This window comes from Anoplopoma fimbria, chromosome 3, assembly GCF_027596085.1.
Source record: "Anoplopoma fimbria isolate UVic2021 breed Golden Eagle Sablefish chromosome 3, Afim_UVic_2022, whole genome shotgun sequence".
In the NCBI taxonomy this organism is placed as follows: domain Eukaryota; kingdom Metazoa; phylum Chordata; class Actinopteri; order Perciformes; family Anoplopomatidae; genus Anoplopoma; species Anoplopoma fimbria.
Genome location: NC_072451.1, coordinates 5,703,161 through 5,811,813, shown reverse-complemented (window position 1 = coordinate 5,811,813; position 108,653 = coordinate 5,703,161). Strand labels below are relative to the sequence as shown.

The following is a 108,653-nucleotide window of genomic DNA, read 5'->3' as shown; positions in this document are numbered from 1 at the left end:
CACATTTGATGCACTAGTTAGGACAAAATTAAATCTAAATTAAATCACAGTGTCCAAGGAACACAACCAGTGGATTTACATTCAATTATCAAGTGAATTTTAAGAAAACTTTTTAAATGTTGCAACAACAACAACAACAACAAATAAAAGCATTTTACGCGCGTTTCCATCAACATGTTTGAGGTTTGAAGTGAATAAAGGATATTATATATATATATTGAGTAGTTTGACCAGTTGGCTCTAGATGCTCGTCATGGCTTTAATCCGCCAGTAAACAGAGAAGAAGAAATAACACAAGAAACACGAACCGAAAACAAAACAAGTCTGCGTGGCCTTCAGGGTCCTCATGTAACCACTTCTTATAAACAGTCTATGTGTAAAAACCACGAGATTGATTGTAGGAGGTCTTCAAGAATTTGTATCAAATGAGGACGTTTTCATGTTCAGCTTGTAGTGGCCGTGTTTCATTTTTTTACAATTGAGAAAAGTTTTGTAGATTTTTTATAAATGTACATTGATGGAAACATGGCTACTGTTGTAGTTCTCCAAACACTCATAACAATCATCACACCATTTTAAACTGAGCAGCACAACACTGGATTTATTCTGTCAAAAAGCAGTCACTCTCTCAAAACATTTAACTTGTGTGTCAATACAAAAAATAATAGCTTCATCACTGCTGCCAAAATAAAACATCCCTTTATGATTGTTTTAAATGTGTTTTCAAATGTTAAAGGATCTGTCAATATGACAGAAGAAGCTAAAATAGTGTTTCTTGCTGTCATTCCTTTTGGAGATTTTTAACCTTATAAGAAAGTCAAATATTCTCTTCAGCTGACGAATGAACTCATATCAAAAAATGTCAGACTTTTCACTGTCACTGTTTGTCTTTCTGTGCATAATATGAAACCTGAAACAGAAAAACAAATGTAAAAATATAAAACATTTAAAAAAAATAGGAGCTCAGTTCCACCCTGTGGTGTGGATGTGTTTTGAGATATAAAAGCTGAGGAGTTACACATGAAAACCACATTTGACAGCATGTGATGAATCACAGTAGAAATGTCACTAAATAAATTTAAAGATTCATCTGTTATCAATTATGACAATACAAATTTAATTAAACTTTTTTTGTTTTGAAAAGTGACAGTTGGCTCAAATATTTAGCATGTGTGGATTTTTCGACAATAACTTTAAAAAAAAAAAAAAAAGCCTCATCCTTTAGCTGCCACGGTAAGAATACACTTTGACAGTAATTATGCAAGTTTAACAAGATGTGCCTTAATCGTTTTTTGATCGCTGTCTAAATCGTTCCATGTGCTGAACTGTAAGCACATCATCCGAAGAGCAGACAGAGTGGATGAGACTCACATCATGGATTTAGCAGATTTAGTGCTCGATATGTCTTTCATCCGTGACTTTCCAGGAGTGTCCGATGCTCCATCTGACCACACACACAGTCGGCAGACATACAGTACATGCAGCCGCTGTAGGATCTTGGTGGTGCACTTTATGAGTTGGAGTAAGGGGGCCAGTTCGCTGTCAGGAGACTTGACGAGGAGGCCAAAGGCAAAGCTGTGAATCCACTATGGCTCCCTGCCTTGTTGTTTGAACATCAGCCTCTCAGTTTACACTGAGCCATCCAAAAAGAAAAGGCCGGAGAGACGGCACACTGGTCTGTAAATTATATGGAAACTTGGCTTCTGTTCAGATATCAAATCAAATTTAATGCAAAGTCGATGACCCGCTCACGCTTCACCGCGAACGGGCCAGGCATTGTCTGTGAAAGCTTCTTTATTATAAACAATAGAGAAATCGACATGGTGGCTCACAGACGCCTACATAGGAGACTATCCCTTCTTTGAGGTGGGGGGGCATGTGTGATGTCACTGCGAGGAGGGGAAGTTTCCCCACATCTGCGTTATCATAACAGACAAAACTGTGATGAGTGAATGTGCTGAGCTCCCTTTGTGAAGCATAAGGATCGGTTTTGCATGATGCATATATATTGGTTCATTACCACTAAGTCACCTGTGCTCCATACTACCTCTCTCACCCTATTATCTTAAAGAACATTGGATTCTGAAATTGAACAATATATAGATGATCATGTCCTTTCCCCAATAACGGGGTAATCTTTAAGGTTTTTATTTTGTCAGGAAAGGGGAGAGAGGGAATGACATGCTGCAAAAAGGCCGCGGGACAGATTTAAACTCAGGCTGCTGCAGTACGGACTTAGTCTTAGTACATGGTCACCGCTTCCAGGACGCCCGAGTCCAGAGTGGATGTATATAAGAAGTGTACGTAGCCATGGAGCTAAGTACAACCAGACGATGGACAAAACAATGAACTTTTATGAACTGAAAACTCTCCGTGAAATGGTTAAACTTCTAAGACAAAAACACTAGACAACTCTCAGACCAGACAACGGTAGCCACGCCATAAAGCACTCACTGCTTTGTTGTTTATTTTACTCTAAACGGGACCATAATTTACTTAAAGGTACGACAGGGAACTTTCATTTTGTGTGGATTTTGGCGGCCCATGTGAATGAAAGTGTAAGTGTTTCCAAGCACCAGACTCCCTTTAGAAAACCTCTCATTGTACTGCAGCAGCGTCTAACAGTCTGCTTCGCTTGGTCCTGGTTCTGGTTCTCCTGTGCCTTCCTTTCCCTCCAGCAGGCTCGGCTACACAGCCCGGGCCTCCAGCAGCGTGGTGTCGTGGTGGCTCACAGCGGGGCAGCCGGGCAATGAGCTCTCCTCCTCCCGCTGGAGCTCCGACTGCAGGTCTAATGCAGCTGGACGCTGCCAGATCTGAGTCCGTCCACAGTGGGCTGGTCGCTGCTGGAGGCCCCCGCTGGAGTCTGAGCTGAAGGAGTTTCTGGCTAACTTTCATGATTTCATCTGATTTTGCTTAGGCCCCCGACCTGGGAGCATAGATGAAAAAAATGAAGAATAACTATATAGAAATGGACATGTTATGTTGGTGTTATAGAGCCATCATTTTTAAACAGGCCCTATTTTGTTATTTTCCGGGTGCATATTTTTATCTCAAGTTACAGTTACAACATGTTTACATGCGTTAATGCTCATAATCCGCCTTGTTTTTCTCATCCTGGCTGTCCTGCAGCACCTCTTCTCACCCTCTCTCCGTTGAAGCGCTTGCTCCTCCCTCCAGAAAGCAGGCCGTTTCAGGCAGCTCAGGAGCTTCTGAGGGGGAGGGTAACTCCTTGTAGACGTGGACTTCAGGTTTCACACTCTACGGACCTTTTACATATACAAAAATATATATAACACACTAAAGAAGAGGGAAAAAGTGGAAAAGCCTAATAGGGCCACTTTAAATTCAGACTGCTTCATAACCAGTTTAAAGTTCCTCACAGTAACTTAAATGAACATCATGATACATAGAAAAAGACTTGAAACTACTGATTGAGACCATAAACTCATGTTCTTAATGTTTACTGAGGTAATAAATCAAGAGAGTAGTTGTTTCTTCTTCAGACTTCTTATTGCAACCAGAGGAATCTCCCCCTGATGGCCATTAGAGAGAATGCACATTTATGCCTCTTCAGCATTGGCTTCCCTTCAAAGACCCGGAGGTTGCCGCCTGTTTGTTACAAAAATCAGTACATCCCGGGCTCTCCTCATCCTGCTGTGATGATTTTCAGCCATTCATCCTCTTCAAAAGCTACTCCCTCCACCTTTGACTATTCGCTGAGTCGCTGACATTACCATCTGCAATTATCTGATTGCATTATAATGCAGCCTATTAGCCATGCAGTGTTTGCGCAGCAAATGAAAAAGTTGTCAAAGTTTGTTGGAGATGAAAGTGCCTCATTTATCAACTCATCTTTTATCTGTGCCCAGCCAAAGCCGGGCTTCCATGAGGCAGTGGCAAATGAAGGCGCAATAAGGTTCAGTCCGAGAAGACATTACCGTGTTTTCATTTGAATCTGTTTGATGTTCCAGCCTCTGGTGATTTGGACATTATTTCATGTCCATCATCAAAAAGACATCAAACAAGATATTGCCTTCAAAATCAGATCACAGAGCCTGGGCCAAAATGTGCTGCGTGTGAGTGTATGTGAGAGTGTGCTGACTAAATGTAGCCTATATACTTGTGCGTGTGTGTGCACTTGAGGTATAGATATTTTTTCTTCATGAATTATCCTTAATTTTGCTCAAAGCTGGAAAATAAAGTATGTTTACAGAATCAGATTTTTGGACCCCCTACACCTAGGTTTTGCTTAAACAAAGACATGATGGCCTAATAATATCTAATTATAAAGAAAGAGTCTCTGACTGTCTGTCCTTCAGGTCAAGTTCTCATCCCATTCACACTTGGTGGGTGTATTGTTGTGGACCGGAGGGAGTGCTTTGTCCAATTTGGTGCAATTTTGAGACGCAAAACATCCAATATTAATGCATTCTTAATAAACAAATGAACAGTGCAGCGGGGGCGGAGCTTCAGGGCCTTTGCAGACTGAGTCCAGCATGTCAGCTGCAGTGGGCAGACCTCGCTTCATTGACTGCAGTTCACTTTAGAAACTCTTCTTCACTTTGCTGGAGTAAACACAACGCTGATGGCCAACTGGAAGCAGAATCAAACCAGTGTGTTTCAGTCGATACTGACTTATAGCACAAATAACTTTACCGCCAGCAGAATTCCTCCCCTAATTAACTCCATGCTCTACTTTCTTACAAAAGTTATGTCAAAGAAAGCAACTTCCACATTTGGAAATCACCCCCGCTAAAAGTATTCCACCAATGTTTTTGATCACAAGTAACTGCATCTTGTGTGAGTTTTTTCAGAGATAGATTTAGTGATTTGATGGCCCCAGGCAAACGCCATCTTGTTTTACCTTTACCCTTTCTCTTACTGCGAGTGAAGTAATTGTCATTGGTAGAAGAAGAAGGTTACTTACGTTTTATTTTATTTTTTTTGTGTATGAAAACTATTAACCATAAATAGTAAAACTTATAATACCGCACAGTATAATCCTACTATTCATATTTACACTGAAAGTGAAGTGAGGGAAAGAAAGGCATTACCAGCACAATGTACTTACATTCACTTAACTCTGTTCAAAGGGAGCTTTAAATTCTAATATAATGTTGCATAGTTTGATGAATAATAATGCATCATAATTTAATTGTTGCATTTTGTGAGTCAAACCTTAACTGCAATTTAAACAGTAACAATTATCTGTATAGTTAATGTAGTACTACGATGTTATCCTATAAAATAGAAATACACAGAAAGTATACAGCTAAGTTGCGTATTTTTAAGTGTTTTGGGGGCGTTATTTTGGGGTACTATGAGTTAGAATAGTGACAAAATTCATAATAAACTTTACTGTTTGAGGCCACAGGTCCAGATCTCCTTCGTAACTTATGTAAAACAGTAAAGTCTTACCCTTGTGTTTTTACCGAGTGTATTTCACCGGTGTTTCTGACAGTGAATAGCTGAGACTCGGGTGTTTGACGTAACAATGTCATGGCAGGTGTATTGTTCACATTTCTGTTGGCTGTCCTCTATAAAGCTGCAAGCAGCAACACCACAGGTCAACCTTCTGTCCCGTTCTGAACAGACATTTTTTGAACAGGAACAGCGCTAGTTATTCCAAAAAAAAAAGAAAAAAGAAAAAGGCGTTCTTGCAGAAAATGTTTATATTCCTGGATGGCAATCTTTTCTTTCGCTATTGCGGGAACTATGCATAATTACATTAGCACAACCACAATGCGGAAGGAGTATTATATTTCCTCAGGGCCTCTGTAAACGTACAGCTTACATTCCTCTACATTTCACTCTGCAGCAGGAAGATAAAGAACATCTGAATCGCTCCTGCTCCGCTGCCACCGTCCCACCGAACAACACCGCACCGCCTTGGCTGACTCGGCTTCTCTGTGTGCACTCAAAGCTCCTGTAAAGACAGAGAATTCCCGCCTGCAGAAACAGCAAAACAAGACCAAAACAGGCTTTCTCACATTTTTACAGCTGTGGCAGATAATATAGCACTTATAGACTGAGTTATAGGGTGGGTGGAAAATGTGGGAGCGTTTGTGTTGAGGGAAAGATGCACATGCCAGTATAGTAACCACATAATGTTGCCCTGAAATTCCTACTGCGCTGTTAGAATTAGTTTTTGTGTATCTGTTGCATAATCTCCTGCTGCCATTACTGCAATTTTAAAGTGTGCTGCAAAGCTGCAAAAAAAGAAAAGAAAGGAATATTTGCCTCATGGCATTTGTAGTTTGTTGTTTTAATGCTTGTTATGATATCACCACAACTAGCCCCCTCCAACACCAACAGAGGGCTGTTTAGAAAGAAATATGGGCTTCCTCCTCAGTTTTCCACAAAGAAGCCTATTATGGGAGATTAAGACTTTGGGCTTGAAATATGCTCAAGAGTCCTCTTTGAGTTGGGCTGAGTAGGGCTTGATATGATTTTTTGCCTGTGTGTTTTGAGGAAATGAAAGGAAGAAAAAGGCGAGTGTTTCAGATAGAGAGTCGGAGAGTCTGAAGAGGAGAAAGTGAGAGAGAGAAGGGGAGAGATTGTGAGACAGACGTAGAGCAGCAGCAGTCTGAGATGTCAGAAACGATCCAGGTCTGAGCCCCTGCAGTTGTAAAACTGTCATACCTCGTAGGAAACACCGGCAGTGACCTCAGAATTGGGCTAAGGTAGCCTGTCACACCCATTATACAGTAAACACTCAGCAGAGGCCCGTGTTTCTGTTGGGTTGTCTCTGTTAAAATAATAGCGATGCCTTCCCATGAGACGCAAACATAACATACGAATGCTATTAGTCAAAAGCTCACAAGAGGAATTTTCCCTTATTTAAGCAATTGCTCCCACAGTTTTTGTCTGTTTGAGACTAAACTTAATGATTGTAATTTTAAAGATACTTGGGGGGGGAGTGAATGCATGAATAAATCTCAGTCAAGCATATCCAACATGACTTAAAACAACACTATTGAACCTAAAATAATGTAATTTCTACTGTATGTCCCACTTCAAAGTGTCTTTTGATATTCCAATTCAGAGCGATAGTATTGTCAAGATCAGCTCGGACAAAAAAAGAGATTTATCTTTTCCAGGCTGACTGTTGTATAGTACAGAGAATAAATGTTTAATTTAGTGGTGTTTCAGAGTGATAATTATAGCTTTCTCGCAGATGTTTTTCATATATCTCTGAAACTGTATAGCCATTATTTACACGAAAAACCCACCATTATACAAACACATCTGTACCTATTTTGCATTTCCAATTTATCACAAAAAAAGAGGGCGGAAAAGAGACAAAACATCGAAATGAAGCACTGCTGATGTGATTCTTTTTGTAAAATACTGCTTCAAATTTAAAATGCAAAACAGAATGTTGTAATGGTTTAGTTGCAGAGGCAGTGCACAAGTGATTTTCTGTTTGACAGTGTGGCTCTTTGTACTTATTGTGTTGGCACCAACTTCCCTGTTGGATTGAGAAAATTTATAGCAGCAAACTGCTGCTGCATCTTTGACTAATATTTAATTTAAAGGCTTTTATTCACAGCTAATTTACTTACAGTTCATATAATCACTCACCCAGGATGTACTGAGCCTCGTCTGGAAGTCAAATACAGTGATACAGTTACAGTAGCATGTGGAGATAATTATGAAGCTAAGATAATCAATGTCATGCTCGAAATTTCATTCAAAAGGTGCCTAAAGCAATGTTTTCTTGGGCCATTGGTTATAAAAATCTAAGTGACGGGTGTAAGAGAAAAAAAAGAGAGTTGAAGAAAGGTTTAGCTTGAGATATGAGACTGTGACGAACAGAGCAACTACACAAAGTGACATGTTTTATGATCGCTTCCTTGTAGTCTCTAAATGACCTTTACTACGGATTACATATACAGTTTCATATTTCATCAAAATATTTGGTTTAGGAGGTAAGAAGGACACACATGCTCCAAACCACCCACAAACATACAAAAGCAAAAAAAAAAAATAGAGCAACTAAAATGTTTCATTGTGACATTTGTTTTGGGAAGTTTTTAGCTATTTAAACAATGAGAAAAAATGTATAAACAGTCTTTTCCTCACTCACAACTACACTGAATTTGCTTTACTGTGTTGCTCCATAAAAAAAAATCCACACACTTTTATAGAAGTGGGGATCAAATTACAGAAAGAAGCTCCTCAGCTGTTTCAAACTCCTACTATCAGCGGGCCCTGAAGGCATCTTTCCTGGTGAGACCAACTGGGGATCAGACCCCACATCTGGGAATCACAAGTCTGTGAGCCAATGGAAGCAGAGTACAAGGATCTAAGTAATTGGATGTGTGGCTTCTTTTTCTGCCACAAAAGCATTAAAGCAAATAGGCTACTTTTACTGTTAATTTAAATCCTCTCAGTACAAGAACGTTACATCGTCTGTGTTAAAAACCAGCTATAAGTGAAATAAAACTAATAGAAAGCCACATAAAGAGACAGATGGTATTTTATCTTCAGGCTTTTAAAAATAAGTTTGCCACTTATAATAGCATTTTAACATTAGCAAGATGGGAAAAAATGATCAAACATAATGCTGATATTAATCAGTTAATATCCGGTTCAAGATTAGTTTGTTGAATGTAATGACTTTGTGTTAATTAAGTAACCGTTGCATTTTTATTCCAAGCAGGAAGGAGTTAAGAAAAAAAAAGATTTATTTTGTAAGTTATTTTAGGGTACAATGAGGTAGAATTGTAATATAGTTCGATATTTTTCATATCTAAACATCATAATAAATCTAAAGCGGTTGAAAACCCAAAGGGCCCGGGTTTCCATCACACCTTGCCTAACGGTAAAATCTGCCCCTGATGATTTCAGTCTATTTCACCGGCCTTTCTGACCTGTGAGTGGGTGTGTGAAACAACCATGTCATGGCAGGTGTATTGGCTAAAGGTGCAAAAGAAGATCAGTGTTGAGTGTGAAGTTGTTTGTTGCTTGGTGCAAAAAGCAACACCACGTGTCAAGCATTCAGTCCGTTCTGAACAGACTTGTTTTGAACTGGCACTGCACTTGTAGCCTAAATGTTAGCTTCTACAACAGGCTAATGTCACCTGCATGTTAAGTTACCACCAGGTTGTATTTTTTTTTTAGATAATTTAGCATGGTGTAACCTTTCTAGCTTGTTTTTTACCTGACAAAATGAAAACTGCTAATGGAAGTAAGGCACCTCATTATGTGGGGACCCTACTCTCTCCTCAGTGGCCCGTAGACCCGGGGTCCACGGACGTGAGGGTTCACAGTTGGACCCTCTTGATCTTTCCTCCAACCACTCCATAGTGTTTTCCTGGTTGTGAATGACTGCATGAATATAAATCAGAGTGCTGGTGAAAAAGCCAGCATGCTCACACAGTCTGGCTAGATTTCTTGGATAGAAGAGACTTTAAAGTGTAAGAATTGTAATAATACAGAATAAATAATAAATGCAAGTGCAAATATCTGCTTCTGTGTTGTTCAGACAGAGGTCTTCTTTTTCCATTTGTGAAATGTAAGAAAGAAAAACCATTCAGAAGCCGACAGCGGGGAAAAAAACATGAGATTTTGTGGAAAGTCACTCTGAGCTGCGGCTCTGTGTTCTCTCTTCTGTGAGAGATCAGACTATAAAAGCTCAAGGCAGCACAAGAAATCTCAGAGTTTTCACCCCACACCTCCATACGTCTTTCACATTATAGTTTATGGAGAGAACAGTGAAAGAGTTGTTCATGCTTCGGCCCCATCCAAGGCCGAAACTCTTTGTAGTGTAACCGTGTAGTGTTTGCTGCTAGAATGGTTCTGTGGGGATGGAAATGATTGTATTTTGAGGAAATTAACGTTTTTAAGTCATAACCACAGGAACAAATAGGCATTAATGTATAATTGTACAAAACACATATTTAAACAACTTTTTCATCTATGAATCTTTCCAAATCATTTTTGTTTTTTTAAAAGGAAGCTGACGTAGCTATGATATGTGGAAGGTGGTATGTGTCCATAAGTCCATCAGTCTGTCAACTTTGGTAAAAGCTGACTTTAAAGAATTTAAAAAATGCAATTACAAGACCGCACAACTGGAAGCTTTTTCATATTATATATACAAGTCTGCTACTCATTTTTTAAAAAGGTAAAAGACAGTAAGTTATCAAAATGTTAAGATTTTATTAATTTAAAAAAAGAAAAATGATGTTTTGTTATATCAAAAGATGCCTGGGCAAAACTTTATTTTAAGTCCAACTATTAAGCATTCAATATCAGTATATGAAGATTTAATGAATGATTTATAACACACTATAACTTTGTAAGCAGACATAAGTGTTTATTAATGTAATTTGGTATGCCAGAGTTATAATAATGTAAAATATGCTTTCATTTAGATCTTTTAACTGCTCATAAATACTGTAAGGCACATTCATATTCATATAAATGTTCTTATGGCTGAAAGTTTTGCTGATGCATGTTTTTTTCAAAAGGTACTTTCTTGGGGGGGGATCATCTTATATATTCATTCTATAACTGAGATGGCCTTAAAAATACCCTATATCTTACTTTTCTCTTTGCTCATCCAAACAACTCCAAAAAAAGAAAGAATTGAATGGTCCAGTAGGATTCTTCTTGACCCTCCCTTGATTTTCAAACGCCATTTCTTGTTTTCCCTGGTGACTTTTGCGGGGGTAACTGTAGTTTAATGCACCGTTAAAAAAGCTGCAGCTGGAAAAGTGAACAGGAACATTCTTTAACAACCTCACAAAGCCCCTAAACCCTGAACCTGGAGCTGTCTGTGACCACCTCACGCAAAAGAGGAAGCAGCCCCTCAAACCGCAGACTCCAAATGCTGAATGTCAATCTTCCACGTCGGGCAGCTGCGATGTCATTTCTCTGACCGAGCCTATCAAGTATTGATTTTGAAAGCATCATTGTAATAAAAAATAATTCAAATTTGGGGCCCGGGCTTTGTGAGATATAGTGGAGACCTTGAAGGCATTCAGGAAAAATGGGGAGGACAGGGCTTAAGTTGTTTCCAGGAGGGGCGGGGGGGGGGGATCTGTCCTGGATGTACTGGACATATATTTCCTGGAGGAGCAGCAAATCTTGAAGGAGAAGTCATAGTCAAAAAAGATTAATTTCTCCATAAAGAGGATATACGGCACGGCTGTGTCCTGGACTTGTACAATTCGATAAAGTAGGCCCTCTGTGTCTGAAAGAATGAGTTCTATTACTCGTCCTTGGGTATGAGAGCACGTTTAATCCGTCTCGGCCCGTAGAATTAAGGACAGAGCGGGTGAATGAAACATGCACACACATGCACGCATCTTAATAACAAGAACTGTGCAAGTATGCGAGTCATGAAAGAACACAACAGGGTAAACTGCACAACAAGGGATGCCAGCGTTGATATTAGATCCAGGCCCTTGGGCATCATTGTGTGTTATGAGTTCAGCATTAATTGCTGCCTTTGGGAACGTTTGTTCTTGACGTAATTACTTGTCAGAGGGAACCCTGACTCTCGATGAAGCACGAGCCGTAGAGAAACGCTTTTTGTGACAAATATTTCAGGTTTTTAACAAGACAGAGCTGATTCCGAACGCTATAAAGAGCAAATGTGTCCCTCTGTTACTGGTGCTTATACAGTAATTGCAGCCCCAGTGGCCCTACAGGCTTCACCACAAAAAAAAGCAGATTTAATATGAATATTGCTTCATACATTTCTGTATTTTAGAGCTGAAAGTTAGATAAAATTGATTCCCATGTGTGAGGATTCTTGCTTTTGTGTAAATTCTTTTAGTTTTAGACTGATGAAACAAAACAAAATATCTGATGATGACACTTTGGGATTTCAGTCGTTTTAAATTTGCATCTTTCCTTATTTTTTGACATTTTATAGGCCTAAAAGATTAATTGATAAATTAAAATAATTATCAGTTCATAGATCATGTAAATAATATTTTACATCAATGCTCAATACATGACTTTCTCTAAAACCGACCTAAAATTTGAACATAAACAAGTTTTTGATTTCAGATTTCAGTGTCACTTTTCACATTTATTGCTCTGCTTGACCGTTTGACGTTCACCAACACTCTGGAACAGGCACTCGTACACACGCACCCACCACACAAACACACGCACCCACCACACACACAAACACACACACACACACACACACACACACAAACACACTCAGGCACACATGCATTGTTGGACTTCGAAGCCTTGCGACCGTCATGTCCATCTTTTCAAACACTGTCCAGACAGGAGAAAAACCTTGGCCATCAGCTCTCCTCTCTGAACCTGTCCATCACTGTCACTCTGGATCAGTGGTGCAGAACTCATCCTTCCTCTCCCGCTGGCTGGTCCCCGCCGGACTGGACTTGCTCAGTCTAGCCCGTCATATCGCTGTCAGGAGTCCCAACTGACAGCCTGCTGCTGCAGCTGATTCCAGTTTGTTGGCCCTGCTACGGGCCGATGCTAGCAATCTGTGCTTTGGCAGTGGGTGGCCGTCTGGTGGAGGAATAGCTTTGATAGGTACAATGATGGAGTCATTCATATGGGCATCTTAACAGCCCAAAAGCACAATCATATGCATGAAATAGCAGCATGTTGGAATGGCAATCCCTGACTTTGACGTGAGAATGCTCAAATCGTGCAGTTCACAGGCAGGGATGCGATGGAGAAGTGGGTGAAACACGCACACACATCTCAACTGCTCGAGCAGACCGGATGTCACACCAGTCCTGCGTCTGTGCATGAGCTCAGGCCTTTTTCTTCCTCTCTCCGCGCCACATGTGTGAATTCTATCGTAATGGCTGGGGTTTCCAGAGAAGTCTGGATCTTTCAAACAAACCACAACAGGCGGTAAACCCAGCTTCTCAACCTCCCACAGAGACGGGGACAGTCAGTGGAGAAGTGAGAGTGGGGATTGGAATTTAATTACAGCCTTAAAGCCCTCAGAGTCCAATATGAGAGAGAGGGATGAGACATAAATCTACAGGGGTGCCTTTGTTTGTACGGTGGCTACAACAAGAAAATCATTCAAAACCCACCGCGGAGACGCGAATGTCTGTAGAACAGCAGTTCAAAGTTTGACGGGTGAACAACTGGGCTTTCAAAGACCGACCTAGTCACTCATTCATCCCAGCTTTCTTTAATTAAAGTGTCCATTCTTGTTCCATTGTGGAAAACTGTGCTTAAATAACAGACTGGAAGCAACAAAGACAAATATAGATTTGATTACACACCCTATATTTCACTTTATATTGGAATTATGGTAAAATTTCAACAACTGACCCAAAGAAAATTAGATTTTAACTGTTTTCCAAGCCAAAGGACTGGGGGGGGGATTTCACTGATTGACCATTGAGACGACTTACCAAACTATCTGTGTCTTGCATACATCACTTTGGGAGCTTAGATTCATGGCTAAAATCAATCTGTCTTTTTCCACATTGCTGACCATAAACGCAATTCCCCTGTGTCTAAGTGAAAGAACATGGATGTACTATAACAAGGAAACCTATGGCCTTATGATTGGATTCAAAGCTGCTTTGGCCGACACATCAAGGGAATTTTTCTGGGCTGCAGATTGGCCAGACTGGCGGCAGAGCGTAGAATCTGCAGAGTGAGTTAAAAGTCACAGGCCTGCTCCCAATCCATTGTATTTCAGCCAGGGTGGGGCACCGAGGATGAAAACCAGATTGGGTTTCTCCACATTCTGTTCCACATACAGCATGAAGAATAAGGCCCGAAGGACGGAGTCTGTCTCTTTTTCTCTTTTCGCTTCACATTTGTAACAAAGATCCTCTGAGGAAGTGTTGTTTTTAGGAATAAACTGGACTCTGCTCTGATAGGTGTGACAGGGAACATTGAAGGGTTACATTCACAGCGGTGCAGCTTGCAGTGTTACTCGGAGAAAGGCAGAAAAATCATTCTCGTGGCTCTGTGAGAGGCTGACAGGGGGTGGGGCACCCTCTAGTGCAGAAATCCAGATGTAGGTCACTGCCAAAAAATTCAAAAATCCTGATGTTCTGGCCAACAGGGAGGCTGAAAAACCTTCTCCGTGTAAATAACGTCAGCAAATCACCCCCTACAATCCTTTCCATAAAGAATCTGGAGACATTTAAGCTGAGACAGCCATGAGAATGCAAACCGCATGTCTTCTTCTGTTAGGGTTTCTTAAATCACCTCAGCTCTGCTAAAACAAAATATCAGGGTGCAATTTGACAGGAACACGTCGAGCTATGGATGTGGGGGTATGATGTTCATAGAGCTCACATAGTTGGGACATCCAACGCGTCAGCCGGGATTGTTTTTGGCATCTATATCATGTTAAAATACCTTTTCAAACTGACTAGGTTGGTTTAACAAATTGCTGTAATTTTGTTTGTCTGAACAAAAGTCTTTAGGCATCTATTTAATGGATTGATTAGAGTTATGTGCTGAACTTTCCACTGCTGTAACCGGCCTTTGGTCACATGTCTCAATTCTCAGCGTTTGAAATAGGAGGATAAGGCTCGTATGTGAAACTGACATGCACACAGTGGGAAAACTACATGGAGTCTCCGCGGCTAAAAAGCATATGTGAATTATTTGCGCAAAAAAAAAAGGAGAATTCTTCTCACAAAATGTTGCGAAACAGCCTGCAAAAAATTAGCACTAGCGAAATTGAGCGTCTCGTGGGTGCACGCAGATTCCACCTGCTTTCTATTTATTTGTGTAATCGCTGCCATGAAAGTGTCATCATTCCCTCATTTCAGTACGAACTTCATCCCACCAACTTTATATACATTTTTCTGACATATGCGACCTCTTTCAACAAATTTGATGACTTTTTTTCTTTTCCCCAGGAGCTGTGAGGTGTTATCCACCAGATGTTTCATTGTCAGTCCGCTCATGGAGACGTTTAGGTTTGGAGACGTAGCTTTTATCTTGTAGATGTGTGTGTGTGTGTGTGTGTGTGTGTGATGGTTGGGAGAAAACATGGAATTGTTCCAAACCGTAAGCGTGATCCACATAAATGTCTGTGTCGCACTGTAGACTTAATAGTTACTTTGGGCTGCCACCTCCTAGCTTGACATTTTCTCTCCATAAAATCACAGCAGAGTGACATCTGGACTTCATGCAGCAAACCACTGTAACACTTCAAACGTCAGGGTGGTTTTCACTACCTATCTGCAATAAAACCGCTCTCCGGAGTAATCCAATAATGTATTCACTGGCTTAGAAAATAAATAATCCTAGAAATAAAGTGATTTCAACAAGACTGAAATCGACAATCGTTTTCATAACAATTCATTTTCCAGTTTTATTACCAATTAATTGATAACTATTTGGTCTATAGAATGTGAGAAATTGTGAAAACTATTTTTCCGGAACCCAAGTAAATACATTTAAAGGAGCAATTTGTTTGATTTAGGGGGATTTGTTTGCAGAAATGCAATATAATAATCATAAATATGTTTTCATTAGTGTATAAAGACCTGAAACTCAAAATTGTTGCCTTTCGTTCCCTTAGAATGAGCCGTTTATATCTGCTAAGGGAGCAGGTTTCAAATCTTTCCTCTTTTCTTTACTCACTGTATATAGGTAATATTCATGATAGCGCTTTTTAGTTTTGTCTGAGTGCTGTTATTATTAATGTTTTATTATTTAGAAAGTAGTTTGTGTGAGAAGGGTGGGGGGTGTACTCTGTGAAGCACTTTTTGTGTTGTGCTGAAAATACAGTCTGATTGATTGATTGATTGATTGATTGATTGATTGATTGATTGATTGATTGATTGATTGATTGATTGATTGATTGATTGATTGATTGATTGATTGATTGATTGATTGATGTGCTGAGGGATTTCAATTGTTTGCAAGTTGCAACCTCACTGCTTTATGCCACTAAGTCTTACACACTACTCATTTAAATGTCATGTTTCCTCAGACAAATAGTCCAAAACCCAAATAAATTTAGTTTACTGTCATGAAAAGAATAGTCAATATTAAAATTAAATAGGTGGAAGAGTTATGTAAATTATAAAATCAATTATCAAAATTGTTGGTGATTTATTTTCTGATCAAATAATTTACTCATTGTTACAGTTCTATTTAAATAAAACAAGGTTATAAGATACTCTCTAAACTGATGTGACGTAATAAATGAACATTTTCTTATTTCTTTTTGGGAATTAAAACTTCCACAGCAAAGTCTGAGGATTATCGAGAAAATTTGGACCCTGTTTTCTTGAAAGTGATATGGTACTTTATTTTAATTTAAATGGTATTTGTTAATGATATTAGCCACAAACCACAAAACAATGTTGGTTCAACTCTATTACATTGATGTTGGCAGAAATCTAAAAACCTGGGAAAGTAAAACCAAAACTAAATCCATGGCTAGATATCACTAGGGAGGTAACACATATATAGTTTTTGTTGTAATTTGGGTGAACTGCCCCTTTTAAGTATAGATGATATACATTAGTCATGATTATTAAAGAAACATAGTTTGTATCATCAGTCTACATGAATACCTTTTCACAAACCACTTGAGTTAATTATGTGCCGGGAGACTTCTGGTATGTTTGCACAACATTACGACTACGCTGTTTTCCCCTCCTTGACGAAAATACGCCGTGAACTCCGCTCTAAACAAAGTGTTGAGGCTGGTAGTACACACATGACATGTATGTACTGTGACACGTCAACATGACTGGTTGCATTTATCCTTTGCACAGGTTTGCGACTGACCAGCCACGCATGATTGCTGCACCAGTCACTGAGGTTAATTAACTATCTGGAAACTATTTCGGCCCTGCCAAGTTTGTGTCACTTCAGGTATGTCTGAGTTTAACGTCTTCCGCTCTAAGTATAGCTGGCTGGCACGGCGCTCAAAGTGCTTTTCCGTTGTGTGGAATCATAATGACAGGACAGAAAATGCAATAGTATGGGCACAGGCTCAAGAAGGTCTCACTCACAGGTTCCCCAAAGAACTGTGTGTTTTGCCAAAGAATGTTGGGACAAGTATTAATGATAAAAAAGCATCTCTTTTTCATTAGCATCTTAATCCAACATACTGGCACATCAAGGGAGATTGCAGCAGTATCCAAATATTTGGTCAAAATTCAGTTAAGAACTGTGTCTGATATTTTGACATCTGCTTTACTATATTTAAAAAAACTATAATATACCATGGAAATGTTTCATTTCTGAGGTAAAAGGAGTTAAAGCAAAAGTAAAATTAGCAAAAGCTAGCTGGAGAGATAGCCACAGCTAGCTCTTATCTGTAGTCTTACTAGATAAATGTCCATTGTTATGAACTTGGTTATGTAGTAAGTTATTCCACATAACTAAATGATTACATTAAAGTGATTAAACGCATGGTTACACAAAAAAATTGCTTCCGGTGGAGAAGTACGTTGGCATCCTCTGATTCGCATGGAGTTCAACTTTTAGCGAACTTTGAGCGTACATATTTATGTATTAAATTGTATGTTAATTGGATTCATTTTTATTATTCATAGTAGATGGAAAAACAGTGATAAATTTATTTTCATTAACAGTAAACAATTAACACTTTTCATTTCTGGTTAAATTGGTCAAGGAATCTAAAGAAGCACATTTCGTTTGTAACCAAATGTAGTATCTGCATTATTGAATTATCATGGAAATCATTTTCTAAGTGAAATATGAGAAAACTTAAAATGAGCATATTCCAACCAGTCACTAATAAGCCAGGAAGCCTTAAACCGTTAAACCCCTTATTTCTAAACTTCACTGCTCATGCAGGCACTGATCTCTGCCTTTGAATAGTTCATAACACAGCTTGTTCTCTCCCATCAGGGATTTGAAAAGCAGTTGGGATATTATCCGGTAAAAAGTCAGGATATTAGTTTTCTTTTGCAAAGTAGAAATTACAATAGTTTTTGTAGCTTCTATGGTCTCAAAGCAAATGAACAGGCATATTAAACTGCTCTTTGGTGTCTATATTCATGCCTTTGCCTTATTTGTTTGGGGCATTAGCATAATCAAATATCGCATGAAACGCAGTTGTCATATTGTAACATTGCTTGTACCTGCGATGTGTTGATGTTATCTCTTCTGCTGAGACACAGTTATTGCGGCATAATGCATTGGGGGACATCAAAGCCTCTGTTCTCTATGTAAAAGACTCTCGGCAGCTACGTATCTGCAGCTCATTCAATTGCCACTTCAAGTCGGATCTGGGATTTCTGCCACACAACCAAACGTATGAACATGTCATTTTGTCAAATTATGTGCAGATACAGTGATTCTCTGTGCACATGAATTTACCATAACAACTTTAAATGAAGATGAATGCATTAAGAAATATCATTGTGAGAGCAGTTTGTGATATGTGACCTGTCAGAATCTGTATGTGTGTGTTTCCGTATATAGAGAAAAGGCAATTAGATTTTGCATGTATGATGTGAATGCGGGATGTAGATTTTTTTCACAAAAAATTAACTGCATATACTATTCAGACCTTTCACATCCGACATTCCATGAAGCATTCTCTGTGCATTCAACATTCAGGGTAATACGATATTTAAAGCGAAGGATTTATTCAACATACTGTATTTATGCAGTGTGCAGTAAAAGTCCCTTCACTCAGTGTTTTTGACATTCACACTAACATCCAGAAATAGCAGATGCCACAGTGAGATTAAAATCAAGGAAAAAAGCATCTGTTTTTGCTTTCTGTGAAATAATTTCATCTGGGAGTGTGTGTTCAATGTGTGTGTGTGTGTGTGTGTGTGTGTGTGTGTGTGTGTGTGTGTGTGTGTGTGTGTGTGTGTGTGTGTGTGTGTGTGTGTGTGTGTGTGTGTGTGTGTGTGTGTGTGTGTGTGTGTGTGTGTGTGTGTGTGTGTGAGCGGTGTGTGTGCGTGAGCAGAGTTAGAGAAGGGCAGATAATTTCTGGTACATGGGTCGAAATGGATCACTGCCAACAAGCTCAAATTGAAGACTATTTTTGCTTTGTTCACAGTGAGTGATTGCTGAGTGTGAGGCATTAGTTATGCTGACTGCAGAGCCATAAATAATATTTTACCATGGTGAGGATATGTGTGTCTGTTAGCATGACATCTGGGTTTTAATTCTTGGAGAAAAATCCTGTATCTGCATGATCCTACTAACGCAAGCCATCTGAAGAGAATACAGATGAGAGATGGTCCCTCTATTCTCCCACAGCCTCCCTCAACAACATTGCATGGCAACATTCATTGACCTTGGCTGATTAAACATTCCTCTCTGGTTTGTATTCTGGAAACCCAGCCTTCAGTGTGTGTCTGTAATGTGGATGTACAGAGCAACTACAAAGGTGCTGTGCTGTAAAGGGGATTGGAAGTGAAATATTTTATTAGTAGAGAGGTTCATACTGCTTCTGCAGGGGCATTTGTTAGTGGATTGATATGTGTGCATATATGGCGGTGGGGATATGCATGCGCATGTTCGCAGATCAATATGATTTCATTGCGCGAGGCCTGCAGGATTTATTATCATCACTCATTTTAATGAGGTAGCAAGTTGATAGGACAACAAGATCGCTACGAGTAATGTTCCACCGGGAGAGTGCAAAGACCGCCACCAGATGGTTCAGTTGGGAATGACCGGAATACCAAACAGGCTTTAAAAACAGAATCGTTTCACTTGCAAGGTTAGGTGGCATAATTTCTGCCATGTTTACAGAAATAGACTTGAAACAGCCTATTAGAGAGTTTGAGCTTCCGAAAAAAAAAAGAAAGCAAAACGGATGATGGAGCACCCTCCAGTCCACGCCACATTCTCAGGAAAACACATCGTGATTTATATATTCGGCATGAATTAACTATAATAATTATTTCACGTTGTCACAGTGGACTAATATCGTCAGGAAAATAATGTCATTTAGGGGTCCCTGTTGTCGGCATTTTTAAATGTCTGCGTCAAAACATTTCTATGCTTTATCATGTGGGCCGGACTGATCCCTGCTTTAATTTCATAGTAAATTGTTGGCCCTTTGAAGCCTTCGGTTACCACATGGTGACACTGGAATTGGTCTATTTAATACCTGTTATATTGTCACTAGTCCTTCAGCTGCCTCAAGGCCTCCGTGAGATTGGCGAGGAACAAAGGGAATATGAATTAAGTCTATAACTGAGCTGGCCCCTGGCATACGAATCCTGAATTCAGCTGTGCTTTATGAGCCTTTCATCTGATTCCGGTCGGCTAATTCTTGGTCTTAATTACAACGGTAGCAGACAGACTTGGGCTACAAAAAGATGTTGAACACAGGAGGCAGAGCTATCAGGAGAGTTAAGAAAAAAACTGAGATGAGCTGAAAATACCACTCCCACATTCTCGAAGTTGGAGTCAAACTGAATACTGGAAGATCAGAAAGCACTCTTGGAATCAGAAATGACTTGAGCAGTATGCGAGAAGCCCGGGCGGACTCCTCAGTTCAGATTTTAAGCTATTTAACAACCTCATTCCCTGCTGAACACTGGTACCTTGAGCCAAAACTGTCTCTCATGTCCAAGGCAAAATTCTGAGCTATTTGAAAACTTTAATAATGTGAGTGAAGTTTAAATCCAGACACCGTCACATCTTATTAAAGTAGACACAGTGCACGAACTGCAGGGCTGCAATGGCTAAATATTTAGAGCAGAGGCAGCGGTTGTTTTATTTGCTTAGAACACACAACCGCAGTGTGCTGTGCTGATGCCAGAACTGTCTCAGAAAACTATGGAGTGGGAAAACAGAACAATACAAAAGTTATAAACTAAACTGTCACGTACGCAGAAGCGCAATAAGACTGTTGGTTGAAATAATACAAGGCCATGCAGCAGCTGGGATTAAATGGAAAGGTAAGGTTAAGTAAAAAAGAGTTTCAAGATTAACCTGATAAGACTTTATCATCTGTACAATCATTTTCAATTTGGAACTCTGGAAACTAGTACAAAAACCACTTAACATGTGACTTAGGGCTAATTGAATTGTAGATATGCACATGCATTTAGATACCATCGGATTTCTGGTAACACCATGAAGAGAAAAAGATTGTCAAGGACACTTGGGACAGCAAAATATTGCTATGAATCACCAGAACCTGAGAGCTTTCGCAAACCAAGCTATAGTGCAGCCAAAAAACTTCAAACAGATTGATGAAACATTATAAAAAGGAGAGTCGCCCCTCAGCGAGCTCATCACTGCTCTCACAGACATAGCAGCTCCAAAAGCAGCTGTCTGTGGAATTGACAAGCAGTGCCAGGTCGGCCGTTTGATCTTAGTCGTAATCATTACGATGCTTTTAATTGATGCAGGTTTGTCCCCTAACGCTGCAGATCCAGGTGAAACATTTGATCCATGCTCCCTGAGGTACACCTGTCCCTGGGATGTTCTTCTGTTTACCTGTCACCTTTGTCCCCGAGGCAAAATCAAACAACAATTACAGCAAAATTAATAAATATTTCTATGGGAACCTACCTGTGTTTTTTTGTTTTTTTTGGCACATTTGCCTACTTAGTATAAATTGAGCTGCATGCTTTCTAGCGAGACACTGTTGTTTAATATAAGCCTAATTAAATATTCCTTTGCAAAGACTTGAACCTTATCTCAGATAGTTAATCTATTTTTTAGACATTATTTATGAATTATTGAGTTAATGGTAACATTATGATGGTGATATAACTGAAACCGTAGATTGCTTTGATGAGAACTCTACGTGGTGCGTTCAAGCGCTGGGAGGAATTTCTGATTCAAACCAGGAAGACAAACATTTCGAAAACATTCAATCACACTCAGTCCTCAGTAATTGAGTTGGTTCCTGGGAGCTGTGGCTGCCCACTGCTACTAAACAGATATAATAACTCAATTAGAGAAGACAAACTGCCCTAAGGGGATTGATTGTGCAACTTAATATTACCTTTTCTTTTTGGTTTCACACTATCAGAGCATTTTTTTTTGACATAACTGAGGCTTAGCATGTCCTATCAGTAAGCATCTTGAATTTCTGTAACATTGACTACTTGCCTCATTTAAATATTTCAGTATGTGTCAAAGCCTGTGGACATGCAAACTCATGCATCTGTAAGGAGACTAACTTATTCTGAAAATATCACTATGGCATGCCTTTAAAATATAGTGACTCTGTTAAATGCATGTAAACAAAGGAGGCAAAAATGAACAAAACCGCACAAGTTTAAATTGTTAAAGATGAGATATTTATTACCACAAGGGGGCAAAAGGATTCACTTTACAGCACTGAGATTAAACCGGCTCATATTGTTCTGCTAACATATTGGCAAACTATTGTCTACTAATAAATATAGTTAACAGAGAGCAACAACGGCATCCAACTGGAATTATATAACAAATGTGCACTATTCATTCGCCTTTTAGCTATGCTTTTGTCCATCAATAATAAAAACATTTGTAGCTAAGATGCTGGAATTTCTTTTCTAGTCTTCATCAGTTCTCTGCCATTTCATTCTGTAATCACTTTAAAGTCTATTTGTCAGAGGATTTTTTTATTTAAAGTTTTATACGGAGGGGTCGATGAGAGCAGTGAGACGCTACCATTCAGTACTTCTGTGGACTGACAAACCCAAACAATGAAGTAAAAATATTCACAAGCTTCGAGTTAGATCCTATTCAAATCCAATATTTAAAAGAAATTGCAGAAAGTTCCCTTCATTTAAATGTGAATTTGGTAGCTTAATGCATTAAAACTGTTGCTGTTAATCAGCTGACATCTGGGGCAAGTCTTGGCTTTCCTGTCAGCATGAGAAAACTTTTGTTCAAAAAAGCCTCTCAAGTGCATTACCAACTGCCATTAACATAACCCTGACTAAGTATAGAGATGACTAAACGTCCATTATGATTGATTACCTTTTTCAAGCAAGTCTCTGATGTCAATTTTCATACCAAACAGAAATGAACTGAAACCAGTAGCTGTCTGGGAGGTAGAAGAAGTGCATTCATCAATCTAAAAACATGTGGGCGCAAGTGAAGGGGGTCAAAGGTCAGAGGCTGAAAAGTCAAGGAGGCCTGACTTCTGAGATGTATTGGGAGGCGTCGTTGGATTTCTGCATTATAATCTATGTGAGAAAGTGGGTCAAAACTTCGACTCCACTTTGACGGTGCAGCGCGGGAGCCCTGTGGTTACGCCCTTTCATGTAAACCATACATGAGTCATGACAAGTCGTTTGTCATGGCGATCTTATATAGCCGAAACCCAGCGCCATAAATGATTATGACCGGTGTCATGTCTTATCAGCGCAGGCATTACGCAGGCTTTACAGCACGATGGCTCAGGTTTAATATTATCATAGGTCATTTACTGTGCTGTTTACATTGCTTTGAAGGATTTATGTCTGGCCTACTCACTGTCCAGTGTTCACGCAAAAAGGGGCTTATGTCGATCCCAGAAGTGGATAGATCGGGGATGGAAACAGTTGAGTTGAGGGTAACACTCTTGCTCGGTCGGGACTGGGGGGGGGAGGCGGACATTTAAAAGAGCTTACTGCTGTAGCTTTCACTCTGGCTTTGATTGTCTTTGCTTTGATCTGGTTTGGGGCGGCCATGTTGTGCAGTGTTATCCTCCATCCATAATCTCTGCCATCTCTGAAACACTGCAGCGGAAAAGACACTGACTGGGTCTCTCTGTCTCTGCGCTGCCTTGGCCAATGTTTTCATCCCTGCGGACAACATGAATAACCGCTTCCACGTATAAAAAAAACTGGAGAAAAATCTTCTGAGGGAACTCCGGATACATACTTCAAAATAGAACACACATGTGTGAGCAAGGTGACCTGGTCCGCTTTCTCGCCACGCGTTGCACTTAGACTCCTCGTGCACGCATTGTTTTGTTAATGAACCAGACTTCCACTTAATCAAATGCAACATTACCTTCCCCTCAGCCACAAAAACAGTGTACTACAGAGAAGCTGTTTTCAAGGGGGGGGGATTTCTGAGCACTAGCACTAAAGCACAACTTCAAAGGGATATTGTGCATCTATCCCAAATTAGCTGCCTGTGCAACTGTCTGAGCACTTTGAGACCATCCTCTGTTGGTAAGAATACATTATCTTGTGGTTGGGAAATTACAGGCAGTCATGTTGTAGTGCAGCACTGAGCCTGCCAGCGTAAAACACTTGACGAAAAGCGTGGATATTCCCCGCATGAAGCCACAAAAGGAGACCTGGTACAGTGAACAGAAACAAGCGCTTATGGTTTTCAGATCAACATTCCCAGACAGACTCACTGTATACATGTATATGATACCCCTTGATGCCCAGAGCTGACCCTGCTTAGAGCTGCCACAGGAAGGGGGCACCAAGCTGCAAATACAAGCATCAATACTTGATGGCTATAAAAGAGAAATAGGAAGGGAGGATAGGGTGTGTTCTGCATAGTTACAGCTCATGTTTCCTCCATTTTTTTCTTTTCTGTCTCAAGTTTTGAACATCTTAATAAAGCAGATAAAAAATTTACTGCACGTTAGTTACAAATTCAGACTTTGGGCCTTTGCAACGGGTCACTTGAGCCTCTTGTCCGGGATCCAATGTACATATTCAACAGAAATATATTCAATGGGAGAGCTGTCATGCATGTTGACATACACTTGGAAGACCTTCTGCAGTTTTCACATGATTTGTATCACCTGCATATCATTAAACCATGAACATTTGCTCGCCGTATGAGCTACAACAAAGACGGGGCTTACATCACATTGTAAATGTCTGATCGGTCTGCAGCTGAGGACAATACAACACAGTCCTTGGTGCTTAATTACATAAACAAATGCATGATTAAAAGTTGTACTGGAGCTCCACGCCAGCTGTTTGAGGCAGGCTAACACAGCTGTATACATGTGTCTTTGCACACTAAATCAAATGTCCCATTGTGCTCATCTGGAGTGAATTAGGCTGTGGGAGAGAGGGGGACTAGAGGCTTTGATATACAGAGGAGGAAATGGGTAATGTCCTGGAACCACATGCAACATCCTAATAAGAGCTGGTGACTGATAAGAAGGAGATAGCTAGCTCATCTCTGCCTGTCTGCAAACCTGCGACCTTTCTTTCTTTAGCTCACAAACTTAAAATAGTGCTGATGTTACCACATTTAGACAAAGTTTGCTCTCTTTTCACAATCGGCAAAGATTGAATAAATCATATTTAGCAGTAAAAGGCTTCATACAGGCTGTGCCAACCCTGCAGTGCACGCCACATCCACCTAAAAAAAAATGACAGATTTTTAAGCAGAATGAGTCAAATAATGGTTTCAGTAATCTTAAAATGATAGAAGTAAGGTTGCTTTTGCAATGTTTTCCCACCAAGAGGAAGGACATTTAGGGATCCAGTGACAACCAGAAACTGGAGAGCTACAAATATCACACACTCCACTCCCTATAAATTTAGTTGATGTGCAGTGGAGGAAGGCACTCAAGCCCCAACCGCTGGAGAAGAGTTGGTCGGTAGCCAACAGAGGAAATCTGTGGTTGTACTAGGCAGCTCCTGTGTGAATGTGAAGCAGGGTGTGTCTGAAATATACAGCCTCTCTACACAATATTTCAATTACCTGGACAAATAAAGGCTCAACATAGTGTTTCCGGTATAATATGTTTTACACTGACCATCTTTGTAAACAACAGGACCTAGATGTTTGGATTCTCATAATTACCATTTGTGTTGTTAAAAACTAAATCAACGTGTCAGGCTGAAATAACGCAGCACAGTCAGTAGTTACGGCTCTAAACAGACCAAATCTGAACACAGGAAAGATATGGCTTTTCATTAATTCTTTTACGGGCATAAATCATTCCCTTTGAAGCGCAGCTGAGAGTGTTTGCAAGGGAACATAAGAAAGCCAATATGGAGAGCAGCTGGTCAGTTGGGATGAACATGACATGCTGTTTGTTTGGGGAAGAAAATAGAAAGAAAAAGGAGAATCGAGGACATAAAAGAGCGAAAGCAGATGAGCGTCACATTCAATAAAGAAAATATCTCTTCACATAGCAGGCATTTTCTGTGAGAAACAACACAAGGCACTATTTGATGAGTGAAAAGCTATTGGACGTCAATGGAAGCACAAAAAACTTATTTTTCCAAAAAAAAACATCAGACATGCCACAGCTCTGACAGGACACGCTGCGTTATCACATGTTTGTCACAGATGCTCATAAGAGAAAGCCCTGTTTGTAAATCTAAATCTCACAGCAGACAACCAGCAGACTTGCATCAGACAAATGCAATATAATTAGGGAGACTGAACAGAGAATGAAAAGCTGACCACAATTAACTTAGATGAATAAATGAAATTAAGTCCCTGTGACTGTGGTCAAAGCAAAAAACATCACTGCACACAGAACTGGCACAGGTTTTTGTCACAGATTATGTAACAGAGATCTGCTGCCCTCTTGTGTACAAACGTAGGATTTCATAACTTGAAGAGAGCACAGGGTGGCATTATACACAAAACTAACTTCTATATTCACTGGTGGAGGAAGTACTGGGATCCTTCTCTAGTTAAGTATCCCATTGCAAGTTAAAGTACTGCATTGAAAATGTCACTTAATTAGAAGTAGTTTGTTGTTGTAGTAGATCTATTATCTGTAAAAGTCACATTTTGTAAGATCATGTTCTGTCAAATCTCAATTTGAAAAGCTACTAATAACTACAGCTGGCAAATAAATCAGTCAAAAGTACAATAATTCACTCTGAGTTGAAGTGGGTATACACACCAGATAAATTAGAATTCATGACAACGTGAGAAATAGTATTAGGTTTTGGAATAATTTATATGTTTCTTAGAGAAAGTGTGGTTAAGGAAAAATATATATCACAGTCAATTTGTTTTATGGGGCAGCATTTGCAAAGATTAAACATATCAAAAATAATTATCGCTGAAATGCTTAGCTGATTGACAAAAAAGTAATCAGCAACACTTTAATTAAGGTATTTTAAAAATAGGCTAAAAATAACAATTATTCTCAAGTTGGAGTTTCTCAAATATAATGGTTTTCTGCTGTTTCATATTATTGTAAATTGAATATATTTAGCTTTTTGCTTGTTGGTTGGACGATTGATCTGATGTCACCTTGCGCTCTGGGTACTTGTGATGAGCATTTTTTAACAAGTGTCTAACATTTTATAGCCTTTGAAAACTATAAAGTCTATTTAACACTTCTAAGGGTTCTTTGTAACATATTTCAAGGGGACAAATAATTATATATGAGAGCAGTACAATTCCTAACTCACAGAGGGGATCTATGCAGTAAGCCTGCCATCAAACAGGAAACACCGATCATCAGACACCTTATCAAAATATGACAGCTGGCCGAGTGTGTCTGTGAAGGAGGGAACCTCCCATCCCACATGCTGATGATAATTAGACACACGATATCTGCACAGGGCTGAGCAGCGAGTAGTGCCATCCCAACCGGCACAGCTAACTGACACTCTACATTACTCTGTGTCACTTAAGCTTATCCCCGTTGATCCAATCATTTCTAAACTTGCAGTTGGTTTTCACGACACAGGGCTGATGAGACATCTTAACATCCGGGCCTGAAACAGTCCGTCAGTAAGCAGAACTGCAGTGGTCAATAGTGGTATTCAGATTCTTTACTTAAGTAATGGTAAACATAAAGTACTGCAATGTAAAATTACTCAATAATAAATCCTGATTTCGAAAACAGTAACATGTATTGACATCAATTGTACTTAAAGTATCAAAAGTAGAAGTACTCACTAGGCTGAGGGACCCCTTTCAGAGTGTTACATTATCATTTATTACTGGATATTCATTTCTATTTGTGCAATAACATGTAAGCAGTATTTTAAAGCTGATGGAGATGGAGATACTACTACTACTACTACTACTACTACCTACTACTACAAAATTACCCACAGAGTCATTAAAGGCAGCCAGCTCATCTGTGGCAAACCCTTTGAAAAACGAAGACGCTGATGGCCTCATGTGGACGCCTCGTCCCTCCAGTAGTTTAACTGTGTATATGATGTGTAAGTTTTCCTTGATTTAAATGCATTTATAGCAGCTTTTTTATTTATTTATATGATGTACTGATTAAGTTGCAGTAGTGGTAAAGAAATTGCTTCAATCCTATTCGAAGTAGGCCAAATGTATTTGAAGTTAAATTCCCTTTTGTTTAATTATTTCGAAATGTATAGGAATTATGATGTCTAGATTAATATCCTTTGTTATTATTCTTCTTCAGTTGTCAGATAAACCAGTTGAACTATGTGAAATCAAAAAAATGGAGTAGAACTCCTGCCTTTGCTCAACTGTCCTGGAACCAGACTATCCTCAGGACAAATCAGTATTCCCTCATTGTAGATATTATTCACTAAATTATACTTTTGTGAATCCAGTTTTCTTGTTACTCATTTATTTGACCATACTTTGGTCTAAAAATAACATTTCTTTAAACGGGTAACGCTTGGAATGATGAAGGTACTTGCATATAACAATGAAATACAAAAAAAATGTGGTTTCATTTAACCTCTTTACTCAGGATTTCATTAAACTTATTTTATTATTTTTACTAAATGAACCAAAACACTGAAAATAAGGAAGATCTTGGGTAGAAATTTTGACTGCTGCAAGGGCCAAATTATCACATTGTTTTGCAAACATTACAAATTGTGTAATTTTGACTGCATGCAGTTCAAATGTGGTAAACTTTTGAGATGTGAATGGTCGTGAGAGGAAAAGATTAAGACTGTACCTATAAATAAAGTTCAACGAATATTTAATTCACAAATTCATAATTTCTTCAACTGGTCATGTTCGCTATGATTCTCGAATTTTGCCTTGAAAAGGAAAACTTAATCTATTGCATTTGAACCATTTACATATTTTTCTTTATTCTAAACGTAATTCGCATTTCAGTTCTAACTCTTTATTTATAATATGCATAACAACTACAGCGAGCAGTTGTTGGCGGTGAAAATATCCTTTGTACAATGCAAATTAAATATGTATAAAAAAGATCACACAAGTAAAACCAAAATGAGAATTCAAAAATATAATAGTGCAAGTTAAAAACTATAATACGTCTCTATTTATTTTATTTAAAAATGTGAAGATCTGTCTGAAATATGAAGAATTGTTCTCTCTTTTTAACACCTACAATATTAAAATGCTACATTTTTCTGATAATAGCTCTGTGCTTTACTTAAGTAACATGACTGCATGCCTTTTAATTGTTGATATGATTGTGGTACTACTAATATTACTCGAGTTGAGGATATGAGTACTACGTTTTTGTCTTTTGTGGAAAATGATGTGTGGCTATAATAAAATTCACTGAATTCATTCTCGACTAATTATGGCCTTTTTTTTGTGTTGGAATGTTTTAAATGTATTCAAACTAGATATCTTCCACATAAATACCTAAACCTGAAATGTTAAGGTATTTATTTATGAGTCAAAGCAATAACATATGCAGCTTAGAGAGAGTGACTGTTTTTCATTGTTATATTATTACTTTTACTTAAGACTTCTGATTTGTAACTTTGGGCTATTTAAATAAAGTTGTATTGGGATTTATTATTTATTTACTTTTTAATTACTGACTTTGTTAAGTCCTTCTTCCTTGTCAGACATAAACACATGAACTTGTCCCTCTGTATTGCACAGAATCAAAGCATATGTGCAGCTAATGAAGTGCAATTGCCAGGGGATAACATTTTAAAGGAACACTTAAAACGACATGCCTGCTAAATACTGTACATGTGTTAGATCATAATAACAGCTGCTCATTTACTTAAGCACTGTACCTTAGTTACATCTTTTAAGGGACTTTTAAATAATTCTTCTGTTTTTTTAAAATATATGTTAATAGTTATTTTTTTTAATTTGCATCAGTTGTCTTCTTTTGCTCTGCCGTTAAAAAACACAACAAAATAAAATGGAAATAAATATCATACAGTACCAGTCAAAAGTTTGGACACACCTTCTCATTCAACTACTTTGAAGAATCTAAAATATAAAACATATTCTGGTTTGTTGAGCATTTGTTTGTTTACCACATAATTCCATATGTGTTCCTTCATAGTTTGGATGTCTTCAATATTAATATACAATGTAGAATAAAATAAAAATAAAAATAAAGAAAAACCATTGAATGAGAAGGTGTGTCCAAACTTTTGACTGGTACTGTATGTAGGGCATTAATATGTTTATTAACTAATTAAAGCTCATTATAAATCAAAATAATTCTTCTGTTTTTTTTAAATATATGTTAATAGTTCTTTTGCTCTGCCGATTTAACAAAATAAAATGGAAATAAAATGGAAATAAAATGGAAATAAATATCATACAGTACCAGTCCAAACTTTTGACTGGTACTGTATATATAAAGATGATAATGCTTTTACAGGACTTTTACTTGCAACAGAGTATTCTTAAACTCTTTTATTACTTATTTTTCAAAAACATATAAAATATAATATATAAAATGTGTTGATACTTCTTTCACCACTTCTTGGAAAGAGTCTTTTATTTTAATGTTTGCATCTGATAAACGCAAAATATGTCATCCCATATCTGTGCTTCCAGATGAGAAGAAGCAAGATTTTTTTGGGTGTCTTGACAACGGACCTAAAAAAAAAAAAAACCCGACTCTCCACCGGACCGTGAATGCAGCACAGTGTTGATCGGGTAGGAGGGGGTAGAGAGAGAGAGAGAGGTAGAGAGACATAGAGATATATAGAGAGAGAGAGAGCAGCTGAGTCCGAAACAGAAGTGACCGCTAGCTTCATGTCAACCGCACAGCCGTTACTGAGCTAGAGTGGACATCTTTCCCGGGGTGGGGGGGGGAAAGAAAGGAGAGGGAGACACAGAGAAGGGAGAGTGACAAAAAGGGGGGTGGGGGGTCGCTGGAAGGGATACTGGACTGTATTGCCCCTTTACGTTTAGCTAAACACCGACTGAATATTCATATCGGGGGTTTTGAGGGAGTGGGGTGGGTGGGGGGTTTATATTTTTTTCCGCCACCGCCATCGCCGTCTCCTCCGCCGTGTCTTCCACACCATGGGGAACGCTGCCACCGCCAAGAAGGGCAACGAGCTCGAGAGCGGTGAGTCCTAACCGTCGTTTTGGTTAGAAGAAAAAAAAAACTAACTAATTTGCATATATTTATATATTAGCCGTTTGACACGTAACAAACCGCCCGTTAGAACGCTGCTTTTTTTTAACGGTCCAACGGTTGGTTACGTCAAAAAAAAAAAGGCCGTCCGTTTAACCCCCTTAGCTCGTAGCGAGAAGACCCCGTGGATGTTGCAAAAGGGGGGAAGGGGGGTTCGCATTGACAGTGCTTTAAAAGCGTTAATAAACGGCTGCTGGGGAGCCGTTTGATACACGTTTGAAAAAATAAACGGCTGCTTTGCATACCAACTGGAGCACAAGAAGGGCTAGCTGACTGGTGGGGGGGGTTAAGGCCCCTGTTCAGGCCTACACACACACACACACACACACACACACACACACACACACAGAGTTAATAAAGACTCATCATCTCCCCTGTGTTGTCTTCATTAACTTATATATATAACACTCAATGTATGTTTGTCTGCATCAAACAGAAACTTTGCACTGATCTGCACCACAAAACCCCCCCCAAAAAACATACAAAAAGCCATTATATTATTTATTTTTCTTACTTGAAGGCACTTGTGGGACTGTTTCTGCTTCGGGCTGCTCTGCCACATTTTTTTTTTTATTCTTGGCTACATAAACAAAATCTTTCCCTCTGTACAGCACCCTGACCAAATATGGTGAAGAAATGACAAATGCACCTCTTTCCATTCATAAAACTGGACGTACTACTGTATTCCCAGCACACACACACACACACACACACACACACGCGCACGCTCAGACAAACACACTTGAATTGTGGTACTTGAGCTCTTTTTCTAATCTTGCAGTGGTAGAGGTCCATCAGGGCTCGCTTCCCTCATTCAGCTCGTCATTGACTGGAGCAGCTTTCCATCAGACCTCCGTCAGAGGATAAGGGGTATTACAAGCTTTGAAAGGTTTGACGTAACCAGGCCTGGGCCAGTTTTACTCCACGCTCGTATACTTTGATGCGTGCAGTCGGTCATCATGGAGCATCCTGTGTGATAAATCACAAATGTTTCCCCTATACCTGGCTGTAAAGATAAAAAAAAAAAGCTGCAGTCTTATTTTGCAGAAGTCATTTGCATTAAACAGCCGCAAATTCATCACTTATGCACAGAAATTGTCAACTACTTTCAAGCATTTTTACAATCTTAAAAAAAAAAAAGCACGCGGAGAACCGTCTGTGTTCAGTTACACACTTTGTTTAAAGAACTGACACTTTATGATGCAGTGAATACCTTCCTCTTAGATTTATTGACCTGTTGAGAGAGACCAGGCGCAGTGAGCGGTGCCAACCAGAGCCTCTCAGGCAGACAGAGATGATCAGATCAGCAATAGTTCCCATACTGCCAAGCATTTCTTTTGAGCGTAACTATGATCCCTAGATACTGCGAGCTGTTAAACCTGTTTAAGCTGACACTGTGCCCTGAGCTGCAGATTTGTCAGGAGTGTAGCTGCTCTGCCGAGGCCACCTGGCTGCCTACAGTGCTGTGTATATACACGCTAGAGTACCTGTGTTTACTGTATACAGCTGACATTAGTCGGGGCCGTTGAAACAGCACCTCTGCACACTCGCTTGCACAGGGAGATTAAACAGCTGCTGTCGTGACACATATTTTATTTCGGCGTGCCCATGTATTGTGTTTCACTCTTGTGTAACACAACAGTCTGACATAACCGAACCAAGTTATGCTTGTCTGGATTTTGGGATTGCTGTCATGAGGGGTTGGAAAAAAAACTGATTGCTTTGGACCATTTTGTCCCTCAAGGCACAAAATATTGAATAGACATTTGTGCATACAAAAAGACCGACTATTTTTCAAATGTTTAATGTATCTCTGATTGAATGGGTGATATTAAGTCATTGTATCATTTTTTTTATTTTAATACTAATACTTTAATTTTATATAGCGCTTTTCTAGGTACTCAAAGACGCTTTACATAGGGCGAAGACAAACAAAACAAAAAAGAACACAAAGGAGCAAACAACAAACAAAACAAACAAACTTTTAGTCTTCAATTAACATTTTTGTCATTAACAATTTATCTGCAGATTATTATCTTGATTAATTAGAGCTACCATGTTTAGGAATTAATCAATTAGTTGGTCATATGTAGTTGATTAATTATGTCATTATCTATTATTCCAGCATCTTAAATGTGATCATTTGCTGATGTGTTTGACATTTTTGCTTGTAAAATTAAAATGAACAGATTATAAAATAGTTGAAGATTATATTTCTGTCGGTTACTAATTGTTTTAGCTCTATTTTTCTGCTGGAGGGATGAAGTATTTTTGTAGGCCAAGCCCGGAAGTTAGCATCTTACTGGTTATCTTCCACAAAAAGCTAATGATATTTTACCTTCGAATTTTGGATTGTTTGCAGAAAATAAGCTCTGTGGAAAACAAACGTTTATGATGATGAATGTTTTGTTCAGCACGATCATTTTCACTAACGAACACAACAGGTTTTTGAAGCTAAAGATAATAAGGCTATAAACAAACTACACCCCGGTCACATGAGCCCAAGTATATGCAAAACAAGGCCATGAAGGCAGACTAGTCGGCGTGATGACGTTTTTGTTGTCTCATTTGTTAGCAACTGCCTTTTTAGAGACACATGAAAGATAAAAAAGAGGGGTATTTACTGCAGTATTTTATGTCGTAGAACAAAACATTAACATCTTTTTAGCTTGTGTTTACCACAGACCTTATCTTAGGCATCTAACTAAAACCCAATCCAAAAAAACATCGACTTCGAGGCGAGGCTACCGGAAGTTTACAGACCCTGTATGACTCTATTTTTCAAAACTTTTATAGTGAGAGAGATAAGTTCACTGATTAGGGTGCAGCTACAGAAAAGTTTAAAGCTTTGTAGAATAATGTCGGTTTTGAATGTTTTGTTCTCCAGTATGCAGTGTTATCTTGTCCATCTGTCCTAATGTGCATGAATGAATGCCTGCTACACGGCCCTTTGGTACACCTGTTCTTCAATTACCTCAGTAGACAGTCAGTCTCCGTTTTAAATTCCTCTGGTGAACGTCAACTCTGTTTTCATTCCTGTTGCTTTTTTTCCCACTACATATCATGTTTGTTGATGTCTTATACTTGTTGTTATGTACATGAAACTCTATATTTCTCTCTGTCTTCTCTTCCGTATCATCCCATCCATGTGGGTGATTGTTCCTGCAAAACCTTGGTGATCAATAGAGACTTTTGGTATGCTCATTCCTCCAAAAGATGACTAGAATGCCATTGGTCTTATTGTGACAAACTAGATTGCTAGATCTGCTTGCTTTTATTGTGTGCTTTAATAATAAGTCAGTGTTTTTGTTATCCACATTCTCTCAATCTGGATTTCACATACATTGGTTTGTCTCTGCTTACCATTTATTTTTTTTATGCTGTGTTTAATAGCCTTCTCCCAAACTGTATTAAGTGATGCACAAGATGCTCAGATAAACCTACCCTGTAATTCTGACTGTTGTGTGTAATCCCCCCCTGTCCCTTTTTTTAAAATAAGGCTACTAAATAACAGAAATAAATAAACTGAGTGTCTTGGCATGCATCACTAGTCTGCCTGTCCTCGATGTTGTTGCCTTGTGTTTGGTCTTAACTTTAAATCAAAGTATGTGATCTGTTTTGTATCCCATTTAATGTATGTCCAGATGAGAGTTGACTTTGCCCGTGTTTTTCTCCATTGATTTACGGATTTTTAAATTTCCATTTCCTACATTTCTATCCTTGCCCTTCTAGTATGTTATAGCATTTGGTCTTTTTGCCAGTTTAATCTAAAACCCAATGTGTTTTTATGCCAATAATCCATTTTTTTTTAACCAGACAGGAGCTAACTATCTTCCTGTGCTCTATTTCTTTAGTCAAAGAGTTTCTAGCCAAAGCCAAAGAAGATTTCTTGCGGAAATGGGAATGCCCACCACAGGTAAGAATGATAAAAACTCAATACTTTTAGTAGCTGCGTCCACAGAGTAGGCTAACGCGTTGTTATTTTTCACAGAGCACAACGTGCCTCGACGACTTTGAGAGATTAAAGACCCTGGGTACCGGCTCATTTGGAAGAGTCATGCTGGTGAAACACAAAGGAACAGAGCAGTACTTTGCCATGAAAGTACTGGACAAGCAGAAGGTCAGTGGAAGCATGTGTCCCACCTCATGGAACATTTTCAAATAAAGTGTTGACATAGGCAGTTAACACTTAATACAAACACCTTCATATCTCACTGAAATCACATAACATTAAAACTTGTTCTTGTTGACTACTAGGGGGACCCAAGTAAAATAAATAGAGAACTAAAGTCAGCCTTCCCTTTCTGTGCCTGCTATCTCTGTTGCTAGAGCGGGTGAGATTTGCCAGACAAGGTCATCTTATCTCTTTTTATCTTTCAGGTGGTGAAACTCAAGCAAATAGAACACACACTAAACGAGAAGAGGATATTACAGGCTGTGAGCTTCCCCTTTCTCGTCAAACTTGAGTATGCGTTTAAGGTACAGTGTGCTTTAATTATTTAGCAACTGAAATTAATTTATACAGTTTTAGAACACGAAATAAGTGTTTGTTGTCTTTACTTTTCTTAGGACACCTCCAATTTGTACATGGTGATGGAATATGTTCCAGGAGGAGAGATGTTCTCACATCTAAGACGAATTGGAAGGTTCAGGTGAGTTTTATACTGTTCCAAGTGTGAATATTTAATTCACACTTGTTTTCATCTTTTATTTTCTGCTCTGTGTCAATATATCCACTGTGCAATATAAATAATAAGTGCAATTCACTGTTAAATATTAACAATCATTCTGTCTATTTATGTCATATTTTAGTTATTTTTTTAAATTTATTTCTTTTACTTATTTATTATACTTTTAATGTGTGAGCACTTATTTATTATACTTGTTTTGATCCTGTTTTTTCTACTCATGTCTCTTATCTGTTTGCACTGTCCACTCTGCTGCTCTAATTCTGCAAATTTCCCCGTTGTGGGACTAATAAAGGATTATCTTATCTTATCTTCTCTTATCTTAACATACGTTGAAAAATTCTTGAGATTGCTACCAAGATGGTGACCACGTCTTTTTTTCCTCCTCTACAGTGAACCACATGCACGGTTTTATGCCGCCCAGATAGTGCTGACCTTTGAGTACCTCCATTCACTAGATCTCATATACAGAGATCTGAAACCCGAGAACCTGCTCATTGACCACCACGGCTATATTCAGGTGAGCTAGAATAAAAGCAAATGAATGCTTAATGCTTCCCTGTCTTACAAGTTGTCACTTTGCCCATGTGTTGTCTGTATGCTCCTTAAAGGTGACAGACTTTGGATTTGCCAAGCGGGTAAAAGGCAGAACCTGGACGTTGTGTGGGACACCGGAGTACCTGGCGCCAGAAATCATTCTCAGCAAAGTATGGAGTTTTATTTTTTTACATGTCTGAGCAGAGAGAATATTACACGAATGTCACAATGTTCACTTTCCTGTCTTTGTACTCAAACAAAAAACACCTTAATGGCCAGTGTGTAGCATTTCCGGGGATTTATTGGCAGAAATGGAATATAATATTCATACCTATCCTGCAACCACCCTGCTAGATGCAACCAAATCCTACACACTGTCCCTTTAAACACATTGCATTTTAGGGAGCAGATTTTTGTTTGGTTGTGTCATTTTTTGTTTCTCTGGTTAAACATGGACCATGTTTAATAGTGTCTTGGTTTTCCAGCGCAGCTACAAAAGAGTTTAAAGCAGATAAGATGTCTCACTAGTTTAAGTGTCTTTATTGCTAGACTTATACGCCTGATGAACAAGCATACAGGATAAAAGCCACTCTGCTTTTTTGTCATTTGCTTCAGTAGACAGTGTAATGAAGCAAAATACACTTTGCAGTCTTTTTGTATCGGGTACAAATCTCACTTTTTATCAACTGAAAAAGCTCACTCTACACTATGATAACAGCTCTCAAACTAGATGAGTCATGTTGAGAAACATTGTAGTACAAGAAGTAAATAAGAACAAACCAATGCAAGTTACCTTTAATGTAATTTAACTCCTTGGGTAATATAAAGACTTTTAGGTAGAAATGTCTCTTGTCACTTGTGTTTTCGTAGTTAAATTGCTCCCTTACTCAATGTTAGCAAATGGGGGGGTTTGAAGTTCCTTCTCATGTGATTTAGCAATAAAGTTATACATCAGTAACAGAAGTATCCCTCTCTAATCTTTTTAGGGCTATAACAAAGCTGTGGACTGGTGGGCCCTTGGAGTCCTCATCTATGAAATGGCAGCTGGTTACCCTCCATTCTTTGCAGATCAGCCAATCCAGATCTATGAGAAGATCGTGTCTGGGAAAGTAAGCAGGCGTTTTCATTTGAAATGTGCTTCCTACCTGTGATTTGAGAATATGACGGGTTTAGGTGTGTGTGCAAAAGAAGAAGAAAAATAAAAAAAACAATGTCTTCTTCTTTCCAGGTACGATTCCCGTCCCACTTCAGCTCCGACTTGAAGGACCTGTTGAGAAACCTGCTGCAGGTGGATCTGACCAAACGTTACGGCAACCTGAAGAACGGAGTCAACGACATCAAAGGCCACAAATGGTTTGCCACAACAGACTGGATCGCGATCTACGAGAGAAAGGCAAGACACCATACTCATTTTGTAGTGACACCAAACACTGGTACAGTTAATTAGATATTGATTTGTTGATATTGATTTTTTTTTCTAGTTGTAAAATTCCCAGTTCTGATGTTCCAACAGTATTATTTTGTACCATTTGTTTCTGGAAAGTTATCTGAGGACTGCTCATCAATCGAATGTTATTTTTTTCCTCTGCTGGCTGAGAGCAATCGGAGCCAAATGCCATTTTGCAGGATGACAATGATAATGGGGTTCTTCGATTAATCAAAGTAGATATTTTGCTCAGGCTTGAATCTCATTGATCGGTTGATGCTGTTTAACTTCCTCATGATACAATCATAATACTGTTTTATAAGCTTCACACTGTTTATTTTCCTACTATTTATTTTATTGGCCTGATTTAGTGTTGCCCCCAATAGTTGGTTTGCAAAAAAGCTGCTCCCACCAGACAAAATGTAGTGGCATACTGTGATGTAGAAACAGTAGAAACAAGTAGTTTTTGTTATTTCGTTAGGTTAGACACAGAATCAGGAGTCCTTCTTTTGGTTATTCTTTTCTATTTACAGCCTCTATTCATTGAAAAAAGTAGATATGCGTCTTTGATATTTCTGTATGACAATGTCAGGCTGTGGTTTTATTGTAATAGGCTGTTTTAGACCCATTTTCACTCATTTTCTTTTTTGTCTTTACAATGATTATTTTCATAGTTGACAATTACTTAGTATGTAAAATGTTAAACTATAGTAAAGAATATTTTGTCCGACCAACAGTCGAAAACCTCAAAAGAGATTTAATTTACTTTTATAAAAGACTGTAACATTTTACACAAGATAATACATCCACATCTGTATTGATTAAGTGATCGGATTAATTTTTTGAATGACCATCTCCACATGAAATTCATTTTAAAGACATTTCATTGCCCTGATCTTCACAAAGGGCTTTAGGGGTGTTCAGGTGGATCGGCCTGCACACAAACACAACCATTTATGTGTTTGAATGCCAGCTAAAGACATGTCCCTCTGTATCTTTCCACCTTCATTGTCTTTTCTCTGACAGCCAAACAAACTACATGTTTACTAAATACAGAGTTCAGGGAGGTGGACTGGACAACCTTGCAGAGACAGAACATGCCAAAATTTAAAGATTGTGGCATGTCAAACTTCAGCCTCTAAGGATATGAAAATGACTTTGTACTGGGTACCGACTGCACACAGAAATTAGACTTTTATTGTTAATAGACTGAGTTTAACCTCAGAAAAATAAGTAAATGTGTATTGTATAGGGGGCTCAAATGTTGTTTCATTTAGTCTGCCAGGTTTTTAATGGATTAAATGTAAAGCAATCACAACATAATAATAATAATAATAGGTATCAGAGAATGTGGAAATATAATATGAGGACTTATCTGCAAAAAGTCAAACTTCATAGTGTGTCGAAACAGCTGGTAAAAACAGAGGTAAAAATATATTTCCAATGCAAAACTAAATCTCTTTTAAGGCTGAGGTATGCTTGACATGAAGTAGTTTGTACAAAGCGCCGTCCAAACCGGTCTAAAGGCAGAAGTGTTTATAGCTGTTTCAAATGGTGACACTTGAAGGCGGGATGAAAGGCCTGCCGTTAAATGGGGATTCAGGCAGTATGTCCTCAGAGAAGGTCACGGTGAAGCACTTGTTCTCTAAACAGGAAAAGTGATGAAGCTGGTTGTGTGAAAGAAAGGAAGCTTGGGAGAGAAATACAAATTTAACATACCATGTTATCGTGCAGATGCCTGCATGAATGCATCCCGACGTTTAAAAGGTGTGAAAGGAGAAGGTTTTCTTTTTATATAATACTGCCCCCTTTGAGCTTCAACTCAGTGTATTTTAGCATAATTTATTCATGCCAGTTGGACGCTGCTAAAAGGTATTTGAAGTTTTTCTGTTTGTCCTTCAACAGAGAAATAATGACTTTCCTTTCACTGTGTTCTTGTGATTGGCAGTGCCGATAAATGAATTTAAATCCTGCCTCTTAAAGTATGTTGTTCTCTTGTTCTTGCAGGTGGAAGCCCCGTTCATACCAAAGTGCAGAGGCCCAGGGGACACCAGCAACTTCGACGACTACGAGGAGGAGGAAATCCGTGTTTCTGTAACGGAAAAATGCGGAAAGGAGTTTGCAGAGTTTTAGGATGCGAGAACATGGATATATCAGGGAATTAAAGGGGATCTTTGCACTCGTCTAAAGACTTGGGATGGGGCAGAGACCATCGTTTTTCAGATCTACTACATAGTCCCTTCATTCCATAAGGCTGAATGAGGTCGCCATGATCCTTGGGTGCCGATAACCTCTCACTGTCACGTACACCTGCGTATTAAAGCAGACACACCACTTTTTTCTTTTTTTCCTTTTTTTTGTACCTACCCACCGTTTTTCTTTTTTTGGTTTTTTTTTTTACTTTGAAGCAGTTAGTCTTGGATGTTGTTATCCCCTTTTAAGATGTGATATTTTTTCAATTAATGAGGAAAAACTGAGACTATGGCCAATAAGAGTCCACACATTGTAACTGACTTGTCTATGGCGGTTTGACACACACACTTGCGTGGGTTGCTACTCCCTCTAGGCGTCAGCGGTGTTTATGTAATGCTCTGTTACAAGTCCGCATCACATTGGCTGTTGTAAAATCATGGCCAGCTTTCAGAGGTAGCATTCGTCCTGTGTGCATATCTGTCAGTTTTTTAAGACATTTGAACACATTGAGTTTTTGAAAGCATGACCAAATAGAAATCATTGGGTGACACAAGAAGAGAGGTCCTTTCCTTTCTTTGCTTTTTGCCTAGAGAGCCAAGTCCTCAGACCCCCCCCCCCCCCCACTAAAGCATCCATTCACTGTCTTCTTGGTATTCTGACCCAGGCACAGCAAGCCATCGCAGAAAATGACAAACCTTGTTACTTGTAAAATGCAAATCAAGTTGTCGATTCTTTTGGATCTGTTACATGTAAAGTTTGTCATTTGGTATCTAACTATTCTTTTGTCGCTGTGTCTAACATTATAGTCATATTGTCCCTAGATTTCAGGTCGGCTTATAAAGACCCTTTGTTATGAGTCTGTGGAACAGTGTGACTTCAGTAAATGCAAAAGAGTGAAGTGAAATCCTTTTGAGGATTTTTGTTGAGTGTAATGTTAAGTTGAGAAGGTTGGCTTGGGAGCCGCAACATTGTCAGTTAAACCTTTAATAAAGTTACATGATTTGTAATGTATTAAATCAAAGATGTTTTAAAATCCTAAGAAACAGGAACGCAAATCTGCATATTTACCATATGCTCCCTGTAATCACCCCCAAACAGATTTCCTTGTTTCATTCTTATCAAAGAATGTAGATTTGCAACTTATAGGTATGCATATTTGAAGGCTTGATTTTCAAGGTACAGTTTTCCTCACAATACACTGGCTAAAATAAAGACTGCTCCTTTGTATCACATGTAACCTTGTTATTGTTAAACTCATTACATCATACGTATATACATTGTTTCATATATGTTTTTATTTATACACATTAGAGATGCTAATAAATTTTATTTTTAAAAGTGTTGAAGTTGTGTACCTCTCCATGCATTGTGAGACTGACTATTGCGCATTTCTGTGAACTAGGTCTGGATTTAACCACATAGAAGTCCAGACTGGTTGACAAATGTGATAAAAACACAGGGTTTGATTTATTTGTTGCAGGGGAGTTGATCTTAAAGAGTTGTCCAGGGATTCAAATGGGTAATTTTAGTACCAACACATCAATTTTATCATATTTTTCATAAGAGGAGGTTCAGAAATATAAGATAAAATAAGATAATCCTTTATTAGTCCCGCAGCGGGGAAATTTCCAGGATTACAGCAGCATAGAGGATAGTGCAAACAAGAGACTTGATAAAAAACAAGATAAAAATAAGTAATTATAAATAAGCAAATGAGCAATAAAAAAACAGTAAAGAATCCACAGTAACTTAAATATTATATATACAGACAAACTATTATAACTATTGTATTGCATACATTAGTCAACTAGAATAAATTGTAATTGTACATAAAGAGTGAAGTCTAACAACTTAATACATTATTGTTTTTATACATATTTTATTGTAAAGGAACATAAATGTCTTATATAATTGCATGCATTATAATAAATGTTACACACAGTACCAGTCAAAAGTTTGGACACACCTTCTCATTCAACTACTTTGAAGAATCTAAAATATAAAACATATTCTGGTTTGTTGAGCATTTGTTTGTTTACCACATAATTCCATATGTGTTCCTTCATAGTTTGGATGTCTACAATATTAATCTACAATGTAGAAAAAAATAAAAATAAAGAAAAATCATTGAATGAGAAGGTGTGTCCAAACTTTTGACTGGTACTGTATTTGTAAACAAACAAAAACAAAACAAAACATTTTATTCACATTATGATATTCCTTTTAACCATATCATCCAGTCCTGGATATATTTTGCATGCAATTTTTCCATTGAATGAGAACATGTGTCCAAACTTTTAACTGGTACTGTCCATATCTAAACTTTAATTTCCTTTTTGCAAGATAAAAACGTTTCGCATTTGGGCCTTTTGTGTTGCCGTAGCTCTTCCGGTGAGGTGGTTTATGGGTAATGTAGTGCGGCGGCGGACACGTGGGTTGTTCCGGTGCTGCTCATTCGAACGAAGTTTGAGGAAACATGGCGGGTCTGGAGCTGCTGTCGGACCAGGGGTACCGTCTAGACGGGAGGAAAGCCACCGAGCTGCGGAAGGTTCAGGCCCGGATGGGGGTGTTCGCTCAGGCCGACGGCTCCGCGTACCTGGAGCAGGGAAACACCAAAGCTCTGGCGGTGGTCTACGGTCCTCATGAGGTGAGCATGGAGGTGCAGCTGTAAACAGCAAGCATTGATAACAGTGGTAAAGCAGAGCAGTATTTATTAAAAAAAAAAAAATTAAATATTATGTGCATGTGTTAGAAGAGGGTTTCTTATTTGCATGTTTTTAAAGAAAATGTCAATGTAATGTCAGGTAGTGGGTGTTGTTTACACTTCCCATAATGCCCAACATAAATGTCCATAACCCAAATAATATGCAAATTATTCTTGACTGCTTAATTTTTCACAGTAAACAGCAAGCATTAATAACAGTGGTAAAGTAGAGTAGTATTTATTAACCCAGAGGGGTTAAATACACTTTGCATGTGTTAGAAGAAAGCCACAAGTAACATGTGTAGTCATGCATGCAAAATATATCCAGGACTGGATGATATGGTTAAAAGCAATATCATAATATGAATAATTTGTTGTGTTTTTGTTTGTTTACAACTATATTAAACAATCCCTGCCAACTGTATTAGTACAATCTAATGTCATCCAGTACAACAGATCTGCCACATTATTCTACCTGTACAAAGATTAGTTCAAACTTTGAGAGGTGTTAATTTAAATATACTTCTTAGGTTGAAGTTAGAGTTGGTGTTGTAGTAGTCCAAGCAAATCAGTACCTCAGTAACTAACATACAGTTAAGTGTGTCTATCAAACTTGATCATTATTGTCTTTGTTATGGTAGAATATGGTTGAGATGTTGTTTTGGATTGCATTCAATTTTACAGGTATGCTTAATAAAGGCAAAATCCTATTTAAAATGCCCATATTCTATCCAGTTAATTAGGATTTGCCTTAATACATTAAGTAAGGACATATCATTTTTTAAAAGTTTGATATGATAAACTAGGATTCACGTAAAGTTAATTAATGATCATATTTAATCAACAATCCACCCCTTAGGTACGAGGTTCACGCAGCCGGATTCGTCATGATCGGGCTGTGATCAACTGTCAGTACAGCATGGCCACATTCAGCACGGCGGAGAGGAAGAGGAGGCCGCACGGGGACCGCAAGTCCACTGAGATGAGCCTCCACCTCAAGCAGACGTTTGAAGCTGCTGTGATGACCCAGCTGTACCCACGCTCTCAAATAGACATCTATGTGAAGGTAAACGTTGATAAGTGAGGGGGAGGATTTGATGTGTTGGGGGTTTATAGTGTTCCCCATTATGGGAACAAATATTAATAATGATACTAATAATTATTTCCAAACAGATTCTGCAGTCGGACGGCGGTAACTACAGCGTGTGTGTGAATGCTGCCACTCTGGCGGTGATTGACGCCGGCATCCCAATGCGGGACTACGTGTGTGCCTGCACCGTCGGGTTTGTGGATGAGACGCCCCTCGCCGACCTTTGCTACGCAGAAGAAAGTGGAGGAGTGAGCTCGCTGGCCTTAGCGCTGCTGCCCCGGGGCGGTCAGATCGCTCTGCTGCAGATGGACGCCAGACTACACCAGGATCACTTAGAGTCCCTGATCGAAGCCGCCATGACAGCCTGTAAAGGTGTGAGCAAGGTGCTGGACGAGGTGGTGCGACAACATCTGCAAGAAGCTTCTGTGCTCTCTTGAGAGTGATGCATGGAGGAGGGGGTGAACATCTGGACTGTGGTTTTGGTTGCAGACTGGAAAGTGTTATTTGGACCGAAAAGGAGAGGAAAGATGAGAGAATCTTTGAGTGAATGTTTTTTTTTTTTTGTATTCATGGCATACCTTTGTACAGTATATGTGTGAAGCTTACAATAAATTTGTCAACCCTGCATCATTTTTGTGTTGTTTGCTCATTTGCGAGTTGTTGCATTTATGGCTATTTAGAGCTTCAATCCTCAACCTTAATGTAAACGTAATAAAGAGATAAAGATAAGAGATAAAGAGGTTTTTATTGTCATTGTAGTGATATAACGAAATTCCATTTGGTAGCATTGTTTGTAAAATGGTTAATCATTATAAGTTAATTTCATTTTGGAAATACAAAATGTTGAGTTAATATCTGTAACTGAAAATCTGAAAGTGTATGTAAAATACGTACTTTACTATAAAAAGCACGAATTTAACCCTTTTATAAACACAGAAACTAAATGGTTAAAATGTTTGTGCTTGTTTTATTCTGTGGGTTTAACATTTTTATTTTATTGCATTTTATTTTAACCCATTCTAAGATTATCAATAAGGGTAATATTGCTTAGTGCAGTTGGTGTGGGTGGAGTTAATTTCACCTACTTAATATACTTAATCCATAATAATACCTCATTTATTAATCAATATACAGTACCAGTCAAAAGTTTGGACACACCTTCTCATTCAACTACTTTGAAGAATCTAAACTATAAAACATATTCTGGTTTGTTGAGCATTTGTTTGTTTACCACATAATTCCATATGTGTTCCTTCATAGTTTGGATGTCTTCAATATTAATCTACAATGTAGAAAAAAATAAAGATAAAGAAAAACCATTGAATGAGAAGGTGTGTCCAAACTTTTGACTGGTACTGTACATACACAATTATAAAAAGCACGAATTTAGCCCTTTATAAACACAGAAACTAAATGGTTAAAATGTTTGTGCTTGTTTTATTCTGTGGGTTTAACATTTTTATTTTATTTTATTCACTATTTTTCATGACCGGAAGTCGGTCCGCCGCATTAATGTTCCCGCAGGAACAAGGAAATAGAAAACCTTTTGCAGCGGTTGCTCTCTGAACAAGCCCCTCCTTAGCTGGTGGATGTGACCGGCTGTACACTGTAAATAGGTTTGTCTTTATACTTAATATATATATATATACACATATATATTTATACTGTTAACAATAACAACATGTGCAGAGAACAAACGGTGTAAACATGTTACAATCTCACCAGGTAGCTGTAACATGGGTAGCTAGCAGTAAGCTAACCTGTCAATAGATGCTAGCTATGACAATGGGTGGCAGTCAAAGATTTATCAGCTGTATCATTACATGCATGTGTGTATTGGGCTGTGAGGTGCATAAAACACAAATGCAATAACCTTATCAAGTGTTGCTGTTGTCTATCATCATGTATTGTGTGTGTGTAGTTGATACATAGTGCTATGATGTGTGTGTTGCCTTCAGGGTCCAGTGTGTCCAGGCTTTACCTTACAACAGACAACAACATGGGACTGCTGTCTGACCCAAACAGGAGACGGGCTTTGATCAGCCTGCTCACCCGTCTCAATGCCCCAATCTGGTAAGTTTTGTGTCCAAACAACATTCAAAATCCCAAATGCACCAGTAAAAATGAATTTAAATGCACTTTATTACAATACCCAATGTGCACATATGTTTATAGCTGATTTGATTTATGTCTTTGCCTCATAACACACACAGGTAACTTCTTACACTTACAACACTCTGATTCAGATTTTAACATGTATATATTTCTATTTGAGCTGTAGCCAGAGGCATTATGTTTGCAGGTTGTCCATCTGTCAACACAACGCTTATCTGTCTCATTCTCTTGAAAACGATCATTCTGGAGGGATTTTCTTAAAATGTTAAGAATCAATACGCTAAATATGACAATTTCACACAAATGTCTAATGGGATAAAATGAAATGATTTGGATATAAACTGCAACTTGACTGGTTGGCGGAGGCATACAACCGACAGTCAGTCATTCAAGTTCTCTTTTTATATACCTTTTTAATGCCACATTATTTTTTTAATTCTCTCCATCTTAGTGTGGTCTGCTACATGGCCGGTGTGGCCTGGTTCATGGGGTTAGCATTTGAGCCGTTCACTCTGCGGACATACATGTCAGAGAACGCCATGGGGTCTACCATGGTGGAGGAGCGCTTTCCAGCAGGGGAGAGGGCGCTGGCCACGGGCAGAGAGTTTTCAGCCCATAAGAAGAAAACAGGGTAAGTCTGAGCTGTCACACTATTACATACTATTAATCTTAACATGTGTCTTTTCACAGTTTGATAGGATTTTAAAAGTGTTCCTAGTTTTTGTTAAATATGACCTTTATGTAAGTCTAATATTGTTTGCCCTTGTTCCACCAGTCTAAAGTGACCAGTTGTTTCTCTGCAGGGGGATGCCGGTGGACTGGCTGGTGAAGACCATGCAGTCTCGAGGGCTAGAGGTGTTTACCCAGAGGTTCTCTCGCAGGCTGCCCTTTCCTGATGAAAACAAAGAGAGATACGTAAGTCTGTGATTGATTTTTGCTTCCAAAAACAGACCGATTTGTTTTTTTATATTAATTCTCTGTATATTCCTTTGATCCTCCTCGTCTCACTCCCTCCTCTCAGATGGTAAAAGGCACTAATGTATATGGGATCCTTCGGGCCCCGAGAGCTCCGCGAACTGAAGCCCTGGTGCTGAGTGCCCCCTGTACCCCAGGAGATAACAACAACCAGGCAGTGGGGCTGCTACTTGGCTTGGCACAGTATTTCAGGAGTGAGTACAAAAACCCATCGCCTCCCTCTCCACCGTTTGAATGATATTGCAGTGGCCTTTTTCTAATCACTGCTGTGTTCCTCAACAGATCAGGTTTACTGGGCCAAAGACATCATCTTCCTCGTGAATGAGCATGATCTGATTGGTATGCAGGCCTGGCTGGAGGGCTACCACCACACCAACACTACAGGTAATCACCGGCATTCACCCAGTTACAAAACATATTAAAAAATATGCCGGAAAGTATTCATTTTTCCCATACAAAACTGCATTCCTCTGCTGACATTTCTTCTGTGATTATGCATCTAGGTATGGACTGGTCTCCACTTCAAGGCCGCGGTGGTTCGATCCAGGCAGCTCTGTCCCTGGAGCTCAGCAGTGATGTCATCACCAGTTTGGACCTGGTCCTGGAAGGCCTCAACGGCCAGCTCCCCAACCTGGATTTAGCCAACCTCTTCTACGCCTTCTGTCAGAAGATTGGAGTCCTTTGCACCACCCAGGGAAAGGTGAAGGCTTGTGATGATGAGATGGAGTAGAAACCTGACACATTTTCTGTATCAGAATGGTTAGATAACTCCAGGTTGTCTTGGCTTTTACTGACATTTTCTCTGTGGATGTTTCTATAGCTGCAGAGGAATGACTGGGACAGTGTATCCGGCTACAGCCACGCGGTCCAGACTATGATGCTGATGGTGATGAAGCAGGCCAGTGGGCGGCCCTGGGGGGATCACGGCCTTTTCTTGCGATACCACATCGAGGCTGCCACCATCAAGGGCATCAACAGTTTCCGTCAGTACAAGACTGACGCCACCACCATTGGAAGGTCAGAGCGTAGTATTTTAAATCTTTTTGTAGATCTTACCTTCATAAGCTGACACTTAATTACTGTTTTCTTTTCTTTTTTTGTCTCACTTATTATCCTCCAGGCTTCTGGAAGGAATGTATCGTAAGCTGAATAACCTCCTGGAGCGCCTCCACCAGTCCTACTTCTTCTACCTCATGCCGTCCCTCTCTCACTTCGTCTCCATTGGTTACTACATGCCAGCCTTCGGCCTCCTCGCCCTCATCCTGCTGCTTCGTGTATCCTTTCACAATTATTTCGCTCAGTTTGATTTGACCTCGACAGGGAAAATGGAACAAATCACACACAGCATGGATGTGGACCCTGATTGCAGCCCATGTTATTGATGACATATTATTATTATTATTATTATTATTATGTGCTTGTCATATTTGCCCTTGACTATGCTACAGGCCTTAGACCTGTGGGTTCAACTTGCAACTCCACCGCCAAGAACAGAAGATGGAGTCACTGAAGCAGCCGAGCCGGTTAGATAACACGTTACGACAAATGGGAGTCAGAAATGAAACTACCGACTGATCTTGAGTCCATTAAATCAGCCCTTTAATTAAATCTGCTTCCTCTCAGGTCTCCAGTCCAGGAGTGCTGTCGGTGCTGACTCCCCTGGTGATCAGCCATCTGACTGGAGTAGCTCTCTACACCCTGCCCATCCATTTTCAGGAGATGGCTGTGGAACACTTCCCGGTGTCTGAGACCGAGGCTGTTGTCCTGACAGCTATTGCTGTTTACACGGCAGGCCTGGCTTTGCCTCATAACACACACAGGTAGCTACTTGAGCTTGCAACACTCTGGTTCAGATTTTCACATGTATATATTGTATATATGTCCGAGGCATTATATTTGCAGGTTGTCCATCTGTCAACACAACGCTTATCTGTCACATTCTTTTGAAAATGATAATTCTGGAGGGATTTTCTTAAAATTTGAAGAATTTATACGCTAAATATGACAATTTCACACAAATGTCTAATGGGATAAAATGATGAAATGAAAATTTGGACAGAAAAAGGTGTAAACTGCAACTTGACTGGTTGGCGGAAGCATACAACCGGCAGTCAGTAATTCAAGTTTTCTTTTGATATACCTTTTTAATTAAGACAGCAGAACATGTTAAGTGATAAGTGAATCTTATTATTTTATTGAAGATAGATGTACAAAAGCACTTATTTCTTCACTGTATAATTGCATTGCTATAAATGCTTTTTCTCAGTGATCATATCAAACAAACTTTTACATGAAATATTATTATTTCAGTTTTATTAACATTTAAGTTATGTACATTGAGGAATAAGTATAACTTTTGTCTCCATGACTTCATTGTTGATATAATTTGTCAACACGTTTTCTACTTCAACTACAAACCTTTTTACACATTTACACACTAGAATTCTTAGAGATACTAGAGTATTTCACAGATTTTTAAAACGTGATGGACAACCACAGGTTTTGAAGTTATTCCTTAACATCTTGTCTTAAGCTCAAAATCTTACTGTCCTTTATTTGAGCTCATAGTTCTGCTGTCAACTAGCTGAAATTTATCAGAACGTGCACGGCAGTTAGTCGAGAACAAGAAACACAGATCCATTTGAAACACTGGGAAACTTGTACAGCTTGAAGAGCACTGTGATTCAGAATCTGTTCGTTGTCGTGTTTGTTGAAGGCTCCTGTCGGGTCAAGGGACGGAGAACGGCTGGAAGGTGCTGAAGCTGGTAGCTGTGCTGTACCTGGCGGTGCTGCTGGGTTGCACCGCCCTCATCAACTTCTCCCTGGGCTTCATCCTGGCTCTCACCCTGGTGCCTGTGGCTGCCTTCGTCACACCCCACGTACCAAAGTAATACACCTGCACAGACTCTTTGATCATTGCAGCTCTGTACCGCCATGTGTTGGTCGAATAACCTTACTGTCGTCTCCTCCTCCTCCTCCTCTTAGGGCTCTATCAGCCTTCATCCTGGTCGTCCTCAGCCCAGCCTGCACCCTCCTCTTCTCTGTCTTTTTCTTCCAAGAGCTGCAAGAAATGCCTGTCAGCTTCATGGACGGTTGGATGCTCTACCTGTCAGTCATCTCTCAGGGCATCCTGGACCACGTGCTGTACGGCTCTCTGGTTTACCCGCTCATAGCCCTGCTGGTCTATCCTTGCTGGCTGCTCTTCTGGAACATCCTCTTCTGGAAGTAAATGCCAAGTCATACAGAAGGACTGAAGGCTTTCAAAGGGAACAAAACCCTCTGAGGGTGTCTCAGGTTTGTCTTCACTGGGGGTGTAATGTGAATGACAGTTAAATCCACTGGAGGGATGTGAAAAGAAGATTAATGTAGTTGACTTGGAAAGAATGCAGTGACTCCCTTTTTTTTGGACGTTTTGTTGGTATTTCACTCCTTAAACAGTGGGGAAAAATCTGACTTTGCTCGAAAAACATGGACTGTTTTGTACTGAATATCACTTACAAATAATTAAAAAGAAGAGGGGACGATCTTTTTACAAGAAGCTATGAATGTCATGGTTGGATTGATTTGGTAAAATAAGTTTTATGGATTTCTTGTGAATTTTTTTGTGGTACAAAATGGGTTGGTTTTTTTTTAGCTCTTTTTTTTTTCAGGCAGGATTGTAATGGATGAAAGACAACACTAGCCCTACCAAGTGATAAAAGAGGAAAAGTAAAACACTAGCCGGTTGGTTGGTTGGTTGTCTGCCTCGTGTAAAGATGTCTGTACATCTGAATCTGTCGAACAAACCGTCACCGTATCTAATATTTTTATACTTGTTTTGATAAGTTTATTTGAAATATGTGTATTTCATATTTATTAATGCCAAATTAAAGAACTGAAAAGAAGTTGAAGGGTAACTTCAGTATTTTTTTTAATATATTTATAAACACTGCTTACATTTATATCAAACTTTTTCTGACTTACTCTAGAATGACTTTTCATGACATTTTTGGACATAGAACTAAACATACTAAACTGACATTTTTAACATTTTTCAAAATATATTATATATAATTTATATAATTATAATTTTCAGAAATATTATACTATGATGGCTTTACGACATACTATAGTTTGACCTTTTATGTCATTCTACAGTTTGACTCTTTTCATGACATTTTTCGACAATATATTTTTTCCACATACTAAACTGACATTTCTCAACTTATTATACAAGGATTTTTTAGACATACTATAGTGTGACTTTTTCGGCATTATGTACTATGACTTTTTTTATGCCTTTTCTCGACATACTATACTACAACATTTTTGTGACTTTTTTTTGACATACTATGAGTATGACTTTTTTAATGAGGTTTTTCGACATACTATACTCTAAATTATATATGACTTTTTCGACATACCATACTATGACTTTTAGGTGACTTTCTTTTAGACATACTTTTTTTGACGTAGTATGATATGATTTTTTTCATGAATTTTTTATATGAACTTTTTCATGACTTTTCTGGGTCAAACTATACTATGACCTTTCATTTCATGTCATACATTGACTTTTTTCCACATACTAAACTATGACCTTTTTCACCACTTTTTTCAAATAACCATCTGTGACCTTTTTTATGATTTCTTTTCTAATTGCTATACTATGACCTTATTTTTTTGCCTTTTTTTCCGACATGACATATGACTTTTATCATCACTTTTTTTCGAATTACTGACTTTTTTCATCACTTTTCAAACAACCATCTATGACTTTTTTCTTGCCTTTTTTTTTTTACATGCTATATTATGACTTTTTTCATCATTTTCTTTTTTGAAATGCTATATTATGACTTTTTTTACATGCTATATTATGACTTAATCACTTTTTTCGAATAACTGACTTTTTTCATAACATTTTTTTTTGGACATTCTATACTATGAACTTTTTTTGGACATGCTATACTGTGACCTTTTTTTTTTTTTTGAAATGCTATACTTTGACTTTTTTTCGACATTCTATACTATGAACTTTTTTCTTGCCTTTTTTTGGACATGCTATACTGTGACCTTTTTAGTTTTTTTTCGAAATGCTATACTTTGACTTTTTTTTCGACATTCTATACTATGACTTTTTTCATCACTTTTTTGAAATACCATACTATGAACTTTTTATGACTTTTTTTCGACATACTATGACCTTTCATTTTTTTCCCACATACTAAACTGACTTTTTTTCATGATTTTCTTTCCACATACCATACTATGACTTTTTTGTGACTTTCTTTAGACGTAGTATGATCTGCTTTTTTCATGACTTTTTTCGACATGCTATACTATGACTTTTTTCACAACATTTTTTTTTACATGCTATACTATGACTTCTTTCATCACTTTTATCTACATGCTATACTATGAACTTTTTTCGGCATACTATACTTTGACTTTTTTGGACATGCAATACTATGATTTTTTTCACTTTTTTCAAAATACTATACGATGACTCTTTTTATGTCATGTCCTAAGGTTGAAGCGTAGGATTTCTACTGAAATCTGATTTTATTCAAGTCTTAAAAAATAACAATCGTCATTGACATTTCTTTAGATTTAGAAAGTTCCCTGTCAGAGCCACAGACAATAGTATACAAGTGTATCCCAGATCAGCAGCACTCCTTCGGACCAGTAAATTGAACTTCATCAATTAAATCCTTTTGTCTGTGAACTAAACACAATTAGTCGATCAATTACTAAACACTACATCAATTATCTCAGAAGAATTACCAAAAAAAACAAGCATAATTCGTTAATTTCCATTATGTTTATTCGGCTGATGCAAGTTTTTACAGTATTACGTCCTGAAAACAGATCATTCCATTGCTGTCACGGCTCACAGGGAATTGAGTAAAACTAGATCAACTGTTAAAATGAACATCAATTACTCAATGCATCTTGTTAAAAATAATACACTTAATACAATGTTATAAAAAAATAAAAGCACTTGATAACCCTGTAAACGCAACACCTTCTCTTCTCAGCCATGCCTTTTCTTTCCACTTTTAAAACCACCAACATCATTTTGGCAGATGACACTCTAACAAACACAACAGGGTTCTGAACAAGGCTTCACCTTTCCTCTCACTTCACAGTTGACAGAAACCAAAAGTATAACATTCCCTCAACTTCAGATGCGAATGCAATGAACTTTATCTCTCTCACCTAAAATAAATATTAGGCCATCTGTGATGTTTTCACACACACGCACCCTGTAAAATAAATAAAGAGGTCTGGCCTAATTCAGATGTGTGTCATGGTCATGTCCATGTAACCGGTGAAAGCTGAAGCTCTCTGTCTGCAGTTCATCATCTGAGCCTCGACCAGTGCAGCTCTGTGTCATGCTACAGTGCTTCAATCGCTCCAGCAGTCAGAGGACTCTCAGTGCACTTGACAGTCTTTATGGGAGTATTTTCTTGTTAAGCATTCTCACTCTGTGTGTGTGTGTGTGTGTGTGTGTGTGTGTGTGTGTGTGTGTGTGTGAGAGAGTGTCTGTGAGAGTGTAAGTTAGTGAGACATGGCGACCTGACGGCGACGATGGGCAGTCAGCTGCTGCTTAAACCAGGCTCTCCTCGATCCTCTCTCCTTCCTTTCTCCTTTATGAGAGAATATGAAACACACAAAGAGACGATTGTCAAAGAGGGCAAAATGTTACAAAGAGCAGAACAGAAAGGTATTGATCGACACGATGCAGTACCTGCTGGATGTGTGTGTCGGGTCTGGCTGTAGCACAGATTTCGCAGCCCGGACGGGACGGCTTGTTGATGAAAGTGCATGAGGGACAAGCCCACTCTGTCAGCTGAGAGCAGGAGAGTTGAAACGGATTTAAGAAGGAAGAATTTGCCTAATCACACTATTTTTTTTAAATTAGCCAAAGTCAGACAAACTCATATATGCATTTCCTTCATCTGTATCTATATGTTTTAGCATAGCTTAGCTTCGTAACCTACCACTGGTTTTGTCCAAGTATGTTGGAGTAAAAGTTACATTTCCACTAAAATAACTATTTTCTTTACATTTACTCTTATTGTGTCTTTTGCTTTATTTACAGTATACAGACTGCTTACATACCTGTGTTTTACTGCCTTTATTGGTATGATCATTCAGCTGCAGATTCTCAATGTCCAGGACATCTTTTAGATCACCTGGTCGGTCGCTTCCTCCACCTGTGCTCCCTGAGGTTGACAAAAAATAAATAAAAAAACAAGTTTATAGAGCTGTACTTTCTCTAGTTTAAATGTAGTATTTAAAATAAGTCAGAAAATATTTGGACAGTGACATTTTCTACTGCACTTCAGGGTCAGAGTCACTGTTCACATACAATTCTGATGAACAACAAGTTAACTTTCAAACAAAATTATAAAAAGTAAAAAAAAAAATCTTTTGCGGTTAATGACTGTGTGAGTCTCTAGTCCCAACACATCTACAGACAGTTCCACTCGGCATCACACCTGCTTGTTTCTGGTCTTCAGCAAAACAAAAACACATCATCAGATGGATTGAGGTTGGGCAACAAATTTGACCTGTGCTTTGACCTCATATTTATAGTTTTAAATCCAAAGTGGGGTCACGAGAATGAGAAACATAACTCCATTGTAATATATTTTCTGCCTAAACTGTGACAGAAAGGGAACGTTTGTCGAACTCACCCTGGTTGTTGTGGGTTAGCCTCGAGGGCAGGGTGCTGTAACCCCTCCAGTCTTGGGAGGTGGGGCCGTTGCCCAGTGGGAGAGGCGGAGCCAGTAGGGCGCTCTCCAGATCCTGCTGGAACAGCTGGCGTGTGACGCGGGCCTGTCGGGCGGAGATCAGGTAGAGGTACGCCGTATCACCGTCCTTCTGCACCCCGTAGGAGGCCAGCGACCTCGGCTCGGTGCACAAGCACTGACCGATGACCCAGCGCTGCACGCGAGGATGGAAACCGTACTCCAGAAACACCTGAAGAACAAAGAGTCGGTGGAGTTAATGAATGAGAAACCTACTTCACCTATTAAATAATTAGTTAAATGACAATTTTCTGACCTGTTGCTTGAGCGCAGCCACGGTCATGTAAGGAAAGACTTTCACTGTGACACAACAGGACGACGAAACATCCTCCACTACCACAGATAAACTGCAACACAGACACGGCACTGTAAGTTGCATAAACACAGAACCTGGAAGCAAGAAATCCTGAGACCTCTCATTTCTCACCCGACTGCTCCCTCGGCGTAGTTCTTTTCAGACAGCTGAATCGTCAGCATTGCTTTTTGCCGAGCCAGAGCGGACGCGTGCTGTGAAGCGGCTTGAGTGTCACCGGCTTCAATCGCCCTGGTGAGCTCCAAGCACAGCTCCTCTAAAATAAACAAATGAAAGGGTAGCGATGAAGAGTGACATTTTTGGAGCACACAGAGAAAAAAGAAAAAACACACAACCGGTAAACAGAGATACCCACCAGTGAGCGGCAGCGAGGCTGAGCTCCACGGCTCCATAGCTGTGTCGTTGTGTCTGGCATCTGATTCACATGTGTTAATATTTGCAACTGTCAGAGGAGAAACAAGAAAATGTGATTTAAAAGTGCTAAAAACATGCTGTTGTGACGGGTATGCATCTCAACTAGGGATGCTAAGAAGGACTTCGGATCTTTTATCATTCTTAACATTCAACCTGTGTTTTTCATCAGAAAATGATATGATCAAATCTTACGTGAAATGATTTTGACTAAAATGAAAAAATTATTGTTTCGCTAGACTAGATTGATGGAAATTTTCAATATAATCAGATGAAAACTGACATTTGTCACAGGACTAAGACTACATTAGAAAATAGTTGACCAAACTATGCCTTAAAGTAATGACTTAATTTGCCTGAAATGTAAACACTTTTCGTCGACTAAAACTGGACCAAAACATTTGGAGTTGTTGTCGACTAAAACTTGACTAACACTATGAATAAAAGTGACTTAAATGTGACTAAAACTAATAAGCATTTGTCTAAAGACCAAATATAAAACACCTGCCAATATCAACACTGCAGTAATACTATCGAGTGTGAGTAAACAAATCTTGAGCGCTGTATTTAAGACCTGTGGAGTAGAACGGTGCTTCACCTGTTTGAACATGTTTTGCATTTTAATTTGACTGTGATAAAAATGTATTTTCAGTCTAACAATTTGTTACATTTTCAACATCTGTCCTTTTGAACAGAAAACACAGTTGGTCGTGAACAAAGCAGGTTGGGTAAAATAGAAATCGCTGTCAAACTGACCTCTGTGTGTCTCTCTCAGTGATGACATCACCACCGTGGCCCACTCCTCGGCCTCGCGGTCGCAGCGGAAGTTGAATCGGATGCAGTCATTGGGCGGAGCGGCAAGACGCATCTCATGGCAGCGAGGAGATTTGACCTCGTACTGCACCGAGCGCAGGTCAAACTCTGCGATGAACTGAGGGGGGAAACAGAAAGGAGTGAATATCAAACAGCTCGCTAATCTGCAGGGAACGTTTATAGGAACAACATTTTTTTGATAAATAACTTGAAAAAGTTTATCAAAAGTAAATTAATCCAAATTAAAAAATTCTGATTGTTTGATTTTAAGTCCATTGGGCATTGCACGGCTGCAACTATTTTCATTATTGTCTAATCTGTTTATAATTTTATAAATTATTGGATTATTGTTTAGTTTATGAAAAATGCCCATTATAATGTGCCGAAGCCAAGGTGACATTTTAAATCCATTGTTTCATCAAACCAACAATCAAAAATTTTAAAGAGATTCAATTTACTTGCAAATCGATAGATATTCACATTTGAAATGTGGTACTACCAAATGTTTGGTATTTTTACTTTAGCAATAGCGAAAATTATTCATCAATCATCGAAATACTGGCAGATTAGTTTCTCGTTTGTGGTTTAATCCATTATTCAACTGATCATTTTAGCTCTAAAGCATTAAGGCAGCTTTGGGCATTTGCAATTACTCATTGCTGACAACCTTTTCTTAAGTATTTATATCCACATTAAATTCGTTTTGAACATGGAAAAAAATAAAGTACAAAATGTTTGTGAAAACTGCAATACACTTTGCAAGAGTATTAGCATGAGAAAAGAAAATAATCCCCTGACAAACGGCAGAAAGCAAATGTAAATACACATAATCTGCCCTCTAACATTCACTGTGGCTCCATTAGGGCGCTGAGGTCTGTTGTGGGGAGAGAAAAGCACCAAAGAGGGATTTTCCTCCTGCCAGAGAGTCTATTTATACTCCGATATGAATGTGTGCGAACAGTCTGCCAGCTCAGACAGACAAGCTAAAAAAGAAGCTGGGGATCAAAGTAAAAGTATGCATATCAAGAAGCAACAACTGGGTGTCTGGGGGATTTCTGTCTGACTTTATATTCTACCAAGATCAAAAGCCCAAACAAGCCTGTCAGATTCTTTTAGGATTAACTTGTCAAAACAAAGCACAGATTTGAGAGTAAAGTTTGGATCTGGTGAGAGAGTTCAACAGAGTTCAGTGTGAGGTCAACTCCACACATAATTAAGAACGTCTGTCTGCAGTTGGGAATGAAGAAGACATTAACAGTAATCAACCCTAATACCGAAAGAGAAGAAGAACTCTTTATTGAACTGAAATGTGTCTCAGTGGGGCTCCTTTTAACTTAAAGGGATAGTTCAGACTTTATGAATTGGGGTTGTATGAGCTACTTATCCATAGTTAGCGTATTAAGTAACGTAGATCGTCGTCGCCCTCAGTTTAGAGAAACAGACAGGAGAACCAGCACAGAAGCAAAGTACTGCTGTGGACAGAGGCGGCTACGGAATGTATTTAAGACACACAAAAAAAAACAAGTTCACGCTATATTTGAAATATTTTCACCTCTTTACGTGAAGCCAAAATATCGCTCTGTTCTCATGTTATGAAAGGTAAAATGTATGTTTTTGTCACTGGAGTCTCGTGGCTTTGATGACAGTATAGATGGATATTATGGCTTCAGTTTCCCGTCAAAAAGGGCTGTCTGACTGCAAAGTAAAACATATTCTATATAGAGTGTACACTTAAATTGATTCAGATTTTTTTAGGTGGGCATTTCTTTTAAGTGGCTAAAACAGGTTTTGCTGCTTCCTCCGTCAACAACAGTACATTGCTTTGATTACTGACTTCCCCCAAAAATATTTTTGAGGTTACTGGGCTGGACTCGAACCAGGGCGTTTGTGGTAATGCCCCCAAACCCTAAAATATTAAGTTATTAAGAGAAGCTTTCACCAGCATTAGTTTGGAATTTCGACTTTCAAAAATGACAAAAACTAAAGTTGATTATAAAAAAGTAGCAGATACATTTTCGGTCATTTGACTAATTGACTCATCGTTTTGGCTGTAGAACTACTGAGAGTAGATTTGCCCTCTTGGGACATTTTTTTCAGCAAGCACAGTATGTGCTACTAAGAAGAGAAAGAATCCAGATATGACACTATAATATCATAACCAGGAGAACACCTCAACAATTTGAAACTAACACATGCTGTACAGAAGAAAGAAATTTCAATTTTGACTATAAATCGGTCATGTTGGTATTTAAAAGGGGCATTTCACCATTTTGACTGATGAAGAGCAGTTAACTTGCCAAGAGGAGTACTATTCAACCTGTGAAAACAGTTATATGACTTATTCTGTGTCTTTGGAGGGGATTTGGGAAGTTGGAGCACATAACCCTGATGATGTCATCTGGGTTATATCTCAGACTGAAACATTTTGACAGCTGGTCTGCTAATGAAGTGTAGAGTGTGAAAGACGTGGACATTTACCGGGCAGGGAGGGTCTAAAGATTTATTTAGTTAACTTTGTTGCAGTTTGGGAAATGTAGTACCCAACATTTACTTGGAAATAAAAGCTAGGATACTTCAGCCTCTGGTGCTTCAATTGTGACTACTTAACAAATAAAAAATCTGCCATTTGTAAGTCCCCAACTTTATAGAGGTCCAATACTTAATTGTTGAAATGCCCTTTTAACATGTACGACACTGGTGGCTCTAGAAAGCTATAATGCTCATTAAATACCACCAAGCAAAGCTGTTGTATGAATGAAACACGAAGATAAATCATTACTTTTCACAGATCTTAACCACGAGCTGCAAATGAAAAGTTAGGCCTGAGGGGGCACCGAAGGAATCGTGTGTCGTTAATTACATCAACAGATTTTATCCTCTGAACAGAAGACCACGATAGGACATCCTAAACTCAGCTCGTCATGCTCAGCATTACGGTCAGTCTTATGTTTAAAATGTAACCGCAAACTGTAAATTAAATAATATGACCGTACTTCGATGAAACACATGTCGATGTTGGCATTTCTGCCCACCATTTCTTGCTACTTCCACCATGCTTTCATGCTACACTGGAAACAGAAAATGAGCAGAACAGCAGGCTTGTGGCCAGCGGCAGTGCTTGATCAAGCGGTGCTTCCTCTCAGCCGCCAAAAGACAACTTCAACTAGAGGAGAGCAGACAGACGCTGCGGAGACGAAGACAATACGTTTGCACTGGTTGAATTTTGAGTTCGTAGAACTGCATCAGTCCGTCTCCAGAGCTGGCATCCTCTCTAATCCAGCCACAGTAGTCTCCCAGCAGAGAGGAATGAGATTGAGGGACAACAGGGTTTGCTAAAGCGTAAATTTATAAAATACAGTTCCCCATAAGTAGCTGTCATATTTGTTGACACTGCATCGAAGCTTTTGTCATAAGGAAGTGGGCATGGTTTTTTAATCTCTATTCACATTTTCAGCATTTTTCTAAATAATGCAGTGGGTGCACATGGCTGTGACCTAAGGGGGTGAAGTTACACTTTAACCTTCCTTAGTCAGTCCAGGTTTTGTCAGCCTCAAGTGTACTTAGAGCTGAATGCTAACACTAGAATTGATTACCAAGCTTAGTGTTTTCCTGATGAGAATTGGAGTTGGCCATTTCAGGTGACAGCAGTACTACCTTGTTCAAGAAGTACTACCCTGAGCCTTCCACTTAGCACTTACTGTATTCGTATTAGTTTGTTATTGTATTCGTATTAGTTTGTTTCTGTACTTTTGCTCTGGTTTATGCTCTTAGATGCTTGTTTAAGAAAGGAGATGCACTTATGACTTCTGGTGACTAGTAGTTCTCTTGAATACCTATGTTGAATACACTTATTGTAAGTCGCTTTGGATAAAAGCGTCTGCTAAATGACTGTAATGTAATGTAATAGTAAAGCAGTTTGTCCTTCTTAGGTTAAAAAGCACTACGTGAATACAGACCATTCACCTCTCAACTCTTAACTGATGTTGCTTTAAAACAAGCTTTTAGCTTTGTGTGGCCCAGGTGTAAGCTGAGTTGGCGGCAAAGCACTTGTCAAAGGCTCTCCTTGTCTCATTTCAAGGCTATACTCACAATCCCAAATGTGATAAAGAAGCTACAGCTGAAAAGTTATGACAACATAACACAATATTCAAAGTCAAACAGCAGCTTTTCAGGTTACATGGTATCATTAGTATCTGGTGAGGAGACTGATAATGGTTTCTGTCCTTCTACTCAGCACATACTTGAATGATCAAGTAAAGAATTTGAAGAGATGACGGGAGACTTTCAACAACACAAAGAGTGATAAGTGTCATGACACTTGCCTTATAAGCTTGTCATGCCATGACAAATACAGTAGCAGTCAAAAGTTTGGACACACCTTCTCATTCAACTACTTTGAAGAATCTAAAATATGAAACATATTCTGGTTTGTTGAGCATTTGTTTGTTTACCACATAATTCCATATGTGTTCCTTCATAGTTTGGATGTCTTCAATATTAATCTACAATGTAGGAAAAAATAAAGAAAAACCATTGAATGAGAAGGTGTGTCCAAACTTTTGACTGGTACTTTATATTTATATATATTCTACTTTACAACAACAACAGTGGTAAAAAAAAATGTTTTACTTAAGCAAAAGAAGCGATATCACAGTTTAAAAATTGCAACTAAAAGTCCTGCATTCCAGATTTTAAAATAATATCAGAAGTATTTGCTACAAATCTTAGTAAAAGTAGCCTATCAAAAGTAATAAATAATCATAATGCAGAGTGGCTATTGTCAGTGTTATACCATTGGATCATTATTAATCGTGTATTTATACAGTACCAGTCAAAAGTTTGGACACACCTTCTCATTCAATGTTTTTTCTTTCTTTCTTTATTTTATTTTTTTCTACATTGTAGATTAATATTGAAGACATCCAAACTATGAAGGAACACATATGGAATTATGTGGTAAACAAACAAATGCTCAACAAACCAGAACTTTTGACTGGTACTGTATTCTCATCCCATTTTCTGCTTTTGCTATTCGACTTACTTACAGTACCAGTCAAAAGTGTGGACACACCTTCTCATTCAACTACTTTGAAGAATAATTAAACCTCATTATAAATCAAAATAATTCTTCTGTTTTTTTTAAATATATGTTAATAGTATTTTTATTTTTGCAGCAGTTGTCCTATTTTGCTCTGCCGTTAAAAAACACAACAAAATAAAATGCAAATAAATATCATATATGTAGGGCATTAATATGTTTATTAACTAATTAAACCTCATTATAATTCAACATAATTCTTCTGTTTTTTTAAACATATGTTAATAGTTTTTATTTTTTTAATTTACAGCAGTTTTGCTCTGCCGTTAAAAAACACAACAAAATAAAATGCAAATAAATATCATACAGTACCAGTCAAAAGTTTGGACACACCTTCTCATTTAACTACTTTGAAGAATCTAAAATATAAAACATATTCTGGTTTGTTGAGCATTTGTTTGTTTACCACATAATTCCATATGTGTTCCTTCAATATTAATCTACAATGTAGAAAAAAATAAAGAAAAACCATTGAATGAGAAGGTGTGTCCAAACTTTTGACTGATACTGTACAAGGCTCAAAACTGATTTATAAGAAATTCCCACCTTGTTGTTTTCTTGCCTGTAAGAATTCCCCCTGGTGATGTTATGAATCTAATACATCTGAATGTGTAGTGTTTATGGGAAGACTGAAAATGAAAGTGAAACTAAAAAAAATCCCTCTTAACTACAATATTAGCAACTAAAATAAATCCAACATAACACATTACATTCTTTTCACATGTATTAGATGTTGTGTGAATTAAATATTATGTGATTTTTATCCCCAAATCTGTGGGGATACAACTGAACTGCTCGATATAAATAAAATGGCGTGTTCAGGGCCTTTAGTGTTATAAAACATGAATGTGCATCAGGAAGGTGGTTCATCACATGCATGTACACACACACACACACACACACATCACAGCCCAGTGAACACACAGGTGCATGTGTGTTTCCTCACCACGCTGCGGTTCCCGCTGGTGATGTTATGAATCTAATACATCTGAATGTGTAGTGTTTATGGGAAGTCTGTCTGTAAATATAATATTCCAGTTATTGTTGTTTTTTCTACTGTTTTTTTTTATTGCTTATTTATAATACTTGTTTTATTTTATTTTTATTTTTCATTTTTTATCTTGTCTTTCTTTTACTATGTCTCTTGTGTGCACTTTACTCTATGCTGTTGTAAGCCTGCAAATTTCCCCGCTGCGGGACTAATAAAGGATTATCTTATTTTATTTTATCTTATCTTAAGACTGAAAATGAAAGTGAAACTAAAAAAAAAAAAAAAATCCCTCTTAACTACAATATTAGCAACTAAAATAAATCCAACATAACACATTACATTATTTTCAGATGTATTAGATGTTGTGTGAATTAAATATTATGTGATTTTAAATGTACAGCAGTTGTCTTCTTTTGCTCTGCCGTTAAAAAACACAACAAAATAAAATGCAAATAAATATCATATATGTAGGGCATTAATATGTTTATATGTTTAACTAATTAAACCTCATTATAATTCAACATAATTCTTCTGTTTTTTTTAAATATATGTTAATAGTTTTTATTTTGTAATTTACAGCAGTTTTGCTCTGACTAATAAAGGATTATCTTATTTTATCTTATCTTAAGACTGAAAATGAAAGTGAAACTAAAAAAAAAAAAAATCCCTCTTAACTACAATATTAGCAACTAAAATAAATCCAACATTACATTCTTTTCACATGTATTAGATGTTGTGTGAATTAAATATTATGTGATTTTTATCCCCAAATCTGTACAAATACAACTGAACTGCTCTATATAAATAAAATGGCGTGTTCAGGGCCTTTAGGGTTATAAAACATGAATGTGCATCAGGAAGGTGGTTCATCACATGTATACACACACACACACACACACACACACACACACACACACACACACACACACACACACACACACAGGTGCATGTGTGTTTCCTCACCACGCTGCGGGTCCCGCTGGTGTCTCTCAGCGCCAGTCGGAACTCTCCGGCCCGGCTCGGGTCCATGCTGAGCTGCAGCCGCAGAGCCTCGCTGCCGGCTCCGGGGAGGCACAGCGGCCGGATCCCAGAGTGGCACACCGACACCCGGACCGACATGAGCACCGTGCTGCAGCAGGGCGACACACCGGGCCCGATGCATGCAGCCTGGGGAGACGAGGAGGCAGGGACCGGGGCTGGAGGAGCCCAGGGACCGGGGCTGAGAGCCATGTCGGCGGGAGAGAGGATGTCTGAAGCCCCGCGGAGGTGACTGCTGCTGCCCGCTGGTTGCGTCTGGTTTATGGGGTCCACCGGTGGCTCTTCACGGGCAGGCTGCTGGTGTCTCCTCGACCCTCCGATTCTTCCATTTCTACCCGACCCGAGCAGACCGGAGTGGAGAAAAAACAAAACAGGAAGTACGGGGGTACGTCTTTTATTTATGTCCGGAGAGAAACTCCGGCAGAGAAACATCCGGACATAAAAGAATAATCATGTGTATTTATTTGCATTTTATTTTGTTGTGTTTTTTAACGGCAGAGCAGAATAAGACAACTGCTGTAAATTAAAAAAAAATATATTTAACATATAAAAAAACAGAAGAATTATGTTGAATTATAATGAGGTTTAATTAGTTAATAAACATATTAATGCCCTACATACAGTACCAGTCAAAAGTTTGGACACACCTTCTCATTCAACGGTTTTTCTTTATTTTTATTTTTATTTTTTTCTACATTGTATATTAATATTGAAGACATCCAAACTATGCAGGAACACATATGGAATTATGTGGTAAACAAACAAATGCTCAACAAACCAGAATATGTTTTATATTTTAGATTCTTCAAAGTAGTTGAATGAGAAGGTGTGTCCAAACTTTTGACTGGTACTGTATGATATTTATTTCCATTTTATTTTGTAGGGTTTTTTAACGGCAGAGCAAAAGTGACAACTGCTGCAAATAAAAAAAAAACTATTAACACATTTAGATAAAACTGAAGAATTATTTTGATTTATAATGAGGCTTAATTAGTTAATAAACATATTAATGCCCTACATAAATCTATTTTACAATAATAGTAACTATTAACCCTATTTAAATAAAACAGATATTATTTTATTTATAATGACTTAATTAGTTAATAAACAAAAATGTAAATGTAATTTACATTTTAATTCATTTTATTGTATTAGCAAGAAAAATATCAAAACAAAGAAAATCGGTATCAGCTGCTGTCCTGTAGCTTCGGAAGAGGCTGAAAGAAAATATGAGTCTGAATTGAGACATAAAAGACCCTTCTCTGCAGTCCTGAAAAACCAAGAAGGAAAATCTTTCACTTCACTGTAGTTCTTTGTCCAAGTTTGTGAAACAGTAACAATTAGAGTAGATAGGTTGCAAAATATGGGGGGTCTCTGGGGGATGTAAGACCCCTCAATTGACACTTGAGAATCCCTTAAAGCCTCAATTGCAAAATTGCTAGGGGTCTCTAAAACATAAGACAATTATTTGTTATTATTTGAGTGATGTAAGCTGTTTGATTTGTGTGTGTTGATGTAATTGATTTATTATCCTTTTGTGATCAACTGAGAGAAATGCATTGCAGTAATTGAGCTTATTGTAAGTACTGGAGAAGTCTGAGAGTAGGCACTTGTAATTTCAGCAGGTGTCATGTAGAGTCAGGACCAAGATTAAACATATATGAAAAAAAAGTAAAATATTATTCAATAGAACCCTGACATAAAGCCAGTTGTCACTAACTGTCTGTTAATAAGGCACTAGCTGCCACATATTTTCCATGTGTATCTTTAACTAGAAATCCTATCTACCTGCAAATAATTGAACTTTGAGTAGACATAGCGAGACACATCTCAGCAAGACAGTCACTAGTCTGATATACGTGCAGAAGAATTATCTGAATGTCTGCCATGCAGGAGATCGGTCCAGATGTGCAGAACATGAAGCAGTCACAGTATGCAGTCCTGGCCAAACGAGCAAGCCAGATCAAGGAAGAGCTCAAACAGGTAAAGAATATTTTTTTTGACATATTTGCATTATGGATTCAGGATTAATATTTCCAACCTGTGCTTGTGCTTTAAATTCACCTGTCCACAGAGAGTGAGAAAACCATACAAAGAATTGATAGATGTCTACTGGGGCGACTCGCAGAGAGCAGGTGTGAAGCCTCTGACATTTGTCCGACAGGTAATTAGTGACCTTTAAAGACTTCTCATTTGCGAACTATTTTAAAACTGCATGTGCAGGTTAATGCATCTTCTTTTGGCTAAAGTTCTCTGTCCTACTGTGGTGTATTTCTTCATGTTTCTCAGGTTTTGGCAGCATGTCTTTACCCTCAGCTTGTGGACAGCGACCAACTGCCAGTGGACGTCCGACAGAGGGCTCAGATGCTGCTTAAGGGATGTGCTGGAGGGAGCATAGGTAAGATCTGTGTGTGTGGTATTAAAATGAAAATGTAGAGTCAGCTCACTATCTGTATAGCAAAACTATCTGCATACCATTATAGGAACGTAAGTGAGTTTTTTATCTTTTTGAAATTTGGGTGGATTGGTCCTTTTTGGCTTGCATTTAAGCTAGGTTGATTTAAGTTAATTGATTAAAAAGCCAAATATTTGATTGTTCCAGTTTCTCAAATGTGAGAATTTGTTGCTTCCTCTGGTATTACATAATTGCAAATTAAATATTGTGGGGTTTGGATTGGTTGGTCGGAACGAAACAAAAAAAGCAATTTGAAGATGTCCCTTTTTCCTTTGCTTGTGATCTTCATTCTTAATTGTTCACTGATTCTTAATGGACCAAAAATGAATAGATTTTGAGAATAATCGTTAGTTGCAGCCAGTTAAGACATTAAATAAATAGGAGGTTAAAATAAACATGACAATACCTAAGCCTACTGTATATAAATTAATTTAGAAAATATTTGTTCAACTCCGGCAGTAATGTGTGTACTATGCATACTATAAATGTAGTAGTATAAGTATAAATATATTATTGAATACAATAAACATCCAAATACATGGTAAATCTAAAGAAATCCTGTCAACAATGATAAAGTTTATAACATAGACTAAAAAACAAAAAAATACAACAATAATATTATCATGCTGCTCTACAGTGTCACCTCAGCTGTCCTGTCTTACTTCTTCAGGTTCTTACACCGCTACAGCGGGAGTATCAGAGATAGTTCACAGAATCTCTGAGTTCATAACGAGACGAGACGGCGGGGCTCCATCTTACCCTGAAAACATTTACATCAGCCCCGGCTCACAGTGGGCACTCGCGGTACCAATCATTATCACTGACATTACTTTAATACTTTGTACCGTCTCTTCCAATTAATCTTTTTTCCTGTGCTTATTAGAATATTCTCAAGGTCTTGGTGAACAGCAAGGCTTCACCCAGAACAGGTGTGCTGTCTCCAATGCCATGCTACTCCACTTCCGATAAGTCAATGAGAGGGCTGGGAGCTTTCGTCGTTCCCTACAACCTCTGTGAGGAGCGGGGCTGGGAGCTGCAGGTGGAGGAGCTGCATCGAGCGCTGGAATCTGCAAAAGGAGTCTGCAAGCCTTTAGCTCTGTATGTCATCAACCCTGGGAATCCCACAGGTAGTAAAGCCTCATTAGACAATGACATCATCTAAGTATATTTTTGTGTTTTAAAGAATATGTATCACATGGTTATTTTTATGTCGTGTTGCCTGTAGGTCATGTTCAAAGCAGGAAAACAATGCAAGAGGTGATCCGGTTCGTTTCAGAGAACAGGCTCTTCCTTCTGGCTGATGAGGTGGACGTCTTAAAGCATCATCCTTCAACCAGAAAAATTCATAAATAGTAACAAATGTGTGTTGATATGCAGTTGAATATTCTGTGTGTTCTTCTGCACAGGTCTATCAGGACTGTGTTTATGGGGAAAACTGTGAGTTTGTCTCTTACAAAAGGGTTCTGGCGGAGATGGGTCCTCCTCTTTCAGACACAGTGGAGCTGGCGTCCTTCCACTCAGCATCAAAAGGCCGCATGGGAGAGTACGTCAATCCTGATGAGTATCTGAAGATGTGCTAGGTTGTCCTCACAAAAGTCGCAGAAATGCCACTTAAGACAGAAACCTATATGTAATTGATATAAAGTTATTTCAAGAAACAAAAGCTGGCAAAAATAATCTCACCTCAAGATTGACGAGACAAGAAATCCTTAAAGGGACATCTTTTCCTCTTAGCTGTAGTGCTATTTATTAGTCTAGATGATTTTTGGTGTGATGGAGATACCTACCAACTTTCCAATACAATGGGACAACATGGCACTCGATTTGTGGTGCTAAATCGCCCAAAAAACCTCTCCACATATCTTTTTGTGAGCAGTTTCAAGTAACATTAGTTGGTAAGTTTTACTAATGTATTTTTGGTGCTTCAAACACCACAAGCCAAGTGTCATAGTCCCATATATAGGGCTGATATCTCCAAAACTAGGCAACTTATACCAAAACAATCTAGATTAAATAAATAGCACTACAGGTAAGAGGGAAAATATGTATTTTTGATTTGTGGTTGGACTGTCCCTTTAAAGTTCCCCAAAAATGGAAATTTGGACATCTACAATTCCATGACAGCTGGGCAAACTCCATCTGCTGCTGCAGCTGATACGATTTTACTGAGATCTCCAGAACAGCTAATTGGACTCTTCTCTCTCCCACCAGATGTGGTCTGCGTGGTGGATACGTGGAGCTGGTAAATGTGGACCCCGCTGTCATGAAACACATCTACCAACTTTTCTCAACAGACAGTTGTGCACCGGTGTTGGGTCAGTTTGCCCTGGATTTGTTGGTGAACCCTCCAAAACCAGGAGACCCTCATACCCACTTTATAGTGAGGTGAGACCAGAGATGAGCAGTACAGATCACTATTTTGTAGGATGTCTAATAGCCTGCTTTTCTTAAGAAATTCAATAATGGCATTATTCTACCACTTGGTGTGCAATTTTCTTTTGTTCTTGGCTTTAACTTATGCAGGAGACACAACACATCAGGACCACGATGCATCGCAATGTAAAGAGAGTCTTTGAGGTGATAAACAGTCTGCCTGGATTCTGCTGTCAGCCAGTGGAAGGAGGAGGATTCGCGTTCCCCAGAATACACCTGCCACCTAAAGCCATTCAGACGGCCGAGGTTACAATACTATCTCACAGAACCAAGTGCACACTGGAAAAATCTGAGCAATGTCATCACTTAAACAAATTTGTCATATATCTGAGGTAGCAATCAGAAAATCTTTTACACCTGGTTATGTTTTTCGGTTATTTTTAGGAAATGGGAATGCTACCAGATGTGTTCTACTGTATCCGACTACTGGAGGAGGCCGGTGTGTTGGTCAGTCCAGGTTGTGAATATGGACAAAATGAGGGCACCCACTACATCAGGTACATCATATAAACCGATCATCATTATTACAAAATAAAGGCTTTACTATGCATACAAACCCCTCATCTTTAAACCTTTTTTCTTTCTGCAGAATGTGCATTATGGTCCCCGAGGACATTATGGAAGAATTACTGAGGCGCCTGACAAGCTTTCACACACAGTTTATGAAAGACTTTTCTTAAGGGTTAATATGCAATGATTTCCTAAAATACAATGTATAATCCCTCTCAATCATCACTTATGATCTACTAGAAGTGTGTGGTGGTGTTTGTATCTGCAGAGACTCTGACTGTACTTTCTCCTTTTCTTAATTTGCCGTGCTCGGGACGTTTCTGGGATCAGCAAAGAGAGTTTGGGCCACGTGGGGGTGTGAACGTCCATCTATCTGCAGCTCAATAATTCATTCAAACAATAAAACCGATCTGATACCTTTTCTCATGTTGGTATGTGGATATTTATTGCAATAAATATGACATCATATATTACATGCGGTTGGTTTTAATGACCTTTGGCCAATGATCTGAGAGTTCTGAGTAAATTTCAACTTCTGCTTTTCATAAAGCAAATAAACATAGTAAACCACAGTCCAAAATCCAAACCAATGGATTTCCTCACAGGAGTTCATCATTAACTGGAGCAGATGTACCACTGTAGCTTTCAGCTCTCTTCAAGTCAAGTATTGACTAAGTTCTCAAACTTGTTTCCTTTCAGAAAACAACAACAAATGAGACACCATCAACCTTTTTGGTTCGTCCTTATCAGCCAGCAGATCCAACGTACTCGTGTAGAAAGGGCTCAGTGCCGTCAATCCACCTCACTGTCACTGGTGTGGCTCTGAGCCAAAGGGCTTGAGTCTGTGTTGTTGAGCAGCTCCACCAGTAAGGAGATGAGCTTTCCGTCCTGAGAGGAGTTGGTGATTGCGTTGCTGGGATTGTTGAGGTTGCGGTACAGCATGGTCTGAATGGAAGTGCGTAGCTCCCACAGCAGCTCCCAGGTCCCAGCGGACATCTCGCAGCGCACCAGAGAGCGTCCAGGAAAGGACACCTCCACTCTGTCTCCCTTCACTGGGACATAAGAGAGAGTTATTTATGAAGAGGAGCATTTAATGCAAACCTTGAGATCTAAGCGTGTGATGATATTCAAAAAAGGTACAGAGAGTAGGATTTAGGGAATCTATGTATTTTTTAACAGTCTTATAACAAAATGAGACTTTCTTGGCCTGCATAATTATCTTTCAAATGACATTGTGTTTGTAATTCATGCCGCAATTGGACCAGGATCAACAAATTATTTGTCTCTCACCATTGACTAGCTTACATTTCTTTTCTGGAAAAAGGACCAATGGTAGTCTACCCTAAGGGGCGGGACTTTGCCTCTGTATTTAACCTCTTTTTTTTTTTTTTTTTAAAGAGAGCAGTACATGTCCTACCTGTCTCTGCGAGGTCACATTCTGTGAGCAGCAGCAGGGCGAGAGGATGGACTGTAGAAGAGTCTCTGATGAAGACGTTCCCACTGGACTGAATGGCGCTGAAAAAGGTCAACCAGCGACTGGGGAGCTCTTCTTTTCCCCTGCAAAACAAAGCAACACAATAAATTTAGATTACGCAGGATGGAAGTTAAAAAAAAACCCTCTTGTAGTTGAATTTTGGAGCTTTTTCCAGACCTGTTCACTGAGGCGCGGTGAAGCAGCACTGGACCGTTGTGTGTGCGGTAACAAGTAGTGTTCGGGCGAAAGCGTCCTTTGGTCACAACACCTTTCTTCACCTAAGAAAAAAAAAAAGAAAGTAGTTTTTCATCCATGTGATGCTGGAACATCTAATGTTGGTTTTGACCCTGACAGGTGCAAGTTGGTTATAGAAAGACAACCTTAGCACAAACTGGATCTAACTTGAGTTAAATAAAACTTTAATTGCATTTTAGAAACGTCACCACAGAAATAGACAAAGACAAACCTCCATCCCTAAAGTAAAAGCTCATATTTAGATCTCACAATTTGGGCTTCAACAATTGATGGAAAATAGACTGTATAAAGTAGTAGTAAAATAGACTCCTCTGTTGCCGCGTACCTGAATGAGGTTGGGATAGAGTCCAGCCAGCAGCACAGCTTTAAGCAGCTCATCCTGGTTGCTGTGCTCGTTGTAGAGAGAATTGTTCCGCTGGCACTCATTGGAACGAGTCACCAACTGGGCTTCATGCAGGTTCTCGCTGAACTGAGAGATGAGACCTGCAGTAAGAAGGCCCAATAACAGAAATTATTAAAAAAAGTACAAAAAAAGGTAAGAAGAAGACAAAAATGACTGTGTGCGCTTCAAACGAACCATTGATGAATCGAAGGCTGAACCACGACAGATTGTGTTTGTGCAGATATTCATCCCTGTCCTCCCTGTCCCCTTCATGCTGAACTCTCCTCCAGCCCAACACAGCTCTGATAAACACCAAATAGTCGCTGTAGCTGGAGCGGCTCAGACGCTCTTTCACCTGGACAAACAGAACACAGTGGACTGAATGATAACCAACTCTAATTTAAGTCAGAAATGTTCATTTAAAACCATTTTGATCTACATGTGTGTGCTAAAAACATCTCACCTTGTTAACGATGGCTCTGTTCTGCATGCTGTTGTGAAAAGGGTCTCTGGTCAGACAGGCGGCTACAGACAGCATGGGCAGAACACATCTGAACATGGCACTCAGGACCAGCACTTTGCCCAGACGAGGGTCACACGACATGCAGGCGACACGCTCTCCTAAAGGCGTCAGGGTTTCTGTCTTGTCCAAGACTCCTACAGAGAAAACATTGACGGCATAGACATGTAAATTTAGACACACATACACACACACCATGGCTAAAATCTCACTATTGCGATCCAGAACGTCACTCACCAATGTCTTGCAGATTTCCGACAGCCTCTCTCACAGCTTCTTGCTCTGGACTGTCCAACACTTGGGATAAGAAATCTACAGCCTCCACGCAAAAAATAAAATGACATCTTTCAATACGTCAGCAATACACAAAATAACAGAAACAAAAATACATAAGTCATTATTATTGTTTCAGTACCTTGCAGTTAGGGCTGTGGATTTTGGCTTGAACTACTAAACTCTCGAGCGGCGTGCGCAGGATCTCAGGGATGGGGAAGGGAGTCATGGTTTCCAGCTGCTGTCGAGGGAACAGGTGGTAGGACCGTCCCGGCTGACATCGCCCTGCTCTCCCTTTTCTTTGAGTGACATTAGAATGAGATATCCAAACCGTGTCCAGACAGGAGACCTGGAAACCCAAAAAGAAACCGATTGGATTTGTCTCAGAAAATGCAACATATGGCAAGCTTAGTTTTTTGCAGATGTGAAATGGTTTACATTAAAACGTTTGATCCTAACCTTAGTCCTTGGGTCATAATTGTGTTCTTTGTGAGTTCCTGCGTCCACCACATGGACGATGTCGTCTATGGTGATGGAGGTCTCTGCAATGTTAGTGGCGAGGACAATCTTCCTCCGGCCCTCTTGGGGGTGCTGGAACACCGCCTGCTGGTCTGCAACTGATAAACTAGAGTGCACTAAAAGAAAAATGGAGAATAAACTCATAAATCTCTATACTTGGAGGACAAAAGACAGTTATTTTTAAATCTGTCTGCCCTCTCTTACATGGCAAGATCATCTGTGTGCCTGAGGAAAAGTGGCGCTTCCTCTCCAGTTTCTCTTGAACGGCCTTGATGTCCTGCCATCCAGGAAGGAAACACAACACCGCACCTGAAGCATGGTGGGATTTAAAGTTATGGTCAAAAATGGGCTTCTTTTATACGACAGTCAAAGACACACTTTGAGTTATGAAACGATAGATCCCTTGTTGTTGCCTCTCAACATGTTAAGGTACAAATTTACATCCCTCTTTGTGTTATTCAAAATGTACATAGTTAATAATGAGTTGTTACAGGATGCATATTGTAAAAAATGATAATGGAAAGGGTTTAATTTGTTGCAAGCTTCTAGTGCCTGCTGTAACCGCAAGGCTATTTCTTTGTAGTCTTATTCTCTAAATAAAGAACTAATAAAATATTAATAGCAAAATGATGAGTTATTCTGTTAGTTACCTGGCTCTCCACATCTGTCAATGTGCTCGATTACATCAGCTACTAAATCCACATCTGGTGTGATGTCTTCTCTTCCTCCCTTAAACAAGATAGAATACAAATTCATTAGACACAAGACAAGAGAAAAGAAGCTTAACATACAGAAGTTAAGACACTTTGAAGACTCTTTGCTCACCCGCTTGTCTGTCCCCACTGCCTTTTGGACTCGCAGTGGGCGTCCCATCTCTTTCAGCACATCCTCCAGGTATCTGTCCTTCACTGGGTGCATGAATCCAGGCACTTTAAGGATTGGGCAGCCTCCAAAGTACTCGGACAGCCTCTGCTTGTCCCCTGTAGCGCTCATGAGCACCACTCGTAGGTCGGGGTTCTCCCTTAAGCTGTAGCGCAGCAGAGCCAGCAGCAGGTCCGTGTTGATGTCCCTCTCGTGAACCTCGTCCACCACCACGTGGCTGATTCCCTTCAGGGACGGGTTGGACTGCAGCTTCCTCAGCAGGACGCCGACTGTGAGGAAGAGTAAGGCTCCTCCGCTCTGCTCTGGAGGTCGGCTCTCGAGTCTCACCTACACACAGGAAAGTATTACTTGCTTATTGTACAAACAGATCTATCCAGTAATAACCTCAATAATTCTTCCAGTCGCAGTTAACTTTTTCTTCTTTTTAATCAAGTAACTTGGTTTATAAATTGTATTTCAAATAATTTTGTTTTATAAAAAGATGTGAGTGCTTTCCTAATCATCATAAAGAAAAAAAAATCTGCCTCCTAATTTATATTTGAAAGATTTTTAATGATTATTACCTTGGTTTAATTCATTTTTGCTAACTATATTTTTCTAAATTGAATTAACACAGTTGAATATATAGTTTTCTATAACAAACAATATTTTTAATTGTTAACAGTTTGGGTAGTTTGGACAAAACAGCATAAAGTACATCTTATTCAAAACAAAGCATAAACATTAATTGCTGTTTTATAATTACTCTATATTTCAGCAAAATATTTCACAGTTTAAGAAAACCAAGTTACAAAAAAGTAGAAAAGGTTCTCTTAATTTTGATATGAAACTTTGATATTTCTTCTTCTACTATCTCAGTGCAAAATAGAAGCTCTTCCCTCAAGAGGCTGCAGCTGATTGTTGCATTAAAACTGGTTAAAAGTACAGTAAACTTGTATCTACCTGATATCCCACAGAGTTTTTCAGAGCTGGACCCATCTCATGAGCAACACGGTGGGCCACGGACACGGCGCTGATCCTACGCGGCTGGGTCACCAGGATGTTGCACTTTGCCCCCTCGCCTGCTCTCACGCTGTCCTCCAGCAGGAAGCGAGGGATCCGTGTCGTCTTCCCACATCCCGTCTCACCAGCGATCACAACCACCCTGGACGACTGCACCTCAGAGATCACGCGCTGACGGTGGGCGTCGACCGGCAGCTCCACATTCAGCCCAGGGCTCGCACTCTCCCACTCATCCTGCAGGTGGGCGTTGAGCTGCTGAGCCTGTTGTTCAGAGAGAGGTCTGTACCGCCGGCCTGTGATGGCGTCTGTCAAGTTCTCCTCTTCCTCCTCATCCTCCTCCTGGTTTACCGCCTGCTGTCCTCTGGCCTCTTCTTCCTCCCAAAGCTTCTGTACTTCTGTTGCCACTGGGTACTTTTATAAAAGATGAGGAATTATGTTTTGACATATTAATACATCACTACACAGCCAAGAGGTATGTGAACCATCAAACATTACAACCACATGTGAATGATTAACATAAGAAGCCAAAATCATGGGAATAGCTGCAATAACAGGCTTTTTACAAGCTTTTGGAACCTGGCTGCAGGGATTTGTTCCCATTTGGCCAGAAGAGCGATAGGTGCCGATGCAGGATGAGATCATTCCTTCATTAAAAGCATATTTTAAGACCGTATATCCATAGAAAAAAACTAAAAGGCTGCTGAGCTATTAACTTTGAAAGCCACTACCAAGAACTTCAACTTTGTTTGGATTTTGCCAGTCCCTGTGGACTCGTTTTACTGCAGCAGGATCTGACAGTCTGACCCGCTCAATCTTTGACCCAGTTCTCCTATGCCTCAGTTCCCTCCAGCGAGCCCAGTAATACAGCCTGACCTCTAGCAGTGTGAGGTCGGTGTTTGTTCCCAGAGGGAACTGGCGGAGCAGCGAGGCGAAGCTCTACACCTGGAGGAGGAGACGCCCCGGCCTGGAGCTTACAACTAAAAGGTCGAAGGTGGCAACAGACACGGATCTAGGTCTTGGTCTGTGCACAGTGGACTGGTTGCTGGTTCTGAGCTGAAGGAGTTTCTGCATTATTCATCCAATGTCACACGGAATCCGATCCAGTTACACCGATGACGAGCAATAAGAACATCTATATATTTAACAGCAAATCTTCTCATTGACGGTCTTGTTTACTTATGTAGGTCATATAGAGGCATCAGTATTATAAGAAGATGGTTTCATAACCAATTCAGTTCCTCATTGTAACTTTAAGTACAGTGCTTTTACAGGCTAAGTTTTGTAATGAACTGAACGCGACAGCTTGGACTAATCAACACACTGAATCTCTAAAAAAAAAAAAAAAAAAAAAAAAAAAAAAAAAAAAAAAAAAAAAAAAAAAAAAAATAAAAAAATTGTTGCTGTGTTCACTTTCCAGAGATGTAAAACACCATCTCACAGTATGGCAAACTGTTTTGCTGTTTTTCCCCATCTGGTTTGCCTTTAAAACTCATAGGATCTGTTACTAGAACTGGACTTCCTGGATCGTATTTCATGGCTCACCTGATAACCGAAGCAACACATCTCCACCAATGCAGCCCACTTTGAATCGTTTTAACACAGTAGTGTCTCAATCAAATTATTTCAAGACAAAGTCCACAGCTTTTGGCCTTGTAGTGCACATACACACATGATAATAAAATCTCCATCTTTCTCCCGTGAGGTGAAGACTGACCTGTGCGAGGTACTCTCTCATGTGTTCCTCCAGGTATTGTGGGACTTCCAGAGGGAGGGGGCGTCTCTCTCGCTCTCCAGCCTCCCTCACTTTCTCCCGGTGGTAATTTGCGTGAGTCAGCGGGTTGTTGTCTTTATCCAGCAGCTCCAGCTCCTGGACCAGGTGACACGAAGCATGCCTTTAACACGGCTCTAAACATGTAGGTAAAGGTATAGCCATTTTCCCCAAAATAGTCCTCACCTTCAGTTTCATGCAGGCAAGAGCAGCAGCCGCCCTCTCTGCTGTCGCTCGGTTTCTCGCCGTGGCGGAGAACGTCATCTCCTCTGGCCAGCGCAGCGTCAGGTCACACCTCTTTAGCTTTCCTCCTGATGTTTTGTACTGAACAACCTCCTGTAAAGATGGAGAATGACAGACAGTTTAGATTACATGATGATTCAAGAGCTTATTTTTCACCGTGCAAAGGACGTTAGCTACCAACCCTGAATCTGTTGTTTGACGTGGCCACCTGGATGACCCTGGTGAGGAGAGATTTAGGTTGTGGAAACAGGGAAAGAGCTTCTGAGATAGTGGTGGGGTCTTCTTTAGGGAGCAGAGATTCTTTTTGTTCATCTGCTTTAGCTTTCGGCACAAATACATTTTCTGTCCGTGAGTCTTCCTCGTGATCATAAAGTTGTGATTGAACCCCTCCTCTTCCCCTGCCGGCTCCCCTTTTTGGGAGCTGATTATTTTCACCAATGACACCCATTTCCTGTGCACAAAGAGAGAGCGGAAAGGAGTCAAATACCACGACAGAATGAAAATGTGTGTTTTGTTTTTGCATTATTAAGTCAATGCATCTTTACTCTGAGCTTGAAACAAGCAGCAGCTGCAGCAAAACGTTCTGCTTCGATCTTCTTGGAGGCAAAACCTTCCTCCTCAATCTTGCAGGGCCACATCAGAGTGACAGTGGCTTTCTGCAGAAAACAAAAACACAGCACAAAGTTTAATTATGTGAAACAAAGGACACGATGTCTCCATCTCATAATGACTTCTGTTCTGACCTTGACACCAGCAGTCTCCGTGCAGCTGTACTGGATGAGCTGGGAAAGGTCGTTGACTCCCAGTGAACGTGCGATTGTGTTATTCAAGAGATTTTTAGGATCTGGAAACTCCTTCAGGAGGTTTGGTCTCACGTTATCTAAACGGTAGAAAACAAAGGTCACACACACAGCAAAATCAATGGCAAACTGAGAGGAAAAGACACAGAAACCCAGCTTATTCTCACACGCACATAATAATATAATAATAATAATAATAATAATAATAATAATAATAATAATAATAATAATCAATCCTTTATTAGTCCCACAGTGGGGAAATTACAATTCTCTGCATTTAACCCATCCCGGAGGAGCAGTGGGCCGCTAAGAAGCGCCCGGGGAGCAACTTGGGGTTAGGTGTCTTGCTCAAGGACACCTCGGCACGTTGACTGTAGAGGGGTTCGAACCACCAACCTTGTGGTTACGGGACGAGCGCTCTACCTCATGTGCCACAGCCGTAAATGCACACATATGAACACACATACACACACACATATATACATATATATATACACACACACACACACATACACACACACACACACACACACACACACACACACACACACACTCTTGACTCATTGCATTTTTTTTTTTTCTTGTTGTTTTTAATGTATTATTATAAATCATATCTTGTAAAAATGCTTTTTCAACAATATGTCATACCATATGTATTTCCTTTTTGTATTAGTTACAGTATTGTGATATTTGTTTAAATATTATACAGGTGGAGGCTTCAAATAAGCCCAGTGGGCTTCCTGCCTCTTCCTGCACTGTAATATCATTTATCAATATTATGTTTTATGTATTTTTCAATTGTGCAAATAAACTAAACTAAAACTAAAAACTAAAATACAAGTTTTTAAGTTTTTGTTTTTTTTAACCCAATGGATGTCCTTGAGCTCCATCTCTGAGCTGTCACCTGTTACCTAACGCGGCTCCCTCACCTTGTTTGGTCTGCAGACATGCCGTCCCGCTCTCCTCAAAGCTCTGGGCTTTGGTCCGGTACCACCGCATGTCTCTGCCCCAGCTGGACGCCGTTTTGTCTCCTGTACGGACACATTTGGCGACATTGCACAGCGCTCTGAGCCGCACGAGTAAGCCGCCGGGGAGCGCCATCTTTAAACTGCGATGTGTTCTTCTGCGGCGGCGCGCAGGGAGATGACGTCAGCGCGTTCACAGCGACACCCTTTTTTTGGTGAGCAGAGCTCAACTGGGACTTGTTTTTATATATATATATATATGTTATAAGACAATATCTTATCAACTGGGTGTTTACCCAGACACAGCACTAATGAAATAATTTAATTTAATTTAATTTAATTTATTTCAAAAAAGTTATAAAATATCTTCTTATTAAGATTTTTAACATGGCTTGCACACAAGAGACATAGTAGAAGAAAGACCAAGTATTATAAATAAGCAATAAAAAAAGTTTCACTAATGAAAGTAATCCCTTTAATTCATTTGAAAAAGCTTTTTAAAATTTTAAAAAAATATTTGTCCAGTTCCTTAATTGTCACGTTATGCTTTTCTATGCTGTAGTAATATATTCATTAAGTTCTCAAACTATATATATATTTTTTAAACGACAAACCTTAAAAGCCAAGTTGAAGTAGATTTTAAGGGGATGCATGACTTATCGTTTAATTTTACACATTAATATGACATATCTAACAAATCCCTTGATGATCAATTTAATGTTTTATTAAGTAATTCAAGGGCTTCACAAAAGTCAAAAACGAAACCCCTTTAACACCTTAATTTCAAAAGCAATAATTGAACAAGTTAACTCGAGTTTAAAGGGTTCATGATATTTTTTTCAAATCCCCCAATTATCGATTTACAGTTCAATTGACTCTTTATTCATATATTTATTAAAAACTTAGGGAATAACCCAAACCCCTTAAAACACCTTAGCTCTTGAGCAAGTTAAGTAGATTTAAAGGGTTTAGAATATCTGTCAGTCTCATCATTTTAAGTTAACTTTTACACTGAATAATTATTTTTATGAAGTCCTTAAAAGGCAAAAAGAAAACCCCTTAATTTATCTCTGAGATCCGAGGATCTAGTAAATGGTCCAATAGCAAAACTAAATTGCCTTAAACATCATTTACAAAGCCCACTTTAGTTTCACATTTCATCTCTCTTTATTAGTGCTGTTATAATAGATAAGGTAGTTCATCTTCCTTAAAACCTGAACTTTGGAAACATTTAGTTTTTAGCATTTTGGGCCCTTTGGAGAATAAAACACTAACTCCAGTTAAGTAAAATAATCTTAAAAGTTGGTGTTGCCGACAACTGTGGATCCAAGCTTTTAATTTGTGTATTGCGTTGCATTATTTGGATGTCTCGTTCTATACAGTGTAATGTTCAGCTGTTATCTGACTTTTTTGATGGTACACAAAGTTTTAGCCACCTGGAAATTGTAAGGAAAACTCCCAGGTTGTGTCTGGTGTCGTCTGGACTGCTGCCCATAAATAGCTCTGCATGATAAACCAGTTAGTCTGGACGAATAAGAGATGGAACTGGTACTTGTCCTCCTCATGGCTGTTACAGCTGGTGAGTTCACATTGAACACATTCATTTAATGTTAGGAATAAATGCATGGTGTGAATATGTAGGAGTCTCACTTAACCCTGTGTTAAAGTGTCTGGGTGTGGTGAACCCAGCTACCAGCCCAGCACCGGCCGTGTGGTGAACGGAGAAGAGGCCCGTCCGTACAGCTGGCCATGGCAGGTGTCTCTGGAGTCTTTCTTCCCCACTTGTGGAGGAACGCTTATTGCTCCTAACTGGGTCATGACTGCTGCACATTGCATCACGTGAGGAAAAGTTTAGTTGTGTCATTTAAATCTCAGATATTCAGTTGTTTTCTTCAAAACTTATAAAGAAGACTTTTAAGAACTTTTTATTTTCCCATCCAGATTCCACACCTATAGGGTTGTTCTCGCTGAGCACGACATGAGAAAGGAGGAGGGACCTGAACAGTCCATTATGGTGGCAAAAATGTTCATCCATCCCAAATGGAACAAGAACTGTGTGTCTTGTGGGTAAGACATCATCATTTCTCAACATAACAACTCCAGCGCTCCAGCTCAACGCTGTATTAATAAGAAACACAGTAAACATGTCCTGAGGAAACCAAGCCTGAGAGTGTCTGGTGAACACCAGCTGAGTAAATATACGTTTTTAACTCTTTATATTAAGGTCCTTGTGGTAAGAGCTAGTCAAAAGGGAACGAGGCCCTAATAAGTCCTTAAAAGATGCTTATCAACATTATAATATGTTATAAGACTATGTAAGTGGCAACATAGACACGTTAATTGTGAGATTAATTCTTAGATAAGACATTTTATAAGTACCCAAGACACTTAAGGATGTTAATAAAAGCATTGTAAGTTCCTTATTATTGTTTAAAATAGCATTACTAACATATATTAAGTTAAACTTACCTATTATATCAAAACCCAACTAGGCATTTTTGTTGTTTAATTAAGATTCATACATACTTTATTATGCATTTATTAACAGTTAACTGTGCCTTTTGCAGTTACAGGATCTAAAGCAAGAACAATGCCTTGTTAGGGTTAATGAATCCTTTATTATGCACTTATTAATAGTTAACTAAGCTTTTTGCATATAAATGTTGTCGAAGAAAAAGTTTATTTCAGGTCCAATTCTGTGGCTGGTTCAGATGAGCTTTATTCACTGCGCAGTGGAGACAGAACTCCACAACAAGGTTGTAGAATTCTCTCTCACTACAGTAGGTTCTGGTCAAGATTATATACAGGGTTACAGGAAACAACAGTTAAACAGATGGTGTGGGTTGGGCTAAGCTTCTCAGGAAGGACAAAGGACCTTTGATCAATCAGCACCCAAGAGATGTATTCATTGTCAGTTCAGAGAGTGAGTTGGATCTGAGAACCCAACTCACAAGTCTGTAGTAGTGGATTAACATAGGCTCAATACATGCTCTACTAAAGAAAAGGTGGTTCATTCAGTAAGGTGTGCCCTCTTTACAGGGCTGGCCTGAGCTCTTTTCACATTACACCAAAAGGTTTTACTCACAGAGGTTTGTTAATTAATGTAAAATAGTTTATGTCTGGACAGAGGTTACTGTTACTGACAGAACGGGCAGGAATACAAAGGCAATATAAAATAATACAGTTAATACAACTTAAAGATATAAAATGTTAATCTACAATGTCTTACCTAACAACAAACATATTTATGATGCTATTATTAACCTCTGTTGTCTTATTAACTGTTTATAATGTTAATAAACATCTTATAACCTGCTAACTACTGCTTATTACAAGTAGCTTAATATAAAGCGTTACCAAGTTTTCGTAATGAATTCACCCTCACCTCGACAACAATTAAGCACTCTACAGTTAAATAGACTCTGAGCAATACACATTAACTGACATGTTTAAATATTTGTGTTTCGTCCTGTTACATAGGTATGACATTGCGCTGCTTAAACTGGAGAAAAATGCTGTTATCAACGACAAAGTCCAGCCGGCTTGCCTGCCTCAGCATGATGCTACTCTCACTCACAACCAGCCCTGTTATGTCACAGGCTGGGGTCGTCTCTACTGTAAGACCCGTCGCCAAGTCTGCTAACACCCAGCTCATGTGGGGTTAAAGTGCACTACTGTGTGAATCTAATATATTTTTTATTCAAATGTAATTTTCTCTGCAGCTGGCGGTCCTTCTGCGACTACCTTGCAGCAGGCCTTACTTCCTGTAGTGGATCACGAGACCTGTAGTCAAAGCGACTGGTGGGGCAGCTCAGCAAAGACTACTATGGTCTGTGCAGGAGGAGAGAGCAAGTCAGCATGTCACGTGAGGAACCACCACACACCGCATGCTTTGTATGAATTTGACGATATCATGTTCAGTGGCTCTAATATCTGCTTCAATCCTACAGGGCGACTCCGGAGGCCCTCTGAACTGTGAGGGCAGAGATGGTAAGTGGTACGTGCAAGGCGTGACTAGTTTTGTGGATGGACGGGGATGTAATACCCCTCAGAAGCCCACAGTCTTCACCCGAGTGGCCACTTTCATCCCCTGGATCAGTGAGGTGAGGGGAAGCCATGTGACCGGCAACCATATAATAAATATATGCTATTTTGTTAAATGTACAAACTTAATCTTGTGCTATTTCTCTTTAGACCATGGCCCAAAACTGAAGATGTTTCCATAACCAAAGAAGTGACTGGACAATAAACTGTATAACGTCATTTTAATATTATATTTGTCTTGTATTTTATCAAAATATTTACAGATTATAAAAAAATTAAGCATTCATGATACAAAAATATATTTTAATTAGGACAAGGACAGGATAAAGACAAAACCAACATAGAAATATTTAACATAGTAGATATTTGATTATGTATTATGGAAATACAAAGACTGCGTATATTTACTGTATTTTATGTATTGTTATTCATTTGAACAGATTAAGGATTTTATTATCAACATATTTAGAAGTAAATTAACTGTAAAAGGTAACTATATCCTTTGTAATTTATTCAAAAACAACAGAAAAGTCAAGTAGAAGAGGAAGTTGAATATAACGTGATGGTTGACTTATGGCAAATACTTCTTTTACATTTGCAAAAAATAAATTAGGAAAATAACCCCAATGTTTAATATGGATTAGTTTAAAAAAAAAAAAAATCATCTAATTTGACAAGATATTTTCCTTCGGCAGCAGTGTTTTTTTAACCCCGTTATAGCAAGCTGTGTCAGTCATTGCAACAGATCCTCATGACGGTGTCCAGGTGAAGAAGTCGATTCCCTGCAGCTCGTCTGGCAGGTAACTTTGCTCTACGGGCTCGCTGAAGGCTGGGTTGTATTTGTAGCCTTTAGCGTAGCCGAGCTGTTTCATCAGCTTTGTGGAGGCGTTACGAAGGTGCAGGGGGACAGAAGGCAGAGGGCCTTTGTGGTTCCTCAGACAGGTTTTGACGTTAGCATAGGCCTTGTAGATATCCACAGACTTAGGTGCTCGTGCCAGATAGACCACACACTGAGCCAGAATCACCTGTTGAGCAGTAACAGAGGTGAAAACACAGAATACAACTATAGTAACATTGACTGAATATCATGGTTGATATGACTTAAAACCATCGGTAAGGTAGGCTTACCTCACATTCAGGCATCCCGATGAAGTGACAGGCTTGAAAGGCCGACACAGCCTGAGGAAGAGCGGAGGGGTCGGCCATTCCTGAGAGAGACGGGGGAAAAGAGACGGAGGTCCAGTCAGAATGCATTAAAAGATACATTGTCTTGCTCAAAATCTTCTTTCTGTAAGCATTTCAGTATTTTTTGTCCTGCAATAGTGTAGTAAAAGCTCTCCATGGTCCCTTATAGTGTATGTATGTATGTATTAAAAGGTTAGGGGCATTTTAATAAGCATTAAAAAGCACCGTTTAAAGAAGGCGATTATTTTCTGACACAACAGTCCAGTATTGTTACACTACTTCTAGAATTACTACTAATACAAGTCCGCTATACTTTATTCTTCAATTACTTTACTTTTCGAAATAATGTTAAAAAGTGGTTTTACTGTATATTAGAAACAGCTGTAACAAGCAAAATAACATGTGCATAATGAATAACTTAAAGAAACTACATTATACATAATAAAACTACATATACTCTTCTTGCAACTACTATCCAACAAAAGTTGTCTATATAATTATATAGTATTAGGTGAAATCAAATTTAATTGATGAACAACAGAAAGAGAGAATGAACGAAACGTTGCAACTTTAAATTAATTAAATGTAATCGGGTTGAAAGTTAGGAAAAATTCATAAAAATACATTTGAAAAGAAGAGACAGATTTAGCAAAGCTTAAGAGTTTCTGAGTTTCACAAAATAAAAAAATACATTTAATGATAAAAAAATAAATTAAAAATGCAGCGATGATGTAATGAATTGTTTCCCGTACCCACGTCCTCACTGGCGAAGCGGACCAGCCTGCGAGCCACATAGAGCGGATCCTCGCCGCCCTCCAGCATGCGACCCAGCCAGTAGAGAGAAGCATTCTCATTGGAGCCTCTCATGGACTTATGCAACGCCGAGATAGAGTTGTAATGCTCTTCACCTTTGAGTAACACACACAGACAAAAACATCAGTACAAGTGAAGAAACATCACTCTGCAGGTGGAATTTTAAATTGGCTGGGTAAGGATTTTAAAATGAGACGTATGTCTTCTGTACATGTAGATGTATTCTGAACAAGCCTGTGCCAGAGTCTATCATTACCCATATTGTCATATAGTAAAAATGGATTTTGAGAACATTAGGCTTCCCTGATGTAAAGAATTTCAAATCTAGACTTCATTCTTTGCTTAGGTTGACATGACTCTACTTTACCTTAACCAACCAAATACCTGTTTGCTGCTATGCTGATGCTCTGAACCCCGTATATTGCACCTTTAAATAATAACAGAAAAGAACTGTGTGGAAGCACTATACTACAAAATATTATTATTTTGGTAAATCTATGTTGCCTTGAAGTTGTGCAAGGCACCGCTCTGTTCATTGAGAAAAACAGAGGTTACCTTTGGTTACTACATTTTTTTTTTTTTTTTTTTAAATGTAGTAACCATGTGCTGGACAGAAGAACATGTAAAAAACAGAAAAATAGAGAACTTGGCATTTGAAACTTCACTTGGTGGCATTTAAATGTATGTTCATGGGAACATTACCTTGTGTGCAAACTATTTTTTACTTTTGATATGTGACTATTAAATGAATAAAGTAAGTACATCTGGGCTTACCAGCTTTATCATAGAGAATATGGGACCTCTGAAGACCTTCCTTCACGTGCTCCTCCTTCACCAGTATTTCCTGAGAACCATCTGGTCCTGATGGGCCGGGCCGGGCCGAGGTCACCTGAGCCTTAACAGCCAGCTGCAGACTATTGAGTCCTGTTCTCGCGTCTCCATCACAAAGGAAGGCGATGGTGTCCAGAGCTTTTTGTTCAATCAAAATCTTTGGCCTAAGAAAACAATAATATACAGAGATATATATAAAGTAGTATAAAATATGTATAAATAATTGAAACTCTGTTGCCAGTTTGTTCGGTAAGTCTACCTATACAAAGAGGTGTTTCTGTAATTTTCCTACCCTAATTTAGAGAAATAGGACGGACAAAATAATAGAAACATCTATCAGGTTAATGCAATACAGTTAAATAGCAGCCCAAACTACAGAACTATTAAACTATTACCAACTATTTGATTATATATCTGGAATTCATTCTCATCCCATACCATCTGCAGCTAGCAGCTGTCTTTCTGTCTGCAACTCATTTGCAAAATATTTTCTGTCAACATATAATACCAGACCAGAGTTGCTATGGCTCCAACTAATAGTACAATCCTCCAATATATTATTTAAATGAACCCACTAAGCCAGAAACAGAAGAAGACAACAGGCCTCCCACTCAAAAAGGATTTTGAGTTATCCGGTGACACCCCGTCCCACTTACTCATGTCCATCTGATCGGTCTTGTTGTTTAGGATTTGCTGGATCTTCTTCCAGGACTCTGATCCCCAGTCTGGCCACGGCCCTGTCCAGGATCAGGCCCATCGCCTCCACAGAGAGCCTCTCCAGAACCAGCACCCTGCACCTGCTCAGCAGAGCGTTATTCACCTGGAAGGATGGATTTTCTGTGGTCGCCCCGATCAGAGTCACCGTCCCGCATTCCACGTGAGGAAGAAAGGTGTCCTACAGATACAGGCACATATTGAGAGAGGGAAACATAAGAGGGGATAAACCTTCTCTTAAATTACAAGATAACGAGAATATTTGTTTCACTATTGACTGAGCCTCCTATCTACCTGACATAGGGATTTACTGTCATGTATGAAATAACTACAGTCTAAATATTGTTTTCTACAGTTAACAGTTTCCAGGATAAAAACTAGTAATATACATTACATTACATTACAGTCATTTAGCAGACGCTTTTATCCAAAGCGACTTACAATAAGAGTATTCAACATAGGTATTCAAGAGAACTACTAGTCACCAGAAGTCATAAGTGCATCTCCTTTCTTAAACAAGCATCTAAAAGCATAAACCAGAGCAAAAGTATAGTGCAGAAGCAAATTGCTACAAAAACAATAATTGCCATAAACTAATACGAATACAAATATATATATACTATATATATATACTAATATATGATAGCAATTTAACTGTAAAAAGTGCTAAACCTAAACCAAAAATTATTTTTAAATGTGTGAATAAGTTACAATGTTACAACTGAAATAGGTGCTACTCATGGTTCACATTCTAAAATGATTTACAAAAAAAAAAGATCTGTTGACACATATTCAATTTGAGAAGCAAAATAGAACCTATTTCTTCTTCTACAGAATGCGAAGCATTAATATACATTTACAAGACTTCACAAAAGTATTTGGTGTGTATTGTTTGAGAGGTCACTAAACTGAATGTATTTTGAGTGAGTCCATTTTCCTAATGGAGCAGTTAAGACTGCAGTACTTTTTATCTTATGACAGAGCCGGGCTATCCGTTTCCCCTTGCTTCTAGTCTTTATGCTAAGCTAAGCTAAGCTTATCATCTTATGGTTGTAGCTATATATTTGAATGACTTACATGAGAATGGTAGCAATATTCTTATCAAACTCTCGCAAAAAAGTGAGTGAGCATATTTCCAAAAATGGCAAACTAATCCTTTGACGTATTTGGCACAGAAATTGAGATAAAAATATCAACATTGGTTGGGTTTTGGAGTTGCAGCTTCAAACATAAACACATATCAGAGTCCATCTTTCTGGCTCAACACTCCACCTGTTGAGATTTGTTGAAGCGGTGAATTTCATCAATGAACAGGATGGTCTTCCTCTTGCAGAGTCGGAGCTCGTTCTGAGCCTGTTTGATGACCTCTCGGACGTCACTGGTGGACGCGCTGGTGGCAGACAGAGAGACAAAACGAGCTGTCCCTTTCTTTTTACTGGTGCTGGCGATTATGTGAGCCAGAGTGGTCTGAAAGACAACAAAACACAAGTGATATGATTAAAACACATGCTAGGCCTTTTGGAGTGGATACATTATAAGCGTCTTTTATCTCCAGTTATTGAGAAATTAATTTAATTTTCCAGGTCATTTAATGCACCTTCCTTTGAGGGCCTTGTAAATCTCATCTTCACTATAAAAGCTTATTAGAAGCTCCAAAAAAAAAAAGGTTTCAATTGTAAAACCTGAGCGCTGTGAGAGCAATATTTACATTTATTTGAATTATTTAGGATTGGAATAATTTATCATGAAAAAATGCCAAACATCCACCGGTTCCTGCCTCAATTTTCTCAAATTCTCAATTTCATATTATCATTAATTAAATATATTTTAATATTTAACTTTTGGATTGACTGTTATTATTTACGATGTCACCATGGGCTATGAGGAATTGACACCTTTTGTGTGATGGATACCTATTTTTCTGACATTTTATAGATTAAACAAATAATCTTTTAATAATAATAATAAAATCTAAATTGAAAATAATCAACCTTGCTAGCAATTGACAAATTTCATTGTCATTTCAAAGAAAGAAAATATCAGATTAATCAAAGATGAAAACAAATTGTGTTACAGTCCAAAATGTTACAGACCAATTAGTAGTTAATTATGATTATATGCTCAATATAAGATGCTCAAAAATGTGTTTTGCTTTTTGTTACTCTTATTAGATGTTTGAACTTCATTGTGCAGAATGATGATTGTGCAGAGTTTGAAAGAATAAAAATGTGTGTTATCACAGTTTGGAGATCAATTGAGGTTCAGTAGCTGATCTTGCACCCATCAGAAGTAGAACCCAGTGAACTGAGAGTTTACTTTTCAGTTGTGCATAACATTTGCATACTCACATATTCTCGATTTTTGTTTGAAAAATAATGCATTACATATATATATATAAAAAGAAAAGAAGAGATATGAATTAAGGATAGGGGATGCTGCATCACTGATGGATGCTGTAACTCAGTAGTCACCGCCCCACCTTTCCACACCCCGGTGGTCCCCACAGGATCAGAGATGGTATTTCCTGGGAGTCCAGAAGTGACCTGAGGAGTGTTTGCTGACCCACAACTTTGTTTTGACCAAAGTATTCCTCCAGTGTGTTTGGCCTCAGCATCTCTGCCAGAGGCTTATTGATGCTCAGCAGTGACAGTGGTGATACATCCTGTGCTGCCTTCAGGGTCGGTCCGTTTAATCCAGAGAGCTGGCTGTTAACATTCTCTGCACCTTCTTGTGCTGCTTCTGCCTCGCTTGCCAAATTACGTTTAACCCCCTTATTGACAGCAGATTGTTTACTCGTCAATAAAACATCCCTTTCACTTGCAGCTGACACTTTACTCTTGTTGGCCTGGAATAGAGAAAACAGGGAGGAGGATGACGGTGAACGCGTCATGGGGTTGTTGACATCCGGGTGTTCAGGCTCCGCGTTAATGCGTGATTTCTTCAAAGGAGGCTCCGTTACCGACGCACTGCTGTCGGTGCCGCTTTTCTGCAGACACGCATCGAGGTGTCCGTTAATCGTGGCCGCCGTGAAGTCCTCTAAACATACGGGACATTGCACCGCGTCCAGTGCGGAGGCCATGTGGGTCGCCATCTTGATTCCCGTGGAACGTTAGACCCTGTAGTCACATGACCAATTTTTTGGTTTTTTTTTTTACAAAATATATTTTTTCAATTTCTAAAATTGTTTTTACTTTAACGTTATGCCCAAATGTGACTTTCCGCTTCAAAAAAAATAAATAATAATAATTAAATTAATTATGTTAATAATCGACTACCTCTCATTTCCTCGCTGTCCGTGCGCATTCACGTGCTCTTGAGACGGTCCGACATTAGGACATTTCCTGTCTAGCTTATGTTTTTGAGACAAATGCGAAGTAACATAAAGATGTAAATTGTAAAAAATGATCTGCTTTGTTTTTTTTGAACCGTTAATATAGTATGACTGACTTACATTGGAAAATACACGTGAATGGAACCGTTTTTGTAACGGGGCCAAGGGAAAGTTTTATTTTTCCTACAGGTTAAAGTACATGAACGCAGCATGACTCCGGTTACTTTGCATATGGATTATGGGAGTTTATTATAGAGGAGCTCGGGGTTTATTCATGTTTTACGACATTTCAAAGGAAAAACTATATCTAACTACAATTATCTGACAGCCATAGTTACTTGAAGATACATTTTACTCATAAAACATGTGATCGTCTTATTAAATATGATGCATCATGCAGATCAAAGCACCCAATAGTCTGTAAAGTAGACAAAATTAGCTCAGTTACTGTAACAACAATAAAATGCTGCTTAATTAATGCATAAATAATTGATTGATTGAAAAGAATATAATATATAAAGGCCTCCCTACATTAAGAGTACTTTTACTCTTGATACTGTTAGTAGATTTTGTAAATAAAACGTGGATTTTGCAGGACTTGTGACATCACCACTTTGATTAAAGCAAAGCTTTTGAGTATGTCTTTCACCCTTGCCTACAAACTGCATATGAAAAATATTTAAGATTATATTGCACCTCCTAGACAACTTGGCTTGGCTGGAAAAATGACAAAAATTTTAGGCAATTTAAAATCATGAAGTACATATGTGGATTAAAAATCCCTTTAAAGCACTTAAAAGTATGTATGTTCTCCCTCACTATGAGGCAATTAAACATACATGCTTAGAAAATACTATTTTCTCATGAATGAAAAGTGAAAGCATTGAATAATCATTGTAATTTATTTTAAACATACAATAATATTAAGATCAATTATGTTTTTTTTCACAGATTAATTTAGTTGTGACTAATCAAAAAATATGTAACAATAAAATATATTTTTTGGTTGAAAAACACATTGTCTACAAGTATCACAATCATTGTTACTATGTATGTTCCACTACAACTTTAATCAATGCAGTTTTTTGTTCTTTGTAGTTGATGTTGTTGATGTCGCCATCAGCATCATCCTCCTCATTTTGGTGTGATAACACATCAACCAGAGAAGGGAGGCTCCCACCTCGCAGGATACCGGCCCTCTGCAGAAGACCGTCAAGACCTTCGCCTAGAGAGCCCTTAAGAGGTATATACAGTTTATTTCCAGAAGAAGTCTCTGCAGGCTGGTGAATCTCAAGATCCTCTGCGCTCATCCTGCAATTATGACAGATATTTTGGTTGTGATTTTACTGGACTGTGCAGCAGCAACAAGGCAATGAAATATAAAAGATAAAATAAATTGACCTCATGTCAAAGGTGGAGCCTTTGAAGGCCGGTTTGAGAGTCTCTGCTGCTGTCGACAGAGTGTACGGGATGGAGAAATGTCTCTGCTCCCAGTGCTTGTCCTTCACAAGTGGAGCCAGGTTCTGGTACATGTCATCCACAGCCAGCATTGACACCTACAGGAGAGAGAATAAACAGTTGTGGCTCATTTAAGGTGTTTAGACTAGTTGTATTGGAGATAAGCCCTGTGGAGAACAACCTGAATGTTTCTGTCAATCAACTGGTTTGTTTCAAAGTCATCATCGTCCTCGCCGAATGGATTGATGATCAGCTCCCCCACCTACAGAGAGGAAACACGCATCATGAAAACACTCTGTCATGACATATCAAAACAAAATCAGTTTTTTTCTAAATGTGAAACGTGATCTTATGTCTCACTTTGAGCCAGCCGGCGTAGAAGAAGAACTGCAGCAGAGTGAAGACGGGGACGTACATGTCCAGTTTGTGATCCTTGTATCCTTTCTCAGGGTTGAGAAATTGCCGGCCAATCACACAGAAGGCAAAGAAAGAGTAAACCGCTAAAGTAACTACCTGCACAGATGGGGGGAAAAAAACACAAGGCAGTTTTCAAATGTAGTGGAAGAAGTACTCAGATCTTATACTTAAAGAAAAATAGCAATACTAGTATTGCATCAGAATATACTTAATGTACCAAAAGTAAAAGCAATTATTCACAATGGATCATTTCAGAACAATGTTTATTATATTATGTTTATATGTTATAGTATATTATATTATTTGATTTGATTGAGCCTATGTTAATAAATGAATTGTGGATCGATAAAGTTTTTTGTGCTGCGGATCGATAAAGTTTTATTTTAACCTATAATGATACATCATAATTCATTGGTTGGTGTATTTTCTATTATTAATCTCAATTTACAAAGTACGTAACTATATAAGTAGTGGAGTCAAAATCATCTAAAATGCAGTAGAGTAGATGTATAAAGTAGCAGAGAAGGGAAATACACAAATAGGGTGCAAGAACCTTAAACTTTTAATAAAATACAGTACTTGAGTAAATGTACGAGATACATTCAACTGCTTGTGATCAAATCAGTTTTGTAATGAATTTTGGATTATTTTGTATGAAGTATGACTGTATTTCAACAAAAAATAAAGAAAAAGAAGATAAATGGGCATCAAATTAAGTAAAAATACATTTTGTTAATGGTAGTTTTTCATCCTACCTGAGTGTAGACCAGAGGGATGCTTATCCAGTCATAGTGGAACAAGAGGCTGCACTTCCCTCTGTACTTATTCAGCTCCTGTAGTTAAAATATATATTCTACTATTATATAGTTAGTTGTACAAAGTTTCATATCCCTTATTCCCACATTGTGTACGTAGAAAGTGTAAAAAACTCCCCAACTCACATCCATCAGCAGCCTCAAAGCGATGTCGTCCCTCACTCGACCCTCCTCTCTCGCTCTGGACGCCAGGTTGGAGAACCAAGTCAAAGGCATCCAGTATTTGTTGAAATCAGAGTGCAGCGACTCAAAGTTCTTCAGCTCTTGTGGCGTCATAAATCCTGCACAGAGATTAAACAGTTTGGCTAACAGATGTTTGTGATTTGAGGATGTTTATTTTACATTTTCAGATGAGCAGATGTGAAAAAGGTTAAAAGGTCACAAACAATCAAAATATCCATGTGAGGCAACTTTATAACTGAGGTCTCTGCTAAGCAATATTCTAGTATTTTATTCAAGAAACAGTGCACATATCTTAATGAAGTAATAAATACTCTTCATACTTATCTTCACAGGTAGAGAACTGGGACAATAATGGATGGATGTATCACACAGATTTGTTTTGTTCATGTATTTTTAATTATTATTTTTTCACATGTAAATGCATATTGATGTATACATATATCTGGATAAAAGCAGAGCTGTTTCTGTTGACTTTCATACTGTATATTTTCTTTTGAAAATCAATAAAGTTTTTGAAAAAACTCTTTATTTAAACCTCTACTAATTCCAGTTTCTTAACAGGCAGTTTTATTTGATTATACAAATGTCAATCAATCAATTGTAAGAAAGGGAATCCTTTTTAAATTGTCTCTGAATTATATTTTATAAGCAGCTGCTACATCTTGTTTTGTCGGGTAACTTATACCTCTATAATGCCTCATAATTAACTTAAAATTTAAAAGAAAAGTTAATTGTATAAAGTAACTTATAGTTAGAGAACTAAAGTGCAGTAAATATACACGAGATATCTGAAGTAACAGTAGAAAGTAAAGTGAGTAGTGTTCTACTTAAATACTGCAGTAAAAGTACTTAACTCGTCTCCACTGTAGCTCTTACCAGCCTCCACTATGTGCTCCAACGTTGGGAAACGCTTGTGAACTCTTGTGCTGATGGAGCGGAGGATCAGAACTGAAGATAAGTTGGCGTATCTCATGAGTGTCCGTCGCAGCAGACGACCCCTCTCGTCTGCCCCGTGGACGTTCCCAGACACCACCATCATCAGGTTGTCTGGCAGAGGGAAGCTGGTGTACTGACCCCACCACCTGTTAAAGGCCAGGCTCACATAGAAACCTGGGACCAAACAATATGATTTATTATCTTCAGATATTGCTTTGTAGGAAGACAGAGCCAGTTCAGTCAGACTCACCCAGTACAAACAACACTGGGATGAAGCTGGTGTTGGTGAACTGGTCACAGTAAAGGGAGATTCGCTCAAACAGATCCTGCTGCTTTGGTGTGAGGAGGAACCTAAGAGGAAAATAAAAAAAGATTCCACTGATTGACCCCCAAAGCACTCACTCATACTGTAGCAAAACAGCAGAATTAACAGATGAAATCAGTGAATTTACCTGTAAAACAAACTGAAAAACAGATAAACTCCACAGAACACCAGGAAGTCTTTGTAAAGCAGCCGGTAGATGCTTCCCTTCCACCTGAACAGGAGCTTGGAGAAGCCACAGAATCGTGCATCGGCCACTTCAAGGCTGTAAGAAACCGTCATGTCCTGGTTTATTCTGTGTAGTAACAGCTGGAAACTCCTGTAAAATATCAATGTGTGATACATGAATCATGATTTATACATTTTATTACAAGCATCTCCCATTAAAAAACGAACATAAAGGTGAGTCTTACCTATGAAGGCAGGTATGTCACCTGGTCCTGCAGTCCTGGGAAGAAAAGTTCCTCCTCTGGGTCTCAATTTAAAGCTCTCTGTTGTTCCGTCATAAATTAACATTTTAGATTTATCACCTGGGAACCTGGAACTGTAGAGATACACACCTACAGTAATGGTTACAGACTTCTTTTGGGTCAGGATTCACTAAATCCTTACTATAATCTATAAGAATCACAGCAAATTCCCCCGAGTTAAAATGTATTGATTGTTGTAATTCAGTTCTTTAGAGTTGATAAAGTCTGATCACAGTTTGTGTCTTCTCACAGAGCTGACGTGAAGCTGTAAATGTCCAAAATGATTCATTTAAACCTGATTTTGTGATCTTTTCATTAATGATTCATCTGCAGATTATTTTCATAGATTTATCAATAAAAAATATAGTCTACAAAATGTCAGTTTCCTTAAAGCCTTTTAAATCCATTTTTCTTTTAAGGATGTATTTTGATCAAAAGTGTCATCCGTTTAAAGTATTTGTGTTTATTACTGTTATATTTCACCCTTTTGAGCTTATTTGTTTTTTTGTGAGTCTTGGTCATTCTCTTTATGATTTATCAAATTAATTGTAAATCTGTTTTAAATGTTTTGGATATGTTTTATGTTTTATGTGGTGCTGCTGTATTGGTGAATACACTCCTGTAAAACATTTATTTTCCCCAGCAAATTCTTTCTGAATATTTTCGAATAAGGTCTAACAAAAAAAGAAGCAAATGTGTTCTTATCCATAAATGAGAAAAAATGTCACAAAACATTATATATATATATAACATTAAAATAAGGCCTTTTCTTACATGTAAGACATTTAAAAGATAACAAAATGCCAACCACAATAATAAAAAGGTGTCTCTGCTTTTCAAAGTTGCCTTATTGTTACCATTATATCATACTTTCATACATTGTTGTCAAACTCATTGTAAATGATAATAATGATACTTTTATTTTCTTCACATGGAACAAACATAAGACATTCTTAATCTTAGTGAAGCCCTCCTGTTTAAATAAAGTTATATTTTTATTAAGAAGTTAGAAAACAATGTTTTGATATTGAGATTTCCAAAAATTCACACTACTTCTCCAAACATATCTTTTCCAGCTGTTACAAAAAATCAAGTAGATACTTTGGACCTGTTATCTAAGTAAATCCAATGGCTCGCCTTAGAAAATCAAATAAAACACGCACACGCAGTGATTTACAAAGCAGAGGCTTTTAACATTTACTATCAATGACTGTGATAACAGACAGCAGCATTACAGTGTCAGGTGGGTCCATTCCACACATCTCTCATTCTTTAGTTATTGACTGCTGTGTTCTGCTCGTTTGTTTGTCTTTCACATCGTTACAGCCACCGGTTGTAAACCAGAGTCTGTTTTATCCTCTGACTCTGTTTGCTCTCCTCTGACAGGATATTTATGAGCCCATCCATCCTCCATCAGAGCCTGGACCAGTGATCACTGTGGACTTCCTCATTCTTCAGCTGCAGCAGACTCATGAGCCTCACAGTGTTTGTAACTTATTGCATTTATTACCAATAGATTAATGCATTCATCACAATAAAATGACTCTCAATGTGTTTTGTGTTGCTGATAAATGGTAGTTTCCTTTCCTCTCAGTAGATGGCGCTCTTGTGATGTGCAGCAGGGCTCTCAGCCTCAGCCCTGAGGCCTCACTGTCTGTATTTATGTCATAAACAGAGACTCCTAAAGACTCTTTTATTGACAGAAAACAGTAAAAAAAACATTTGACATTTGTAATGCCATGCCAGTATGTTCATTTATAATACTCCTTATCTATTAAATTACAGATTAGCTGTTTGTTCTGCACATTTGTTTCTGAGATTTCTCTTGTTTATCTGCCATGAAAGTTTTAATTTAGTTGTCTGAGGCGCATAACATTACATTACATTACATTACAGTCATTTAGCAGACGCTTTTATCCAAAGCGACTTACAATCAGTAGTGACAGTAGTAACATTCATTTCCTGTCACATTTATTCTCTTCCCCTTATTATTTACGTACTTAAATATGCAGCAATGGAAAGAAACTAACTACATTTACTCATGAACAATTTTGCGGTACTAGTACTTTACTTGAATTTTCCACTTTATGCGACTTCACTACATTTTCCTGGCCAGTATTGTACTATTTACTTCACTACATTGATTTGGCAACATACAACCAATATAATATGAAGTATTATGAATTAAGCCACCAAGCAGAATATAAATGAATTACCTACCAACTGCAACAGGAAGGGATGAACACAGATGCATCAATATTTACAATCTAATACACAATAAATTACAATTACCTGTTTACAGTACCTTTACTGTAATCATGTTCTACAGTAACAGCTTGACTGTGAATATGCTTACATATACTGTAACTTTCTATACACTTTTAACTGATAATTATTACTTCAAATTTAATCACAGGTTTATTGTATTCAATGACAGAATATTTAATTATAAACAATTAAATCATTGGTTTCATAACTGTGACTTGTCACTCAAAACGGAAGCAGGAAACTGGCTACAGCGGTTCATCTGGTCTGTCGTAGACTTCAGTCATCAAATAGCAAACAAAGTGATACTAATCCATCAAATTGACTCAAATTAAATCTACTTATTGTGAACTTAACAAACTGTGGGAAGCAGGTCCACAATGGTCCAGAACACAATTGAACAATGCAGAAAGTAAATCATGAATGAAGTAAAAGGAAGAGAGTCAAGAATAAATTAATAGAGTGACACATTTTGACTTCCACACTAAAGAATCTTGGTGTTAGTGTTCTTAATTTGTTTAATAATTCAACAAAAGCCACTTAATGTAACCAAGTGATGATGCGTAAATAATGAGTGAAAAGAGGTCTAAAAGGGTCCTGAATTAACTAAATCATGAGGCTGAAAGTGGCCTAAATAGAAAAGTGAATGATGAATGACGTAAAAAGTAAAGTCACATTCTGATCATTAAGCGCTTCAGGCTGTTGAGGAATCAGATAACACAAAGGACAGCAAAGATAACACGAACTGCAAGCATGCAAACAAATATTGCATGTAGATGTGGTCATAAGTCAAGATAATAGGCGATAATCATGCAAACCGCTCTACAGAATGGTTTTCTTGACACCCAAACATAGAAAGACCGGTGAATTGTCTTGCTAGCATCATGCATGCTCTTCACAAACTTTTGCTTTTCATGTTATATTATAATCCAAACATTTAATGGGATATTAACCTAATTTAGCTTTGGACTTGACTCAGCAGTTAGGAGGGAAATCATTCACGAGTTGCATTTCCTCTTTCAGCAATCTTTGGTTCATTCATTCAATTACAAATAAATTAAACAAGATATATTGACAAACTTTTTTAAATGTAAAACTTTATTATCATTGTTGTCAAAATTTTAGAAAATGTACCGACAACTTCTTTCTGATCTCTTTATTTCAGGGAACCTACTAGTGTTGCTCTTACCCTCGATCTCAAAAGGGTTGATGATGGAAAAATAAAATACATTGAGAAGAGATTCAAACACTCATCTTATAAAATGCTAATGACATAATTCTCAATACAGTACATACTCTCATGGGACATCATACAAAACAATTGTTTGTTAAATTGAAGTCTGATGAACAAAAAAAAACTGTTATGACATAAGACATTGCTAGTTTTTGAGTTTTCATTTCTGATTTTGTGTTTCTCCAGCTGTCTGGGAAAGCTTGGCTGGACTACAGAGTACAAACATTTGCACTTAGTTAGGAAATGGACGAAAAATAAAAATAAAAGTGCAGTGTAGCTGGATGAGGTTACGCAAATACTAATGAGCCGAGAGTGGTGGATGTCTCTCTCATTAACCTACAATTCTGTAGGGAGAAATAGTGTTGTTTCCTGTAAATGTTTTCTGTACAGATGGATATGAAACATTCAAATCATTCTGCCTGGAACCTGTCTGGTGCAGAATTGCTGCATACTTCTTAAATCAAAAAAATGAATAATACCACGTTTAATTTATTTACAAACACCCTCATCAGAAGACACAGATTGTATGTATGCATGTAACAATCATAATCATAATCATAATCCTAATCATAATAATAATAATCATAATCATAATAATAATAATAACAACAGATAAACTCCTCTATGATGTGTACTTTTTAAGGTATGAATGAAGTGGAGTGTAAACATGACCCAAACATTGCTCTTACGAATGACTCATCTAATATAATATATAATATAATAATATATCATCTATATAACTCATCTTTAAAACATAAGGGTACCATCTTTTAAAGTGGAAGTGGGTCAAATTACTCACTTGGCTTGGAAATATCAACAGAAATAAAGCTGCAAATATGAATTGTGCTGTTTTTATAGGCTAAAAAAATAAACACAGTTGATAAAAGTTGGTAAAGTTGAACACAGAAGCTTACAGGTCACTCTTGATAAACAGGAGCCTCTCACTTTTGTACTAAACTGTGACATAAATCTGCAATTTACCCATAATGCTATGCAAAATACAGTTACTAACTTTTAAATATGTTTTGTGGTAGATTTATTGGGCATTTTGTGGCGTTTAACATTCAAAATGACAAATAAGGCTGTGAGTGTGGTCTTATTATTGTCTTAAACACAGTGATGAATAGAATAGAATAGAATAGACTAGAATAAAGCCTATCCCTTTCACACACAATCACACAGTGTGCTATTCTCTGACATTATAGTCCTCCTATGTGTTTTAATGGAGTGGAATGTGAGCAGTTTAAGCAATTTGAGGCAATCTTGTGAGAATGTGCCTGTGAGAGCAAACCTCCCTCCATGTCTGACTCTCTGACAGTTTTTTTTTTTTTCAACATGTTCAGGAAACGCGTCAATTTACAACACTGGGTAAATAAAAAAGACGTTGTCAGGGGCTACAACCGCAGTTTCTAAGCAACACATACAAATAATCCAATGATTCAGGCTTCAGAAGTGACAAATATTTAGTATTATTATTACTGTGTCGGTAGTAACGAGGTGGCATGCAAATAAACATGACGACATGTGCATTAGTAATACCATTTTAGGGATTAAAGTAGGCTTTATCTTGCATTTTCATGCATTTTACCACAATTAACCAAATAAATGAAATAATTTATAAAGAAAATAGATTTGTAGAAATACTTTTTATTTTTATTTTTTTATTGAAACATAGTGTTGCCCAATCTCATCAGATGATAAAAGAAAAAATCTATAGACTAAAGTGCACTTTTATTTCCAATACAGTGATCAATACACTATGATTTTTAGAAGCTGATACAGATAACATCCTTCTTCAAACACAAGATAAATAAATTCATAACACTTGTTTATATACATATGTGTATATATATGTACAGTACCAGTCAAAAGTTTGGACACACCTTCTCATTCAATGTTTTTTCTTTATTTTTATTTTTGTTTTTTTATTCTACATTGTAGATTAATATTGAAGACACAAAAGGAACACATATGGAATTATGTGGTAAACAAACAAATGCTCAACAAACCAGAATATGTTTTATATTTTATATTTTTCAAAGTAGTTGAATGACATGTACATATGTGTATATATGTATATGTATAAAACTAATCAATGTAGTTTAAAGGGAGGGTAAACTTCTGCTGCACTGTCATTGGGTGTGTTAAGCAGCCGGTGTCTCGGGCTGCAGGAGGAGGAGGAGGAGGAGGAGGAGGAGGAGGAGGGTTGAGACAGATGTGAATAACGGTGCAGACATTTGATGCCTAATTTGGTTTGCTGGGCGGGGATCTGCTCTGTGGGCTGCTGGTCAAATCAGGGAGCCGAGGAGTCGCGAACTACGAATCTCTGCCGCTGGATGTCCAGGAGAGCCAAGACACCACAAAGTACCAGACAGGTAACCAAGTTTTACAGCAAACTTCATGATAGCTATATATGCAACAAGATGTGGTGATTCTGCGGTAAAATCATGATTTTTTTTATTTTTTTTGAGGTAGATACTGTGATATTTTGCACAGATAATATCTCGTTTTGCAGCAACTTGTTGCATCTTGCTTACCTGTTAAAGAATGTGATGCAATCAGCAGCTACAGTTTGTTTATTTTTCTGCATGTTTGAGGACATTTTCACAGTGTAAAATAAACCTTTGTATTTCTTATCATTGAAAAAGTCAGTCAATTTGTCTATACATAAAAAAAAAAGTTGAGAGCAGGAGTAAAACTTTAACAGGACTACATTTGTTTCTAAAGTCCTCCTTGGGGAGTTTTTAGACACTTTATTATACTTTTTTTTGCTTTAGTATTTAGTATCTTTGTGGTGAGAGACTTTCAGACATTCTGCAATTTCATAATGCTTTTAAAAAAATATATTTCCAACCAAGTTTCCTGAAAAATATGCAGTTTTTGGTCATGTTTTTCTGTGTTTGGTGTCAGTTTGTGTGTAGTGTGTGTGGTGTGTGTGGTGTGTGTGGTGTGAGAAGGGTGCGGCAGGCGGCACACCCACCTTCACTGTCAATGAATGAACCTCTGCAGGGGCCTAACAAACAGCTGCTTCACTAACACACACTGCTCTACGGGGACTTTTACTGGATTCTGGGTTGAGGTAATGCCTGAATTTTATTGAAGACAATTATCACCAACATCCTCCTGGTTGTTGTTCATTTAAATGCAGAAAGGTGTCCAAGATTCCCTCATTGTTGGGTCAGAAAAAAGGCAATTACCCCCAAAAAAAACAAAACAATAAAACAACGCATGTGTTTGGTTAGAGAGATTTAGTATCTTGTGATGATTTGCATGCTGTTTCTGAGGAAGATTCAGATTTTTGGTGGTTTTAAAAAGGTAAAATGTGAAGTTACATTTCACCCCAGCCTTTGAGAACACACAACACAACGAGACTAATATACAAACTTGAATCTAAAACACTCAGTGGGATGGTTTGCCAACAGAGCTCGTCTTGTGCTTCGACCCACAGGTCCGCTGTAAGTAGATTATGGGTGTAATCGAGTTAGAGATGTTGTGTCATGACAACCAAACAAGCAGCGCACATGACCTCCCTGCCTGAAACAAACACTTGTTTCCTGAACATCTATATGTGTGTGTGTGTGTGTGTGTGTGTGTGTGTGTGTGTGTGTGTGTGTGTGTGTGTGTGTGTGTGTGTGTGTGTGTGTGTGTGTGTGTGTGTGTGTGTGTGTGTTTGTGCAGGACACACTCCCCTGCTGTCTGTATGAAAAGTGACTGTGCAGAGGAGCATGATGCTGTCATATCCTGTTTGCTGTCCTGTTGCAAGCCTGGTGTGAACCTATTTTCAGCCCCTCTTCCATTTGGGGAAGTGCCCTCGTTTGTGTGATCCTGTCGTGTTTTCCATGCTGTGCTGTAAAAAAAGACACTTTTCCACACTGTACTTTTGTTTCTTCACTCTCTCTCTTTATTTCTGTCTCCCCTCCTCTGCCATTTTCCTCTAACATTTCTTTCCTGACTTGATTCCATCAGAAGCAAAGTAATGGCAGCCGTTAGTGGCTGGATTGATTTTTTCCATTACGACCCCTCCGTATACGTTTATTTTGAGTGGTTTACATGAAGCATAATTGGTAGCCTGACTTTAAAGCCAGAGTGGGAGTATTGAGCTGGGAGGGAGGAAAAGAGGACAACTGATGGAAAAGAGAGGGAGTAGCCGCCAAATTAGACTATTAGGAGGGAAGGAAAGGAAAGGGAAAGAGAGGAAAGGAAAGAACTTGGCAAATGTGACAAAGTTACCAGTTGTTCAGCAGCGGCCAGACTGCAGCACATCTGGAACACATCAGTAAGTTGGAAAATCTTACAAGCAATAAGGGAGGAGGTAGGAGAGGGAGAGAAAAGGAGGAGTGGTGAAAGAAAGGGGCCCTGTGGTGACTCACGTCTCTGCTATTCCACTCCATCACTGTGTTTAAACTGTGTGTCCTTCTGAGGCCTGAGACACAGGGCTTCCCCCGAGTTCCTCCCTCTTTTCACTCCCCCGCCTCCCCTCCTCTCCCTCTTGGCTGCAGGTTAGTCATCCTGCAGGAGTTTTAGGGGTCTCTTTTTCCATTTCTCTCTCTTTTGTTGCTTTCTGTTCATACTTTGCCACCATGTCCGTTCTTTCGCCTCCCCAGCCTCGACTATTTAGTGGGTGTTTAATGTGACTAATGTAAACAGGCCTTTTCTCCTTGTTTATAACTGTCTCTCTGTGTAAACTGGGAACGGGGAATGCAGCACTTGTGGAGCCAAGTGGGTGATGGGTGTCAGGAGATATGTGAGGGAGGACAGCCAGTGTGGTTTGATGGTTTGTGCACTGTGAAAAATGTCCATCTTATCCTGTTAATGTGATTTTATGGCTGAAAATTGTTTTTTCTCTGAGAACCTCAAAAGCAGATGTTTGAAGACGTTTTTTTTGTGAAGCAGGTAACAAAAAATCTTGGCACTCGTCTTGAGTTCTTGTCCAGAGCAAACATCAACCGCAGTCACTATGAGTCCCTCAGAATCAAAAAGCAGGAGCTTCTTTACATGGTCGCCATTATGCATAGTAGAGGAGGAAGAGGATATCTGTACTAATAACAGTAGCCTCATTAAATTCTTCAGCTTTTTATATTCAACAGTTCATGTTTCAGTGTTGTATTAAAAAAAATTAAAGTTGCGGTTTGAGTCATTGTATATACTGGGAAAAACCCTCACTTCCTTGCAGTAGTACAGATGAGTGCAACCATTTCCCACCTGATCTTGTGTCTTGTTGAAAACATGACATCACCCACAACTTTCAGAAACGGCCTTATGAAGCCTGGAGATTAGTTTGGCGCCATTTTGTCAAATCTCTTTGAGCATTCGAGCGGGCAACAAACGAATCTAGAAACACTAGAGCTGAAATCATTAGTCGAATAATCGATAAGCTCATCAAAAGCAATTTTAAAACTGCAAATGAGTATTGCCCCTTGAACGCAGACTGACCAACCCTTGCGTAGCATCGGCCGAGAGTTAATTTAAAAGTTATTAACAAAGCAACAATGCTTGTTTCTAGATTTGCAAATGTGAGGATTTGCTGTTTTTCCCTGTTTTATATAGTCGTTGAATATTTAACAAAACAACTAATTTGAAGGACAAAAGAATAAATCGTATAATAAAGAAATAGTCCACAGACAAACCGAGCTACAGCCCAAACATATTCCTAAACTAGAAAAGGGGACTGTAACTTTTAAAAGAGGTAATAGCACATTCATCAGTCTTACAAATGAGCAGTTAATTTCATAAGCAATAAAACTCAGTCTGGTGTGACCAGCAGTGGTTTGCTGACTTTATGACTCTTTTCCACTTGTACTATTATTACAGTTTATCATTATGCTTTAATTGTCTCTTGTGGCCAATGTGGCTGCTTTTCAGCTAAATTTACAGAGTAGATGTAAATTTTATATCCTTCAAGTAAAGGAAATTATCAGCTACTTAACTCTTGGCAAACATATTAAAAAAAGATAGTTCGAATTTTGAGATATTGGAGCTTTTCTCTTGTCAGTTACAGATGTTAAACAAGCTTCATCTTAAAATGCGTTTGTGTTAAATTAAAAAATTGGTTTTAAAATAATTCTGAAAGTGGCGAAAAATAACCAGTTGAAGACGAACTTGACAAGAGAGTTGAGAGAAGGAAGGAAGGAAGGAAAGAAGGAAGGAAGTTCTTGCTTTTAATAATAAAAAAACAAATGAGACCCACCCACTTCAAATAGCTCTAAAAAAAGGACCAAATCTCTCATGTGAAATAACTAAAACTGCTTTTACTTTGGCATATATCTCTATCTCTCTTTGTTAAAGTAGGTTTTCAGGGCCTTAAAGATTCAGTTTCCATAATAAGGGTCAGTATTTAAGACCCAGCAGTGCTAGGTCCAAATCCATGAGATGATTTCAGATTATCTTGCAGTGTAGCCGAGGTCCCTGGGAGCGGGAGTGGAACAAGTGAAGAGGGCCATGTTTAGAGCATGATGACAGACACACTGTGGGGTCGGTGGAGCCACGCCCGTCAGAGAGGACACGACCGTGGAGGAATGTCAGAGTGAAACAGTCTGCTCTCAGCTCAGAAATGCTGTTGAGAAAGCAGGCTGGAGTTTAATGCGGGGGCAGAAAGTAACAGGGCAGAAGAGGGGAAGTGTTGACCGGCTGATTATGACCAGGAGTAAATGTGCTGTGAAGAGTGTGACCACAATCAGATCATTATTTCTCATAAAGAAACAGCTTTGTTTGTTTCAGAAAATGGCATGCAGGAGTGCAGAGCCTGTTTAAGCCATCATGTGGATGCATCGTGTTCTTCATCTAAAGGTCATGAGGAATTACATAAGCTCTAAAATCTTGATTACTAATTATTTTAAATTTCTTTTTTTCTTACAGTTTCCTCTGCCTTCTCTCAGTGGCTGATGGTATAAATCTGAAAAACAGGAAAAAGGCTCGTATCTCACAGGAACCATTTAAGCTTCTCACATCGGCTGATACATCATGGCTATAGTCCTCCACTCCAGCCCCCTCCTATGGACACGGTTGGCAGCCCTGATCTTCACCTGCGTGGCCTTCTCCTTGGCCGTGCATGGAGGCCGACTCTACCACGGCACCGGAGACTGGTGCATCTTCTGCTGGGCTTTCAGTTTCGCCGGGACTCTACTCGTCCTCCTGGTGGAGCTCTTCGGCCTCCAGACCAGAGCTCCTGTTTCCTGGAAGAACTTCCCCATCACCTTCGCCTGTTACGCCGCCCTGCTCTGCCTGTCCGCCTCCATCATCTTCCCCCTCTACTTCCTCAAGGGCTCCACGGGCCAAGGTGAGACCGGCACCTACCGCATCGTGTCCACCGTCTTCTCCTGCCTGGCCACCATCGCCTACATAACCGAGGTGAGCATCAGCAAGGCGCGTCCAGGCGAGGTGGCCGGCTACATGGCCACGGCCCCAGGCCTGCTGAAAGTCTGCGAGACCTTCGTGGCCTGCATCATCTTCGTGTTCATCAGTGACCCCGTGGTGTACGACCGAAACGCTGCGCTCAAGTACTGCATGTCCGTCTACTGCATCTGCTTCATCCTGTCGGCGGCCGTCATCCTGCTCTGCATCGGCGAGTGCACCGGATGCCTTCCCTTCCCGTTCGTACGCTTCCTGTCCGCCTATGCCCTGCTGGCCGTGGTCCTCTACCTGTCAGCAGCCATCGTCTGGCCCATCTTCAACTTTGATCCCAAGAATGGCGGGTCAAAAGATAGGCCCCACCACTGCAACTCCGATCTGGGGCTGTGTAGCTGGGATAAGCTCATGGCGGTGGCTGTGCTCACGGCCGTCAACTTCCTCCTCTACCTGGCCGACCTTATCTACTCCGGCCGCCTGGTGTTTGTCAGCGCTTGAGGGAAGAGAAAGGGTGTCAGGCCGGCAGTATGCTTCAAATAAAATTGAATTTGGCTGGTTCTCAAAGGCTGTTGAACTGCTGTCAAACACAGAGGTGCGAGCAAATGCTAGTGTAATCACTGCAACTCCGGTCTTGTTTAATGGCATCCACATGAAGGAGCTTATGGGACATGATGGGAGCAAACTGTGGAGTTAGACCACAACGGGTATAGTTTATAGTATAGTTATCTAGTGTGACTCCATTTTGAAATTTGGATATTTAAGGATTCTGTACAAGTGGCCAAAAAGTACTTGAGTAATGGTAGACCCAGGATGTACTGAAGATAATGTAATGGGTGCAGTGATCAAATCAAAATTTTGTGGGTTCTTTTGTCCCCAGACTCACAGTATTTGCCTCTGCAAACCCGCCAAATTTGATTTTGCGTGAAGTGTACTGCTTAGGAGAGAGAGAAGAGGGAGAGGTGTCAATGGCTATGTTTACACGTACAACAATATTCCCTTTTAAATTACTGAGGCTCTCTGTTCATTTGTTGGAGCATGTAAATGTCAACCCTTGCTTCCAGTGAACTGGATAGACTCTAATCTTGATGATGAGGGACCTGAATGTGATTGCTGGATCTTTTTTATTTTTATTAAAGGCAGAATGTACCCATTGTACAATACAAAAATACAAGATGTTTAGGATCTGGATATGAGTAAGCTATTTAAAGAATCTCCAAGACAAGACTGTTAACAAGGATACAAGCTAACATCCAAAATACTATGTGCATGTAAACATAGTCTGTAATGACAAATGAAGAAAAAATGAAGAAAAAGGCGGCTGATTTTTGTTACATTTTTTTTTTTTTTTGCATAATATATGTTAGTTCGATGCTTTAGGTTTGTGTTCAATTTTGTTGTCAGTTATAAAAAAGACTGCCTATCAGTATTTCTGTTTTTTAATTGCCAGAGGAAAAGATAAAGAAGCTAAGATAAGTAAACTGTTGGAGAGAACAAAAGGAAATCCAAGTTCTGTTTTGTGGACGATTTCATTAATAAAATTGAGTGTTTTGTTTTCCCAACAGTATGCAGAGCAGCTGATCAGATTGTAATGTTTATGTCTTTTTTACAAGGCTCCAATGTTGTCACATATAAAGAAGAGCAAAAATAGTTTACATTTTGTTAAGATGAATGCTAGGCTAGCTTTTTGCTCCTGTTATGATATATGTGTATTCGTATCTGCAAGCTACAATCAATGGGGAGAATATATATATATATATATGTGGAAAGAACTTATGCTAGAATATGGAGTAAAAAAACCCACAAGAAAAGTATGTTCAAAGTGCACTTAATATTAGTATTTTCTATGTGTGTTTTAAATTTCTGGTGTCTCCAAATATCAAAGCATCTATTAACACCCAACTCACACCACTAAATTTATAAATGTTGTCAATTGGGTTTATTGGATTTGTACTGCTGTAATGAATACTCAGTGAAAGAGACCAAAAAGAAATGCTTCTCTCTCTCTAGAGGGTGTCAGTGTTATATTCTTCAGCTTTTTTTTTATATTCAACAGTACATGTTTCAGTGTTGTATTAAAATAATCCAGTGTGTCAATAAAACCACATGTTAAACAGATGTGTGTGTGATTGTAAGTTAAAGGAACAGTGTGTCACATTTATTGGGATTTATTGGGCACAAATGGAATCTAAAATTTAAAATTTTCACTTTTCATTAAAGTAGAATCAGCTGAAACTAAGAAACATTGTGTTTTCTTTAGCTTAGAATGACACGTTTAAGACTGTGTCTCGAATATTTTTATTGGGATTGCCAAATAACATTGCTGAATTTCTTCCATAGTCTTTTATTTAACCTTTAAATCCGCAGTACACCTTTAAGCCACATGTGAGAACTTCAATGTTCGTACTTAATAATTGATAATAGATAATTGTTTCGTGTTTATAACATTGAATCTAACGTGAAAGGCTAGCACATATTCTTTAGTTAACTGATAAGAGAAAAATGACGGATGCTTGTTAACTCATTTATAAAGTATTAACACATGCATAAAACAAACTTGTTATTTATTAAACCTCTATCCCTTTGAAATGGCTGGTAACCTATTTGAGATAATATAAGGTGGTCAGTAAAAATGGTCAGGCACATTAGTTTATGCACACATTTGCTCTTCTCACAAATTATAGATAAGAATGTACTGTATGTCTCCGGAAAAAAAAGTTTGTGATTCACCACTTTCTATACTGAAAAAAAAACACCACCACTTTGTCACAAACTATGGGCTCCTAGCACAGGAACTAACACAAGCTAATTGTACACTACCTGGCACTAACAAGCCTATGAGATATTTAATTATCTCTAATTGTGTCATATTCATGTAAAAACTTTCACAAGTGACATAAATGCTTGTTCTTTAAGACAATAGAGCTGATTATTTGAACTGAAAGTAAACTGATCATAAATCAGCATCTGCTCTATGCACACTATTTATACTTCCCTGTTTACTTTATCTCTCAACACACTTTCCTCACCTCCTCCCTTCACAGATCCCTACAGCTCTCTGCAGACCCCAGTGCTTCACTACGGAGACTTCCATTTATCTCAGAGACTCGACTGTCTGGACGATTGACGACTCGAATCTTGCTTCTGAGAGGCGGAGTGCAACCCTGTAAACATTTCAGTCACTTATAAATCTACGGCCTGGAAAGGAGACGCCCAGCTCTGACACAATGACATGACATGAAGTTTATTTTGTTGAAGGAAGGGTTGTACCCTCTGGCATGGGAACATGGCTACTACAACAGCAAGACCATCCACTGGAAGGTTAAGAGTCAGAGTACCTGGATCACAATCACTATTACTCAACTTCATAAGTCACCACATGCAACGGAACTTGTAGAACTAATGTGAAGTTTAGATTATAACTTACATTTTTTATTTTTACAAAAAATAATTGAAAGTTTCTTTTAAGTTGTAAAAATTGAGAACATATGGCATATGATGTTAGAAATTAAATACATTTCATATTCTACTGTAAAAAAATTATAATAATATTTTAATTGTTTTTTTCTTTTACCAGATATCCCAGACAGATGAATGTAGATTATAGTATGGGTTCACAGCGTTTGATAGTTTATCTTAAAGGTTTATCATAAACATTATGTTTAACTTGTTTAATTTATAACTTTGATTTTAAACATATACAGCACACATGTTTGCTGTCTTTCCTTTAGTTTTTCTCTTTCCTTTGTATGTAATGTATTAGTATCTTGTGAGCCCTTGTGGGCACCTTTCGGTTATGACAATTGGATCTAAAAAACATGAATTAATGAATTAATCCATTCATGTATTTACACAGCTCAGGCTACATTTACTGAGTAGGCATACCCTTAGTTTGTATGTTTTTGGTTGCTTATTTGTCATCAATTCCGTTTATGTATCAAATAACCTTTTAGGATTGTCATCTAAAAAGTGTTAAATGATAGCATTCATATATAAATTTGATTTTAAACATTATAACATGCTGCTGAAGTGCAAATGTTATTGTCTCAGGACTGAACTCCAGCTTTTCTCTTAACTTTCTTTGTTTTTTTCTCGGCCGGAATGACTTTCATATCTCCTTGGCAACTTAAAAGTTCATTTTGGCAAACTCTGCTGACGTGTGTCTTCACATCTTTTGCTCTGTTTTACACCATCTCCCAGAAAGCTTTGCTACTTTTATATACAACGAAAAAAAAGTCCCGTGGGGAGTGGTCTTCCTCTATCAGTAACAAATTCATTCTTGGCCTTTCTCCCACTTTGACCCATAAAAAGAACAAAGAGAGTAAGTCATCAGCACCACAATAGCTTGATACAATCCTCGAATGAAAGACGCCATAGAAAGAAGTCTGTCTCAAATCCAGCATCTTGTTTACAATCTTTCAGCGGATTTGTTGTTCTAAACACAACCAAGGGACAAGTGTGTATTA

General features: G+C 38.6%; 10 protein-coding genes across 10 annotated transcripts; 6 read left to right on the top strand and 4 right to left on the bottom strand.

Annotated features, from left to right (window-relative positions):
- Positions 1–31,000: 31,000 nt before the first annotated feature.
- On the top strand, positions 31,001–41,344 carry prkacbb (protein kinase, cAMP-dependent, catalytic, beta b). Its single transcript, XM_054625857.1, has 10 exons — positions 31,001–31,090; positions 35,014–35,075; positions 35,151–35,279; positions 35,540–35,638; positions 35,729–35,811; positions 36,241–36,367; positions 36,459–36,554; positions 37,371–37,493; positions 37,613–37,777; positions 39,818–41,344. The coding sequence occupies exons 1-10, from the start codon at positions 31,045–31,047 to the stop codon at positions 39,941–39,943; spliced, it is 1,056 nt and encodes a 351-aa protein (XP_054481832.1). The 5' UTR covers positions 31,001–31,044; the 3' UTR covers positions 39,944–41,344.
- Positions 41,345–42,405: 1,061 nt separating this feature from the next.
- On the top strand, positions 42,406–44,416 carry exosc4 (exosome component 4). Its single transcript, XM_054596550.1, has 3 exons — positions 42,406–42,650; positions 43,567–43,773; positions 43,881–44,416. Exons 1-3 carry the CDS (start codon positions 42,480–42,482, stop codon positions 44,232–44,234), a joined length of 732 nt encoding a protein of 243 aa, XP_054452525.1. The 5' UTR covers positions 42,406–42,479; the 3' UTR covers positions 44,235–44,416.
- A 918-nt stretch (positions 44,417–45,334) lies between these two features.
- gpaa1 (glycosylphosphatidylinositol anchor attachment 1) lies at positions 45,335–50,765 on the top strand. Its single transcript, XM_054596252.1, has 13 exons — positions 45,335–45,413; positions 45,756–45,870; positions 46,364–46,543; positions 46,716–46,827; positions 46,934–47,081; positions 47,170–47,271; positions 47,391–47,587; positions 47,708–47,904; positions 48,008–48,161; positions 48,336–48,410; positions 48,511–48,707; positions 49,604–49,774; positions 49,873–50,765. The coding sequence occupies exons 2-13, from the start codon at positions 45,797–45,799 to the stop codon at positions 50,114–50,116; spliced, it is 1,851 nt and encodes a 616-aa protein (XP_054452227.1). The 5' UTR covers positions 45,335–45,413; positions 45,756–45,796; the 3' UTR covers positions 50,117–50,765.
- Positions 50,766–53,367: 2,602 nt separating this feature from the next.
- Positions 53,368–63,640, bottom strand: LOC129089265 (ranBP-type and C3HC4-type zinc finger-containing protein 1-like). The gene is made up of 9 exons (XM_054596663.1): positions 63,273–63,640; positions 56,164–56,338; positions 55,352–55,438; positions 55,111–55,252; positions 54,940–55,030; positions 54,570–54,855; positions 53,992–54,095; positions 53,618–53,719; positions 53,368–53,516 (listed from the first exon to the last, which is right to left on the bottom strand). Exons 1-9 carry the CDS (start codon positions 63,537–63,539, stop codon positions 53,466–53,468), a joined length of 1,305 nt encoding a protein of 434 aa, XP_054452638.1. The 5' UTR covers positions 63,540–63,640; the 3' UTR covers positions 53,368–53,465.
- On the top strand, positions 63,610–69,148 carry LOC129089264 (alanine aminotransferase 1-like). Its single transcript, XM_054596662.1, is given in 13 exon segments — positions 63,610–63,732; positions 65,241–65,330; positions 65,422–65,511; positions 65,637–65,745; positions 66,473–66,606; positions 66,686–66,929; positions 67,028–67,107; positions 67,209–67,345; positions 68,014–68,165; positions 68,168–68,187; positions 68,326–68,481; positions 68,620–68,732; positions 68,825–69,148. Coding segments are annotated over 13 exon segments (1,539 nt in total). The 3' UTR covers positions 68,916–69,148.
- A 31-nt stretch (positions 69,149–69,179) lies between these two features.
- On the bottom strand, positions 69,180–77,964 carry dhx30 (DEAH (Asp-Glu-Ala-His) box helicase 30). The gene is made up of 19 exons (XM_054596660.1): positions 77,793–77,964; positions 76,807–76,943; positions 76,609–76,719; positions 76,245–76,514; positions 76,007–76,156; positions 75,767–75,919; positions 73,993–74,463; positions 72,994–73,377; positions 72,819–72,897; positions 72,373–72,477; positions 72,109–72,284; positions 71,792–71,998; positions 71,614–71,695; positions 71,320–71,513; positions 71,052–71,211; positions 70,800–70,957; positions 70,397–70,497; positions 70,163–70,302; positions 69,180–69,797 (listed from the first exon to the last, which is right to left on the bottom strand). Exons 1-19 carry the CDS (start codon positions 77,962–77,964, stop codon positions 69,538–69,540), a joined length of 3,510 nt encoding a protein of 1,169 aa, XP_054452635.1. The 3' UTR covers positions 69,180–69,537.
- A 1,373-nt stretch (positions 77,965–79,337) lies between these two features.
- On the top strand, positions 79,338–82,091 carry LOC129089262 (chymotrypsin-like elastase family member 3B). Its single transcript, XM_054596661.1, has 7 exons — positions 79,338–79,407; positions 79,496–79,667; positions 79,770–79,895; positions 81,309–81,445; positions 81,551–81,693; positions 81,779–81,931; positions 82,023–82,091. Exons 1-7 carry the CDS (start codon positions 79,368–79,370, stop codon positions 82,038–82,040), a joined length of 789 nt encoding a protein of 262 aa, XP_054452636.1. The 5' UTR covers positions 79,338–79,367; the 3' UTR covers positions 82,041–82,091.
- Positions 82,092–82,200: 109 nt separating this feature from the next.
- On the bottom strand, positions 82,201–88,518 carry wrnip1 (WRN helicase interacting protein 1). The gene is made up of 7 exons (XM_054596034.1): positions 87,895–88,518; positions 86,688–86,882; positions 85,358–85,596; positions 84,645–84,865; positions 83,810–83,965; positions 83,001–83,080; positions 82,201–82,897 (listed from the first exon to the last, which is right to left on the bottom strand). The coding sequence occupies exons 1-7, from the start codon at positions 88,504–88,506 to the stop codon at positions 82,622–82,624; spliced, it is 1,779 nt and encodes a 592-aa protein (XP_054452009.1). The 5' UTR covers positions 88,507–88,518; the 3' UTR covers positions 82,201–82,621.
- A 1,274-nt stretch (positions 88,519–89,792) lies between these two features.
- Positions 89,793–93,159, bottom strand: LOC129088717 (bestrophin-4-like). Its single transcript, XM_054595990.1, has 9 exons — positions 93,008–93,159; positions 92,806–92,906; positions 92,496–92,729; positions 91,563–91,717; positions 91,377–91,454; positions 90,565–90,717; positions 90,386–90,466; positions 90,148–90,302; positions 89,793–90,057 (listed from the first exon to the last, which is right to left on the bottom strand). The coding sequence occupies exons 1-9, from the start codon at positions 93,157–93,159 to the stop codon at positions 89,793–89,795; spliced, it is 1,374 nt and encodes a 457-aa protein (XP_054451965.1).
- Positions 93,160–99,113: 5,954 nt separating this feature from the next.
- On the top strand, positions 99,114–106,328 carry myadmb (myeloid associated differentiation marker b). Its single transcript, XM_054596188.1, has 2 exons — positions 99,114–99,221; positions 103,702–106,328. The coding sequence occupies exon 2, from the start codon at positions 103,807–103,809 to the stop codon at positions 104,686–104,688; it is 882 nt and encodes a 293-aa protein (XP_054452163.1). The 5' UTR covers positions 99,114–99,221; positions 103,702–103,806; the 3' UTR covers positions 104,689–106,328.
- Positions 106,329–108,653: the final 2,325 nt, after the last annotated feature.

Bases quoted from the DNA above. Each gene is read 5' to 3' on its own strand.
- prkacbb (XM_054625857.1), top strand. From the start codon at position 31,045: ATGGGGAACGCTGCCACCGCCAAGAAGGGCAACGAGCTCGAGAGCG. The intron at 31,091-35,013 runs GTGAGTCCTAAC...CTATTTCTTTAG, and splicing joins GGGCAACGAGCTCGAGAGCG to TCAAAGAGTTTCTAGCCAAA. The intron at 35,280-35,539 runs GTCAGTGGAAGC...TTTATCTTTCAG, and splicing joins AAGTACTGGACAAGCAGAAG to GTGGTGAAACTCAAGCAAAT.
- exosc4 (XM_054596550.1), top strand. From the start codon at position 42,480: ATGGCGGGTCTGGAGCTGCTGTCGGACCAGGGGTACCGTCTAGACGGG. The intron at 42,651-43,566 runs GTGAGCATGGAG...TCCACCCCTTAG, and splicing joins TGGTCTACGGTCCTCATGAG to GTACGAGGTTCACGCAGCCG. The intron at 43,774-43,880 runs GTAAACGTTGAT...ATTTCCAAACAG, and splicing joins AAATAGACATCTATGTGAAG to ATTCTGCAGTCGGACGGCGG.
- gpaa1 (XM_054596252.1), top strand. From the start codon at position 45,797: ATGGGACTGCTGTCTGACCCAAACAGGAGACGGGCTTTGATCAGCCTG. The intron at 47,272-47,390 runs GTAATCACCGGC...TTATGCATCTAG, and splicing joins CCACCACACCAACACTACAG to GTATGGACTGGTCTCCACTT. The intron at 48,162-48,335 runs GTATCCTTTCAC...ACTATGCTACAG, and splicing joins CCCTCATCCTGCTGCTTCGT to GCCTTAGACCTGTGGGTTCA.
- LOC129089265 (XM_054596663.1), bottom strand. From the start codon at position 63,539: ATGGCTCTCAGCCCCGGTCCCTGGGCTCCTCCAGCCCCGGTCCCTGCC. The intron at 55,439-56,163 runs GTCAGTTTGACA...CTCCTCTGACAG, and splicing joins ACTGAGAGAGACACACAGAG to TTGCAAATATTAACACATGT. The intron at 53,517-53,617 runs GTACTGCATCGT...TCTCTCATAAAG, and splicing joins CCGACACACACATCCAGCAG to GAGAAAGGAAGGAGAGAGGA.
- dhx30 (XM_054596660.1), bottom strand. From the start codon at position 77,964: ATGGCGCTCCCCGGCGGCTTACTCGTGCGGCTCAGAGCGCTGTGCAAT. The intron at 74,464-75,766 runs GTCAGTCTTCAC...CTTTTATAAAAG, and splicing joins TGAGAGAGTACCTCGCACAG to TACCCAGTGGCAACAGAAGT. The intron at 72,285-72,372 runs GTAAGAGAGGGC...TTTTTCTTTTAG, and splicing joins CACACAGATGATCTTGCCAT to TGCACTCTAGTTTATCAGTT.
- LOC129089262 (XM_054596661.1), top strand. From the start codon at position 79,368: ATGGAACTGGTACTTGTCCTCCTCATGGCTGTTACAGCTG. The intron at 79,408-79,495 runs GTGAGTTCACAT...CCTGTGTTAAAG, and splicing joins CCTCATGGCTGTTACAGCTG to TGTCTGGGTGTGGTGAACCC. The intron at 81,694-81,778 runs GTGAGGAACCAC...TCAATCCTACAG, and splicing joins AGAGCAAGTCAGCATGTCAC to GGCGACTCCGGAGGCCCTCT.
- wrnip1 (XM_054596034.1), bottom strand. From the start codon at position 88,506: ATGGCGACCCACATGGCCTCCGCACTGGACGCGGTGCAATGTCCCGTA. The intron at 86,883-87,894 runs GTGGGGCGGTGA...GTTGTCTTTCAG, and splicing joins GACCACCGGGGTGTGGAAAG to ACCACTCTGGCTCACATAAT. The intron at 85,597-86,687 runs GTGGAGTGTTGA...CTGTATCTGTAG, and splicing joins GCTTCAACAAATCTCAACAG to GACACCTTTCTTCCTCACGT.
- LOC129088717 (XM_054595990.1), bottom strand. From the start codon at position 93,159: ATGACGGTTTCTTACAGCCTTGAAGTGGCCGATGCACGATTCTGTGGC. The intron at 92,907-93,007 runs GTAAATTCACTG...TTTTCCTCTTAG, and splicing joins TTTTTCAGTTTGTTTTACAG to GTTCCTCCTCACACCAAAGC. The intron at 91,455-91,562 runs GTGAGTTGGGGA...TTTTAACTACAG, and splicing joins CTTTGAGGCTGCTGATGGAT to GAGCTGAATAAGTACAGAGG.
- myadmb (XM_054596188.1), top strand. From the start codon at position 103,807: ATGGCTATAGTCCTCCACTCCAGCCCCCTCCTATGGACACGGTTGGCA.